The sequence below is a fragment of the Notechis scutatus genome, chromosome 4 (genome assembly GCF_049901735.1).
Source record: "Notechis scutatus isolate UNSWTSFEM ecotype Mainland chromosome 4, rNotScu1.2, whole genome shotgun sequence".
NCBI lineage: Eukaryota > Metazoa > Chordata > Lepidosauria > Squamata > Elapidae > Notechis > Notechis scutatus.
Window position 1 is genome coordinate 60,729,947 of NC_142012.1, and position 144,179 is coordinate 60,874,125.

The 144,179-nt window shown below is 42.3% G+C and overlaps 1 protein-coding gene across 1 annotated transcript; it reads left to right on the top strand.

The window, feature by feature from the left end:
• Positions 1–36,450: 36,450 nt before the first annotated feature.
• On the top strand, positions 36,451–77,412 carry USP46 (ubiquitin specific peptidase 46). Its single transcript, XM_087963560.1, has 9 exons — positions 36,451–37,029; positions 53,794–53,874; positions 56,364–56,577; positions 60,098–60,327; positions 62,044–62,120; positions 63,641–63,724; positions 65,241–65,438; positions 71,717–71,795; positions 75,603–77,412. The coding sequence occupies exons 1-9, from the start codon at positions 36,994–36,996 to the stop codon at positions 75,702–75,704; spliced, it is 1,101 nt and encodes a 366-aa protein (XP_087819686.1). The 5' UTR covers positions 36,451–36,993; the 3' UTR covers positions 75,705–77,412.
• Positions 77,413–144,179: the final 66,767 nt, after the last annotated feature.

The window sequence follows — 144,179 nt, forward strand, 5'->3', positions numbered from 1 at the left end:
GCACGGTCAGAAAAACTGGTGCCTGGGGAGGCAACTTTATTTTGATCCCAAATGCTAAAATGGATGCAAGAATGAGATTAGGGTAGAATTCCATACTTAAAAATGGTATTGCTTGCTGTTTTTAAAAATCAAGCTTTTTGGTGCCTGAAGAAGAAAAGCGTGATGCCGCGGTCAGAAAAACTGATGCCTGAGGAGGTAAATTTTTTTTGATGCCAAATGCTAAAATGGATGCCACGATGTGATTCGGGGTATAATTCCATACTTAAAAATGGTATTGCTTGCTGTTTATAAAAATCAAGCTTTTTCGTGCCTGAAGAAGAAAACGCGTGATCGCATGGTCAGAAAACCTGGTGCCTGAGAAGGTAAATTTTTTTTTATGCCAAATGCTAAAATGGATGCCAGGATGAGATTCGGGGTAGAATTCCATACTTAAAAATTGTATTGCTTGCTATTTTTAAAAATCAAGCTTTTTCGTGCCTGAAGAAGAAAACACGTGATGCCGCGGTCAGAAAAACTGGTGCCTGGGGAGGCAAAAAATTTTTTATGCCAAATGCTAAAATGGATGCCAGGACGAGATTCGGGGTAGAATTCCATCCTTAAAAATGGTATTGCTTGCTGTTTTGAAAAATCAAGCTTTATGGTGCCTGAAGAAGAAAACACGTGATGCCGCGGTCAGAAAAACTGGTGCCTGGGGAGGCAAAATTTTTTTGATGCCAAATGCTAAAACGGATGCCAGGATGAGATTCGGGGTAGAATTCCATCCTTAAAAATGGTATTGCTTGCTGTTTTTAAAAATCAAGCTTTTTGGTGCCTGAAGAAGAAAACGTGAGGACTTCCGGTTTGTCGGCTTCGGCAGCGGCAGGGATTCGCGATCCTGCGTGATCCCTGTTGCGTTAGCCGTCTTGGTGCCTCCGATCCGGACGGGTTTGGAGGCTAAAGTTGCCCCATAGAGGCAGCCGAAGATAGGAGTAATCCGGACAGAGGGTTGGGGTTTTCGCAGACCCCTTCCCCACCTGGCTTAACCCTCTTTTCTCAAGGCGGTGGAGCGGCATTCAGTAATGGCCGCCACAAAGAAGCTGACAGCTGGACAAGATTGTGCTGGAGGAAGAAGGAGAAAGTTTTGAAGTGAAAGTTTTTTGGCTGAACTGGGACTATAAGATACAAGTATTATCCTGAAAATCCAGATTTTTTTTGAAAGATACTTTGTTTCCAGAAGAGATTTACAAGTGGCGAGTGAAAGTGCTTAAAGAGAAAGTTTACTCTCCTTCCACATGGATTTAACAAATGGATATTGAAAATCCTGCTATTTTACAGAAGGTAAAAATTTAAAGCTTTCTGTTATAAGTGGGAAGGGAGAGGACAAAAGGAAAATTTATTAAGATTTTGTTGGAGGAGATGCCTGGAAGATTTTGAGATTGGAAGTTAATTGCAATAAGACTTTAAAATACAGATTGGGGTTTTTTTTTCCCTTGCCAATTGATATTACCCCAGGAAGAAAAAGTGTGAAGAACTTTGTGCTCTGTTTGGATTGTTTGATGACTTTGGGATTTTGGGGAATTGTTTCAAGCTTTGAATTATCTTGGTTGTTTTAAGAAGAAGAAGAAGAGAAAGAAGAAGAAAAGGTTCATAATGGCTTTATCTGTTGATGAACTGAGAGAGGAATATGGTAAAATAAAAAAAGAAGGTAAAGACGGTGTGAGAGAAATTTTTCGCTTTTTAGAAATGGCGCTTGCCACTTATCAACAAACACAGCAATTAATGGAGGAGGAGGAGGAGGAGGAGGAGGAGGAGGAGGAGGAAGAAGAAGAAGAAGAAGAAGAAGAAGAAGAAGAAGAAGAAGAAGAAGAAGAAGAAGAAGAAGAAGAAGAAGAAGAAGAAGAAGAAGCTATCTTTAATGAGTTTACAAAGTTGATTAAAAAGGACATAAGACTTTAAAAAACATCCAAGAAAGAGAAAAATAAGATGCAAAATCAATACAATGTTAGAAAGCAAAAGAAAAGAGAAATACAACAGAGAGGGGAAGCTAAGTGGGGTAAAAAGACCAGATGGGATAAGATAGGAAGGAAGAAGGGGGAAAAAAGCCACAAGGTATGAAACAAGATGTGGAAAAGAAATCTTTTTTTAGGGATAATGGGTAATGCATAACTTTGTTCCAAAATGTTTCTGCAAGGTACATGATAGTATTGTAGTATTTGTATTAGAAATAGAAAATTAGAATTTTATAAGATTTAAGTAAAGATTAAAACATTAAAGGTTTAATAACAATGATAGATTTTAAGATTTAATAAAATATTAAAAGGAATGTTTAAAATACTTAGTTTAAGTATAGAGTTTAATTGACTATTGTGTGGATGTGTGTATGAACTTATTATTATGGTATTTGTTTTTGAGATAGATAATTGGAATGCTATGAGACTTAATGTTTAATTATATATTTAATTACTTTATGGATTTACTATTTTAGTAAGTAGAATGTACTAAGCAGAATTAGATAGGGAACTAGGTGTTACCTTAAATGTTAATTTGGGGGAGCGATGGAAAGGCATCATACTTCGATTAGTGATTTCAGGAGAAATTTTTTTCTTTTTCTAATATGAAAGAGATAAATGGATAATTGGAAAAGAATGGACAAAAGATACAAATATAATGATTTAAATTAAGATGAAATAAATAAAATAGAATTAAGAAGAGTGGAAAGCGGGGAGAAGTTATAATGAAGAAATAGAAGGGTAATAAGATAGGTAATGGCATATATGATGAGCATAAATTTAATTGAAGTCCATACAAAGAGAGGTAATCCGGGGCCAAGCTACTTTTAAAAAAAGAAGTTTTATGTTTTTGTGTTTTGTGTGTGTATGTCCGTTTGAGATTTAATAAAACCTTGGAGGAAAGCTAGAGGAGAATAATTGTAAACAAGGCAGAGGGAAATATGAATATGATGAGTATAAAATGGATAAATATAGAAGAAATGTAACTGAATAAGAGCAAAGAGAAATAATGAGAAATTTGCTAAAAAATATTTAAGTGGAAATGGGATATATTAGAATTATATTGTATAAAATAATGTTTTATCTGCCTTGTAAAAATTTATAATGGAAACAGGTTTAATGTCTTTAATGTCTAATGATGCTTTGTTTGTTTTTAAAATTAATAAAATTTGTTTCAAAAAAAAAGAGAAGAAAACGTGTGATGCCCCGGTCAGAAAAACTGGTGCCTGGGGAGGCAAAAATTTTTTTTTGCCAAATGCTAAAACGGATGCCAGGACAAGATTCGGGTAGAATTCCATACTTAAAAATGGTATTGCTTGCTGTTTTTAAAAATCAAGCTTTTTGGTGCCTGAAGAAGAAAACGCATGATTGTGCGGTCAGAAAAACTGGTGCCTGGGGAGGCAAATTTTTTTTATCCAAATGCAAAACGGATACCAGAACGAGATTCGTGGTAGAATTCCATACTTAAAAATGGTATTGCTTCCTGTTTTTAAAAATCAAGCTTTTTGGTGCCTGAAGAAGAAAACATGTGATCCCACGGTCAGAAAAACTGGTGCCTGGAAAGGCAAAATTTTTTTGATGCCAAATGCTAAAATGGATGCCAGGACAAGATTCGGGGTAGAATTCCATACTTAAAAATGGTATTGCTTGCTGTTTTTAAAAATCAAGCTTTTTGGTGCCTGAAGAAGAAAACATGTGATCCCACGGTCAGAAAAACTGGTGCCTGGGGAGGCAAATTTTTTTATCCGAAATGCAAAAACGGATACCAGAACGAGATTCGTGGTAGAATTCCATACTTAAAAATGTGATCTATATGTTTTTAAAAATCAAGCTTTTTGGTGCCTGAAGAAGAAAATGCGTGATTGAGCGGTCAGAAAAACTGGTGCCTGGGAAGGCAAATTTTTTTTTATGCCGAATGCTAAAATGGATGCCAGGACGAGATTCGGGGAAGAATTCCATACTTAAAAATGGTATTGCTTGCTGTTTTTAAAAATCAAGCTTTTTGGTGCCTGAAGAAAACGCGTGATGCCGTGGTCAGAAAAACTGGTGCCTGGGGAGGCAAATTTTTTTGATGCCAAATGCTAAAACGGATGCCAGGGCGAGATTAGGGTAGAATTCCATACTTAAAAATGGTATTGCTTGCTGTTTTAAAAACCAAGCTTTTTGGTGCCTGAAGAAGAAAACGTGTGATGCCGCGGTCAGAAAAACTGGTGCCTGGGGAGGAAAAAATTTTTTGATGCAAAATGCTAAAATGGATGCCAGGACGAGATTCAGGGAAGAATTCCATACTTAAAAATGGTATTGCTTGCTTTTTAAGAAATCAAGCTTTTTGGTGCCTAAAGAAGAAAACGCGTGATGCCGCGGTCAGAAATACTGGCGCCTGGGGAGGCAAATTTTTTTGATGCCAAATGCTAAACGGATGCCAGGACGAGATTCGGGGTAGAATTCCATACTTAAAAATGGTATTGCTTGCTGTTTTTAAAAACCAAGCTTTTTGGTGCCTGAAGAAGAAAACGTATGATGCCGCGGTCAGAAAAACTGGTGCCTGGGGAGGAAAAAAATTTTTTGATGCAAAATGCTAAAATGGATGCCAGGACGAGATTCAGGGAAGAATTCCATACTTAAAAATGGTATTGCTTGCTGTTTTTAAAAATCAAGCTTTTTGGTGCCTGAAGAAGAAAACGCGTGATGCCGCGGTCAGAAATACTGGCGCCTGGGGAGGCAAAAAAAAATTAATGCCAAATGTGAAAACGGATGCCAGGATGAGATTTGGGGTAGAATTCCATACTTAAAAATGGTATTGCTTACTGTTTTTAAAAATCAAGCTTTTTGGTGCTTGAAGAAGAAAACGCGTGATGCCGCGGTCAGAAAAACTGGTGCCTGGGAAGGCAAAAAATTTTTTATCCCAAATGCAAAAACGGATACCAGGACGAGATTTGGGGTAGAATGGCGCCAGGAGGGCGGAGCTGACGTCGCAACTATATGGCTTTCAATCTTGGAGGTCTTAGATTGCAGCCTATATCTTTGCCCCTGGTCGGTCTAAATGGACCTAAACCGTCCCGTAGAGACAGTGATAGTGAAAGGCGCATCCTGTGGATCCCAGGGACACCGCAAAGTCCCTGGTCGATTTCGGGGAAGCCCTCTTTGCCAGCGGCGGAGAGGCAGCCATTAAGCTGCTCAAGTTGGGACAGCTCTGGAACAGAAGAGACTGAAAGAGAAAGTGTGTCGGCTTGGTGAGAACTTTTTTTTTACCATTATTTTGAGATTTAAAAGGACGCCCTAAGAAAAAGAAAAAATCTGTAAAAGTTTTGACAGAACTGAATAAGTGGCGGTTTTTAAATGGAAACGTCAAAGTGAGGCTTGGCTTTTTATTTTTTTACTTTCTTTATTACTGGACTTCTATCGCGACTTAGCATTTGTTAACTGGACTGGTTTTTCTCTTATATATATCTATTTTTTCTTCTCTTTTTTGATTTTTCAACTTTTTAGATTAGAGGCTCCCTTTAGTTATTTTTCTTTTTTTATATATATATACTCTCTCTCTCTTTTTTTTTTTAACTTCTATTACGTTTTGTCTGGGAAAGGAGGGGGAAGTGAGAACAAAGAAACTTTGTAACACTGCCAACTAGAGGCTTGAAAATATTTTAGTTGAAGTTGAGAGAACTGTGAAAGACTCCCTTTCAAAGACATTGCAACTTGATAAGATAGAGGGAAGAACATGGGAGAGTGTTATTACAGGTGTTCTTCTGGATTTCTATCAACAATTGAAGTTTGGCTTTGAAGCTTGTGGAGAAGAGAGTTATAACAAGAGCCTTAGATAATTAAATAAAGTGCAGTGTGTGTGTGTTTTTTTTTTTTAGTTGTGTTACCCCTCCTTACCAGCTCTACTGTAATCCTTTCTTTTTAAAAGAAAAAAACCTTTATTTTTGTAACATCCTTACTTTTGCTTTTTTATTTTAAAGGGAAAGCATCAAAAATTTCCCTTTTTCTTTTTCCATTGGGATTTTTGCTTTTTCCATCCGTATTTTTGGTTTATTTTTATGGGTTTTTTTATTTTTATTTTTGAGATTTCTTAATTGGATTAAGGTGTGAAGAACCTGAAGAAATTTTTCTCTCATCTTTTTTTATTATTATTATTGGGCTTTTTTCTTCTTATTATTTTTATCTTGGATTACAATTGATTATTTCATAATTGGATTAAGGTTCAGAAGAACCTGAAGAATTTTTCCTCCCTCCTTTTTTTTTTTTTTTTTACCATTGGGCCTTTTACTTTCTACCACTTTTATTTCCCACTTTGGATTATAATTGGCTACTTCACTAATTGGATTAATTTGAAGATTTTGAATCATTCAAAATGAGCAGGAAACTCATACCTTCTGGTGCCTCAACTTCTACTTCCGCCTCCCCACCATCTGGAGGAAAACGTTTAATTCAGACAATGTTAAAGCAAGATAAAGAACAAGAAAAGGTGACTCTACAGATGATTATGCAAGGAATCCAAGACCTTAAAACAAAATCAGACACTATTGAAAAGAGAATAGAGAACATCGAACAAAGAACAGAGAACATTGAACAAAGAACAGAGAACATTGAACAAAGAACAGGGAAGACCGATGAAAAAATTGAAAATATTCAACAAATGATGGCGAAGTATGATGAGAGATTCCAAAAAATTGAAGAAGAAGATAAACAAAGAGACAAGAAGATTGGAAACATTGACAGTAGATTAACAGTGGTTGAACAAGATAAAAGTGGGATGCTGAAGTGGAAGATGGACAGATCAGAATTCTGTCTCAGATTTCAAAATATAGAGGAAGAAAAAGGACAAAATCTAGCTGCAATAATGATAGAAATACTGGCTGAAGCTTTGGAAATAACAGAGGAGAAGATGATGGATGGAGTAGATGAGGTATACTGAGTTTTTACAAGATATGCGATGAGAAACAACCTACCAAGAGAAGTTCACATCAGATTTACAAAAAAAGCCATTAAAACACAAATATTACAAGTGGCAAGAGAGAAAACGTTGAAATACAAAGGCAAGGAGATTGTGGTTTTAAAACAAATACCTAGAAGAGTGAGAGAGATGAGAAGAGAATACCGATTCCTGACTAAAATGTTATTGAAAAAAGAGGTGAATTATAGATGGCTGATTCCAGAAGGACTAATGTTTACATGGCAAGAACAGAGACATAGAATTGATTCAATTGAGAAAGCAGAATTATTCTACGCAGAATTTTTTGGAAGGAGAGAGGAAGAGGCAGAAAAAGAGATCTCACTAATTGAATTCCAAGAGGACCAAATGGGGACTGAAAAAGAAGAAGGCGCAGTAGGTGGACAGGTGGAGATCAAAGAACAACGTGAACCAAGATCTACGAGAGCTGCCAAACCTAACTACAGAGTATAATCATGGAAGAGAAAAAACTGATTACAATGAATATAAATGGACTTAACTCAGCTGTTAAAAGAAGGAAATTTTTTCATAAATTAGAGAAATTAAAATTTGATATAATTTGCTTACAAGAAGTACACATTAAAAAACAATATGAACAATTGTTGGTACAGCCAAAATTAGGGAAAATATTCACTTCTTTGACTCAATGTAAGAAAAGAGGAGTGGTTTTATACATTAAAGAGAATATCCCAGCAAAATTGATTCATACTGAGGAAGATGGAAGAGTATTAATGGTGGAAATAATGGACAATAATATGAAAACACTCCTGATTGCAATTTATGCTCCGAATGATAAACAAGAAGAATTTTACAAAAAATTACACATGAAAATAATTGGACTGGACTATGTTAATATAGTCATGATGGGAGATTTCAATGGAATTGTAGACAATAAATTGGACTATACAGCAACAACAACAACAAAGCAAAATAGAAAGACTCTCCCTAAATCCTTTTTTAAAATGATAGATGAAATAAATTTAAAAGATATATGGAGAGAAAGAAATGCTAAAACTAAACAATATACTTTTTATTCAAATAGACACTTATCCTGGTCCAGAATAGATATGATTTGGATCTCAACAGAACTAATATCTAACATTCAAGAAACAAACATTGAAACAAGTACTTGGGCAGACCACAATCCAATGACAATTAAATGGAAAGGACAAAAAAGATCGAGATGGACGCTAAATAATACTATTTTAAAGGAAAAAGACTTTACACAATGGATGGAGAAAGAATTGGCCTTTTTCTTTAGAGAAAATAAAAAAAGAAGATACTTCAATTCAGAACGTCTGGGATACAATGAAGGCATATACTAGAGGCTTGATAATAGACTATATAAGGAAAAGGAACATTAGGAAAAGGCAAGCCACTAAAGTTTTAGAAGATGAGCATAAAAGACTTGAAAAAGAATTACAGAAAACGCCACAGAAAAAAGACATTAAACTAAAATTGGACATAATCAAACGTAAAATGGGTCAAATAGAGAAAGAAGAATTGGCACAGAAAATTACAAGTGCTAAACAGAACTACTTTGAAGATGCAAATAAACCAGGTAAATGGTTAGCATACAAACTGAGAAAGGAGAAAGAATCAGGGAAAATATTGCAGTTAATAGATGATCAAGGCCAAGTTTGCTATGGCAATAAAGAGAAAAAGGAAATTATTCGAGACTTCTATGGGCAACTATATAAGCAAGAGAATATTGATGAGGAAAGAGTCGAACAGTACCTACAGAATGCTAATCTACCTAAGATAGCTAAAGAGACTGAAAAAATGCTAGAAAGTAATATAACAATGATGGAATTAACTGAAGCACTTAAGAAGCAAAATAATGGAAAAGCACCAGGTCCAGATGGGCTTCCGGCATAATTTTATAAAACACTACAAGTATCGTTGAGCCTTCCATTGCTAGAAGTCATGAACGAAGTTATGTTAAAGAAGATGATACCTAAAACATGGTCAGAAGCCTATATTACACTTATTCCAAAAGAAGAGGCTGATCCATTGCAAATTAAGAATTATAGACCTATTTCTTTACTAAATGCAGACTATAAAATTTTTGCTTCAATTTTGGCAGAAAGACTTAAAAAATACTTAAATAACTTTATTCATCCAGATCAAAATGGATTTCTGCCAAAGAGACAAATCAAAGACAATATGAGAGTAATTCTGGACACTTTGGAATATTATGAGGCATATCCCGAAAAGCAAATGGCTTTGATATTCTTAGATGCGCAAAAGGTATTTGATAATGTGAATTGGAGATTTATGTTATTATTATTTATGTTATTATTGGAGATTTATGTTATTATTATTATCAAGCCTCTAGCCAGAAAATTTATTCAAGCAATAGAAGCCATATACTATAAGCAAACGGCAAAGGTAATGATAGAGGGAGAATTCACAGATTCTATTAATATAAGAAAAAGTACAAGACAAGGATGCCCACTATCACCTTTGCTATTTGTATTAACTTTGGAAGTGTTGAATAGAAATATTAGAGAAGATAAAAGTATAAAAGGAATGAAAATTAAAAAGGAAGAATTTAAATTGCAAGCCTTTGCGGATGATTTGGCCTTTATTTTGGAAGACCCTTTAGAAACAGCTCCAAAATTACTGAAAAAGATAGAGACATATGGTGAGGTGGTTGGTTTGAAAATAAACAAAGATAAAACAAAGATTTTGACAAAGAATATGCTACTAAGAGAAAGAGAAGAACTGGCAGACCTACTGAAAATTCAAGTCACGAATAAGGTTAAGTATTTGGGGATACATTTGAAACCAAGATGTAGTACATTAAAAGAGAACAACTATATTAAACTTAAACAACAGATAGCGTTAGATTTGATGAAATGGGAAAATCTACAATTGTCATTAATAGGGAGAATTTCAACAATCAAGATGAATATCCTACCCAGAATCTTATACTTGTTTCAAACAATACCAATTAGGCTTGGAAAAGACTATTTTGAAGATTTAAATAAAATTGTGTTGAAGTATATATGGCAAGGTAAGAAAGCGAGAATAAAGTTAAAATTTTTACAAGATGCTAGAATTAGAGGAGGATTTGGTTTGCCTAATTGGGAGTTGCACTATCAAGCTGCAAATTTGACGTGGGCTAAGGAATGGATAACATTAAGAAAGACTAGATTGTTGACACTAGAAGGACATGATTTGTTGTTGGGCTGGCATGCTTTTTTATGGTATAAGGGAACTAAAACACAGGGCTATTTTAGAAGACATCATATACGGGAGTCCTTGTGGTTAAATTGGGAGAAGGTTAAAAGACAATGCTATTTGAAAATTCCAGTTTGGTTAACGACTATTGAAGCATTTTCCTATCCTATAATATACAAGAAGGAACAAACAGTTAGATATGGGGAAATATTGGATGAAAAGGGTGAACTCAAATCGATGCAAAATTTAGAGGAACAAGGTATAAAGATGAATTGGTTTTCATATGCGCAAATACATTCAAGGTATGATGAAGATTCTAAAACAGAAGGATTCTATGATAAATTGACTGATCTAGATAAGATTTTGACAGGTACTGATGAAAAGGTGATTAAAAAATTATATGGTTATTTATTGGAAATTAAACTAGAGGAAGAACAAGTTAAAGAAACTATGATTGCTTGGGGGAAGAATTTTGGATATGGAGTTGATTTAGAGAAATGGCAAAAATTGTGGTCTCAAAATTATAAAATGACAATGTCAACAGCATATAAAGAAAATTTGTATAAGATGTTTTACAGGTGGCATTTCCCCCCAACAAGAATAGCAAGAATGTTCAAGAATAAATCTGAAAAATGTTGGAAATGTCATCAGATACCTGGCTCATATTACAATATGTGGTGGACTTGTGAGGAGGCTAGAAAATATTGGACTAAAATTCGCATGTGGTTGGAAAAAATGATAAAGAAACATAGACTTGAAACCAGAGATTTTTTATTGGGAATTTTACCTGATACATATAGTAAAGATTTGAAATACCTGATTGTAAATGTATTAACAGCGGCTAGGATTGTATTTGCCAAGAATTGGAAAAATGAGAAAATACCATTGCAGGAGGAAATCATTAAGAAAATATTGGAATGTGCTGAAATGAGTAGATTGACATTTGAAATTAGAGAACAAGAGGATAAACAACTTTGTAAAATTTGGGACCTTTTCTATCAATGGTTAGATAAGAAAACACAATAATAGAATATCTAGAATTTCAGAAAATAATGAATATATAAAGATGTATTTCTTTTTTTTGATATCTTATTTATAAAATGTTTTTAGGATAGATTTGGTAGGATTATATGAATTGTTATAAAATAAACTAAGTAAATTATAGTTATCTCGCAAAGTATGAATAAAATTATAGTCAAATGATTCTTTAATAGTGATACTAGGGTATTTAATCTTTGATTGATAATATGAGTTATCATGCAATGTAACTGTAATTGAGACTACGAAATGGATGCACAAAAAATTGGTAAACCAACCGACACACTGTTTGTATATTTTTGAAAGAAAGCTGGATGTTTTTATGTTTTGTTTGTTTTTGTTTGTCTTTAAAAACCAATAAAATTGTTTTCAAAAAAGAAAAAAAGAAAAACTGGTGTCTGAGGAGGCAAACATTTTTTGGTGCCAAATGCTCCAACGGATGCCAGGATGAGATTCGGGGTGAAATTCTATACTTAAATATGGTGTTGCTTGCTGTTTTTAAAAATCAAGCATCTTTGGGGCCCGGGGAAGAAAACACATGATGCCGCAGTAACAAAAAACTGGTGCCTCCGGATGCCAGGACGAGATTCAGGGTTCGGGAAGAAAATTCAGGAGGGATTTTTTTTTTATCCCAAATGCAAAAACGGTTGTCACGATGAGCGTCAGCAGCCGGCTCTGGAGGGTGAGGTCCCTTAGTCCGAGAACCACGTGGTCTCGCATGGCCTCGTCCATATCAGTGAACCCACACACACCTCCGATGTTCCTCAGTGCCGCCACGAAGTCTCCAATGGTTTCTCCCTCCTTCTGATCGCGTTTGTAAAACTCGTGCCTCCGGATGAGGCTGGAGATGGCGGGCGCGTAATGGGACCTTAGTAGTTGGTCCAGGTCTGGCCAATCCATCTCCGTGATGTCCAGAGGCTTGGCCAGTGCCTTGGCCATCTTGAACACTGTGGGCCCACAGTGGGTCAGGAACACGGCTCTTTTTCTCTTCGGGTTTGCATCTTGGAGGTTGCAGCTCTCGAGGAACATGCGGAATCAATCGATATGCGATTCCCAGTTCTCTGTGGTCTGGTTGAATGGTGCGGGTGGCGAGTTGCTGCCGGCCATCTCGTCGATCAGTCAGTCTGGATTGCCACGTGCTCGGCTGGTCTCCTTTGTCTCAGTATCCCACCTTCGTCGCCAGTGTTGGATCGCGGGAAATGAGACTCAGGAAACCCAGCATAACTTCAGCTCTTTATTTGTTGTTAAGATCTGTTCTGGACCTCAGAGCTGCGGCAGCCCTTCTTATAGGGATTGCTTGCGGCTCGCGGCCAATGACAGTCCTTTGAATCTTCCGCGATCGGCCGGGCCAATCGTGGTTGATTCTTAGCGAGCCAATCCCAATAGTTCTTTGAGCCAATAGTAGCACAGAGTCTCTGGACCAATAGGAAAAGGGTATTTCAAGAATGCTAATACAGAACAATATATATATATATATATATATATATATATATATATATATATATATGTATGTATGTATGTATGTATGTATGTATGTATGTATGTATGTATGTATGTATGTTTTCTGAGGTTCTCGCGGGTATTTGTATGTGGATCTTTGGTTATTCGGGTTTTCTCCCGCATAAGATTGGAAGTATCTAGGCAACGTTTCGATGAAGTCTCATTCATCATCTTCAGGCTTGTGTCTTCAGCTCTGTGCTTCTCAGAGTGATGTGAGCTTGCAGCTGCTTCTTCCTTTTAACTGCTAGTGGGGGTGTGACTTGATTGGGTGGGGGCTTGGCTGTGTTCTGATTGGGTGGGGGTGTGTTCTCATTGGTTAGGGGTTTGGCTGTGTTCTGATTGGTTGGGGGGGTTGGCCGTGTTCTGATTGGCTGGAGGTGTGTTCTGTTCAGGTGGGGGCTTGGTTGTGCTCAGGTTAGTCTTAGTTGCTGGGGGATTTGAGCTGGTGAGCTGTGATCTTGCTGTTTGGCTTCGAGTTCGTGGTCATGCTGCATCTTCATGGTGGGGGTTGGTTCGCTTCATGTATGGCTCGGAGGGGTTTGAAGTGGGTAGTGATGCAGCTGCAGTGCGGCTTCTGGTCTGTGGTCGTGTCTCATCTTCTGTGTGGGTGTGAGTCTGCTTTTTACGTGGAAGTGTGGTGGTGGCATCTTGTGTGGCCCTCGTGGGGGTGGGTCTGGTGTCATTCTTCATGTTAGGTACTTGTCTGTTCATGAGGGCGGGTTTCCAAATGGCTGGTAAGCGGGAGGTGTCATCTCTTTTATTCATGCTATGTGGGCGTTTTTCTATCTCTATGGCTTCTCTGATTATTCTGTTGTTGAAGTGTTTGGTTTTGGCGATAGTTCTGGTATTTTTAAAATCAATCTCATGTCCTGTGGCTTTGAGGTGTTGGACCAGGGAAGAGGTCGGTTCTTCTTTTTTGATTGAGTTCTTATGTTCTTCAATACGTGCACTTATTCTTCTGTTAGTTTGTCCAATGTATGTGGTGGGGCAGGCGGTGCAAGGGATTTCGTATACTCCTTGGTTTTCTAACTCGGTTTTGTCTTTAGGGTTTCTTAGGATGGTGGATATTTTTCTGTTTGTGCAGAATGCTGTTTTAATGTTGTGTTTTTGGAGGATCTTGCTGATTTTGTCTGTAGTGCCTTTTATATATGGAAGGAGGGCTTTGCCGTTCTCTTGTTCTCTGTCTTGGATTTTGGTTGGGGTTTCTTTTTGGATTAGGTGGGTAATCTTCTTTCTTTGGAATCCATTGGCTGTTAGTACGTTGGTGAGAGTGTGTAGTATCCACCATAGAAGATGAACAGACCCATGGAACAGCTGTCCTGTCCTACATAAGAGGCACTACAGACAAAATTAGTAAGATACTATACAGACACCACATCAAGACTGCCTTCAAAACAGACAGAAAAATAGCAGCCATCCTCAGAAACCCCAAAGACAAAATTGACCTGGAAAACCAAGGCATATACGAAGTCCCCTGTGCATCATGCCCGGCCACATACATTGGACAGACCAATAGAAGAATAAGCACCCGCCTGGATGAACACAAAAATGCAGTCAAAAAGCTGGAACACACTTCCTCACTAGTCCAACACATGGAAGCCACAGGTCATAGCATCAACTTCAATGGCACCAAAACCTTAGCCACCATAGAAAATTCCAGCCACAGAATCATCAGAGAAGCCATAGAGATTGAAAAAAGACCAGAAAGCATGAACAGAAGAGATGATTCCACCAGGCTGTCAATCATTTGGAAGCCTGCACTCACAAACAAAAAAATCTCCACACCACAAGCCAGGCAAACACCTAGGCACAAACAGATCCCCCCTGATACCTCCAGCTCAAACACACGCCAACCAGGCACCCAGATGAAACCCAGCTTCCTAACTAATGATAGCCGTCCATTTACCCAAAGCCAAGCTGCACTAAAGGCCTCCAATAAAGTAACACAATGCTGCCAGCCAATCAAGATACAAAAGAGCCAAAAAAACAGACAGAAGATATTAGAGACACCAATCAAGCAGAACACAGCAAACTCCGAGACCAATAAACACAGACCAAGACTCCCAACCAATCAGGATGAAGAAAAAACCATTCTGGCACAGCAATAGGCTGCCCCAAATTTAAATCTGAAACCACTGTAAAAGTCTGACTCACAGACGGACACAATACAGAAGCCTGATGATGGCAGATGGGATTCTGCTGAAACGTTGCTACAACTTTAAAAGCACAACTATAATGATGTGGGAAAATACCGAACAAAGCTGAAGGCTATATATATATATATATATATATATATATATATATATATATATATATATATATATATATATATATATATGGATCTTTGGTTATTCTAATTTTCTTCTTGGTTAATTTTCCAGATATGTGGTTGGGTCTGTGTTTATGGGTTTGTATGTGGAGTCTTGGAGTAGGTCTGTCAATTTTGTTTCATAGTCTTTTCTGTCCATTACTACAGTGGCATTCCCTTTGTCTGCTGGGAGGTTGATTATGCTGCTATCTCTTTTCAGGGTTTGTAGCGCTTTAATTTCATTTTTCTGCAAGTTGCTTTTGGGTGGTTTGCTTGTGCATAGGATGTTGGTAACTTGGTGTCTTATTTTATCAGCTTCATCTGTATTTAATTTAGTTAGGCTGGATTCTACTGCACATATGATGGATTCTGTGGGGATTTTTGGGGTGCTATAGCATAATTGAATCCTTTGGTTAGGACATCTGTTTCTGTTTTGGTGAGTTCTCTGTTGGAAACGTTGTACACTAATTGTTTCAGGTGTTGTTGTGAGTTGTTGGGGTTTTCTTGTCATGTTCTAATTTCTTTAATTTTTCAAGAGTTTTTCCTGTTTGTAAGTGGTTTCAGATTCAGCTCTCCAAGTTGTAAGTTGTTTTATCTTGTCCCAAAGTAGAGGTGGATTTTGCTGCTCAATTCCAGGGTGTAGTGCTAGCAAAATCTTTGTTTAATTGAATCTGTGGAACCTGCTATCCTGGGTCTTGCGTTGTAATCTCCGATAGGTCGTTTGTGCCTTTGATCTCAATTTGCAGATTAGCCTCCTGTGTAGTAACAGCTTGGGTAACAGGGTTGTGTGATGACCTTGCAATAGCTGCCCAAATTTATTGCTGTGTCTGTATCCTTGGTCTTGTGCTGTGATATCCTGGGTCATTTGCTGTGTTGTGACTTCTTGAGTTCTATATATATATATATATATATATATATATATATATATATATATATATATATATATATATATATATATATATATATATATATCTTTAATCTCTTCTAAAATGTTAGCATCTGTTCCTAGTTTTGATTCATCTGCAATTTTCCCTCAACTTCTTCATCTATGTCACCAATAAAACGTTGACTGGCTCAAGGCCAGAATGGACCTCCCTGGCTTTACATTATCTCCAAAATAATATGAATCTATTTATGAATATGTGTCTGGCTGCAATCCTTCAGCCAATTACGAATCCATCTAATAGTTGCATCTTATAATCCATATTGAGTTTAGAAGGAAGATTTCAGTTTTTACTGTTCTCCTGTGTCATTGTTTCAAAACAATTCCATTTTTCTGCTATTTAGATGGGCAAAGAGTAACTGCCGGATTTTTTTTCTGGATTATTTGTCAATTTGTCCTCCTAAGGAAGTTAGACAGCATTATAAATGCTTTTGTAAATAACCATGAATGGCATTGCAATGTTTTCTTCTCCTTGAAAATAGTGGTGGATTTAAAATTACTATCATTTTGTAGCTCTTTGCATGAAATGGCACACAATGTACTGTTCTACGTCTTGTCATTTAAATTAGGCCATCCTTTAACCATTGGGTTAAAGCCGAATTCAGAGAATTTATATCCAAGGGTTGACTAGCAACTTTGCAACTTCTTAAATTGAGTGAAAATACCGCATAGCTATGAGGATCTTGAAATAAGTGACATGCTTTGTTATTATGCTGCAGTTTAACTACAAGGCTCCAAAGTCTTTCAAAAAATAGAAAACTTGAACTTGTTTTCTGGCTCACAAATCTAACTGATGAAACACAATTAAAAAAGAAAGAAATGGGAGCCTGTTGGCTTAAAATGTTTAAAACTCGTTGGCATATCAACAGACTGAACTGAAACCCACCAAAGAGCAAAATGTTTCTCATTAATTTAGACCAGATGTTTGATCAATACTTTCATATTGTATCATATGAAGATTCATGCTTTCCTCCTCCCCTTTCACATGCGTGCAAAATTGGAAGCAAGTAAAGGTGATTTTCTGTTAAGATACCCATCATATATTCTTGGTTATATGTGACCAGGTTCATTTCTCTGCTTAATCTACAGGTCTCTTGGAATGATTGACTACCCCAACTCTTGTTTCCCAAAGGTGCTTTTTCAGAAGGCAACTGGACTTTGTTTTTCTTTGAAGACATTTCGCTTCTCATCCAAGAAGCTTCTTCTGTTCTGCCTGTTTAAAAATGATGTGGAAAAAAGGAATTTCAGCAGGTGTAGCTACCCAAACAGCCAGCCTTTGTAGAAATTCTCACTCTCAGTATTTATGGAGACTCTCAGTCCTCCATGTTATGGTTGTCCTATGATTCTCATTCAAGAAGCTGTGTCAATTCTTGGCCAAACTGAAGTTCTAAAAAAAACTTATTATTATAAAAAAAAAAACCCACCAAAGTCTAGTGTTCATCAACCAGCTGCATAGTAAGCAGCATTTTCATCATGGTGTGGAAGAAAATCATATCTAATTCTAATTCAGCTGTCCTAATAATATTAGCAAAGGTTGCCATTGCAGAACAAAAGAAGAGAGGCAGCATATTTATACTTTGTGGTGCCATGATTTATCTTCTTTTGGGATTCATTGCAGAAATCATTCGTTATTGAATTGGCTCCAAAGAGCCTTGTCACAGTAGGTACTTGCCACTTAAAAGGACAGCGAGCACAAAGGAGGAGTGTGGTTTTCACAAAACTATGAAGGCATTCTTTAATCAAATATCAGGCTGGCCTGACAGACAGTATAGCAATTCTCTCCTTCCAGACAATGAAGCAAAGCATTCTGGAGATTCCTTTTTCGAAACAAGAATGCAAAGTAAAAACATTCTTAAATGCCTAATTATATTTTTTTAAGAAAACTTCTTTAAAAAACAGTTCAAGTGGTAAATCTGATTTTGAACTAATAAAAGCATAGATAACTAATTTCAAGGTCTGGCACAAAGAAAAATAACTTCCACGCTACAATTGTGTCTGCGACTAGCTTAAAAATGTTAAAATTGCAAACTTATCTCCAGTCCCACTGAGTGGTCAAATTACTTGTAATGTCACATAATCTAAAGTGGGAATCTAATTTACCCATTTCAAGGTAAACTATGTGAAGCATTTCAGTGGGAAAAGCCACAGTGGGCATTGGAAATGATTGCTGTACACGTACACACACAAACATGCACACAGCATATACATACACACATACTCATACACACACATAAACGCACACACATTCACTGTGCTGCTTGGTTTTTATTACCAGACTTTGCAGCTCCTTTGCATTTTTCAGCTATCAGAATATTTATTCTTTCTTTCTTTCTTTCTTTCTTTCTTTCTTTCTTTCTTTCTTTCTTTCTTTCTTTCTTTCTTTCATATACACATATGGTATTCAACTCTGTTCGGGTATTTTCCCACGTCATTATAGTTGTGTTTTTAAAGTTGCAGCGACTTTTTGGCAGAATCTAATCTGCCATCCTCCGGCATTTAAATACACATGAAAACACTCACTCCATCCACACACACCCCTCTCTCTCCCTCCTTCCCTCCATATCTATCTATCTATCTATCTATCTATCTATCTATCTATCTATCTATCATCTATCTATCTATCTATCTATCTATCTATCTATCTATCATCATCTATCTATCTATCTATCTATCTATCTATCTATCTATCTATCTATCTATCATCTATCTATCTATCTATCTATCTATCTATCTATCTATCATCTATCTATCTATCTATCTATCTATCTATCTATCTATCTATCTATCTATCCATCTATCTATCTATCATCTATCTATCTATCTATCATCTATCTATCTATCTATCTATTCAAATATATATATTTATCTTGATCATAACAAACTGAATTGCAAGCATGTTGGCAACAGAAAAAAATATTTTCTTTACAAGAATCAGAATCAGAATAGAGCTGGAAGGGACCTTGGAGGTCTTCAGTCAGTCCATCGGTCCGCCTGCCTATCTGTCTGTCCGTCTGTCTGTCCATCCATCTGTCCATCTGTCTGTCCATCTGTCTGTCCTTCCGTCTGTCCATCTGTCTGTCTGTCCAGTCCATCACATGATCCAATCACCAACAGTATTTGCTGTGTGAGCAAGAAGGAGGCAGCAAGGACCCTGGGCATGGCTTAGTTCAACTGTTCTGTACTAAAATTGCTTGGTGCTGTGAAACTGAAACTGAAACTGAAACTCCTCTCCACTGCTTGTGTTTTGCATTTGGAAGAGATTTCTTTTCAGGTGGGGAGGGGGAGTAGAGCTGCTTAGCATCAGAGCCTGTTAATAATAATATAGGGAATACTAACGCTCTGATGGCCATTTTGAAAAATCCTTTCTGTGTGTGTGTGTGTGTGTGTGTGTGTGTGTGTGTGTGTGTGTCTACATACACATACATACACACACGATAGCCCAAAAATGCAATGGAGCTGCTAAAAGAAGCCAAGGAGCACAGTGAAAATATGGTACTGAAATTTAATATAACTAAAACCTATGGGCAACAGTTACAACAACAACCAAATAGAATTGGCAATGAAGATAGAAATGATAGTTTCTGATAACTATAAAAGAAAAAAGAAAATCATGGGAGCGCTGATACATCTAAACATTGTAAACTTGCAAAAAATTGGGACATATCAAAACATTTTGAATGAGGAAGGGGAACTCAAAACTAAGCAAAAACTGCAGAATCAAGGGGTAGATCTGGTATGGTGGCCGCATCTGCAAATGCAATTAAGATATGAAAAAGACGCAAAGGCGTACGGTTTTTATAAAGAGCCAACAACACTTGACCGGATACTTTTAGCGATGGATGAAAAACTAATAATGAAAATATACAGTTGTCTACTAAGTTTCAATGATGAACAAATGAAAGAAACTGAATATTTCTTATTCTCCAGTCTCCCACACTGCCTCCATCCTAATTTCTTAAAGATCACACAAAGAAGCTTTAAGACTATTTCTGCTGGTTCTTCCAAACTCTTGGAGGAGGTTAATTTAACCCTAGAGCCTTCTGCTTCGCCCAGAGGGCTCACCTGAGGCCCAGGAAGGCAAAAAATGGAGGAGGCAACCCCCCCACCCCCTCCATTTTTTGCCTTCCTGGGCCCCAGGGAAGCTTCCTGGGAACAAAAATGCTCCCCTGAGGCCCAGAAGGCCCCAAAATGGAACAAAGCGGGGTGCTGTGTGCCCCCCCCCTCATGCTCCGGTATTTTCCTTCTGGAGCGCAGGAGTGGGATTCAAATTTTTTAACAACTGGATCTGTGGGTGTGGCTTAGTTGGTGGGTGTGGCTTGGTGGTCATGTGACTGGGTGGACGTGGCCAACTCAACATCACTCACATCGAGGCACGCATCTCCTCGCCTGGCCTCTCATGACTGTGAGGATGCAGCAACAGTCGTAAGTGTGAAAAATGGTCATAAGTCACTTTTTTCAGTGCCATTGTAACTTTGAATGGTCACTCCACACAAGCAAGGTACCAGCAAAGGAGGGGAAAAAAACTCCAGAAAAGTTCCAGAGATAGGAAGTCTAGTCCTGCCAAGAATGGAATAAGGGTTAACAGAGAGGCAGTTTCTGTAAGCAACACCAGAATGTTTCCTTCCTGCCTTCCTTACAGGATTAGACCAGTAATTTCTTCTAACAACTAGTTCTCCGAACTGCTTAAAATGTTATCAACTGGTTCTACCGAATAGTGTGAACTGGTAGAATCCCAACCCTGCAGGGAAGCCTTCTGGGAGCAAAAAAAAAAACCCAGAAGGCCAAAAAAATGGGATGGGGGTTGCTGCAAAAAAAAAAAAGCCACGTTCACCCAGTCACATAGCCAGACCCTCCTAGCCACACCCACAGAACCAGTGTTTCAAAATTTAAATCTCATCCCTGGTTAACAAATTACCAGATCCATGTCATGTGCCACTCAGACTCTTCCTAGCTTCTGTAAAACAAGAATTTCAGACTTGTAAAATTTTGTTAATACTTGCTCTTTCAGAAGAACTCCAGCAAAGGTAGTTGAATGAGGAAAAACATTCCCTTGAGAGCAGAGGTGGTATTCAGCAGGTTCTGACCAGTTCTGGAGAACCGGTAGCAGAAATTTTGAGTAGTTCAGAGAACTGGCAAATCCCACCTCTGACTGGCTCCGCCCCCATCTATTTGCTGCCTCCCGAGTCCCCTCTGATTGGTTAGATCTTCTTTGGTTATCCTGCACAGGAGAATGGAGCTGGAAAGCAGGTTAGTGGGGTGGGGAGGGAATGGGGATTTTGCAGTAACCTTCTCCCAGGAGTGGGGAGGGAAGGGAGATTTTATAGTATCCTTCCCCTGCCACGCCCACCAAGCCACACCATGCCCACTAAGCCACGCCCACAGAACTGGTAGTAAAAAAACTGAATCCTATCACTGCTTGAGAGTCCGTTTTGTGGCAATCTGATTTGAGCAGAAACCAGACATATTTGAGGAAGCTAGAAGTAAACAGTCCTGTAAGCAGGATCAAGCCATTCTCAGTACAGGTAAGTCCTCGACTTAGAGTCACAATTGAGCCTGCCCATTATGGTGGTAAGTCATGATGGTCATTATACAGATCCCCATATGACTGGATTCATTTTTATGACCTTTTTTGTGCCAGTCATTAAGCCAACACTTCGGTCATAAAATGTTCACTATATGATTCACTTTTGCCAAAAACCAAGTAAATGATAATTTTGAGGGAAAACATTATACAGGTAGTCTATAACTTGCAGCAGTTCATTTAGTGACCATTCAAAGTTCAACGGCACTGAAAAATGTGACTTACAACAGTTTTTCACAGTTACAACCTTTCCAGCATCCCCATGGTCATGTGATCAAAATTCAGATTCTTGGTGACTGGTTCACATTTATGACCGTTTGCTGTGCCCCAAGGTCATGTGACCTTCTGACAAGCAAAGTCAATGGGGAAGCCAGATTCACTTAACAACTGGGTTACTAACTTAGCAATGGCAGCGATTCATGTAATAAATAAGGCAAGAAAAATCGTAAAATGGGGGCAAAACTCACTTAACGAACGTCCCACGTAACAAGAGAAACTTGGGGTTTCTCATTGTGGTTGGAAGTTGAGGACTACCTGTAAAACTTGGTCATGTGACTAAGGGACCCTGCAAATCTCTGCAAAGGTAGGCCATGTTCTGACCCAGGCTTCCTAAACCACAATTACATACACACTTATTTTTAAAACAAGACTTATTTTAATGCAATGCTGGGAATTGTTTTCATGCCCAGCTGGAATTAAACAGTCCCCCGAGATAAGCACCCACCTTTCAGTTCTGTGAAGTGCTGCCAAAAACAGAAGCGTCAAATGAACTAGAAAAGAAACCAATCGAAGTACAAGAAAAAACAACCTAAGTACAAAAGAGCTTCAAGGATGACTTGGAACCAATCAAACTACTTTGCTTCCTGCAAAGGTTTCCTCATCTTGGTCTGACTTTTATCCCTTATGGGAGGGGCAATCACCTCCCAGCCTTACTCCCGAGTTGCCCCTTCTGCTTCAGCTACTCTCGCCTTCTAGCAGCTCTGCACATACGCACACTGGTAACAGGCTCGCCTTGTTCCTCTGCCTCGCTGCTGCCAGACTCCGGACGCTCCAGAGTCAGCACATAACTCCCAGATGGTCCTGGCCCCATCTCTGCATCAGATGCAGCACCTCATCCGAGTCCTTTCCAGACTCCTGGACTGGTCCCTGTTCTTCCCACTGTCTGATTCTGCTGCCGTCTGCACTGGCTGCCGATGAACCACAACAGGCCAGTGCTCGACATACAGTTATGTGACAGGGAGTGGAGCAGTCAGAACTTTGGAACTGGGCCATAAGTACTTTGGAGTGCATGGTTGCTAAGCAACTGTTATATCAACTATCTGTATTGTACATGCGATTATTGTTTCTAAATATTTAATGCACTTTAAATGGGTTGATGGCTTTGGCAGCTTTTTTCCTAGGTTGCAGAGCAGGGAGGTAAGGGGTTCAGCATTTCTGATCCTTTTTCGCATATTTTAGTATTTTGATAGGGCAAGTGGCCAAACAAAACTGAATGAAAAATGAAAAGGAGCAATCCTTTATGTATGTTTTCCTTCTTTCAGTGACTCTCGGGCTAGTTGTAATCCTGACTTTTCCACTGAATGGGATCTCAAAAGGATGAGGTCACACAAGTTACTACAACGTTACGCAAGGTTTAACACCACAGAAGGCGAGGAACATTTCCTAACCAGCTAACAGCTGCAATGAAGACAAATATTATGTACACAAGGCAAGCTGAGCTCTGCTTCTTCTGCCAAGGCACTAATTTGCACTGGGTTCACTCCTTTAGGAAAGGCAATTAAGCAGCAAGGTAGGAAAGAGCCATGCTGTATAATATAATCAACATTCCAATGAGTTATTTATGCAGAATTGAACTCACTGTGGAAAAAAAGAAGAAGATCTAGCTGTGAATGAAGGCCAATCGATTCTTATCTGCAAAATAGGTTAACCCATTTTGCGAATTCAGCGATAGCTGGCTCAGTTGGAGAGATATGGGCCAGAGGTGGTATTCAGTAGGTTCTGACCAGTTCTGGAGAACCGGTAGCGGAAATTTTGAGTAATTCAGAGAACCGGCAAATACTGGAAATATTACAGTATCCTTCCCCTGCTACGCCCACCAAGCCACGCCCACAGAACCGGTAGTAAAAAAAAAAATTTGAATCCCACCACTGATATGGGCTGCCACAGATGTTTCAAACCCTTGAATTTCTAAGCTAAGCAAAAGCAGAAACATCCCTGGCAGCTCTCCTTTAATGTGTGTTTTTTTTAAAAAAAAATATTAGCGGGGATAACAAAATGGCGTAGAGCAGTGGTGGTGTTGTATTGGTCGGACGGACACACCAGGCAGACACAGGAGCTGAAGAATAACGTTTCTTTATTTGAAGCAGTAACAGATTAACGTGGCTGCCCAGCTGGGCTGGCAGCCGGCTGGCTGGAGCCGGAGCCCCAAAAGCCCCGGTTGATGCCGTTTGACAGCTCCTTATATAGTCTGCTGTCAAACGGCACCAACCAATGGGAACAGTCAGGTGGTCCCGCTCAAAATGCGGACCAGGTTGAAGACTTAGCTAGTCAGGGACACAACACCCCTTTCCCCTAGCTAAGGGCATGCGCTGCCCAGCCTTTTGGGAATACAATGGTATAACAAGGAAATTGAACTAGTAGCTGCTTTGCACACCTATCCACTAGGCTTACAAAAAAATGGCACCCCACCTGTCACAAGGCAGGACCCTGAGAAGGGGAACCAGATAAGATGGTGAATAAACATGCCTGGTGACTGCCTGCATGGGGTAGGGCAGAGGTGCCTGAACCCTAAGGCTGGAGGCTCGTTGTGCTCCCCTGGCCCCCTTGGGACAAGAACATCCAACCTCCCACCTACCTAGCTTTCGCCCCCCCCTGGGGAGTGTAGTGCTACTGTCAAGGGAGACAAGCCCAGGTGGGGAAAGACCCTGGAGGTGGGTGCATGGAAGGACTCTAATGGTGGGTGCGCACCTCCTTGTTCAGCTCCTGACACCCCCCACCCCCTAACTACAGGATCCCATCCCCCAGAGTCACTGGGAAGGAGGGGGGTGCAGAGAGAATTTTAATTAACAAAAGTGAGAGAATGAAGAAAAGTCTCAAACAGCTCAGTGAATCATAGAAACGAACACCAGCCATGCTCAAAACCACGAAGGGGCTGCAGACCTGCAGAGCCAATGGCTGCACCCAGTCCACAATGGTGAAGAGCTGCACCGGCACTGGCCCGTCGCTCGGCAGCCGGTGGGAGTCGAGGAGGCGCTCGGGCTGTCGGCGGCCGCAGCGGAGGCGGCAGCGGCGGCGACGGACGGGACGGGGAGGCGACTGCAGCAGAGGTCGCAGCAGCAGCGGCGGCGGAGGCCGCGGCGGCTGAAGAGGCAGCTGCAGCGGAGGCCGCGGCGGCGGAGCGAGGCGGCAGCGGCGGAAACGGCGGAAACGGCGGCGGTGGCCGGAACAGGAAACAGCTGCAGCGGAGGCCGCGGCGGAGTGGAAGAGGCCGCGGCGGCGGCGGCGGAGGTTGCAAAGGCCGCGGCAGCGGCAGAAGAACGGAGGCCACGCGGCGGCAGCGAGGCTGCGGCTGCGCGGAGGCTGCGGCGGCAGAAGAACGGAGGCCGCGCGGCGGCGGTAGAAGAAGCGGAGGCCGCGGTGGCGGCAGAAGAGGCGCTCGGCATCCTCGGCGGGAGCGGTTGCAGCGGAGGCGCTCGGCGTCCTCGGCGGGAGCGGCTGTCGGCGGCGGCGGTGAAGCGGCAGAGGCGGCAGCTCGGGAAGCGCGCGGCGGCGGCAGCAACGGTAACGGCGGCCGAGTCGGGGGGCAGCGGAGGCCGTGCCGGTCTTCACGGGCCTTGAGGCGACGTCTGTCCCTCGGCTAGGAATTGTAGGCTTTTGCGCTCTTGTAGCGCCAACGGGGGTGCCCTTGGCACAGGAGGCGGCTCTATGCCAGCTCTAGGGGGGGGTTTCGCCGGCCTTCACAGGCCTTGATGGCGACATCTGTTCCTCGGCTGGGGAGGCTTTCAGGCTTTTGCGCTCTTGATAGCGCCAACGGGGGTTTCGCCGGCCTTCACGGGCCTTGATGGCGACGACTGTTCCTTGGCTGGGGAGGCTTTCAGACTTCTGCGCTCTTGGTAGCGCCAACGGGGGTGCCTTTCGCACGGGAGGCTAGAGTGCCTGTCAGGCAGTGACTTTCTCCTCAGCTCAGGGAGACTTTCAGCTTCGCGCCTTCAAAAGGGCGCACGCAACAGGGCCTGTCAGGCAGTGACTTTCTCCTCAGCTCAGGGAGACTTTTTTCCCCCTCAGCTGAGGAGGCTCTTTAAATTTGGCGCGCGCAGAGACTGTCTGCGGCTCCAGACATTCTGTGGCTTCAGCTCTTTCTTCAGTGACTTAGCTTCTTGCCTGGGTGTCTCTTCTGACATCCCATCCTCGTCGCCAGTGTTGTATTGGTCGGACGGACACACCAGGCAGACACAGGAGCTGAAGAATAACGTTTCTTTATTTGAAGCAGTAACAGATTAACGTGGCTGCCCAGCTGGGCTGGCAGCCGGCTGGCTGGAGCCGGAGCCCCAAAAGCCCCGGTTGATGCCGTTTGACAGCTCCTTATATAGTCTGCTGTCAAACGGCACCAACCAATGGGAACAGTCAGGTGGTCCCGCTCAAAATGCGGACCAGGTTGAAGACTTAGCTAGTCAGGGACACAACAGGTGGGATTCAAAATTTTTTACTACTGGTTCTGTGGGTGTGGCTTGGTGGGCATGACAGGGGAAGGATACGGTAAAATCTCCAGGTATTTGCCGGTTCTCTGAACTCCTCAAAATTTCCACTAGCGGTTCTCCAGAACTGGTTATAACCTGCTGAATATCACCTCTGGTATAGAGGCAATATGGAAGACCATTGGTATTTTAAGGCAGGGGTGTCAACCTTGATTTCATTTAGGGCTGCGTCAGATACATGTTTGACCTCGAGAGGCGTGACCAGGATGGGCATGGCCAGTTCGACGTCACTCATCGAGACTCTGTTTTCGGCCACGACGGCTTCCTGCAACCCACTGCCAGTGAAAACGGAGCTCCAGGAGGCCACACACAGCCTCCCTGAGCTCAATTTTTATTGGTAGAGGGTTGTAGGAGACCATTTCAGCTGAAACGGAACCCAGGCAGGCCTGCGCATAGCCCCGAGCTCCGTTTTCATTGGCAGAAGCACTGCAGGCCAGTTCTTCGCTTTTTCCAGAGCGGGCCCACAGGCCATATCTAAGCACCCTTCGGGCCAGATCTGTCCTTGCATTTGACACCTCTGTTTTAAGGAGTTTGGTGGCATATTTTGATTTCTCCTTTGTACTAAGAAAAATAAATGAATAAAATCTGGCTCACGCAGGCCATACCCACCCCAGCTCCGCAAAGGCAGAAAAAAACATTATGATACATTACAATACGGCCCGCGATGCGATCGGGTTTGACACCACTCTAGATGTTTATCAGTGGTGGGATTCAAAATATTTTACTACTGGTTCTGTGGGCGTGGTTTGGCGGGTGTGGTGTTGCTTGATGGGCGTGTCTTGGTGGGCGTGGAAGGGGAAGGATACTGTAAAATCCCCATTCTCTCCCCACCCCACTAACCTACTTTCCAGCTCCATTCTTCTGTGCAGGGCAACAAAAGAAGACCCAGCCGATCTGCTGGGACTTGGGAGGCAGAGAATTGATGGGGTTGGTGGGGCCAGTCAGAGATGGTATTTGCCGGTTCTCCGAACTACTCATAATTTCCACTACCGGTTCTCAGAACTGGTCAGAACATGCTGAATACCACACGTCTGATGTTTATATCTTGTTCCTTTTTTCCTCTTGCTTGCCGAATAAAGGAAAAGGTGAGAGAACCTTCATATAGCTGCAAACCCATGAAATCATAACACTTTCGGTTCCAGAGTTGTGTCACTCAGTCAAGATCAGATCTTGAAGCCTGGTGACTGCAGCATATCTTTGCTACCCCTGGGGTATCTCTGCTGTCCTGACAAGTTGCTCTTGACAGCTTGTAAGAGATTTGGATATCATCCTGCTTGGTCTGTATAATTTTTGTGTTATGCTTTTAAATCTGTTTGCCTGAATTCATAACAAAGCTTAGAAACTCTTGATTCACTGGAGTGCTCATTTGGATCCAAAAGAGCCAATTAATTCCTTGGACACTTGATCACTGCCCTGACCTTGGCAAAGTAAGTGGATGTGGAACAATAGAAAGTTCACTAAAAAGTGCCAAGAAAGATACTGTCCTAGGATGCATAATACAGGGAAAGTGTTCATTAAACTCAGCTGATGAATCCATGAATAGAACCATATTGCTTTCTTATTTTGGGATGTTTTCCTAACTAGCCAGTCCAATTGCCAACCAGGTTCAACCTGACTAGGTGTTTTGTTTATTTATTTGTTTGTCTTTTGAGATCAGCCAAGGTTGGCTGAGTGCTGCCACCTTTTGTAAAAGAAAAAACTCAAATCAAGGCCAAACCTGGGTTTTTAGAAGTGTGACCAATGCTGATTTGGGTTATTTTTTAAACTAACATATCAGAACAGGGCTTATGTAAATTCACTACCAATCACTGAGGATTGAGTTATTCACCTTATTTCTTTCTGTTTTTTTTTTTTTTACAAGCTCTATATATAACCTAACTGGATCTGCCATTCTCTTCTGACTTGTCAATCTCTGCCCCTGGTCAATCAGGGTGATGGATTGATAAATTAGTGGGACTTATTTATACATCACCTTTTGTGGAAGCGGCAAATAATACACTGTACTATCTCTTACTTTTCTCCACAATAACCAGAGGTGGGATTCTACAGGTTTGCACCTATTCGATAGAAGCGGTTGTTAACATTCTAAGCAGTTCGGAGAACCGGTTGTTAGAAGAAATTACTGGCCTAATCCTGCAAGGAAGGCAGGAAGGAAACATTCTGGTGTTGCTTACGGAAACTGCCTCTCCGTTAACCCTTATGACATTCTTGGCAGGACTAGACTTCCTGTCTCTGGAACTTCTCTGGAGTTTTTTTCCCCTCCTTTGCTGGTACTTTGCTTGTGTGGAGTGACCATTCAAAGTTACAATGGCACTGAAAAAAGTGACTTATGACCATTTTTCACACTTACGACTGTTGCAGCATCCCCACAGTCATGAGAGGCCAGGAGAGGAGATGCGTGCCTCAATGTGAGTGATGTTGAGTTGGCCACACCCAGCCAATAACATGAGCACCAAGCCACACACACCAATTAAGCCACGCCCACTGAACCAGTTTTTAAAAAATTTGAATCCCACCCCTGATATTTGATATTTGACGGGATGCCACAGAGAGGAAGGGGTCAACCTATTTTCCAAAGCACCTGAAGGCCAGACAGGGGATAATGGATGGAAACTGATCAAGGAGAGATTCAACCTGGAAATAAGGAGAAATTTTCTGACAATGAGACAGTTTTGGAACAGTTTTGCCTTCGGAAGTTGTGGGAGTTTCATCACTGGAAGTTTTTAAGAAGAAACTGGACTGCCATCTGTCAGAAATGGTGTAGGTACTCCTGCTTGGGCAGGGGGTTGGACTAGATGACCTACAAGTCCCTTCCAGCTCTGTTATTCCATTCTGTTCTGAGATCAATAAATGGCTGGAGTAAATAAGTGATTGGTGAAGGATGGCACATCAATTGGGGGTCGATTAATTTGAGGGGGTCTCTGTAGAGCTCCATGCCAATCTATAATCCTGAAGGTGAAATGGCTGGCAGCAAAACAGTTGCCTGGGGTTGAATAATCCCCAGTGAAAATGACCTTGAGTTGTCTCTACTCTAACATTATTATGGTTAGTCACACAGCCAAAGGTCTTGGGAGAGGCAGATGTTGTTCAATTATATTATTGTCATATGATGCAAGCTGTTCAAAATAAAGCTGCCTTTTGCAATTGACTGGTAATTATTTTATCAATGCTGGTGGAAGTAGTCCAGGTGTTTTGAGTGCCATTCCAAAACACTTGTTACTATTGCAACTTTGCATTCTTTTGCCAAATTATTCTCCTTCTTTTTACAGTTCCTTATACTTTGTGATTTTTCTCCAGTTCTTTCTCTTTTCTTCTGCTGTCTCTTCTCTTCTACTGAAAGCTGAGGACTTTGAAGAACCCTGCTCCCATTTAGATATATTGAACTTAAAACTTAAGAAATTCCAGGCTAGTAAGATCTTTGGGCATGCTGGCTAAATTTTGGGAATTGAAATCCATTCTATCTGCCTTATAATCTCGTCCTCCATTTCCAAGTTAAACAACTTTTTTAGTATTTTTTAGAATTTATTTGATTTGTCAATCGCTTACAAGATACAGGTATAAGGATAAATATAGTTTTGAATACATGAGATACTTATAAGAAAAATAAAAAACAATAGGACAGGGACGGTAGGCACGATTGGTGCACTTATGCACACCCCCTACAGGCCTCTTAGGAAGGGGATGAGGTCAATAGTAGACAGTCTAAGGTTAAAGTTTTTGGGGTTTGGGGAGGAAACCACAGAGTCAGGTAGAGTATTCCAAACATCGACCACTCTGTTGCTGAAGTCGTATTTTCTGCAGTCAAATTTGGTGCGGTTAACCTTGAGTTTGTATCTATTGTGTGCTCTTGTATTGTTTTGATTGAAGCTGAAGTATTTGTTTGCAACCCCATTGCAATATATGATTTTATATACTATATTTAGATCGGACCGGAGGCAGCGTAGTTCTAGGTTTTCTAGGTCTCGAGTTTCAAGTCTGGTGGCATAAGGTATTCTGCAATGAGTAGAGGAGTGGAGAACTCTTCTTGTGAAATATTTCTGGACTTTTTCAATTGTGTTAATATCAGATACATGATATGGGTTCCAGACTGATGAGCTGTATTCAAGTATAGGTCTAGCAAATGTTTTGTATGCTCTAGTTAGTAGTGTGATATTACCAGAGAAGAAGGATTAGATTAACAACTCTTAATGCCTTTTTGGCTATATAGTTACAGTGGGCTCTAGCACTTAGATCATTTGAGATGAGTACTCCAAGGTCCTTTACAAAGTTTGGATCCTCAACAAGGTCTTGACTATTCAGCTTGTATTTTATTTTCTGTTTTTTTCTGCCAATATGTAAGACAGAGCATTTATTTGTTGAGATTTGAAGTTGCCATTTGATTGACCATTCTGATACATAGTCAAGGTCTTTTTGGAGGGCAGTAGCATTGTCTGTGGTGTTGAATAGCTTTACATCATCAGCGAAGAGAACGCAGTTGCTCTTAATATGATCACAGAGGTCATTTATGTAGAGTATGAGTTTGGACCACAATTCTCAGATCCTGCTAGCTACCTTGGAGTTAAAACCCAAATCATCAATGAGCTGTGGAGTTTGGGGTTGTTGCAGCTTACGTTAACCATGATAAATGATGTCACTTGATTAATTGGGAGAGATGGACTGAAGGCAACCTGAATTGAGCAATACATTAATAGCAATGTTAGTTAAGCTGGACAGCAATCTAAACTGTTGGCATTTCCTTCATCCACATAACAAAGCAGAAATTTTACGGTAATCATGGTTTGGATTTGTCACCAGAGGGATCAGTAAACCCCTAAAAGGAAGAGCAATACCTTTATTTGACCTTTCAGTAGAATTATATAAGCACTGCTGAGATATAAATACTTCTTCTGCCCTTACCGCAGAAACACAGGGCTGTTTGTTTGTTATGAAGGAATACAATAGGAACCATTGTTCCGTGTTCTTAGCCTCCCAACTCTTTCCGAGCATTCATTTCCCAATCATTTTTTTTAAAAAAAAGAGGAGCAGAGAAAATAGAGCAGTGTAAGTTATGTCGTGCCCTGCCTGTTTTTATCATGACTAGTTATCCAGGGTATTCCTTTGCAATAAAATTTGCAAAAAGTCATACGCACTCTAAAAAAAAAATGATAGTAAAGTTAATTGCTGTGTAAGCCATTGTAGTCTCCAAGTCTATTTTAACACTTTTGAGATAGGATAAGAAATAATCTCGGTCCGTTTTCCCAGTATGGCCATTTTTAAAGCAGCATTTTCCAACCTCAGCAGATTCTGAATAAATGGAGTCAAGAATTCTGGGAATTGAGGTGCACATTCCTAAAAGTTGCCAGGCTTGGAGAATATAGTTCTAGTCCAGTATTTCTCAGCCTCAGCTATTTTAAGATGTGTGGACTTCAACTCCTAGAATCCCCCAGTTAGAATGGCCGGCTGGGGAATTCTGGGAGTTGAAGTCCAGGCATCTGTAAGTGCCTCAAGTTGAAAAACGGTGAGGTAGATTTTATTCAACCATGGTTGTACTGGTGCAAAAGTGCAGCTAGTCCTCAACATATGACCACAATGGAGCCCAAAATTTCTGTTGCTAAGCGAGACAGTCGCTAAGTGAGTTTTGCCCCATTTTATGACCTTTCTTGCCACGGTTGTTAAGTAAACCACTGGAATGGTTAACTTAGTAACATGGCTGTGAAGTGAATCTGGATTTCCCATTGACTTGGCTTGTCAGAAGGTTGCAGAAGGTGATCACACAACGGTCATACTAGTCAGTTACCAAGTGTCTGAATGTAGATCATGTGATGCTGCAATGGTCATAAGTGTGAAAAACAGTCATAGGTCACTTTTTTCAGAACTGCCTGAGGGAGGCACCAGAAGAGACTATAAGTGACAAGGCAGTGACAAATAACAAGGCTTGAGATACCATCAAACTGATAACAGATAACCAGAATTGGAAGGGCCCTTGTAGGTCATCTAGTCCAACCCCCAGCCCAAGCGGGAGACCCTACACCATTTCTGACAGATGGGAGTCTAGTTTCTTCTTGGAAGCTTCCAGTGATGAAGCTCCCACAACTTCCAAAGGCAAGCTGTCCCATTGGTTGATTGTTCTCTCTGTCAGAAAGTTTCTCCTTATTTCCGGGTTTAATCTCTCCTTGTTCAGTTTCCATCCATTATTCCTTGTATGGCCTACAGGCGCTTTAGAAAATAGCTTGACCCCTTCCTCCTCTCTGTGGCAGCCCGTCAAATATTGGAAGACTGATATCATGTCTCCCCTGGTCCTTCTCTTTACTAAACTAGCCAAGCCCAGTTCCTGCAACCGTTCATTGTATGTTTTAGTCTCCGGTCCCCTAATCATCCTGGTTGCTCTTCTCTGTACTTTTTCTAGAGTTTCAACATCTTTTTTTATAATGTGGTGACCAAAACTGGATGCAGTACTCTAGGTGTGGTCTTACTAAGGCTTTATAGAGTGGTATTAGTACCTCCCTTGATCTTGAACTGCAGAGAGATTTCTCTGTTGTGTTCTTCCAGGAAGTTATATCCAGTATTCATGATGATAAAAATTCTAAACGTTAGTGGAAAAAAAGTCTGAGAGGCCAAATGAACAAAAGAAGTAAGCTCAAAGATTTCCAGAGCAGGATTGAATCTTTTTTTTTTAAATGTCAGATTCATGCTTATTTATTCTTTTGCATAGAGCAAAATCCTGTTTATGACCAGAAGTGTAAGGCCTGAACTTCGCCTGTTAAGCAAAGCGGTCACAAAATGAGTCACATCCAATATTACTTTGCTAGTGGAGTGAAGAAGCAATGGGGGACTAATGAAGGAGAGAAGCAACTTAGAACTAAGGAGAAATTTGCTGACAGAACAATTAATCAGTGGAACAACTTGCCTTCAGAAGTTGTGAATGCTCCAATATTGGAAGTTTTTAAAAAGATGTTGGATAACCATTTATCTGAAGTGGTGTAGGGTTTCCTGCCTAGGCTGGGGGTTGGACTAGAAGACCTCCAAGGTCCCTTCCAACTCTGTTATCCTATTCTATTCTGTCCTATTCTATTCTATTCTATTCTATTCTATTCTATTCTATTCTATTTCCTTTTCTGTTCTGTTCTATTCTATTTCCTATTTTATTCTGTTCTGATCTATTCTATTTCCTATTCTATTCTATTCTATTCTATTCTATTCTATTCTATTCTATTCTATTCTATTCTATTCTATTCCATTCCATTCTATTCCATTCCATTCCATTCCATTCCTCCCTCCATTCCATTCCCCTACTCTATTCTATTCTATTCTATTCTATTCTATTCTATTCTATTCTATTCTATTCTTTGTTCTGTTCCATTCCATTCCATTCTATAACTATGTGTTTCTTAAGGAAACCTGGTCTTCCCCAAGACTCTGTTTGTTGGTAGCCCCCTGGAAAGATCACATATGTTGATCCTGTGACCCTCAGGATGCTACAACTGACACTATATATTTTGATGACACGATTGATGTCTGCAATGGTCATAAATGTGTGGACCAGTCACAAATCTCTTTCTGCAGCACTGTCATAACTTTGAACAGTTGTTAAACAAACGGGCTGAGGTTTCCCTGTGGAGAAAAGTGCTGTGGGCAGCATATCTTATGTTAATATCTCAGTTATAAAACCTGTGCTCCGGTTCTACCTGTTGGACTGGAAGGAATGACTAGTCAAACATTTTATTCTGGCGCAACACCCGGCAGGCTGAGCCGACAGCATGAATGTATACTCTTGTTTAGCTGAAAGAGGATGGCTGGTGCCCACAAACTGAAAAAGAAAAAACTGAATTAGGAATCCCTGGTTATTGAGTACAATTCCAACTTTGCGTCTGTGCCATGCTATATATGTGGAAAAGTACAGTAGTCCTCGACTTACAGCAGTTCATTATGTCATGCCCCTGTCGGAGTCTGAATCTGAGGAGGAAGACAATCAACTGACAGGGAGTGGAAGTGTGGCTCAGTTGGCTGTGGAGGAAACTGGGGAAGGGCAAAATCCGGCTGGGCAGAGCAGGATAGAGGTAGAACAAGGGAGAGGGAGTTCAGAGGATAAACTAGGCCCATCCCCTCTTCATCCTAGGGCATGCAGGGAGGAACGGAGCAATGTGGGTTGCATGGCTTACGGGGGAGGAAAGGGCCCTGATTCCCTTCATTAGCTGCAGCTGGGAACACAGTTTATAAAAAAGGCAAGCTGCATGCAGCAGGCTATTGGGAGCAATCACGAGTTTATCTTATGTAGTTGTGGCTTATCTGTATTCCTGGCATCTTCCCAACTGTGTGAGTTTTGCTGTGCTTTCAAGTCTCCAGAACCCGGGGGAGGCCATTTTCACCCTCCCAGAGGCCCGAGAGAAGCCTCTGGACCCTTGGGAAAGCGAAAAACAGCCTTCCCAGGAATGTTCCGGTAGGCCACACCCACCCAGCAACTGGGCCGCGAACCGTTTGCTGGGATTTTTGAATCTCACCCCTGAGCATCTCCAGTGAACTGGCCAGGGGCTCCTGTGCCGTTGTGAGAAAAAATCTTATTTATTCATGCAATCCTGGTTAACGGGACAGGCTTTAGGTTGCTTCTAAGCGGGCGCTTCCCACGGTTTTCCAGGGTTCGATTCCCAAAAAGCGAATTGCTCTGGAATGTGGGGGGAGAAGTGGGGAAAAAACTGTCGGGAGGGATCCTGCCCAGCAGTCAAAACTTCAGCTCCAGGCTTCAGGCGGGCCTAAGGAGCCACCCAATGTGTGCATGTACCAGACAGTCCCCAACGTACAACCCTTCGAAGTTACAACGGCACCGAAAAAAGCAACATTTCGTACACTTGCGACCCATTTTGCACACTTAACGACCGTTGCAGGAGCAATCCTCACAGTCGCACGATTTCCATTCGGACGCTTGACAAACTGATTCACATTTACAACGGCTGCAGCGGCCGAGAGGGTCAGGTGATTTCCCCTTCTGCAACCTTCCGACCAGCAAAGGGGGAAGCCAGAATTCACTTAACGGCCCCGCAGTGATCCGGTTTAGGAAACTCCTCACATAACAATGACCTAAATTGGGGAGGGGGGGCGTGCGATGGAGCTCTACAAATTACATTTGTCTGAAATCGTATATAGGGTTTTCCTGCCTGAGCAGGGGGTTGGACTAGAAGACCTCCGAGGTCCCTTCTAACTCTGTTATTCTATTCTATTCCAGGGGTCGCTAACCTTTTTTGACCTCAGGGACCACCCAACTCATAATTTTAAATCCCGAGGACCAGAGACCCCGGGAAAATCCCCAAAAAAGTCTGCAGGGAAATTCCCCACCCCATTTTCCACCCGGTGGCCAGATCAATCATTCTTTATTTGGGATTGCAGGATACCGTCTCCAGCTCCGTTCTTGGGGGGGAGGGGGGAGAGAAACTTTCGGCTTCATGCAAAGAAAGCAGCAGAAGCTGCAGAAATCTTTCTTTCTCTCCCCCAAACTCCGCCAGAAATGAGCCTTTGTGAGACTTGTCACACTGACGCAGCCTCTTGGAGCAGAAGGCCTTGCAAGGTCCCAAAGACTCATTTCTGGAGGAGTTTGGGGGAGAGAAAGAAAGACTTTTGCTGCTTTCCTTGCATGCAGCCAAATGCAGTAGAAGAAAGAAGCAGCCCGGTGGCCAGGTCAGGTGTGTGGGGTGAGTGAGGCAAGTTTCCCCCCCCCTCCGCCCTTTCCCCCCTCCCCTCACTACCTCATGTTGTTTGCAATGCAAGCGACGCAAGCCTTGTGTTCCTGCGGGCCATGTTGGCAGCACAGCCTTGGGTTCCCATGCAGTTAGAAGGGACCTTGGAGGTCTTCTAGTCTAACCCTCCTGCTCAGGAAGCCCTGTACCATTCCTCTCCCCCAGCATCGCTTGACTCAGCCTTCCGTAGAGAGGTAAAACGAGGACTTCAGATTGTTGGGAGCAAGAGGTAAACCCGCATAGAGAGAGACAGAGAGCGGTTTTAAAAAGCACTGCAAAGCGGCATATAAGTCTAAGCGCTATTGCTATGGCATCTCTAGGCTGGCCTGGTGGGCGGGCCTTGCCTTTGGCCTCCCCCCACCACCAACTTCTCCCCTCCCTCCCGCCCGCATTAGCGTTCAGCGCCGCCATTCCCGAGAAGCGTCGCGGCGATTGGTCGGCGTCCACGTCACCCACGGGGATTGACCGCCCGTTTCTCCCCCCACTCCACCTGCAAAAAAAACCCCGCCGCGGCCGCCGCTGTCAAAGTGGATCCCGGGCGCTGCGCTGCCATGGAGGGACGGGAAGCGGAGTGGCCGCCGCGAGGGAAGGAGGAGGAGGAGGAAGCGGCGGCGGCGGCGGGGAAGGAGGAGGAGGAGCGGGAAGAAGGGGAAGAACGGAGGAAAGCGGCCGAGTGAGAAGCGGGGCAGGGCAAGGCAAGGCACCCGAAGCGCCTCCGCAGCGGAGCCCGCGTTGTGCGCGCCTCCAGCCGCCTCCTGCCGCCGCCTCCGCCAGCTATGCTGTGCCCGGCGCGGGGCAGCTGATCCTCGCCGGGCCAGGCCGATGCCCTTCGGGCGCCTGCCGCCCTCGGCCTCCTCTTCGTTGCTGCTGCTGCTGCAGCCGCCGTCGTCCGCCTGCGGGGCTGCTCCTTCTCCCCCCGCGCCGGCTCCTCTCCCGCCTGCGCTTCTCCTCCTCCTCCTCCTCCGGCCGCGGCCATGCCGGCTTTGCCCTTCTAAAGATGGCGGTGGGCGATCGCTGCTGCTGCAACCTTTAGACTCATGACTGTCAGAAACATCGCCTCCATTTGTAATATGGTGAGTGTGGCGGTGGCCCCGGGAGGAGGAGGAGGACGGAGGAGGGGGGGCTGCTGCGGGCCCGGGAGGACGGAGCCTGGGGGCGGGTGGCTGGGCGTAATACGGCTGTTTAGAGAATATAGAACCCCGGGGTGGGAAGGGACCTCGGAGGTCTTCTAGTCCAGCCCCCCCCCGCTCAAGCAGGGGAGCCGAAACCCACACCCCACCCACCCCCTCAGCAAAGTACCGACTGCCCTACTGGTCGTCCTCGACTTACAACCACGGAATTGCGGCCGTGAAGCGGTTAAAGCGATCCCGGGTCCTCCCCCGTTGACGGTCATTATGCGGAACCGGGGTGCCTCAGGGGTGGTGGGGGAGCCCTGGGTTGCTGCTAGAAGGATTGTAAATCAAGAATTACCTGTATATTCAGAAATCCACAGGGACTCCTCATTTTATGACCACAGTTGAGACGAGAATTACGGTCGTGAGGTTGTTTCTGTCGTTAAAGCGATCCCAGCTCTCCCCATTACAGTCATTATGTAGAACGGGGTGCCTCAGAGGTGGGGGGGGGGAGGCCCGGTTTGCTACAAGAATGGTCATAAGTTGAGGACCTGCTTTTGTGCATCCCCAGGGAGTCCTTGACTTATGACCCAAATTGATATTGCTGGTTCATTTGTTACAGTGAGTTTTGTCCCATTTTCTTGTGTCGGTTGTTAAGTGAACCACTGTGGTTGTTAAGTTAGGAACACAGTTGTTAAATGAATCTGGCTGCCCCATTGACTTTGATTGCCAGAAGGTTGCAAAAGAGGATCACGTGACCCCCACCCCCCGGGACGCTGTGCCTGTCATAAATGTGAGTCAGTTGTGCCAAACATTTTTAATTTTGATCCCATGACTTTGGGAATGCCGCAACGGTCATAAGTGTGAAAAAATGGTTAAAAGTCACTTTTTTCAGGGCTGTTGTAACTTCAGTCACTAAGCAAACTGTTGCTGGTTGAGAACTAACCCTCTGAGTCATTTAGTGACCATTCAGAGTTACAACATCACTGAAAAAAGGTGACTTATGACTTATGACAATTTTTCATAGTTACAACCTTTGCAACATCCCCGTGATCACGTGATTAAAATTCGGGTGCTTGACAGCTGCTTCATATTTAGTGACCGTCGCATTGCGACCTTCTGACAAGCAAAGTCAATGGGGAAGCCAGATTTCACAACCATGCTGCTAGTTTAACAACTGCAACTGATAGAATAGAAATAGAAATAGAATTATTTATTGGTCAAGTGTGATTGGACACACAAGGAATTTGTCTTGGTGTAAATACTCTCAGTGTACATAAAAGAAAAGACACATTTGTCAAGAGTCAAGAATCATAAAGTACAACACTTAATAGTCAAAGGGTACAATAAGCAGTCAAATCATACTAGGAAACAGTCAATTGTAAATTGGAAGGATACATGCAACAAAGTTACAGTCATACAGTCACAAGTGGGAGGGGGTGGGTGATAAGGACCGGTGAGAAGATTAATAGTAATAGTAGTGCAGACTTTGTAAATAGTTGGACAGTGTTGTGGGAATTATTTGTTTAGCAGAATGATGGCATTCGGGAGAAAACTGTCCTTGTGTCTAGTTGTTCTGGCGTGCAGTGCTCTATAGCATCATTTTGAGGGAAGGAGTTGATACAGTTTATGTCCGGGATGTGAGGGGTCTGTAAATATTTTCACAGCCCTCTTTTTGACTCGTGCAGTATACAGGTCATCGATGGATGGAAGGCAGGTTGGTAGTAATTGTTTTTTCTGCAGTCCTAATTACTCTCTGAAGTCTGTGTCTGTCTTGTTGGGTTGCAGAACCAAACCAGACAATGATAGAGATGCAGATGATAGACTCACTTAACAACTGTGATTTCCCTTCACAATTGTGGCAAGGCAGGGTCGTCTCATTGAACAGCAGAAATGTGGGGCTCAATTGTGGCTGTAAGTTGAGGACTTACCTGGACTGGGCACTGGGGGTATGGAGCTGCAGTCAAGGAGCTGGGATGCAAAAGACAGCAATTTCCCCATTGGTCGAATGCAAAGGTTTCCAAGATAAAAATAAATAAATAAATAAATCATGAACTCAAATTGGACGGTGCGCTTTGACCTCTGCCTCTGCTGCAGAAGGAGCTGACCCCAGACTAGCAATTGGGGTGAGGCAGGAAGGTGGATTTAATTCCTCTTCGTTTTATGAAATGGCTCCAGGCAGGGTTGAGCCATTTTTTGTTTATTTATTTATTTTAAAAATTACACCTCTCTATTTACATTGTTAACAGTATTGTGTCATCAATAATACATATATTTACATTTATTCCTATATATTAATCCTTATTCCCAAATTCTGCCTACTTATACCATCTATCCCAAGGGTCGCCAACCTTTTGGACCTCAGGGACCACCAAACTCATAATTTTAAATCCCAGGGACCGCTAACCGGTTTTGTGGACGTGGCCTAATTTGTGAGTGTGTTTTGATGTTCATGTGACTGGCTGGTTTGGTGTTCATGGCTTGTATGTAAATATTATAAATATTTATATAAATATTGATTTTTTTTAATAAAAAAAGAGCAACTTTTACCTAAAATCAGGCAAAGCAGGCAGGCAGATTGAGTTGCTCACAGAATCACAGATTCACTTAGAGATCTGGGTTTCTGCCATCAGCTAGCTCAGTCTGCACTGCTTCAGTCCTACGGAAGGTTTGGCTCATCTAAAGATTAGCTAGAAAGCAAGAAATGCAACCATTTCCTGCTTTCTAGCTAATCTAAATCTCCCGGCACAGCAGAACAGCTGATGGTCGGAAAAAGGAAAAATAGCAATTTAGCAGGAAAGTTTGCCGGGTAAGGAGTGAGTGGTTGGGGAGGGTTCCCACAAGCCATGTGGGCGGCACAGCCTTGATTAATTACTTTGGGGGGTGCTCTTGGGGTGGCATTTCTCTGCAGACCACCAACATTTTCTCACGGCCCACCAGTGGTCCCCGGCCCACCAGTTGGCGACCACTGATCTGTCCCAAACCATGTAGTATTCTGATTCCACCTTGCCTTTCAGTTCTGTTGTAAGTTTGTCCATCTCAGCACAAGCTAATATTTTTTGTATCGACATCTCTTCGGATGGTATATTTTCTGATTTCCAACCCTCTGCAAAAACTGTCCTCACCGCTGTTATTATATGCAGTATGATGTATTGGATTTGTTTGCTAAATTTCCCTTTTTCACATGTGGTGGCAATGCCCAAAAGCTAGAAAATATTTGGATGAAGATACAAAGATGGTTACAGGAGATAACGGAACACCAAATAGAATTTAAACCTGAAATATTCTTATTGGGAATAATTAAAGGGAAACTTAGCTTTTTTTTTTTATTGCCCCTGGCTCAGACTTCACGTTTTGAATATCTGCTCCCCATCATCAAGATGCTCTCCACTCTCTTTTTCGTCCCTTTTCAAATTAGAAACTCCTGAATTTTGCAGCAGGAAATGTCCAAAAGCTTTGCTTTCGAATGGATGAATGGAATAATGAGTCAAGGAGGGCAAGATGCGTCCTGAGAAAATTAGTCACTCTTTAATGACGTGCGGAGTTTTGAACGGAGAGTTTTGAGTGGCATTAGAGTAAAGCGTTAAGCAGAATGTTGAGAGGTTGTGTTGTGATTTTGGAAACTTACTGGTGCATTAAAGAACTTGGATATGTAATGCCGTGGCCTTTCTTTTATTTGGGAGCAATTTGACTGACTTTCAGATGGGTGAACTTTGGATTCCAAAAATTCCCCAGCCAGCAATTCAGTTCAATTTTTAATTTTTATAAATATCTCAAGGCGGTGAACATATCCTGCCCACCTTTTTCCTCCTATTTTCTACACGACAACCATTGTGTGAAGTGAGTTGGGCTGAGAAAGAATAAGTGGGCCAAGCTTTCAGGGCTAAGGCAGGACTAGAACTCACAATCTCCTGCTTTCTAACCATTAAAACCAGCATATTGTAGTTGTCCTGGATTAGGCCTACCACGTAGGGAAATCTTAGTCCTTAACCTTGATTAGCATCATCTTGTTTTATTGATGTCCAGTAACAATCGGAGAAGCCTGTGTGGATCTTTAGCAATGATATCTGGCTGTGATAAGACTTCTAATCTGAGGCAGTATCAAGTCCAGAGGTTATTGCTAGGAAATGAACACAAGACTGGCGTCCTCAATCTTACAGAAATGCAAACATTGGAGAAAATGGAAAAATACTCTCCGGCTATCTGTGATGCAGTTGAAAAATGGATGGTGGAATGTATAATTAAAAGGGACCAGTGGAATAAACAGGGGTGGGATTCTACCAGTTCCCACCTATTTGCTAGAACTGGTTGTTAACATTCTAAGCAGTTTGGAGAACTGGTTGTTAGAAGAAATTACTGGCCTAATCCTGTAAGGAAGGCAGGAAGGAAACATTCTGGTGTTGCTTACAGAAACTGCCTCTCCATTAACCCTTATTACATTCTTGGCAGGACTAGACTTCCTGTCTCTGGAACTTTTCTGGAGGTTTTTTCCCCTCCTTTGCTGGTACTTTGCTTGTGTGGAGTGACTATTTAAAGTTACAATGGCACTGAAAAAAGTGACTTATGACCATTTTTCACACTTACGACTGTTGCAGCATCCCCACAGTCATGAGAGGCCAGACAAAGAAATGCGTGCCTTGATGTGAGTGATATTGAGTTGGCCACGCCCAGCTAATAACATGACCACCAAGCCATATCCACCCAGTCACATGACCACCAAGCCACGCCCACCAACTTAGCCACGCCCACAGAACCAGTTGTTTAAAAATTTCAATCCCATCCTTGGGCATAAATGTGATTGTACATCGGGATTAGCCTCAGAACTGTTTATAAACAGAGAGCGTAAAACTGCATTCTCTTCATTTTGATTCACTATTGAGCCATTTGTGAAATGGAATTGTAATAGTGTCTGTAGTTGTGGATATGTTCACAATCACAAGCAGGCTTGTTTCAAAAACAGGTTTTACGGTGAGTATTCAGCTACCTAAACATAGCGTTTGAAATCACAATCTTAATTTTATATCTAGAATTATCCTATTTTAGGGTTATGCTCCTTTCATCCAAAAGTATGTTGATGCTTCTACTAGGAAATTAATAAAAATATAAGGCCAGCTTTGGCCCTCAGTCTGAATTCTCAGACTCCCACACTTGTATCTAGAACCAATTCATTGATAACTTTTTCCTGTTTTTGGAATTATTGTGAATCACAGCATATCTGAATATAATGAAAAATATACTTTGGGAAGCCAAACCGTAAAAGTATTTACATAATATTTTTCCTGTAGCCTGAAACCTCTTCTCTCACAGTAATCTTATGATCACTTTAAACAATGGTGGGTTATGGCTTGCCAGCGCAAATATTTTGCTTTTTCCTTAAATAGGCATCTGTTAACTATAATACAACAGAAGCTTTCATAGACTAAAATCCATTTCATCATGTGTATGGTTATGCTCTTACACCTCTTGCTCATGTCTTTCACATACACATGCGTGCAAGTACACAAGGGTATACAAGCACAAACACATAAACAAGCCATAGGAGAGGAAAAAACCAGTCAAATGGGAGAATAATCTGTCAGATTGAGTATAAAGGCGGAGATACGCAAAATAACCATGACTAAAAGGAGTAAGATAGTGCCTGCAGGCAATCCTAATATTTCTGGTAGAACAAGCATGCAGATTTTTGTTTGAACATAAATGGGTGGAACCTAATGTGACGTGAAGTACAACAATAAGTGAAAGTTCCTGCTCACGAATGCTATAATTATAATTTGGCTTCCATTTTGCTGCTGTGCTCATACTATACTTATGTCTCTGGGAATTATCCCAGTTTTATAGTTGGGGAGGGGATTAGGTGTTTAATGTAATATAATTGATCATATAACGTATAATATATATCAACTGAAGTACAGTAGATTCTCTAGTCTAGGCCACACAGGTTTAGGATATAATATATTTGTTGATTTTTAAGGGGTTGTCACATTACTCAAAGCCATTCAGAAATATCACGAGAGGTTTAAATAGAATATATTCCACTCTATTAGCTCAGCAGAGAGAAATCTGTTATCACGATCGGCTTTATCTTTGGCTTTCCCGATTTCATGGACTTTTTTTGTCCAAGATTCATGTTTTGTGTTTCTGGCTAGATAATTCTAGGAGTTGAATGCACCTATCTTAAATTTGCCATGGTTATGAAACACCTTCTTAGGGTGCTGACCTTGATCAGAGGTCTCCAAACTTTAAGACGTGTGGACTTCAACTCTCAAAATTCTCCAGCCAGAATAGCTGGAGAATTCTGAGAGTTGAAGTCCACACGTCTTAAAGTTGCCAAGTTTGGAGACCCTTGACCTTGATCATAAACATCCTTCTCTACAGGTGTCATGCCCCTGTCAGAGTCTGAATCTGAGGAGGAAGCCAGATAGCTAACAAGGAATGGGAGTGTGGCTCCGTTGACTGTGAAGGAGGCTGGGGAAGGGCAAAGTAGGGCTGGGCAGAGCAGGGAACAGATAGAACAAGGGAGAGGGAGTTCAGAGGACAAACCAGACCCATCCCCTCTTCATCCTAGGGCACACAGGGAGGAACGGAGAAGAGAGCAACGTGAGTTGCATGGCTTATGGGGGAGGAAAGGGCCCTGATTCCCTTCATTAGCCATAGCTGGGAAGACAGCAAGGCAGGCTGCATGCGACAAGCTGCTGGGAGCAAATGTGACTTTATCCTGTGTTGTCGTGGCTTATCTATATTCCTGGCGTCTTCCCAACTGTGTGAGTTTTGCCGTACTTTCAAGTCTGAAATTCTTGCTCCTGCCCTGCTAAACTTCAGTTTGGCTTGTTTGGACTTTAAGTTACAGTTTGTGTTTACCCTGTTTTGGACTTAATTTTCTGCAGTCAAAGGCTGTTCCTGGGAGAGTTTTTCTCCAGCCAGAAGGTAATCATGGACATAGGGGGCAAAGTTAGAGATAATAAAAGGACTCTTATTGCTTATCTGACTGTGTTGCCTTCGTGCCATGCCCCGGGTCATCACAACAGGGTTCCTTGTTCTTGTCTGTATATCATCAGTTGCAAACTGTATAATCCTGGTGCTTTAGTGCTTCAGTGTCTCTTTGGTGTGCCTGGCAGTTTTACCACAGTAAAACAGTCAACTTTCTTCTTTTGAAACAGAAGAACAAAACCTTTGAAGTGGTAGAAGGACCAAAGCAGACTTCAAGGCCTTCCAGAAGGCCAATAGGATACGTGTGCTATAATCACACACATATCAGTGTATAAGGTTGCATGTAGATTTGAGTGGAGATACTGAATGTTCAGAGCAAGACCCAAGTTTGATGTAAACTCTAGGACTAGTTCATACCTTCTTCTCCTCTAGCGTAGAAGACTTTCAGATGTGTAGAGGTAAGCTTCCATATCTCCTCAGCCAGTTTGCTGGAATTCTGGGAATTGAATTCCACCCATCTTAAAGAGAAACATTGGTGTAATAGTGGATTAAAATTAAGACATTGTGGGACAGAAATGCCTTTGGGTAATTGGATTTTTTTTGGCTGACTCTGAACGAGCTGTTATTTCTCAATGTTTCATCCCTTTTTGCTTCTATGAGGTGGCACTGGTTGTTGTTGTTGTTTTTTTTAATCTGCCGTAAAGGGTTGTACTAAAGCAGCTTTTCCCCAGCCTGGTTATCATCCAGGGGTATTGAATCTATAACTCCCAGAATTAATAAGCCAGTATTAATGAGATCATAGATCATTCTAAGGAAAGGGCTATCGAAACTTAACTGGACATTATTAGGCCATGACTAAGTTATTCTGTTGTGTTTAGGGGAGCGTATGCATTGTCTTTTAATTTGCCCAGTGTGTATTAAATTGGTGCAAGAAGAGAAAGACAATGTAATTATGAAGTGTTATTATTGTGCAGTCAACACAGAGCTGTTGAATTCCTTTCTTTAGAAATTTTACTGCACTTGAAGCAGCCTCCAGAAAAATGTTTACTGTCTAGACATTCCTCGGGAAGGTGAGAAAATCACTGTTGTCATCATTGTTATGTTTATAAAATTTAGCTGGCAGAGGGATAAGAGATGGATGCTGAAGCAGGGCAAATACTAAAAGAGTTTAAGCACCCAATCAAGTATTTCTGGCTTGAGTATCTGGTTGGTAGAGTATTTTAGCAGCTGAAAGATGACCAACCACCAGGAAGTACTCCACAAAAACTGGATGTTCTCTTCCCTAGAAATCATGAAGCAGTGAAGGAACAGTAATAGTAACAGAGTTGGAAGAGATCTTGGAGGTCATCTAGTTCAAACCCCAGCTCATGCAGGAGACCTGTACCATTTCTGACAAATGGCTGTCCAGTCTCTTCTTAAAAGCCTCCAAGGGATGGGGCACCCAAATCTTATGAAGGCAATTTGTTTGTTCCACTGGTTGATTTGTTCCCACTGTTAGGAATTTTCTTCTTTCGTTCTAGGTTGCTTCTCTCCTTGATTAGCTTTCATCCATTGTTTATTGTCTTTATTCAATTTGTTACAGCCATGACAGACTCTGAGCAGAGTTCAAAAACAATGAGAACATAAAACCACACAGGCCAGATTAAAATTATCTTGCCCTGGCAAGATAATAAAGTTTAACAGAGAGGGCCTGGATCTCTTGGGGAGGGAAAAGTATATTTTATGAACATCAGATATTTTTTTGTACTAGACTAATTTTAAAATTTCCACAACCTTCTTTTTTGCAAAAAAAATAAATCTAGGAGGAAATCAACGAGAATAATGAAGTAGTGTGATGTTATCAGTGGCTTCTATAAAACTGAATTCAAATTCAGAGATTTCCATATTATACTTAGTGATTTCCCAATAAGACTGTTCGGCCCTTGTAGGAAGAGGATTGGAGAGATTGTATCAGTGGTGGGATTCAAAAAAATTTACTACTGGTTCTGTGGGCATGGCTTGGTGGGTGTGGCGTATGGATACTGCAAAATCTCCATTCCCTCCCCATCCCACTAACCTGCTTTCCAGCTCTGTTCTCCTGTGCAGGGCAACCAAAGAAGACCCAGCCAATCAGCTGGGACTCGGGAGGCGGAGAATAGATGGGGGTGGGGCCAGTCAGAGGTGGTATTTTCTGGTTCTCCGAACTACTCAAAATTTCCGCTATTTCTGGTTCTCCAGAACTGGTCAGAACCTGCTGAATGCCACCTCTGGACTGTATGTATCACAGTGTTCCATTGTTCCTTGATTATCATCTCTTGCAATGTGTGTGTCTTTCCATCACACATAAACTTCCAGTTTGTTACCGTGTTATGTGATTGCTGAAGATCAGGAAAATTATATTTCACTGTTACCAACAATCTCCTCTTGAAGAAATCTGCATGCCTTCCCCATTACTCTCTTCCCTTTGGAATCGGAACTATACCTAAACGTCATTTATTGGAATTCAGTGTAAAAATGTCAACATACTACCATTAGTTTCTAATGGCATCTCACATGTTACAGCTACTTGGGGGCTAAGATGAACCATTTGTCCAGCTTCCCACCAGGCACAGCTGTAAATCTCATGACATCTCCAAACATATGATCCCTTATTCAAGATTTGCTCTACTCGACAAAAAGCTCAAACAGAGTACTACTCGGCAAAAATTAGTCTCTTTGCTGCAAACAAGAATAGAGCTGAATAAGCACCGAAGATACTGCAGTACACAGAAGTCAAGGCCTATAATAGGACTGGACTCTAGGAATTAAAATCTAGACTTTTTCCTTCCACTTTTCCAGGAGAATAGATACTTGGCTGTTCTCTTGATGGCTTTAGAAAGCATCTCATCTATGTTTCTCATCTATGATCTAACAGTTTTCTCTACCCTGGGAAGCACTGATTCCTGCCTCAACAGGCTTGTTCCTACAGTAATGTTTGCCATTTCTCTTGCCCGCGATAAGAATATAAATAAATCCCATAATGTTTTGTATAAGAGACCTAAGGATGGAGTGTTGGGCCTTTGAGATAGACCAGACCAGAGAAGCCAAAATTATGAATGCTAATACTACTTTTATTATAAGGTTATTGTAATAGAATTTTGCAAAGTCTGAATGCATGTCCCAGCCCCTCTCTGTTCTGATCAAGGCTTCCTGAGACCATAATTAAGCACACGCTTAGTCCAAACAACTCTTGTTTTATTTCAACGCTGGGAATGATGTTCATTCCCAGCCCATAATGAGTCCCAAACAGTCTCTCGAGATAAGCACCCACCTTTCTCTCCTTTGAATTGCTGCCAACAACCAATGTGCCAAATTAACTGTAAAAAAAACAACCAAAGTACAAAGTCGACACAGAGCTTCAAGGTTTAATCCGAACAGAGTGAATGACTTTGCTTCCTGCAAAGGTTTCTCTACCTTTGCACCTCCTTTATACCTTAGGGGAGGGGCAATCACCTCCAAGCCTTACTCCCGAGTCGCCCCTTTTGTCTTAATTGTTCTTGCCTTCTAGAAGCTCTACGCACACCACACTGGGAACTGGTTCCTCTGCCTCGCTGCTGCCAGACTCCGGAGGCTCCAGAGTCAGCACCCCATTCCCAGTTAGTCCTGGACCCACCTCTGCATCTGATGCAGGACCCTCTTCCAAGTCCTCCCCAGATTCTCAGACTGGTCCCTGTTCTTCCCCACTGTGCGATTCCGCTGCTGTCTGCACAGGATGCCGGTGAACCACATCACTCTCACTTTATGTTTGTGAGGACTAGAGAGGGTCAGGGCTGAGGCACTATCTCAAATTACATTTCTGCCTTGGATTTAAATTGATATTATCCGACTGCTGCCTTATTTGCGACCCTTCCTCCTATTAAGGTTATATGGAGCCTCTGAATTTTCCTCTCTCTTCCTTGTAAGAATTCTTCCAGCTCAGAAACATCCTTAGGTCCTCCTTCATGTGCTGCATGTCTAGAACTTAGCAAACCATATTTTTAATAATAATAAAAAAACCTGAGGACTGTGAAAGCCATTCTAAAGAGATCTGTTTTTCTTTAAGGACTTGATGGTTGTTTTAGAGCTATGTTTTGGGTTGTTCTTTTGTTGAATAATCTCTTAAACTTCTGTTCATCACTCAGGGAATTCATTCATGCATACAGTTTTGCCATGCAATTCTGTTTCTGCACTAAACAGCAGAAGTGGAATGAATTAAGCCAGCCTGGTTCTTCTACCAGCCAATTCATTCACCTGCATCCAATTCTGGATTCTTTGTTTCTTCCAAGCTAGTATGTAAAAATAAAGTTCACTGTGATTCTTTTGTATGAATGGGAAAGATAGAAAGAAACGTTATTCCTAATTGCATCCCTTCCTCCTTAAAAACCAATCTCTTTCTTGAGACTTTTTTTTTCTTGCATTATAGTGCCACAAAAGTGAAAAACGTGTTTTCAAAATTAGCAGTCAAGTCTCCAGATGTAGATATTTGTGTGTTGTGTGGTGTTGTGTAATATAGCCATTCAAAAGAAGAGAGAGGGGCACCCAGAAAGGGAACACTTAAAAAGAACAATGCTGCAAGTGATCAAAAGGAATGAAATAATAATCTGAAATAGCTGCAGTGCCAGAAAAGCTACGATAATAAGAAAAGGAACAAACGAAGATAGGTTGACTTAGATTTTGGTATAGTTTAAGTTAGCTAATGATATAAATGGGACAGAAATGGAAGAAAAGGATGCTAATTTGCAATCCTGCTCTTAGGATAGATAAAAATTTCCAGAGGAGTTGTCATAAAACTTTTTTTTTTTTTTGGACGGTATAATTGGATCCATTAAATATTGTCCACAGTTGATGATTATATTTCCTCCAGGTCAAAATCACCACAAAGCAATGACAGCAATTATGCCATAGAAATGAACTGTGGTTCTTTTGAAGGTGGATCATTGTAATAAATGCAGCAGAAATGTCTAACAATGGCAGTTAGCCTGACTTCATTAGCTGCTGTTTTTAGATTATTATTGTTATTTATTATGATGATTATGATGGTTATTATTATAAACTTTTATTCATTAAACATGAAACTCAGTCAGCTGAACATTTAAAAATGTATCACAAATATCATTGACCGTGGCTCTGATGGTTGATACTGGTTGCTGCCAGCATCCTAGGTACCAACCATGTATCTTCTTAAAATGTGTGTTGTTCCGAGTAGCGCAGTCCAGTGGTAGGATTGAAATAACAACCGGTTCTCTGGCTGGGTAGGTATGGCCGGTTGGTCATGTGACTGGGTGGGTGATATCACTCATCGCACCTAGCCCTGCCTCTTGACCACTCGCCTCAAAGGCAGAGGTACGATTCAGCCGGTTGGGGCTAATCCCACCACTGGCTGGCTCCACCCCTGTCCGTTTTTTGGCGGTGCTTTTCAGGGCGTTTTTCGGGGCATTTTATGTCAGGTGTGTTATGGGCCAGATGTCTATGTATTTGGATCCAAAAATCCCACAGGATCTTGACTTGCTAATTTTCAAGAACTTTGTCAATTTTTGTTGTTGTTGTTATCGTTGATTTATTATTACTATATACAAAAATAGAAACTTCTATATGCCAGTTTTTAAGTTGGTGTTGGCCTTCATTGGCATTGAGATCTTCCCAAGAATCTAGGGTGCTGTAATGTATTAGCATAATATATGCACGGACCTGGCCTTTTGTAATTGACAGATGGAAATTTTATCAATGCACAGATATTTTTAAGTGCTGTCCAAGAATTTTTGGTATGGCATCTAGAGTGCTGATAACCATTAGAATCACCACAGCCAGTTTATGCCATAATCTTTCAATTTCTCAGATCTTGATAGTTTGGGATCTACCCCAAGTCTTTTATTGTACTATCTCCTGGTATGGCTGCATTAAATTATCCATACTTTCTCCTTTTCAACTATAGTTAAATATGGTGTGTAATAAACGAAGAAGTTATCGGTTTGTATTTGGAAACCCCACAATATTTTAACCTGCTCATTCTTGACTACATTTTCAACTCTGACATTCCGATCAATTAAATTTAACCTTCATTGATGGGAAAGTTATTGTTTTTACAGATAGAATCATTTTGGCGACTGTGTTATGTCATTGTTAAAATCAGTTTGTGTGATCCTTTTGCACAAACTGTTCGAATTAATACAATCAGGGCCGGAACTTAAAAAAAATAATCAACAAATAATTTGTTGCTTCATTTCTCTGATTCATGCCAATTAATGATCATGTTGTGGAACATGGCAACCCAACTATGATAGTCTTATATGAAGCCAAGCCTACGAAGAATATCCACAATGGGCTGTTTTGGTGTGCTGTCAGCTCATTGAAGTAGACCAGGCTCAAAAATCAACCCCACAAGTGGCTAAAATTACTTTTACTGAGAGTGGCGATAATAACAGAATCTTGCAAGTCTTATTGTATTGTACCTCATCCTCCTTCTAATGCTAGTTCAACCAATTGGGGAGGTGCTGTCTGAGCCCATTCCAAATACTATCTAACAGATAACAGATAATCAGAATTGGAAGGGACCTTGTAGATCATCTAGTCCAACCCCCTGCCCAAGCAGGAGACCCTACACCATTTCTGACCGATGGGAGTCTAGTTTCTTCTTGAAAGCTTCCAGTGATGAAGCTCCCACAACTTCTGAAGGCAACTTCCGTTCCATTGGTTGATTGTTCTCACTGTCAAAAAGTTTCTCCTTATTTCCACGTTGGATCTCTCCTTGTTCAGTTTCCATCCATTATTCCTTGTCTGGCCTTCAGGTGCTTTAGAACAGGGGTCTCCAACCTTGGCAACTTTAAGACTTGTGGACTTCAACTCCCAGAGTTCCTCAGCCAGCAAAGTTGCCAAGGTTGGAGACCCCTGCTTTAGAAAATAGCTTGACCCCTTCCTCCTCTCTGTGGCAGCCCCTCATCTTTTTTTGTGCGTACTTAAAATATGTCTTGACTCCCCACTTTGGACTGGGCATCACTCCATCAAGGTCCTCTTCGTTACTTTCTATATGAGGCCAGGTGTGACTTCTAGCAGCTGTGGCTGGGAGGGGAACTCAGCAGAATGAAGATTATATAGTTTGAAGATAAGCTGTGTAAAGGCTTTTTTTCTTGGAACTACTACAAGCATGGGTGCCCCATCAGGTGCAGAAAATCAAGATCCTGGCCAAAACATTGCAACTGAACTTCCATCCAGTGGGTTTTTAATGTGTCAGCGGCTTAATTTTTATTTTTTTACCTTCCCTTATGGATGGGCCGGGTTTAGCACATGTATTTGTTTCTTTTCTTTTCTTTTTTTTCAATTCAGGATAGAGCTGGCAAGAATGACACATGTAAAAGCTTGGGTAGCCTAGATCTGACAGATCCTTTCTGACAGCAAAATGAAATTTAAAGTGACACATGACATTGTATTATGAGCTCCCACCTACAGGCAAGTTGGTTTTATTTTTTTTTAAAGCAGCCTGAACGCTTTCTGCAATTATCTGGTTTCACTCTCATTCTGCCCTTCAACTCTTCTGAAAACATTCTCTTACTGGGGAGGGGGAAAAAAAGTCAGAGTTTCTCTCTTAATCTAAGCAAGAGTGAAAACCCTCCCATTCCCCTTTCTCTTCCCTTGCAACTTAAGACAAACTAAAATAGTAGACAGGAAACAATTTGATAAGATTACAAAACTAAATAAACCTGGATAGCATCAGTAAAACTGGGGGAGTGTTTATTTTGGTGTGTTATTCTGGGAAATGATTGATGGCAGGTTAATGGATTTGGTTGGGGAGGGCAGGCAAATAAACCAACTTCCTTAAGCGATTTATTTCAGTTTCTTTCTTCAGAAAGAACAGATCTCGTGCTCTCCTTCCGATTTACAACTGCTGGCATTCCTGTGCGCTTTATGGTTATGGCACTGGCACTTAGACTTATATGCCACTTTATAGTGCTTTACAGCCCTCTCTAAGCAGTTTGCAGAATCAGCCTATTGCCCCCAGCAATTCGGGTCCTCATTTTACCCACCTCAGAAGGATGGAAGGCTGAGTCAACCTTGAGCTTGGTGGGGTTTGAACTGCCAAACTGTAGGCAGCTGGCTGCAGAAGTAGCTTGCAGTACTGCACTCTAACCACTGCACCACAGAGGCTCCTTGATTATATCATAACATTGTTATGATGTGGATAAAAAGCCCCCTTCGTGAGTTTTTGGAAGATCATCTTTTGGGGCATCAAAAAGGATGAGAGCATCCATAATGTTTGCAGCAACGTGCATTGCAACTCCAATGGGGTCGAGGGAGGGTGTGAATTTGCACAGCTCTCTAAAGCCTTGCCTGTGAGAACCATAATGTTTATTTATTTTATTTATTTATTTTGTCAAGCGATTCATTAGATAACAGGTATAACTATAAACGTGGTTATGAATACATGAAATGGATACGAATAAGAAAAAAAAGAAACAATGGGACAGGAATGGTAGGCACATTGGTGTGCTTATGCACGGCCCCTACAGACCTCTTAGGAAAGGGGTGAGGTCAATAGTAGAAAGTCTAAGGTTAAAAGTTTTGGGGGAACAAACCACAGTCAAGTAGAGTATACCAGGCATTGACCGCTCTGTTGCTGAAGTCGTATTTCCTGCAATCAAGTTTGGTGTGGTTTACCTTGAATTTGTATCTATTGTGTGCTCTTGTATTGTTGTGGTTGAAGATGAAGTATTCATTGACAGGTAGGACATTGCAATAGAAATTTTATGTACTATACTTAGATTGGACTGAAGGCGGCGTAGTTCTATGTTTTCTAGGTTTAGAATTTCAAGTCTGGTGGCATAAGGTATTCTACAACGAGTAGAGAAGTGGAGAATTCTTCTTGTGAAACATTTCTGGACTTTCTCAACTGTATTAATATCAGATATGTAGTGCGGGTTCCAGACTGATGAGCTGTATTCAAGTATTGGTCTAGCAAATGTTTGGTATGCTCTAGTTCAGCGGTCGCCCACTGGTGGGCCATGAGAAAATTTTGGTGGGCCGCAGAGAAATCTCAACCCCAGAGCACCCTCCCCCCCAAAGCAATTAATCCAGGCTGGGCAGAAACACAAGGCTGCACCGCCCACATGGCTCGCGGGAACCCTCCCCGCGCACTCACTCCTTACCCGGCAAACTTGTCTGCTAAGTTGCTATTTTTCCTTTTTCCAACCATCATCTGTTCTGCTGTGTCGGGAGATTTAGAATCACTAGGAAGCAGGAAATGGTTGGATTTCTAGCTAAGCACAGCTGAACCTCCCTTAGGACTGAAGGTTTGCTTGCAAGCAAATTCAGTGCAGACTCACGTCAAGCAAATCTGAGAGACTGAGCTAGCCAATGGCAGATAGATAGATTTCTGACTGAATCCGTGATTCTGTGAGCAACTCAATCTGCCTGCCTGATTTTGGGTAAAAGTTGCTCTTTTTTATTAAAATTTCAATATTTATATAAATATTTATAATATTTACATACAAGCCATGCCCAGCCAGACACATGACCACCAAGCCACACCCACAAATTAGGCCACGCCCACAGAACCAGTTAGTGGTCCCTGGGATCTAAAATTATGAGTTTGGTGGTCCCTGAGGTCCAAAAGGTTGGCGACCCCTGCTCTAGTTAGTACTGTGATATTACCGGAGAAACAGCTACGCAGGATTAGATTAACGACGCTTGGTGCCTGTTTTGGTGAAGCAAGAAAAACTGTCCTTTCTGGAACTCATTTGTCCCTCTCTGATCCTATTTGAATTTGAATTTGTAGAAGAATAACGGCCTTTTTCTTTTTTTTTCTCCCAGGGCACCAATGCCTCCGCTCTGGAAAAAGACATTGGGCCAGAGCAATTTCCACTTAATGAACACTACTTTGGACTGGTCAACGTAAGTATTATCACTCCGTTCTGCCTTCCCCTAACTTGGTGCCCTGCAGATATTTAGATATCAGCCCTTCACTTCCTTAGTAGCCTTTAGCCAAGCCGGCTGAGGATCGTAGGAGTTAATAGCCAGCATAACTGAAAGAAATTGGGCAGGGAAACATTGACATTTGAAAGAGTATTGTATTTGCAGATATGAGGGAGAAGCCTGCAAGTTAAAGAATCTATTACAAAGTTGTAAAGGGGTTTGACTAAATGTGGATCGGTGCAATTAAGACAGTGGATGTAGTTGTGCACAGAATCTGCATTCTCATGTCCTTGCAAAGAATGTGCTGTACTTAACCCCAAGGTGCTTTTTGCAAGAGGCAACTGGACTCTCTTGTTTTTCTTTGAAGACATCTCACTTCTCATCCAAGAAGGTTCTTCAGCTATGACTGGATGGCGGGGAATGGAAGGATATTTTTTACACCACTCAGGTGACTCTGGGGACACAGATAAACCTCCAAGTGGCCTCAACAACTCTCTACAAGGAATTCCATTCCCCACCATCCAGCGAGAGCTGAAGAAGCTTCTTGGATGAGAAGCGAAACATCTTCAAAGAAAAAAAAAAAAAAGCACCTTTGGAAATGTAATCAGACTCCGGATACTTATTATCATATGTGGTGGACATGTGTGAAGGCAAGAAAATATTGGACAAAAATACATACATGGTTGGAGAAGATGATTAAGCAACACATAAATTTTAAACCAGAAATATTTTTGTTAGATAGAATACCAGAAAATAATGACAAAGGGACTATATACTTAATGTTACATGTATTGACAGCAGCGAGAATTGTATTTGCACAATATTGGGAAAATGAGAACACCCCACCAGATGAAAATATAATTTGTAAAATATTGGACTGTGCAGAGATGGATAGATTGACATTGAAAATAAAAGATAAAGGAGACACAGAATACTATTTAATGTGGAATAGGTTTTATCAATGGTTAGAGATAAGAGGTAGAAATTAGATGAAGAAAGAGTATTGTTATGTTTAAGTAAAATATGCATGTAGTTTATAATTTATATGTCTGCCAATATATTTAATAGGAACATAAATAAGTGAATATAATTAGAAATAGGATAGGATAGGATAGAATTCTTTATTGGCCAAGTGTGATTAGACACATAAGGAATTTGTCTTGGTGCAAATGTTCTCAGTGTACATAAAAAAAAGATACATTCGTCAAGAATCATAAGGTACAACACTTAATAATAGCCATAGGGCAATAAGCAATCAAATCATACTAGGAAACAGTCAATATAAATCGTAAGGATGCAAGCGACAAAGTCATACAGTCATACAGTCACAAGTGGGAGGGGATGGGTGATAAGGAGTAATGAGAAGGTTAATAGTAATAGTAGTGCAGACTTTGTAAATAGTTGGACAGCGTTGAGGGAATTATTTGTTTAGCAGAGTGATGGCATTCAGGAAAAAACTGTCCTTGTGTCTAGTTGTTCTGGTGTGCAGTGCCCTATAGCGTCGTTTTGAGGGAAGGAGTTGAAACAGTTTATGTCCCGGATGTGAGGGGTCTGTAGATATTTTCACAGCCCTCTTTTTGACTCCTGCAGTATACAGGTCCTCCATGGAAGGCAGGTGGGTAGTAATTGTTTTTTCTGCAGTCCTAATTACTCTCTGAAGTCTGTGTTGGGTTGCAGAACCAAACCAGACAGTTATAGAGGTGCAGATGACAGACTGAATAATCCCTCTGTAGAACTGGATCAGCAGCTCTTTGGTCAGTTTGAGTTTCTGAGTTGTCGCAGAAAGAACATTCTTTGTTGTGCTTTTTTGATGACGTTTTTGATGTTAGGTGTCCATTTTAGGTCTTGTGATATAGTAGAACCTAGAAATTTGAAGGTCTCCACTATTGATACTGTGTTGTCTAGTATTGTAAGAGGTGATAGTATGGGAGGGTTTCTCCTAAAGTCTACCACCAAATATAGTTAGAATTATTTTGTTATATTATTATTATTGCTATCAGTATACGTGTTATTTTTCCCCTTTTCTTTTTGTAAAATGGACAATACACTGTATTCAAAATACTTATAATAAATAAATATATAAATAAATAAAAACCGACTTAAAAAAGAAAAAGAAAAAAAGCACCTTTGGGATAACCATGACCTGGATAACTGAGAATCTCCATGGAGATACTGTACTTAATGTAAAATTCTTGAAAGGACAAAGCCATTTGCTGCTTTATTAAGAACCCCTTTGATTCAAAATGGAGAGCAACTGAATTGCCATTTGATTGCCAGATCAAATTTAATTGCCATTTAATGCCAAATCAGATGGCAATTAAGACACCTGTAATCTTCATTCATCATTGATTGCTTGAGTAGTGATTAGCAGTGGTAGGATGGTAAAGAGCGAGATGGATTAATAATCAGATGTTGCATTAGCCATTTTTTTTCTCCCATCCCTTCCTTACCTGTATGCTTATTTGCAGTTTGGCAACACATGTTACTGTAACTCCGTCCTGCAAGCTCTGTTCTTTTGTCGGCCATTTCGGGAGAATGTGCTGGCGTATAAGGCCCAGCAGAAAAAAAAAGAAAACCTCTTGACCTGCCTAGCAGATCTTTTCCACAGCATTGCTACACAGAAGAAGAAAGTTGGGGTGATTCCTCCCAAAAAATTCATCTCCAGGCTACGGAAGGAGAATGGTATGTGTAGATCCAAGCTATGCAAGCCAGTGGTGAATGGAGCTGCCCCTCTCACTTTTTCAGGGTGCCGTCTGATTTTAGTCATATAGTTTACGTATTTCATATGTGTTCTGACCAAAGGCTTCCTGAGACACCAACAAACACAAGTTAAATCCAAAACCCTTTTATTTTAGTTCAACGGCTGTGAATTATTGTCATTCACAGCCCATAATGAGTCTCAACCAGTTATAAATAGTCCCTTAAGAAAGTTCAAAACATTTTCAAAGATCCATCTCATCCTGGGCACCCTGTTTTTGAACTATTACCATCTGGAAGACAGTACAGGATAATAAAAACAAGGACAAAGAGGCTGAAAAACAGCTTCTATCCCAGGGCAGTAGCTCTGTTGAATTCTACTGTATAGTGCAGTGTTGATGTGGTGTTGGGGTTTTCAATTCAATGTGTGGAGCATGAAGGATGTGTGTTTGTGTTTATTTTCATGGTCATGATGTGCACTGAAGATCATGTTTGATTTTGTTGTACGAGGTGGAATGACAGTAAAGTAAGCTAAACCATGGAAGTCTGCCAAAGTTCTTCGGGAGAAGTCTGATAAGAATGCACCTTTATCTTTCTTGAAGTGCTGCCAATGACTAAGGTACCAGTTAGTCTTTCAAAACCCAACGGAACACAAATTCACCACGGAGCTTTCGGGTTCCAAACCGACCTTAGCAAACAACGTTGCTTCCTGCAAAGGTTCCTTTCCCTTTGCACTTCTTTTATATCTTACAGGAGGGGCAATCACCTCCAAGCCTTACACCTGAGTCACCCCTTTTGTCTCAGCTGCTCTTGCCTTCTAGCAGCTTTCTGCACACATGCACTGGGAACAGGCTCCCCTGGTTCCTCTGCCTCGCTGCTGACAGATTCTGGAGACTCCGGAGTCAGCGCCCCACTCCCAGATGGTCCTAGCCCCACCTCTGCATCGGACGCAGAACCAACGTCCGAGTCCTCCCCAGACACCCGGACTTGCCCCTGTTCTTCCCCACTGTCCGATTCTGCTACCGTCTCCACAGGCTGCTGGCGGACCACAACAATATGTTGATTGTTTAATGACCCCGTAATCTGTTGCAGGGTGGAGTCGGGGCAACTGAATGGAGCTGAGTGTTTACTGGCCAGATGCCCTTCCTGTCGCCAATGCAGAATTTTTGCAGTCGATATATTCTCAACATGCCCAGAGAGAGAAATATCAGTCTCTACCTAGGATCGAACTCACAGCCTCCTGATTGTGAGGCAAGAGCTCCACCTCTAGGTCACCACACCACTCTTTACATATACCATATCTTGAGATGCAAAAATCTGGATGGTTACTAGTGGAAGCCACAGTGTTTTCTCTTTTCGGCCATATAGTTGTTGTCTGTGCTTTTACAGCCCAGTTGTTGTGTTCTACAAGCCAGTTTTTTAAAGCCTGACAACTGTCTGAGGCTTGAGTGTGACTGACCTAAGGACACCCAGCAGGCTTTGTGCCTAAAGTGGATCTAGAGCTCACGGTCTCCTGGTTCCTAACCTGATCCCTTAACCACCACACCAAACTGGCTCACCCATAGCAGCCTAGAGCCCAGGTGTGCTACTAATACTTCTCCACTGACTTTGTATATAGCTTCGGCCTACTTTGATGGGTTTAAAATGTGTGCACCAGTCTAGGGGGATGAGAAATTCAAGGGCAGGGAATGACTGCTGCTTCAGAGAGCTGCAGTTTGTGCTTTCCTATTTTGGGGGCCCCGGGCCTCTCTTCCCCAATGCCCTTTGAGGAGAGTTAACAGAGGGAGAATTTTGCCCTGTCTCTCATTGGGTGGCATGCTAGATCCCAGCGGTATAACATCTTTGCTATGTAACATATAGGTGATTGTTGTTAGTCGCAAAGTCGTGTCCGACCCATTGCAACCCTATGGACGACGTTCCTCCAGGCCTTCCTGTCTTCTACCATCCCCCGGAGTCCATTTAAGTTCACGCGGACTGCTCTCAGTGACTCCATCCAACCACCTCTTTCTCTGTCGTCCCCTTTTTCTTCATTTGCTCTCAATCGTTCCCAGAATTAGGCTCTCCTCCGGTGAGTCCTTCCTTCTCATGAGGTGGCCAAAGTCTTTTGAGTTTCATCTTCAGGATCTGGCCTTCTAAAGAGCAGTCAGGGTTGATCTCCTCTAAGACTGACTGGTTTGATTGCCTTGCAGTCCAAGGGACTCGCAGGAGTCTCCTCCAGCACCATAGTTCAAAGGCCTCAGTTCAAAAGCCTCATATATAGTTATATAAAGCCTAACATATAGTTAGGATTTAAAAAACGAACTAAACCACAAATTATGCTAGATCTTCTCTGTATGGATCCCTGTTGGGACAAATCTTAGCAGAAACAAATCCGTGTTTGGCCTGCATAAGGTCACACATAACTTCTTGTGGTTCGTCGGTAGCCGATGCAGACGGCAGCAGAATCTGACAGCGGGGAAGAACATAGGCCAGTCCGAGAGTCTGGGGAGGACTCGGAAGAGGGTCCTGTGTCTGATACAGAGATGGGGCCAGGACCATCTGGGAGTGGGGTGCTGACTCCAGAGCCTCAGAGTCCGGCAGCAGCAAGGCAGAGGAACAAGGGGAGCCTGTTCCCAGTGCACGTATGCGCAGAGCTGCCAGAAGGCAAGAGCAGCTAAGACAAAAGGGGTGACTCGGGAGTAAGGCTGGGTGGTGATTGCCCCTCCCGTAAGGTATAAAGGAGGTGCAAAGGTAGAGAAACCTTTGCAGGAAGCAAAGTCGTTCACTCTGTTTGGATTAATCCTTGAAGCTCTGTGTGGACTTTGTACTTCAGTTGGGTTTTTTTACAGTTAATTTGGCCCTTTAGTTATTGGCAGCAATTCAGAGGAGAGAAAGGTGGGTGCTTATCTCAAGGAACTGTTTGGGACTCATTACAGGCTGGGAATGAACATAATTCCCAGCATTGAAATAAAACAAGAGTTGTTTGGAATTAAGCATGTGCTTAATCACAGTCTCAGAAAGCCTTGGTCAGAACATAATTCCTGGGTGCAGGACATATTTTTGTACCAGAAGAAAAAAATGTCTTAAGTCCACCTGCATTTCTTTCTCCTTGTATGAAAAATGTCCTTCACTCAGGAGTTGCCTCACTCAAGTCACTACCTGGAATGATCATGACACCTCAAGGAATCCTGTACAGAATCCATGAAGCGGCAGCTGTTAGAATCCTCAGTTTTGCTAACTGTCCTGACTGCCAGTGCCAGCCACAGGCATAGGAACTGGCCTTAGGATTGTAAATTAAAGTCTGGGGACTGGAGAGATAAATGGGTATAGTTTTGGGCATCTGGTTTTTCTTAAATTTGATTTTTTTAAAAATTCCTTTCATTCTTTTCTTTCTGTATTGGTTTTTACTCGTGTCTTTATCCCTGTTGTTGTTAGCAGCCCAGAAATTGTGCGCACTACAAAATGGGTGGCTCTAGCCATCTTTTACATAAATAAAGATATATCCTTTCCTCTTTTTTTTTAATAGATCTTTTTGACAACTACATGCAGCAGGATGCTCACGAATTTTTGAATTACTTGCTAAACACCGTTGCTGACATTCTACAAGAGGAGAAAAAGCAGGAAAAACAAAATGGCAAATTGAAAAATGGAAACATGAACGAAGCAGAAGAGAACCATAAGCAGGAGCTCACGTGGGTGCACGAGATTTTTCAAGGAACCTTGACCAATGAAACGAGATGTTTGAACTGTGAAACTGTAAGCATTGGCAGGGTTAAAACAAGAATTACCTGTAAACAGCTGGATAATCCTTGCATGGTCAAAGAAATTGTACATTTATTAAAGTCACTGAAATGAGAATGGTCCTAGTAGTTGGCAAAGAGATTTATTTATTATGTCTGTGTTTGGGGCCATTTATCTGTCCCCATTTATTGTGAATGTGTTAGAGTTTGCAGCAGAAATTCAAATCCAGAAAGCACACGCAGATGACTGATTCAGCAGGATTCATCAACTTCTTTATATACATAATAAAATTTTAAGTAAATGTACAATACCAATGTAAGTTCTTCCAACGTGGTAGTAGAAAGTTACAGGCAAAACACAGGCAGAGGAGAGAACAGCAGAGAACAGTTGGTGATGGGATTCAAAAATCCCAGCAACCGGTTCACTGCCCGGTTGCTAGGTGGGCGTGGCCATGGTGGGTGTGGCCTACCGGAACTTCCTATTTCTGGCTTCCGGTAGGCCTCCAGAGCCCAGGGGAAGCTGTTTTTGTGCTCCCAAGGGTCTGGAGGCCTCCCCCCCGGCCTCTGGAAGGGCAAAAACAGCCTCTCCCTGGGCTCTGGAGGCCCACCGGAAACAGGCCTGTTTCCGAACTTCCGGAAGGTCCGTTTTTTCCCCCTTCCAGAGCCTCCACGCAAACCCTGCACTTACCTCCATTGAAAATGGGTGACTTGAAAAATGGCCGAAAAGGAGACTCCGGGGAGGGGAGGGGAGGGGCCAGCCAGTCGGTTGAAGTAGCGGTTCGGCGAACCAGATGTAACTTTAACATCCGGTTCGCCCAAACCAGTCCGAACCGGTAGAATCCGAGCCCTGGAGCAGTTTCAGTTTTCATTCATAGTTGAAAATCAGACTTTCAGCTTCATAGCTCAGAGCTTAATATAGAGCCATGCCTAGGCTCCTTTCAGTTTCCAAACAGCCCTCGTTGGCTGACTTAGTTGCTGTGCCTATTCATTGGCTGACCTTGTTAGCATGCCTCTGCCAGTTGATGAATATTCAGACAGAACATTATTTTTTAAAAGGACTGCTGATCTCTCAGTCCAGTTTCTTTATATATGCAAAGAGCACGGGGGCATAATTTTAATAGCAATCGCCCTTAGACCTCTATACCACTTCACGGTGCTTCACAGCCCACTCTAAGCGGTTTACAGAGTCAGTATATTGCCCACAACAATCTGGATCCTCATTTTACTCACCTTGGAAGGATGGAAGGCTGAGTCAATCTTGAGCCTGGTGAGATTTGGGTTAACAGTGCTGGGAGATAGATTGGGCTGAGAGAGAACGATTGACCCAAAAGTTACCCAGACAGTTTTCACAACTAACGATAAACATATAAAATAAAATCCTGCCTTGGGGTTATGTCGAATACACAATCATAGTTACAAAAACTGAACCATGATTAGATGTTACCCCTGCATTGGACCACAAATGCCTGAGCGGGGGGGGGAGGGGTTGGGGGGTTGGACTTGAAGACCTCCAAGGTCCCTTAACAGCTCTGTTCTTCTATTCTAAATGCAAATCTGTGGTTGTAGAAATTCATTTGGTAATAATTTGGATTGGGGAAGTTGGCTGCCTCAGTGTTTCTCTAAGATCCAGTGAGGCCTTTCTGGTGTATTGACAGGATAAGAATCACTCTTTTCTGCTAAATTAATATGTTGCAAGGCTTTAAAATGCTATTAAATCTTGTTTTTGTGGCAGGTTAGCAGCAAAGATGAAGATTTTCTTGATCTCTCTGTTGATGTAGAACAGAACACATCCATAACTCACTGTTTAAGGTAAATGCGTTTTCACAATGGCCGGCATTGTTTTTGCTTTATGGTTGTTAAAGATTAGTGGGTAGTGGAAAGAAAAAAAAGTTATATAGGTGTTTCAGAACGATGGAGCAAAAACCAAATAAAGAAGTGTCATTGAAACTTTTCTTGGCAGGCAGGAAGTCAGAATACCTGGTTTAGCAGAATATTTGACAAAAGATGGATGTTTTTGAATGCCTCTGTTATTTGCTTCAGAGAAGTCCCATTGGTTGTAATAGGATTAGTCAGAATCAAATTGAGATTGAGAATAAGACACACAAGAAAGAAACCCAACCGTGAAAGTCATCTATTATTTGTCAGGCCACAAGCCTTTTATTTAATAATACAAAGCATTGCTCTTTGTCCTGCCCTGTTGGTGGTTAGCCGGCAGCAGGTGCGGACAGCCGAGGAGAGCGAGGACTCAGATGAGGGGACAAGACCATCAGGGAGAGGACTGCTGCCTTCAGAGATTATGGGGCCTGGCAGCAGCGATGAGGAGGTTCCCGAGGAGCCTGTGCCAAGTGCGCATGTGCTCGCAGGAAAGAGCAGTTGCAGCAGCACGGGCGACTCGGGAGTAAGGCAGCAAGGTAATGGCCCCTCCTTCAAGAAGATAAAAGCCAGCTGTGAATCGGACCTTTTTTGCAGGAAGCAAAGACATTTTGAAACTCAGCCTTGTGAACATTACAGTATCTTAAGTTGGTATTTGAAGACTCTTGTGTTGTGAAATATTTCTTATCTGTTATTCTTGGCAGTCTCGCACAGTTTTGGTGAAGCTTGTGCTTATCAAAGTTAAATAGTTTGCAGCAGCCTTTTAACCGGGGATTCGTAAGAATCATTAAAAGCTTTCTGTTCCATTTGATTCGTGTTTGTTTTATTGGAAAAGGGTTTGGGTCAGAACATGCTCAAACCTTACCGTTTACCAGTTAACATTGCCTTTTTGGAAAATGTGATAAGCCTAGCTCTTATAAAGACTGTTGGGAAACTAGGGGTGATAGTAACAGACGGTGTCTTCATGTCGCACCGATATACCAGGAAGATGCAGTGGAGATTATTTAACTTTCTTTCTAACCTTTTCCCCCGCTTCCCTGGACTCCATTCATGCTTTTGTAATGTTGCCCCATCGTTTTTTCCGTGTCGTTTCTAGTGTTTTTACAGTTTTGACAGTCTTGGGGAAATGCTAATGATTCTTAGCTGGGATATTTTATTGCTTTTTACTGTTTTTATGTCCATATTTTTGTTTGATGCCTTGCTGACCGTGCTGATTTGGGTGGCCATATTTGTTTATCAAATAAGTGAGCATGTATAGTAATTGCAGGGAAGAAGAAGTGCACCGACATTTGTGTAACAGCATCCTAGGTTTGCTGTTTATGCATGCATCGATATGAGTGCCTCAAGATAATTTCCCTACTCAACAGCAGGCATGAAGCCAGGCATAATAAACAATTCACCGCCATGTCTGGGCTATTCAAAGACATCTAAACATCGGTACCCCTATTACTTTTCAGAGACTTCAGCAACACTGAAACGTTGTGTAGCGAACAGAAATACTACTGTGAGACCTGTTGCAGCAAACAGGAGGCTCAGAAACGGTATGTAAAAAGGGTTGTCTCATCACTGGGCAGCTTAAGTTGCCTTCTTGGATAGATTTTTTTCAAGCAGCCATTAAAGCAAACTGATCTTCAACCTGTGTTGGAATAACATTTCAGATAATCGCAATAGCACTTAGATTTATATACAGCTTCACAGTGCTTTACAGCAGGGGTCCTCAAGCACCGGGCCACGGACCGGTACCGGTCCGTGGAGCACTCTGTACCGGGCTGCAAAGAATTTTTTTAAAAAATGGCGGCTTTCTTCGCCTTCGGTGAATGCTGCTGGGATCGGGGATCAAGGACACAAATGAGAGAAGGGGAGGGAGGAAGCAACCGAAGCCTGTCCTGCTCTCTGGCTCAGCAGCTTCGGTTTCCTCCCGCCTCGTTCTCTCTCAGTCGCTCTCTCGCTGCTCCACCAGCCCAGGAAGAAACTGCTTCAAAGAAGCCGGGGGTGTGGCTTTTCTGTCTCCATAGCGCCTCCAAGCGCCCTTACCCCACCCGCCCGCCCGCGCGCAGTTCAATTCAGTGCCCGTTCTGCCTGCCTGCCTGTTTGGTTGTTTGGGAGCAGCTTCGGCTGAGAATAATAACTATTCGCTCTTTTTATCAGCGAAGCTGCTCCAAACGAAGAAGGCAGGCAGGCAGGCAGAACGGAGCACTGTGGATTGAACGCGGCGGCGGGTGGGGGTGGGGGTAACGGGCGCTCGGAGGAGGTGCGGCAAACAGGAAAGCCACACACCGCCCGCTTCTTTGAATCAGTTTCTTCCTGGGCTGGTGGAGCAGCAAGAGAGCGACTGAGAGAGGAACAAGGCAGACACCTGAGGGAGGGAGGGAGACACCTGAGGGATGGGGCTGAGGGAGGCAGGGCCGAGGCGCTCCTGAACTTGGTGGTTTGCTGGCAGACGTTTTATTACCCGACTAGGTAACAACATCAGATGTTACCTAGTCAGGCAATGAAACGTCTGCAAGCAAACCACCAAACTCGATTCTTCCCCGGTCCTTGAAAAAGTGTTTGTGCTTGAAACTGGTCCCTGATACAAAAAGGTTGGGGACCACTGCTTTACAGCACTCTTTAAGCCGTTTATATAGTCAGTGTCAGGGCTCTGGTAGTTATCCCCATTTAAATCATGAGTCTCTAGCCGGATTTTCAAAACTTAAAAGAAGATTTATTAGGAGTAAACATGCCGGCACTGCCTGGGTGTAGCCGACTCTGGGGCCCATCATTCACTGTCACCCTTGACCCTGGTTTTCCCTCCACCCCCTGGGTGTATCGTAATTCCTATTCTCCAATGGGACACATCCATAGCCCAGAGTCATCAATCACGCTCTCCAGTTAGAATTTTGCACGGCAGAAACCTCGGTCACCTAGAAACTATCTTTGAAAACATTTATGGAATGCAAGTTGCCCATTTGTTCGCAATGCAAACGCAATGCAACTCTAAAAAGGCCATAGACGCGTATTTTATGAGTTGACAGTCAGCATATTTCCCCCAACACTCTGGGTCCTTTGGCTTTGCAGGATGAGAGTGAAGAAGCTTCCAATGATCCTTGCCTTGCATCTGAAGCGGTTCAAGTATATGGAGCAGCTGCACCGGTACACCAAGCTCTCTTACCGAGTGGTCTTCCCCCTGGAGCTGCGACTCTTCAACACATCGGGAGAGGCCATCAACTTGGATCGCATGTATGACTTGGTGGCTGTTGTCGTTCACTGTGGCAGGTAAGTTGCACTCGGGGCTCTGCCAGGAAGTTAAACCCGACGTGAGGTAACCTGCTCTCTGTGGCTCACTCAGCTGATCGAGTGCCTATCAGTCCGGAAGCCGAAATAAGGTTCCCTTCTATTGCTCCGAAGAGTTTTTATATACCCAAATAGACCTTGAGGCATTCATAAGTAGGCAAGCTTGTCAGTTTAAAATAATAATCTCTTTCGATGGTCCTCGGGAGGTTCTAAAATTCATACATTCAGATAACAGATAACAGATAATCAGAGTTGGAAGGGACCTTGTAGGTCATCTAGTCCAACCCCCCACCCACCCAAGCGGGAGACCCTACACAATTTCTGACAAATGGCAGTCCAATCGCTTCTTGAAAGTCTCAAGTGATGGCGCTCCCACAACTTCTGAGGGCAACTTCTGTTCCATTGGTTGATTGTTCTCACTGTTCTCAGAAAATTTCCCCTTATTTCCAGGTTAAATCTCTCCTTGGTCACCTTCTATCCATTAGGCTTGTCTGGCCTTTGGGTGCTTTGGAAAACAGCTTGACCCCTTCCTCTCTGTGGCAGCACCTCAAATATTGGAAGACTACTATCATGTCTCCCCTGGTCCTTCTCTTCACTAGACTAGCCATGCACAGTTCCTGTAACTGTTCTTCATATGTTTTAGTCATCCTGGTTGTTCTCTGTACTTTTTCTAGAGTCTTAACATCTTTTTTATAGTGTGGGGACCAAAACTGGTCACCACATTATAAAACTGATCACCACATTATTTTTATATGAATGAATGAATGAATGAATGAATGAATGAATGAATTCATTCATTCATTCATTCATTCATTCATTCATTCATTCTTTCATTGCAAGAGATAAGATTGGTTGTGTAGAAAGAAAGAAAGAAAGAAAGAAAAGGGAATCTGCCTGCTCAGATTTTGGGAAGGAAGAGATAAGGCTGCTATATTGATCTTTTTTTAAAAAAATCTCATCTGCATTCTAGTCAGAATGAAAAGAATAAAAAGGTCTCTTCTCTTTTCCATCTTGTGACTATATACAGACTGTGTCACTGTTCTGTTCCTTGATTTTTGCATATAAGGGGCACCAATTTTGTGCATACTCTAGCACAGGGGTCGCCAAACTTTTGGACCTCAGGGACCACCAAACTCATAATTTTAAATCCCACGGACCAGAGACTCTGAAAATCCCCCAAAAAAGTCTGCAGGAAAATTCCCCACCCCGTTTTCCTACCAATTGATCGTTCTTTATTTGGGATCGCAGGATACCGTCTCCAGCTCCGTTCTCAGGGAGGGAGGGAGAGAGAGACTTTTGGCTTCATGCAAGGAAAGCAGCAGAAGCAACAGAAGTCTTTCTTTCTCTCCCCCAAACTCCGCCAGAAATGAGTCTTTGTGTGACTTGTCACGTCGGCGCAGCCTCTTGGAGCAGGAGGCCTTGCAGGGTCCCAAAGACTCATTTCTGGTGGAGTTTGGGGGAGAGAAAGGAAGACTTTTGCTGCTTTCCTTGCGTGCAGCCAAAAGCAGAAGAAGAAAGAAGCGGAAAGAAGCAGCCCAGTGGCCAGGCGATGTGCGTGGGGCGAGTGGGGCAAGTCCCCCCCCTCCGCCCTTTCCCCCTCCCCTCACTACCTCGCTTTGTTCGCAGTGCAAACGACGCAAGCCTTGTGTTCCCGCGGGCCATGTGAGTGGCATACCCTTGTGTTCCCGTGCAGCCTGGATTAATTGCTTTGGGGGTGACATTTCTCTGCGGACCACCAAAATTTTCTCACGGATCACTAGTGGTCCCCGGCCCACTGGTTGGCGACCACTGCTCTAGCAGCTGCGCACCGTGTTTTGTGTAGGAGGAGAATCTGTCTGGCGGCTTTTGCTTCTTTGCATAAACACAAGGTCACATTAAATGCATCTCGTGTAACCTGAGCACAACTCCCACACAGACATAAAAATATTCAGGTGTGGAAATGACCTGTCTGAGAAAACTAGCTGACTCCTTTTGCACATTTCCCCAAAGTTGGGCAATTTGTCCCATCAGGAAAGCATCGAATGGAGCCTTCTGCCTATTGCAGGAGCAGAGCTTAGCTAATAACAGCTGTCTGGGGGATGTTTTCTCCATCAATGCTATCTTATCTTTTAAAGGACCACAGATTGACTTAGTGAAGGAGGAAGGAAAGGGTTTTTGTTTTTTTTCCTGTGCTGGAGACATGTATTCTAGGAAAGATACACTGATTTTGTGCTTTGTTTTTAAGTTTCTTCAGACAAATGATGATTGATTGCTTACGTGCAAAACATTGGGCTAGATACTCTGGTCTCATCCTGACAAACAAAGGAAGGCAGCTATTTCCAAGCAGTTTGTTAATATAGGCACAGTTCTGATTCAGGTCCCAAAACACCTGATTTTTCTACAGATCACACATTTTTCTTCATTTCCTGCTGTGGGGTTCATGGGCTTATGAAGTTCTGCCAATTTGCCTCTCATCCTTCGGATAGTCACTCATATTGTCGGTGTCTTTAATGGCTGGGATTAAGATGGTGGACATTCAAATTCATGAAGAGCCCTTGTTAGAAAATATGGTCCTGTGTAAAAGCTGGGGGCTAAAAGATTAATGAGCAATGAAGTTGCAGAACTTCCCATTAAAATTAAAAACAAAATGCTTACAATAATAACCGATCTGGATACAGGTAGCTTACTTACCATTCAATCGTGTCAGATGTCCATTGTATTCAGAGTCCAAGCTAGGTTTATGAAGAGATGCCTGAAGACAGCGAAAACTCACTGCTGTCTAAACTATGGGAGGGAAGCCAAACAAGGACATTTCCTGTGTTGTTAAATCCAGAGGTTCCTTTCACCAACAATAAGCCAGGTGAGAAATAGTCACATGAAGCTCCTGCCCTTGAGCTGTCTCTCATCATTAACCCTGTCAGTCCAAATAAATGCAAAGACATGATTCAGTCCCCAACAAAAATAAAGATTAAAATGTCATTTTTTTTAGCGAAGAGGGATTTTTTGTTGTTGTTCATTTTAAATCGTCTTTTTAAAAGGTCAGAAAGTCTTTTTTTTTTAAAAAAAGAATTTTTATTTTTTAAGACAAACATACACATACAAAACACAAAACCATCTTCCATTTTGTATACATACAGTGTGTCAGTTGGTTACAATTTTCTTGTGCTATCCTTTTGTAGTCATTACAGTTTATATCAATTTTCACATTGTCAAACTAACGTATGTTTATATATTTATCAGTTATTAATCATCCATGACTAAACTATTTATTCCATCATTTTATACGAGATATTCCAAATTTTATCTTAAAATTTATGTTATACTTTCAACCAAGGGTTATATATGTCTATATTATGTTTTATATCAATCTATTAAATTTCTGTCACAAAATTATCTAATCTATTACATTACCATGTCTTTTTGTCCAACCATTGATAAAACAAATCCCATATCGTATAAAATTGTTTATCTTCTTGTTCTCTAATTTCAAATGTCAATTTACTCATTTCAGCACAGTCCATACTTTTCTTAATAATTTCCTCCAGCATAGGTATTTTATCGTTTTCCCAATTCTTAGCAAATACAATCCTAAAGGTCAGAAAGTCTTATGACCTGCCATCATCATCATCATCATCTTCTTCTTCTTCTTTTAATGACTCCATCCCTTGTGGGGTGGAGTCTGAGCAACTGAATGGAGCTGGATGTTTACTGACCTGATGCCCTTCCTATCACCAATGTGGAGTTTTGTTCAGCAGATACATTCTCATTGTGCCCAGAGAAAGAAATACTCTCTAAAATGGCTCAGTGGCTAAGACACTGAGCTTGTTAATCAGAAAGGCCGGCAGTTCGGCGGCTGTGTCACGGAAGGAGCACCCGTTATTTGTCCCTAGCAGTTCGACAGCATGTAAAAAATGCAAGTAGAAAAATAGGGACCACTTTGGTGGGAAGGGAACAGCATTCCATGCTGCACCTTCGGCATTTAGTCATGCCGGCCACATGACCACAGAGACGTCTTCAGACAGCACTGGCTCTTTGGCTTTGTAATGGAGATGAGCACCGCCCCCTAGAGCCAGGAACGACTAGCATGTATGTACGAGGGGAACCTTTACCTCTGCCCAGGATCGAACTCACAGCCTCCTGATGGTGAGGTGAGAGCTCCAGGCCACTGCACCACTCTATGGCCAGCCAGCATGACATGGCGAATCAGCAGTGGGAGGGAACCTTGAAATTTTTTTGATCCCTCTCCCTGCAAGCAGTCCTGGTGGTAAGCAAAGAGTGGATAGAAATAATGAGAATGCGGGGAAATACATTTGTTTTATGTATTGTGCAATTTTCTATGCCACTTGCTTAAAAGTGGCATCAACTGATGATGAGGAACAGCTACAGCTACAGGGGCAAGAAAAGGCTTGTTCAGTGCCAACTTCCAGCTCTGGACAGAAAACAAGAATAACAAACAGCTGAATCTGTTTGCAAATGGTTGCTTCACCCAGTAGGGTAGATGAGAGGCAGCTGGCCTCACAGCTTTGGCTATGTGCATTGTTTAAAAAAGGGTGGCTGAATGTGCTATATAAAAACATTCCTTCACACTGGAGACTAGATGTTAGATATAATATTTAAAGAGCCTTTTGTTTTTGTTTTATTTTTCTGTAGCATACTGAGTCTGGACTGCCCAGCATAGCCCTCCCCACCGGTCAATCCCCTCTCTTTACTCAGCTCAGCCTAGCCAAGCAGTCCTGAAGCTGTGTTTTGATGATTTTCCCCCCCCAGACCCTTGAAAAACATTTCTTCTTGCAGATGAGCCCTACTTTAGTCTGTTTGCATCTGTTTAATACATTCAGGGGACCGTTTGATAGGATTTAGTCCTATGAAAACCCAAAGAAAAAAGGAATCCCTGTCTGTTTCCAACACCACCATCCCGTCCCTGTTGTCTAAACATCTCCTTCAAAGTATTTGAAAGAGCTATATGTTTACTCCGTGGAGCTCATTATTGGAGAGGGAGGAAGAGAGAGGTGTGAATACGAGCTCTCTTGAGCTCATACTGGCAAGATGGCAGCAAGAGAAGAAATCAGTAACTCTAAATGGTCTGGAGCAGTGGTGGAATTCAAAACAGAGGTGGGTATTCAGCAGGTTCTGACCAGTTCTAGAGAACCAGTAGCGGACATTTTGAGTAGTTCGGAGGACCGGCAAATCCCACCTCTGACTGGCCCCACGCCATCTATTCTCTGCCTTCCGAGTCCCAGCTGATTGGCTGGGTCTTCTTTTGTTGCCCTGCACAAGAGAGCGGAGCTGGAAAGCAGGTTAGTGGGGTGGGGAGGGAATGGGGATATCCTTCCCCTGGAGTAGGGTGGAATTTGAGATTTTGCAGTATCCTTCCCCTGCCACGCTCGCCAAACCACGCCCACCAAGTTACTCCCACAGAACCAGTAGTAAAAATATTTGAATCCTATCAATGATTCAAAATATTTTACCACCAGTTCTGTGGGTATGGCTTGGTGGGCATGGTGTAGCTTGGTGGGTGTGGCTTGGTGGGCCTGCAGGGAAAGGATAGACGACCTAGCCAATCAGCTGGGACTCGGGAGGCAGAGAATAGATGGGGGCGGGGCCAGTCAGAGGTGGTATTTGCCAGTTCTCCGAACTACTCAAAATTTCCGCTACCGGTTCTCCGGAACCGGTCAGAACTAGCTGTATACCACCACCTCTGCTTCACCTAGGTCAGCTTCAGAGTTGACCGTGAGTTAATTGGGTTACTTTGGACCAGTCACTCTCTCTCAGCCCCAGAAGAAGATCATGGCAAGCCACTTTCAAAAATGTTGCCAAGAAAACTTCAGGGATTTGCCCAGGTAGATGCCAGGGGCCAAGGTTAACTTGAAGGCACATGTGCGCACACATTCATACATACACAAACACCCTCTCGTGTCTTCCCTTTTTGGCCCACTTGCCATTGGAACATTGGTGGTACCAAATGAACACGGAGGCTGGTATGGAGAACGTTCACCTGCAGAAGTCCTCACTTATGCATGAAAGAAACAGCGAGAAAAGGATTCAGTGTCACCCTTGGCTTCTAGGAAGACGAAGAAGTCAACACAGATGTTACTTTCATTACTTTTGTGTTTAGAAAATTCTCTGGGATTCTGGATTTTTTATTTTAATTTGTGAGTTTTTTTCCTTCCTTCCTTCCTTCCTTCCTTCCTTCCTTCCTTCCTTCCTTCCTTCCTTCCTTCCTTCCTTCCTTCCTTCCTTCCTTCCTTCCTTCCTTCCTTCCTTCCCTCCTTCCTTCTCAGTGGGCCTAACCGTGGACACTATATCACCATCGTGAAAAGTCATGGCTTCTGGCTACTGTTCGATGATGATATTGTAGAGGTGAGTAAATCGACAAATTGTAAGCAAACCTACCAAGCCTTAATTGAGCCTGTTTTTGTGTTACCGCATTTCATTTGCTGAAAGTAGAATCCTTATTATTCTAAGGCAAAGTTTCTCCACCTGGTCAACTTTCAAGGTGTGTGGATTTCAACTCCCAAAATTCCTCAGCCAGCTTAATAGACATAATAATATCATTCTCCCCCTTGTGATTTGGAGGAATTCATGTCTTCCATGGTTTTTTTTTCAACAGTGCCTTCAAGGATTGATTTTTTTAAAAAGTCAAAATGGCAGCTAGAATACAGGCAGTCCTCAATTTACGAACCATTGCTTAGCAACCATTCAGAGTTCGAACAGCCACTCCCCTTCCCCATTATGTAATCACATTTTGGGCACTTGGCAACTGGCTCATGTTTCTGGCCCTTTGTACTTGATCACGATTTACATTTTTGCTGGAAATGAACATTTAATTTGTTTTCCAGCAAAAACAGCCCTTGGCGGACATGGATTCGCTTGTATTTACCGTATTCCCTTAAGCACCCATGGCATTTGTTTAATGACAGCAGTGATTCACTTACTGACCACTGTAAAATAAAAACATTGCAAAATAGGGTGTGGTCGTTTGTTGACCCTCTTAATAACCAGCCTAACCTGTGACCATAATTTCAGCCTCATTTACAGTCATAAGTCAAGGACTATTGGTTGTGCAGTCAAACCCAGATGGAACTTTGATCAGTTGTTGCACTCCTACTGTCACAGCAATTTTTTGTTACACCGCTTTTTTTTTTGACCATACCATGTGAAGGACCTTTAGTCCTTCACAGCAGTTTGTAACTCAACCTTATAACTTGCTAGTGTTCTGACCCAGCCTTATCAGGCCCTTGCAATAATTGCAAAGCCGTGAGCTCCCAGCCGAAACACTATGAGCAAAATCTTCAGAAAGATGAACTGTTTTCTCCTACGACAACCTCTCCCCTTTCCTTCTATTTATTCCCCATCCAGGGAGGGGCCATTCAGTGTGCAAGTGTGCTTTGTTTCCCAAGTTGACTCCTTGTCCTCCATTGTTCCCCTCTCCTGACATATGTGTGCATATGTGCGCCTGGAACAGGCTCCAGCTGTTCTTCCTCCTCACTCATATCAGCCTCTAAAGCAGGGGTGTCCAACCTTGGCTACTTTAAGACTTGTGGACTTCAACTCCCAGAATTCCTCAGCCAGCTTTGCTGGCTGAGGAATTCTGGGAGTTGAAGTCCACAAGTCTTAAAGTGGCCAAGGTTGGACACCCCTGCTCTAAAGGCAGCTGCCTCTCCGGTAGCTGGGAAATGTTGGATGGCTCTGGCTCTATCTCTGCATCTGACACAGACCCTTCCCCAGACTCCAGCACTGGCCCAAATTCCTTCCCAACCGCCTCATCAATTCGAATCTGCCACCAGCTCCACTGGCAGCTGGCGGGCCACAACAGCTAATCGTTTGCTAATCGAAGTTCCATCTTGGAAGTTTTGACGATGATTTTGTGTGCTTTATATTTATCTGATCACAGACTGAACATCGCATGCAGAAGAGCTGCAAAATTTCCTACAGCTGCCATTGTTTTAAAGTAATATTTTAATTTGAGGACTATTGTTTTAAAAAAATGATTTTTGTGTTGTTTTTAATGCCTTGTAGCATGTCACGGGCCACAATGATGTTATTGAATCAGGAATCATTATGCAGGTAGTCCTCAACTTATGACTCCAATTGAGTCCAAAATTTATGTTGTTAAGTGACCTTTCTCCGTTTTTATGACCTTTTCTTTCCCCGTTTGTTAAGTGGATCACGCAGTTGTTAAATTACTGTGTTTCTCAGAAAATAAGGCTGGGCCTTATTTTTTATTTTTTGAACCCACCAAAAACGGCTAGGCCATCTTTTTGAAGGGTGACTTAATTTCCCCCCCGCGTGCAGCCTCAGCTAGAGTGCCCCGCAGGCAGCCATACCTCACCATCGGGCCACTTCTATCAGCTGATAAAAGCTGATAAAAGGTGGCGAGGCGTGGCTGCCTGCGGGGCACTCCTAATAGAAGCAGCCCGGTGGCAAAGCGTGGGACGCTCCTAACGGCTGATAGAAGTGGCCCGGTGGCGAGGCGTGGCTTCCTGTGGGGCATTCCTAATGGCCGATAGAAGCAGCCCAGTGGCGAGGCGTGGCTGCGCATGGGATGAGTTCGACAAGTTTTTCCCCCCTCTGCCCTCCCCCCCCCCATGTCTCTTCACCTCGTATTGTTCAAGCGATGTGAGAAATGGCGGGAAATACATGCGCTTAAATAGGCCCAAATTTTGGGAGCAGGGCTTAATTCCATTGCATGCGTACAAAGCAGTGCTGGGCCTTCCTATTCGGGGGGGGGGCATATTGTTGGAGAAACACGGTAGTAACACAGTTGTGAAGTGAATCTAGCTTCCCCATTGACTTTGCTTGTCAGAAGGTCACAAAAGGGAATCACAGGACCTCAGGACAACTGCAACTGTCATAAATATGAGTCAGTTACCAAGCATCCGAAATAGTATAGTAAATCACCTGACCCTCAGGATGCTCCAGCAGTCGTAAGTGTGAAAAATGCTCATACGTCTCTTTTTTCCAGGGACATTATAACTTCAAATGGTCACTAAATGAACTGTTGTAAGTCAAGGACTACTTATACCGAGATGGCACTGTTAGGAAGGGGGGGGAAGGCAAAAGATATTTTTTCCCTGAGAATCAGTTGAATTCACACAAAAGAATCTTGGATTAAACAAAGCTTGTGATGACCCAAAGGGGCATGGCACAAAAGCAACAAAGTCACAGAAGTAGGTAAAGCCCCTTTAATTCCTCCAACTTGGCCCCCAATATCCAGTTATCCTTGGCTGGAGAAAAAACTCTCCCAAGAACAGTTTTTAAAGGGAAGAAATTCAGTCTGAACCCAAAGTACATAAAAATTATAAATAAAAACCCAACGCAAGCCAGGCTGCAGCAATTAACGAGACAGGGCAGGATAAGGAATTGCAGATTTCAAAAGACAACGAAACACACACAGTTGGGAGGACGCAGGAACCTAGATAAGACTTGACAAACAAAGATAAATTCACGCTTTGCTTCCAGCAAGGTGCTGTACGCGAAATCCTGTTTTCCCAACTGCAGCTAATGAAGGGAATCAGGGCCCTTTTCTCCCCTGTAGCCCCCGTAACTCACGTTGCTCCCTTCTCCATTCTTCCCTATGTACCCTAGGATGAAGAGGGAATGGCTCTGGGTCTTCCTCTGAATGTCCAGCCGGACTGTGCCCTTCCCCCGTTTCTTCCACAGCCACCGGAGCCACACTCCCACTCCCTGTCAGCTGCTCAATCTCCCTCTCAGAATCAGATTGCAACAGGGGCATGACAGCTTAATAAAGTTTGAATTGTAAGACTTTCAGGCCAGAAATAGTCCAAAGATCTCAGCTGTTGTCTATCAATGGAACATCTCAGTTATGCAAGTCATGGTTGTCCCAAAAGTGTTTTTTTCAAGAGGCAACTGGACTTTCTGGTTTTTCTTTGAAGGCGTTTCACTTCTCATCCAAGAAGCTTCTTCAGCTCTGATGTTCACAATCTCTCAGCTGCTCGTAATCTTTCCAACAATGAGGGAGAAATAGATGCATGCATATTGCAAGTACAAAGTATAAGGAAAGATATTATAAGAAAGTATAAGGCTCAAAATAGCCTGGTTGTCTAGCTTGCTGAAACCTGAGGCCAAATCCCATTGCTTATAAACATGATGTCCATTTCAGCATTCCTGTTTTGATAGCTTCTCTCTTTTCTTTTCTCCCCTTAGAAAATCGATGCACAAGCTATTGAAGAATTCTATGGCCTGACGTCCGATATATCAAAAAATTCAGAATCTGGGTATATTTTATTTTACCAGTCAAGGGAATGATTGGGAAGACTTGTGACTTTCTCCATACTAGAGTGGATCCTGACCAATGCTGTTAACCTGACTACACTGTAGACCTGACCAATACAGCCCACGCAGGATCATTGCTTAATCGTTGACTAAAACTCCTAACTTATGTCTAGAAGATTCTCCCATCTTAAGTCATCAAGAAGAAGAGCAAATGTAGAGAGGCTCACATTCATCAGGTGAATCCACCAAATGGAGGTATAATGTTGGATAGATGCTTGCATCACCGTTAAGGACCACTTCTTCTTCGCCCATTCCTTTTCAGCAGTGATTTTCAGACTGTGGAGTTGTGGAGTTTCTCGACAGATTCACGAGGATTCCTCAATAATAAGACCACTCAAAATGAGAGCAATCTACAAGATACCTACTAGAGGTCTACGACAGCTTGCCGCAGCCAGCTCGCCATGGGACAAGAGTTACACTAATATCAAAGGAATAGAAATAGAATCATTAAAGGAGGCTAAAGGAAGGACAACATGAAATGTGAATGACAAAAAAATAATTTTTAAATTATTTTAAATAATGAAATTGAATTGTTGAGTTGTTGCATGGTGAGTTGGCCATGTCGGATTCTCCTGCGGTGAGTTGACCATACCAAATTGGTCATCATGAGTTGGCCATCGTGAGTTGGCTGCAGTAAGCAGTTCCATTCCATTACTATCAGACCAGGTGATTCATTGCTGATCCCTACAGGGACAGAGACAAGAAGGAAGAATTTGTTTGAAGAAGCAAGAATATATTCTCACAAGGAATAGCATCAGCTGAAGACAACTTCACTCAAGCCACTTCTCCAAAACCAGGAACCAGAGTTGATAACCAATTCCTTAAAGCAGCTTTTCCGAGCCTGTGTATTTTTAGATGTTTTTTTAGGCTGCAATTTGCATCTTGAGCTTTTCACATGCTGTTCAGGGATAGTGTAAGTTGTTGTCTACAACATCTCGGGGCCTCTTGCTGATTTTTTTTATCTGTTCGTCCCGTAACTACAGTATAGGTAGTCCTCGGCTTATGACCGTAATTGAGCCACGCCCAATTTTATCACCTTTTTGGGCAATGGTCATTAAGTGAAAGTGTTGGTTGTTAAGCAAACCTATTTTAGCCAATGGGCTAAATCCCCAAACTTGGCAATTTTAAGACTTGTGGACTTAAAGCTATGCTGGCTGGAGAATCCTGGGAGTTGAAGTCCACAAGTCTTAAAGTTGCCAAGTTTGAAGGCCCCTGGGCTAAATGATAAGTTTCCTGCAAAAAAAAAATAATAAATTGTAGAAAATCACAGTCACCTGACCACAGGATGCCACAAATGGCCGGAAATGGGGACTGGTTTCCAAGCACCCAATCGCATGACTGGGATGGCTCTCAGGATTTTGAAACCGGATGGTTAATAATTCTGGGGAGATCCATCATAACTTTGAATGGTTGTTGGTCATAACCAAGGACTCTCTGCACTGATGTTAGACTGAAGGTATGCTGTATTTTAAAGTGTGCACAATGCATTTTTTTTAAATTGATGAATTCCAGGAAGCCTTAGCAGCCCATGCTATATAAAGTGAGTTTTTCAGGAGCCTTGTGATAAGTGCTTCTGAAAAGATTGTGAAAAGGGTTTTCGTGTTGTAGGAAATCCGAAACCATTGCTTTCAAGGTAATTGCCATTCACAGGAAGGCAAGATAAATATTTTTTGGAACTGGGCTTGGGCTATGGATTATTTTAGATGGGTGTTCTCCCTTAGAGAGTTGAGCCTTCTAAGCTTTGGCTTATTGAAAAAGAAATCAAGTTGGCGACGCCAAGCCGTACATTCCCTTAAAAGGATTTTAGTCTCACTTAAATCATGCTGCAGATCCACATTCCCTGTTTGTTGTAGGGCAGCCATTCACTGTCGTACATGGCCCAGAGTCACGTTTTTGTGTGATGGGCGATCTGGCTCTTTGGATTCTAACAAACAATTAGGAGATATGGCACTGAAAAAATGAGAGTCTATTTTTCTGGGTTAGTTTCATTGCAAAAGTTACAGTTTTGTTCTTCACCCAATGAGATGCCAGAAATTTGGTTCTTGCTTATTCAGATCTTTGTATCAATGTCACATGCATTGTCCAAGAATTAAACACATCCAGTTAAGCAAATAGTAACCACAATCCAAAGTTCCATAAGATTTAAACACACAAGCAGAATCCCATGTGGGATTTGTAGTTCTTTTCCCTCTTGGAAGATTGAACAAGCGTGCTTATGAGATCCTGCATGCTGCTGGCTTGAACAATGGTGCTGAGGCCTACAGATTGCTACGTTTCAGTAAATTTCATGGACTGCAGAGAGAGCAAAACGGGATGGCATCTTCTGGAGCTTCCCAAGCTGTGCAATATATTTCACATTTGCAGTAAGAACCAGTTCTTTGGGTTCTGTCCCTTTGCAATTGGGGCCGGGGTAGGCGTCGCCAAGGTGGGTGTGGCCAGCTTGATGTCACTCAGGTCAGGGGCGCCTGTGGTGGCCCGAGCGATCTCCCAGCAAAAACAGGCTCCCAAGCTCCATTTTTGGCCACGACGGCCTCTTGCAGCCCTCTGCCAGTGAATAAGCAGCTTGGCCGAAAATGGAGCTCAGGATGGCTGCGTGCATTTTCAGTGGCAGAGGGCTGCAGGAGGCTGTCGTGGCCAAAAATAGAGCCAAGCTCCGTTTTTTCTGGCAGAGGCACCATGGGCCGGATCTGGTCTGCGGGCCTTGAGTTTGACACCCCTGAAGTAGAGCATAATTGGCAAGATCCAGGGGTGGGATTCTACCAGTTTGCACCTATTCGCTAGAACCGGTTGTTAACATTCTAAGCAGTTTGGAGAACCGGTTGTTAGAAGAAATTACTGGCCTAATCTTGTAAGGAAGGCAGGAAGGAAACATTCTGGTGTTGCTTACAGAAACTGCCTCTCCGTTAACCCTTTTTACATTCTTGGCAGGACTAGACTTCCTGTCTCTGGAACTTCTCTGGAGTTTATTTTCCCTCCTTTGCTGGTACTTTGCTTGTGTGGAGTGACCATTCAAAGTTACAATGGCACTGAAAAAAGTGACTTATGACCATTATTCACACTTATGACTGTTGCAGTATCCCCACAGTCATGAGAGGCCAGGCAAGGAGATGCATGCCTCAATGTGAGTGATATTGAGCTGGCCATGCCCAGCCAATAACATGACCACCAAGCCATGTCCACCCAGTCACATGACCACCAAGCCACGCCCACCAACTAAGCCATGCCCACAGAACCAGTTGTTAAAAAATTTGAATCCCATCCCTAAGTGTCAGCTGGTGCTCCATTCAAAATCCAAGAAAGAAATACTTAGACTCCTTTAATCAGAGAAAAGATATCTTTTACCGGAAATCAAGTGGTAGCAACAAAAGAATTCTGAATCTGAGAAAATGGGCGCGTAAATCACATATACAAAGTAATGGCAACGTTCCCACCCCCAAGAGTTCAATTGGCTCATCCAATTAAAAGTTGTGTATATCATCATGTGGGCATCTCCAGGTGGTGATGAGGCTTCTGTCCGTTGACCTTGACATAGTTTGATAAAGGGCTGCAGCTGCGCATAGCATAGGATAGAAACCTAAGCAAGAATGTACCTCCCCCCCCCCAGTTGATACAGTTCTGGTTTGTAACACCTCCAGCTCACTTCCCATAACCATTCCCCCCTCCCCCCCGTTACTTATGACAGCCGAAAGATGCAAAGCAAAGGGAGAAAATCTTGAAGGCTGACATTCAGCCCTCCTAGAAAAGAGACGTTAGTCCTAAAAAAGATAAAAATAGAAGGTAATAGAAAATATACGTGTAACAGCAACATACTAATTTTTTAGGGTTTATTCGGATATTTAGTACGAAATGCCTTTATTAAGTGTAGGAGCTCTTAACATCCTTCTCATTCACCCACTCAGCCTGTGAAGGAGGAAAATGTTTCCAAGCAACCAAATACTGGAGTCGACCCCTTCATTTTCGAGAATCCAAAATTTCTTTAACTTCAAAATGTTGTTCACCTTCAATTAACAATAGTACAGGGGGATCAACCTGAGTTGGTCTCAAGTCGGAGATATGTTCAGGTTTTAATAAACTAACGTGGGAAACAGGGTGGATCCGTCGAAGAGTTTTTGGTAATTTCAGTTGGACTGCCACAGGGTTCACAATTCGTTCAATTGAGAAAGGTCCAACATACTTAGGTCCAAGCTTTTTTGACTTTTGTGTGGTCTGCAAATATCTGGTGGATAAAAAGACCTTGTCACCCACTTGATATGGTTTTTGTGGAGTTCTCTTTTTATCTGCAATTTTTTAATGAGCTTGATGAGCATCATCTAATGCTTTACGGGTGACCAGCCAGGTAAGCTGGAGCTGTGTTATCCATTCATCTAATGAATGAATGTTAGGTTTCTCCCGTGGAAGCTCGGGTATGGGTACAAAGTCTTGTCCTGAAGCCACTTTAAACGGAGTAAACACAGTACTACTGTGTACCGAATTATTATATGCCACCTCAGCGAATGGCAATAGGTCAGCCCAATTATCTTGCTGATAATTTATATAACATCGAAGATATTGTTCCAATACCAAGTTAGTTCTCTCACAAGCCCCATTGGTTTGTGGGTGGTGGGCGGAGCTTAAGCCCTGGGCGGAGCCCAATAACTTCAGGAACTCCTTCCAAAAGTTTGAGGTAAAGTGGACACCCCGTCTGAGATTATGCGTTCAGGAACCCCATGTAACCTGTAGATATGTAAAATAAACAGTTTAGCCAACGTTTTTGCAGATGGGATTTTCGGACAAGGTATGAAATGTACCTGTTTGGAAAACAAATCAGTTACTACCCAAATAACTGTATTCCCCCCCACTTTCAGGTAATTCCACTATAAAATCCATAGAGATTTCCTTCCATGGAGCCATTGGTCTAGCCACATTTTGAAGTAAGCCTGCTGGTTTACCAGGAGGCCGTTTGGCTGAGGCACAGATAGGACAACTAGCTACATAAGTCTCAATGTCCTTTTTCAAGGTAGGCCACCAAAATTGCCTTTTAACCAAGTGTAAGGTTTTCACGAATCCAAAATGACCAGCGGCTTTAGAGTCATGAGCTTGCTGTAATATTTGGTTTCTCAGCTTCACTGGCACATATAATTTGGCCCCACCCATGCCAAACCATCTCTAATTGTACAGTTATTTGAGTGAGCAAGAAACCAATCATCAAGTTTTAGAGCATCTCTTAATTGTGCAGTCAAATTTGATAAATCAACCTCCTTCTTTTTCTGAGCTCTGGTAACCACTGGAGCTGCCAACCGTTTGGTTGGGACAATCGGCCATATCACTTCTTGGCGAGCACTATTATATTGAGGTAATCTAGATAAAGCATCTGCCAAGAAGTTCTTCCCCCCTGGAATGTACTTCAATAAAAAATTAAAGTGCTTAAAGTACTGCGCCCAGCGAACTTGCTTGGGAGACAGCTTCCGAGGCGTTTTCAAAGCCTCCAAATTTTTATGATCTGTCCACATCTCAAATGGGTGTTTTTCCCCTTCCAAGAAATGCCTCCAGGTTAACAGAGCCCAGCGAACTGCAAAAGCTTCTTTTTCCCAGATGGCCCATCTTCTTTCGGTTTCAGTTAGTTTACGGGAAGTATATGCACACGGTTGCAGAGTCCCCATCTCGTTTGCTTGTAGTAACACCGCCCCAACTGCTACGTCACTCACATTGGCTTGGATTACAAAAGGAGCATCCATGTCCGGGTGCTTGAGTACTGGTTCAGCAGCAAACAGTCATTTCAGCTTTTCAAAAGTGGCTTGACATTCCATGGACCACTCCAGTGGTTTACTAGGCTTTGGTTTCACCTCCCCTTTGGTTTTTAGGAGATTTGTGATAGGCATTGCAATCTTCGCAAAAGCAGGGATAAATTGACGGTAAAAATTAGCGAATCCCAAGAAACTTTGAAGTTGTTTCCTGGTGCGGGGAGGGGCCCATTCCAAAACGGCACGAACCTTCCCCGGATCCATTTCTATGCCATCATGTGAGATGCGACAACCTAAATAGTCAATTTTTTCCTGGTGGAATTCACACTTGGACAACTTTGCATACAGCTCAGCAGCTCCAAGTTTTTCCCGAACTGACTGCACTAGTTTCACATGTTCATCACAAGTCTCTGTGTAGATAAGAATATCATCTAGATAAACCAACACCCCTTTGTATAGATGTTCATGCAACACCTGATTGATCATTTGCATGAATACTGCAGGGGCCCCCTGTAGGCCAAATGGAAGAAGGTTGAATTGGAAACAACCCATTGGGCAGTTAAAAGCAGTTTTCCATTCATCTCCTTCCTTAATTCGAACCCGGTAATATGCTTTTCTCAAGTCGAGTTTTGTAAAAAAATTTCCCTTTGGCCAAGTGGGCCAACATGTCCTTCATTAAGGGGAGGGGGTACACGTTCTCCACTGAAATAGCGTTCAGGTTTCTGTAGTCAACACAAACGAAGGGAGCCATTTTTCACGGAACAATACTGGGGCTGCTACCCGGGGTCTAGCAGGTTGGATGAAACCACGTTCCAAATTCTTATCGATAAATGACCGCAGCTCTTCTAGCTCCCATGGTGTCATCGAGTACAGTTTCGGTTTTGGGAGTTTCACCCCGGGTAAAATTTCAATACTGCAATCTGTTGAACGATGGGAGGGAAGCTCATCTGAGGCCTTTTCACTGAATACTTCCTTTAAGTCCCAATATTCCTCTGGAATTTTCTCCTCCCCCTTCAGGTTCTCGGTGCCAGTGGAGGCCAGTTCAGTGGGATTCTTGAGTTTCGGTTGAGATTGCCCCTCCCCTTCTGGGCACTGGTCAGTACGTATCCGCAATGACCCTCTCCTCCAATCAATGTGGGGGCTCCATTTCCGTAGCCAGGGCAACCCCAGTATTGGGCGCTCCATCCCATGAGCCACAATAAAACACAAAGTCTCTCTATGCTTCCCCATCGTCATTTCTACTGGTTCCGTTATGAAATGTGCAGGGCCGCCCCCAGCTACCAATCCATCCAATTGGCAAAAGGCTATGGGTGTTTTTAAAGTCTTTAGCCTTAAGCCCATTTTCTCCACTACCTTTGAGCTGATTATGCACCTTGTGCACCCAGAGTCTAACAAGGCCAGCATTTCCCCTTTGGCTCCCGACGTGGGTACCCTTAATCTCACTGGAATGGTCATAGGGCCCTTGTTTGGACTTACCAGTGAGTCGTCTTCCGATTCGGATTCACTCTCTTCAGAAGAGGTTGGAGTTCCCAGCTCCTCTCCTTTCAGAGGAGCGATCTCTACAACCTCCTCTGCTTTAAGCGCTGCTTCACGAGGCTTTGCTGGGTTTTTTTCAGGTTTTCTTCCTCCTCCTGGCGCCCCCTTTGGTTCTAGCTTGGCACGGCAATCTGCAGCCCGCTGACCTTCCTTCCCACATCGGAAGCAGGCAGTGGTCTTGGGTTTTGTCGCCATTCCTCCCTTTTGAGGTTTTAAGGCTTCTCGAGGGCTGGTAGGGGAGGACTTGCTCCAACCAAAACCCCCCGGCATCTGTTTCGGGTCAGATCAATTTCCACCTCTGCTGCCAGCACGTACCACAGCTGCAGCTCACTGGGGTCTCTTCTGGCAATACAGCTTTGGTATACATCTTCATTCAACCCATCTTTAAAAGCTTCTATCAGGGCTCCCTGGGACCAGCCTGGAATATGACACGCCAGCTCTCTAAATTCCTGGGTGTAGTCGGCCATTGATCTCCACCCCTGATTTATGGTCTTCATCCTAATTCTGGCCTTACGTTCAGCAAGTGGGTCTTCAAACCTGGCCCGCAGCGCAGTCATAATTCATCAGCTGAGGGGCATTATCATTATGCAAAGTCACCATCCACTCTGCAGCTGTTCCCTCCAGAGCCCTGGTAACACATCTAACTTTGGCTGCTTCTGACGAAAATTCCCCTCCATATTCCTCCATATGGCTCCAGACTTGGGCCAGGAAGAATCCTAACTCCTTGGGATCCCAGCCCCCCATATTTTACTTCCAACGGAGGCACCTTTGGAGTTCTACGTCTTCTGGCAATTACCCCTCCCACTGGGGCCCCCTGGGCTGCTGCTGCCTGTTGCGCTAGCCCAGGTTGATTTATGGGGGTGGCTCCTCTGATTCTTCTGGCTGGGGCTGCTTCCCCCTCCTCTCCCTCATACCTTTGATCAGTTTGAGGTTCTCCGATAGCTTCATTTAGAAGATGCATGGCTTGAGTTAGTAAAAAATTCTTTCCTTCTCCTGCCATGGCTCCTCTCTTCCACGCCGACGGGTAGTGGTCACTCCTGGAGGAGGCTTTTCCTCAGGATTCTTCCAACCGACTCCCAGGGACCATTTGGGTTTTACAGCTGGTTTTTCCCCAAGATTTAGTTCTGCTAACCAGTCGGCTTCCCCCGCTTCCTCTAGCAGCAGAGAATCTTGTCCTCTAGTTGCTCCCAGGTCTTCTTGGTCACTGGCTGGATTTGACATGGTGTTCAGACCCCCTCGGAAGAAAATTTACTAATTCTCCGTGTGGGCTGGTAATGTGGAGATTCAGAATAATGTCAGCTGGTGCTCCATTCAAGATCCAAGAAAGAAATACTTAGACTCCTTTAATCAGAGAAAAGATATCTTTTACTGGAAATCAAGTGGTAGCAACAAAAGAATTCTGAATCTGAGAAAATGGGCGCGTAAATCACATATACAAAGTAATGGCAACGTTCCCACCCCCAAGAGTTCAATTGTCTCATCCAATTAAAAGTTGTGTATATCATCATGTGGGCATCTCCAGGTGGTGATGAGGCTTCTGTCCGTTGACCTTGACATAGTTTGATAAAGGGTTGCAGCTGCACATAGCATAGGATAGAAACCTAAGCAAGAATGTACCCGCCCCCCCCCCCAGTTTATACAGTTCTGGTTTGTAACACCTCCAGCTCATTTCCCATAACCATTCCCCCCTCCTCCTCCCCCATTAGTTATGACAGCCGAAAGATGCGAAGCAAAGGGAGAAAATCTTGAAGGCTGACACAGTCACTGAGAGTTGAGGGTTTTTCAATGCTAAGAGGTAAGCCTAACGTCTATTTTTGGTGTCTGTCCTTACAATCCTGCCTCAACTTTCTAGCTTAAGAAATACAGGCAGTCCTCGACTTACAACAGCTCTCTTAGTGACTGTTCAAAGTTACTGAAAAAAAGTGACTTATGTCAATTTTTCACAGTTAATAGTTCCAGCCTCCCCATGGTCACATGTGTCAGCAATCCAACTAACCAACTTCAAACCAATAAAGTCTGAGAGAAGCATTTCCTCAAAGGTCCATTTTATTAGAGTTGCCATATTGGCACATCTGGGAAAACCCGAATCTGAGAGTTCCAGGTTTTCCCTTCCCGATTGAAATTCACAAATCCATCCCCTGCACCCACCAGTCCACCACCTGTTCCAATCACCCTTCGTCCCAGCTGGAGACACTCCTTCAACCACTCCTTTCTAGGTGCAGGGTAACTTGTCCTTGACTCTCTGAGAAGAATGTTGTTGTGTCTAAACTTCTACCTCTCTATGAAATCCCCCCCTCCCAAATTCCCAGGCACTTAAGATGTGGAAGCTTCTAAGTAAAATATGGCTTCCAAAGCTGACAACATGATCAAAATTCAGAGGCTTAGGAACTGACTCACATTTATGACCGTCGCTGTGTCCCAAGGTCACGCGATCCCTTTTTGCAACCTCCTGACTTTTTGCAAAGTCAATGGGGAAGCCAGGTTACTAACGTATCAAACTACAGTGTTTCACGTAACGACCTAGGCGAGAAAGGGGGTGAAATGGGGCAAAATTCTCACTTGGCAAATCCCTCACTTAACAACAGGAATTTGGGTCTTAGTTGTGGACGCAAGTCGATGACTACCTGTAAAAGGTCGGTTTTCAGTGGTCCCCACCAAGTTTTATGTCGTAGAATCAATGGGCTACAATTGACTACACTTCTCTACCAGTCATCTTACAACCAGAGGTGGGTATTCAGCAGGTTCTGACCAGTTCTGGAGAACCGGTAGCAGAAATTTTGAGCAGTTTGGAGAACCGGCAAATCCCGCCTCTGACTGGAGATTTTACAGTATCCTTCCCCTGCCATGCCCACCAAGCCACGCCCACACAACCGGTAGTAAAAAAAAATTGAATCCCACCACTGCTTACAACAGTTTACAGAGTTACCTTGAATAATGGGTGCTTTACAACTCACAAAGCACTTCTGGTTGTCCTAAAGTGTCATTTCCTCCCCCCACACCCAAGGTCCCATGATACCTCCACCTTTATTGACTGGTTGCAGCGTCCCATGGTCGCATAACTGCAATTTTACAATTTTTTTGCTAGTTTCTGGCAACAACAAAAAAACACCATTCAGAAAAATGGATTCCCTTAACAAGACTCACTTAATGACTGTGGTGATTTGCTTAATGACTGCTGTGAAAAACAGTTGCGGTCACATAAATGCCTCAACCCAACAACCAGATTTCTAGTCTCATTTGTTATAGGTCGAGGACAAGCTGAAGTGCAGGGGTCTCCAACCTTGGCCACTTTAAGACTTGGGGACTTCAACTCCCAGAATTCCTCAGCCAGTTTTGGCTTTGGCTTGGCTCTGCTCTGCTCTGCTCTGCTCTGCTCTGCTCTGCTTTGCTTTGCTTTGCTTTGCTTTGCTTTGCTTTGCTGGCTGAGGAATTCTGGGAGTTGAAGTCCACAAATCTGAAAGTTGCCAAGGTTGGAGACCCCTGCAGGGGAGCTATACAATTAAAAAAAACTATCTTTCCTTCAAATATTATGGGTCCCTACGTGTGCAGGACAGTTCTTTACCCCAAATATGTTCCTAGTGAACCTTTTCATTTTCCTCTCACAGAAGTGAGGAACTAGCAATTGGGTCCGAAGAAAAAATTAAAAATAAAATGCTGTACTTTTAATGTGATGGCTAAATTTTGGTGATACCTATATCCATTCCCAGCCGAATCCATCATTTTTCTGACGTGATCATTTAAGGTCCGTCCTCTTTGCAGGAATGAAGGATGAAGAAGAAAGGATAGTGCTTCTAGTTTGTTTTGGCTCTAAGAGTGGCTCGAAATTTAGGTGTCGAACAGTCTTTTACTCCTAAGATTTAAATCTTAGGAGGCGGTGTACGGCATGCTAGGAACCAATGTTGATTCAAGCTGGTAGAAGTGTCCATAAGAGATCAAAAAACTAAAAACCTTGGTTTATTTATCCCTGGATGTCTCTGCCAACAAAATAAAGGATACAAGTGCAAAAGGTTGTTGAATTTATGGATCTTGGTAGGAATCTATGTATCAATTCAAGAGGAAATCCTGAAAGGGATTTCTGCCTGCATTTCTTTCCCCAAGGAAAGAAAAGTGCATGCAGCTATTATCCCTTTTAATGATTTCTGACTAGAGATCTAACACAACACTGCTGTGCTGCTTATTCCCTTTCTTAACTACTGTTGGAGCTTTCATTTTGGCTTCTCTTCTGAGAGTGAAACAATCTTCCTTTGGCATATGCAGTAAGTTACCTTTTTCACATATTGATCCTCCTTTTTTTTTTCCCCCCCCCCCCCCCCCCCCCCCCCCCCCCCCCCCCCCCCCCCCCCCCCCCCCCCCCCCCCCCCCCCCCCCCCCCCCCCCCCCCCCCCCCGTTGGATTTTTATAGTGTTAAGTCTTTTCTATATCTTGCATTTTGGACAGCGGAAGAATTCTGTGAAGCACTTTTACTTGGGTGAAGAACAAAATCAGATCACTTTTTATATTTAAGATACCACCAAATGTTTTTTTAAATCTTGTGATCCAACAGAAAGTCTAGCTTTTCCTGTTCCATCCTGCTCCGTGTAGAGACACACCAATATACTGACTCTCAGCTCAATTCCAGGTCAAGCATAGTAAGATTTTAACAAGTATGGCACATAGAGTATTTCCCAAAATGTCCACATTCAGAAAAAAAAAAAGAACTATGTTTTTTTCCTGTCCCCCCCCCTTCAAAAAAACCCACCAATTTATACACCAATATACTGACTCTCAATTCAATTTCAGATCAAGCATAGTAAGATTTTAACGGCACATAGAGTATTTCCCAAAATGTCCACATTCAGAAAAAACTAGAACTATGTTTTTCTCTCCCCCCAAAACAAATTTATACTTGGATAATTTTGCCAAAGATACCACATGCCAAGCGCAGAAAGTCCTTAGTGTAAAGCAGAAATAAAAGGATGTATTCATATCGAAAAGTTCTCAGTTTTGATCTGTAGCTCATAAGACCCAAATAATCATCCCTATATACAGATGTGTCACTTGATTATTCGGTGTTCAATTCCTGGCAGCTAAGAATGGGAACTGACTCTGGCCTGCTTTAGGTAAAAAGAGAGCGAGAGAGAGAGACAAACTGGGACATAACCAAGTTTGTAGCCTTACAAGGTTTGCAGCCTTATCAGGGTCAAAAAGAAGAGAAAAAAGGATCCCCAATCCAGTTTAAACAAAACATTTTCCCTGGATATAAAACTAAGAGTTCTAGTTTTGTTGTTTTTTAATTACAGTTTGGTACCAGATAAGATGGTTTGATTCTGGGTTGAATTAAAATAGTTTAAAAAAAAAATCATTTTCTGAATTTGAATATATAGGGCTGTGATGGCGAACCTATGGCACGCATGCCCCAGGTGTCACGCAGAGCCATTTGTGCCGGCATGTGAGCAACAGGCAAACTTATCTCACTGCGCATGCACGTGCCTCACAGCTGATTTTTGGCCGGTTTGAGGCCTTTTTTGCCCTCCCAAAGGCGTGAGGGAGGCTTCTGCAGGCTTCTGCAAGCTTTGTAGGCCGAAAACTAGCCCCGTTTCATCACTTCCGATATTTTCAGAAAAACAGGAAGTGACAAAACGGGGCTAGTTTTCGGTAAGCAAAGCTTGCAGAAGCCTGCAGAAGCCTTCCTCAAGCCTTTGGGAGGCCGAAAAAGGCCTCAAACCGGCCAAAAATCAGCTGTGAGGCACAGGGCAGGTAAGGGGGTGGTGGGGGATGAGCGGGTGGGTAGGGGATTGCGCATGCATGTGTAGGAGGGCGTGCATTGCCTTCTGGGTTCTTGAGCACGAGTGTGCAAGCGCAGGCACAATTTTTGACACAGGAGCCAAAAGTTAGCCACCACTGATATAAGCGGAACTATGCTTTGTTCTACTGAAAGCTGAACATGGAGGCCTTCACTCTCCAGTAAGAAGTATGTGTAAGAAAGAAACAGGGTGATCCCTCAGATTGATCCTGGCTTACTTACTTGGCAGGAAACCATGATTTCCTATGTCACCCACAGGCCTCGATAAGTATGTTGTATTTGGTTCAATAATGTGAAAACGGCCTCTGGCATCCATTCACACGTGCAAAGGAATTTTGATGCAGCAGTCATTGGGCGACCAGTAAACATGTAGTTCACAGCTAGCCTATTCCGGACGATGTCTTGCATCAAAGGACAGGGTGATGGGATGCTACTTCTTAGGAAGGTGCTGAAATGATAAATGGCAATGACCTTGTTTTTAACCAGGGACTGGAATCAAGGAGGGTCTGGACACTTAAAAGGCATCGAAGCAAACAGGCAGCCTAGCAGTGACTTGGGTGGGGGGGTGTGTGTGAGAGAGTTGTCCTTTGGTGACTAAGGCCTTTCACTTGTGTTGCTATGTTGCACAACATTTTTCTGAGAGAAAAGGGGCCATAGTTTTTCTCACCGGTCAGATCTCTGATGGTGATGAGTAAATGCACTTTCTAGTATGGTGTTGATCGGTGTAACAGAGACGTTTTGTATGTTGCAAAGGTTGCTGCCAACCATTTTTAGAATATCTGTTCAACGATTTTTTTTAAATAATTTATTATTATTATTTTTTTAAAGCTACCCTCAATGTATGACTTGAAATTTTGGGAAGCGGGTGTTTTAGGAAGAGAAGTTTTGCATTACTGGAGATTTTAAAAAGAAAAAAGAAACGGTGGAGGTAGTGAATATATTATTTTTGTGCTGTAAAAAAAAGAACAACAAAATAACACGTAAATATACCAATTCCATGTTTGTCTTTTTTTTAATTTCACTTTCTCACAATTTGGGGATGATAAATTATGGCATTATTGTTGTTATATACACAAAAATACGAAGTCACAACTGAAAGTTCTTTAGCTGGTCTTGCATTTGTATGCACTGTTTTCTTTCTTTCTAAGAACCTATGATGTCATAATATAGCAGCATAGTACAGGTTGGGGTGTCAAGCTTGTGTCATCACGGCATCTTCATGTGACGTATCACAACTTTTTTCCCCTTTGCTAAACCAGGTGTGGGCATGGCCAGTGCATTATGTATCCAGCCCATGGGCCGCGAGTTTGACAGCCCTGGTGTCATGCCCCGGTCAGAGTCTGAATCCGAGGAGGAAGCGGGACAGCTGGCAGGGAGTGGGAGTGTGGCTCCATTGGCTGTGGAGGAGGCTGGGGAAGGGCAAAGTCCGGCTGGGCAGAGCAGGGGAAGGTAGAACAAGCAAGGGAGAGGGAATTCAGAGGAAGACCCAGGCCCACCCTCTCTTCATCCTAGGGCACGCAGGGAGGAATGGAGAAGAGAGCAACGTGGGTTGTGTGGCTTACGGGGTAGGAAAGGGCCCTGATTCCCTTCATTAGCCACAGCTGGGAAGACAGTTAAGAAAGGCAGGCTGCGTGCGGCAGGCTGCTGGGAGCAAATGTGACTTTATCCTGTGTTGTCGTGTTTTATCTGTGTTCCTCGTGTCTTCCCAACTGTGTGAGTTTTGTCGTGCCTTCAAGTCTGAAATGCCTTCTCCTGCCCTGCCAAACTAATTACTTTAGTTTGGCTTGTTTGGACTTTAAGCTACAGCTTGTGTTGCTCATGTTTTGGACATAATTTTCTGCAGTCAAAGGCTGTTCCTGAGAGAGTTTTTCTCCAGCCAGAAGGTAACTTGGACATTGGGGGGCAAAGTTGGAGATAATAAAGGAACTCTTATTGCTTATCTGACTGTGTTGCCTTTGTGCCACGCCCCGGGTCATCACACCTGGTATAGGTGCAGATCAACACAATCTAGCCTTTTGCAATTGGCAGATGGAAATTCTGTCAATGCATATATTTTTTAAGTGCCATCCAGATATTTTAGGTATGGCATGCAGTGTGCCGATAACTACTGGGGCCACCATGGTCATTTTATATCATCTTTCAATTTTGTTTTCAGAACCCAAATATTTTGTGATTGTCTCCAGTGCTTCATCTTCTATTCCACTATTTCCTGGTTTTGTGACATCAATTATCCACACCTCCTTTTCAACCAGAGTTAAATCTGGTATGTTATGAGCTCAAGCAATATATTAACCTGTTCGTTTTCAACTACTTCAAATCTATGTTCCCACCAATTTTTTGTTACAATTATTATTAACTGGTTTTGTCATGCTCCTGTCGGAGTCTGACTCGGAGGAGGAAGACGAACAGCTGACAGGGAGTGGGAGTGTGGCTTCATTGGCTGTGGAGGAAACTGGGGAAGGGCAAAGTCCGGCTGGGCAGAGCAGGGAAGAGGTAGAACAAGGGAGAGGTAGAACAAGGGAGAGGGAGTTCAGAGGAAGACCCAGGCCTACCTCCTCTTCATCCTAAGGCACGCAGGGAGGAACGGAGAAGAGAGCAACGTGGCTTGCGTGGCTTACAGGGGAGGAAAGGGCCCTGATTCCCTTCATTAGGGATATCTGGGAAGAGAGTTTAAGAGAGATGCAAGCTGAGAGCAGCATTTGCTGGGAACAAACATGAGTTTATCTTGTGTTGACTTTGGTTATCTGCATTCCTGGAATCCTCCCAACCAGGTTGATTTACTGCCATTCCTTCACGTCTGGAATTCCTTCTCTTGCCCGGCCAGATTAATTGCCTCATCTTTCCTTGATTGGACTTATAGTTAAAGTTTTTGTTGACAACGTTTTTGGACTTGAATCTCTGCAGCCAAAGGCTGTTCCTGGGAGAGTTTTTCTCCAGCCAGAAGGTAACCAGGACATTGGGGGCAAAGTTGCAGCTATTAAAGGAACTCCTACTTATTATTTGACTGTATTGCCTTTGTGCCACGCCTTGGGTCATCACAGGTTTTGCAGAGTCAATGTGAACCGCTTGGTTTTTCTTTTTAAAATTTCTCACAAAATCAGGATATAATCTTTCTAAACATTGGACAGCCTGACTGGATCAATGAGCATGTGCATATTTAAGCACATGCTCATAGATCCAGTCAGAATATAAGATTGTTTGGGTACATCAGAGTTATAAATGAATCTGAAAAATGGATCAAATGGGAATATCCAGTCCCTTTCCATCTCAGATACAATGCATGAGACCTGCTTCTCCATGATTAATATGGTCTTTATCAGGAACATGGTGCATCTCCTTACCTTCCCCAGCTTGCCTGCTATATATCACTTCTCTCTGGTGAACTCACCCATCATTTTTGATCACATGGGAAAGTGCAACACACATCTCTTGCTCCTTGCACAATGTTCTGCACGCCTACTTAGTTCAATTCTACAAACCCCAGTTTTAAAAAGATGATGATATACCAGAGCAATTCCAGAGAAAGGTTACTAAGATGATGAAAGGATGGTAACACAGAGTCCTACACAGAATGATTAAAACAGCGTGGAAATGCTTACAGAAGAGAAGGTTGAGAGCACATGATGGTTGTCTTCAGATATCAAGAGGAAAGTCAGATTGTAGAAAGTTAGGACATATTCTTGCTTGTTCCAGAGAATAAAATAAGAAGTAATGGGATGAAACCAACAAGGATGGAAATACAGATTAAGTGGAACATTTTGACAATAACTACCCTCAAATCAGTGGAACAGGTTACTGCAGGGAGGTTTTCACGAAGTCTTCAAACAGACTGGATAATCTTCTATCGGGGATAGTGAATGAATCCTAGAGTGTCCAGAAGTTTATGACTTCTTAAGCTCCTTCCAACTATGATTCTATGCATGACATATTGAAAAACAAATTTACGGAGGAATTGACTAGCAATGAATTCTGAATATAACAGCTGTTCTTGCAGTTTTCCTATGATGATATGTCTCTCTGCGTGTTTCATTCCATGATCAGCCCTTTTATTCGTAATTCTGCAGCTTCATCTAAACTAGGCCTGTTTGGCAAGGCTGTGTGGAGACCGGCTGAGCAGGCTGAGGGACCAGTTTGGGTGTTCCGAGAATAATTCTCTCCTGGGTTTGTCTGAAGGGGATCTGTTTTGATGCATGATCGCTGGGATGATTCAACAAGGGGTGGTGGTGATCGTACTCTGAGGTGAAAACAGGCCTCAATTGCACTATTATCTAATTTTTGAACATCTGTGGTCAAGCATTCTGGTCTTCACTTTGAGATACAACGTTCAGTGAATGCACATTATTAACAACCAGACTCTTAGCCAACATCTACAGTGATGGAGGAGATATAAGGAAACATTTAACAAGAAAACGAAATTGCACAGATAGATATTTCATTCACAGGGGCTAGGAACTTTGAGATGTTGATGGTTTAGTAAATTCTGCCACATCTGCCCATTTTATCAGTTGACATTTGGCTGCCCTCACTCCTTGAAGGTGACCTGTACAACACAAAAAGAAAACAAATTTATTGTAGGTATAGAGTAGGATTCAGGCTTGGTTGGGTTTTCTGCATGGAACCTCGTCACAAGGCGATCGTCTTGGACGTTCCTACTCTTTACCCAAGATGTCTCTGATAAGGGGTAGCCCTTCCACTTGATTAAATATTGGAGTTGTCTCCTGTGCCACCTCGAATCGATTTGCTGTACGTCATAATGGGTTTGGCCTCCTATGACCACAGGGTCTGGGGTCTCACGGAGAAGGGGGCCTCAGGATCGATCCATGGGTTTGAAGAGGCTACTACGCTGGCTAGAAGTGATTAGAACCAGAATCCAAAAGCCTCTAACAGGTGTCTCCCCACCTGCTTGCACAGGTGACCCTTGAGTTATGACTACTTATTCAGTGATCATTCGAAGTTAAGAACTAGGAGACTTAACAAGCAGTTTGCAAAATTGCAGCTTGTTGCAGCATCCCCCCCAAAAAGTCATGTGATTGTAATTCAGGTACGCACCAACCAACCTGTAACTACCACAGTGGCAGGATCCCGTGGTCATGTGATTGCTTTTTGCTACCTTCCTTACCAGCTTCTCACAGGCAAAATCAATGGGGAAACTCACAGGAGGTCACAGGTCATTCCCACTCCTACCATGTTTTTCACATGCCTGTAACACCCACCCACTCACTCACCTGTGCTCAGTAATATCTATCCTTGGCACCCATGCACTCACCCATAGCACCCATGTGTTCCCACCAAATGTTTGCACTTTGCAGTAAAAGACATGTATAAGCAGAGGTAGAAGCTGTTAAATGCTAGAAAAATGGCTAAAATAATAATTTAAACAAGAAATTATTTTTAGGGCATCTTTCTATAGATGTGACAGAGACCAGGTTCAACTCCCTGGTTTGTATAATCCCATCGAAAACCATGCACACGCACACAGGCACACTTACATCCTTTCCTTGTTGAAAAGAAAGAATCATGAGATAAAATGGATTACAGGAGAACAGCCCTGTCAAACTCCAGGCCTACAGGCTGGACACATCACACACTGGCCACGCCCATGCCCACGCCCACGCCTGGCTTAATGAAGGGGGGGAAGTCCCGATACATCACATGATGCCGCCGTGACGACGTGAGTTTGACATCCCTGGCCTAAGGCAGATGTCTCCAAACTTGGCAACTTCAAGACTTGTGGACCAGTGGTGGGATTCAAAAAAAATTATTACCGGTTCTGTGGGCGTGGCTTTATGGTCCTGGCTTTGTGGGCGTGGCTTTGTGACCGTGGCAGGGGAAGGATACTACAAAATCTCCATTCCCTCCCCACTCCTGGGGGAAGGTTACTATAAAATCCCCATTCCCTCCCCACCCCACTAACCTGCTTTCCAGCTCCGTTCTCCTGAGCAGGGCAACAAAAGTAGACCCAGCGATCAACTGGGACTTGGGAGGCAGAAAATAGATGGGGGCAGGGCTGGTCAGAGGTAGGATTTGCCGGTTCTCTGAACTATTCAAAATTTCCGCTACCGGTTCTCCAGAATTGGTCAGAACCTGCTGAACACCACCTCTGTTTTGGACTTCAACTCCCCAAATTCCCTAGCCAGCATGGCCTCGCCATTCTATTGTCCTCTGTTCCTCTTCTGTTGCCCAACAATCCCTGAGTAAGGAATAATTTTGTAAACAATTCAATCCCTACTCTTACTTTGTTACCTCCCATAGATTTCAGATGCTTGAATGGGATTTCCAAAGAGCTGTCATTGTTTGTAAAACACAGCTTAAAAACAATCTGAACCATGTGGTGTCCCCATGATTTTTTTAAAAAAGAGCAAATGGTGGAATTTAAACTCCGTCTGTTGTTTTTTTTTAGGTGCATCGTATAAAAATGTGGCCACCATTTTGACTTATTTTAATACACTCTGTGGACACGCCTGATCTCTACTAAAAACATCTCCATGCCAATCAACCGCCTTTCTCTCACAGTGGCCTTTACAATGTAGATTCAGATATGAGGGTTCAGACCACTTACTCATGTATAACACGATGACCCATTATGGAAGACAGGAGTGGACTGCTGGGGGTGCGCAGGAGTTCGGGAGAGACCCCTAGCTAAGATTCTGTGCAGTTGGAGGACCCCCAAATCCCACTCCTGCCTGGCCCCACCCACCCCACCCCACCCCTCCCAGGAGTCCTGATGTAACCCGTTTTGAATACAGGTAAGTGCAGGGTGCGCACGGAGGCTCAGGGAGGGTGAAAAATGGGCCTCCTGGAAGTTTGGGAAGGCCGGAAACGGGCCTGTTTCCAGCTTCCAGAGAGCCTCCGGAGCCCGGGGAGGCCATTTTCACCCTCCCGGAGGATCGAGGAAAGCCTCTGGAGCTCAAGGAGGGCACCCACCCAGCAACCAGGCAGAGAACCCGCTGCTAAAATTTTTGAAGCTCCCCTCAATGGAAGATCTTTCAGGGTACTTGATGGTAGGTAGGACAGCCCCCCTTCTCATAAGCCAATAGCGAAGATGGCGGTTGGCAGGCAAATGGAGAGGACAGACTACTTCATGCAATCAGCAATTTTCCCTTTCTTACATTTTTTGCATTTCTTGGATGGATTCATCTGAACTTGTACCGTAAATGTAGTAGATGGATGACAATCCAAAGGAACGAGATCTAGGATTTGTTCACTAAAAATCCGATGATTATTTTACTAAGATTTCTTTTACCAGGGCACAGCTGCATAATTTCAGTACAGATTCTCTTAACTGTTTCTTTTTTATTCCTTCAAACTTGCTCAATGTTTCCTGGTGTCTCCGTAGGTAAATTGAAACAGGGCAGGAAATATTTTGCCTTTGAAAAATTATGTTAAGAATTGTCCCAGTGCTTGCTACGTGGCATTTTATAAGGATTTTAAAAAGGGACTAAACTTTCAAGTATAACCACAAGCCACGGAATGCTTTTATCTTTAAGTGCACACAGTTAATTCAATATTTGTACCATTTACAATAAACTTTGGGCATTTGAGACCTGATTCTAGCATATGTTTACTTTTTATCAGCTCTAATCCATTCCTTAATGTTAGTGTTTGCTTGCGGTTTTGAGAGCAAAGAGTTTCAAACAGCATTTAAAGCTGAAGTTAATTTTGTGTTAGATGTATATTATTTATCTATACTTGTTTGGCTTTCAATTTTCTATAAAATATGTTTTAGCAATATTTTGTTGGTTCTAGGATTATTAAATTGAATTATTACATTGAATATGAAAATAATTATATCTTCGTAATTATTTTTATGACCCCTAACTTTAGCTTTCTGAATTCATAGGAAAAAAAACATAATATTCAGATGACATTTTATCAGAGGCTAATATGACTAGCTATTTGCTGAAGTTCTTACTTTAGTTAGATCCTGTTAAAGCTATGAAAGCCTGTTTATTGCTCCTGTTAAAATAGAAATAATTTTCTATTCTATTCCATCAATTCAAACAGAAAAGCATAAGTCTTAATCTAGGATAATGTTCCTCAACCTTAGAAACTTTAAAATGTGAGAACTTCAAATGCCAGAATTCCCCAGCTGGCATGCTACCTATGGGTTGAAATCTACACATCTTAAAGTTGCTAAGATTGAAAAAGATTGATCAAGAAAAAAGAGATATTTGTGTCAAATAATCACCCCATATTTTTTTTAAAAAAAATCACTTTCTATGAGTTTCAAATATAGGAAGGGAAAGGAGGAAAGGAGGAAAGGAAAGGAGGAAAGAAAGCGAAAGGAAAGGAAAGGAAAGGAGGAAAGGAGGAAAAGAAAGGAGGAAGGGAAGGGAAAGGAGGAAAGGAGGAAAGGAAAGGAGGAAAGAAAGCGAAAGGAAAGGAAGGAAAGGAAAGGAAAGGAAAGGAAGGGAAAGGAAAGGAAAGGAAGGGAAAGGAGGAAAGGAGGAAAAGGAAAGGAGGAAAGAAAGCGAAAGGAAAGGAAAGGAAAGGAAAGGAAAGGAAAGGAAAGGAAAGGAAAGGAAAGGAAAGGAAAGGAAAGGAAAGGAAAGGAAAGGAAAGGAAAGGAGGAAAAGAAAGGAGGAAGGGAAGGGAAAGGAGGAAAGGAGAAAAGGAAAGAAGGAAAGGAAAGGAAAAGAAAGGAAAGGAAGGGAAAGGAAAGGAAAGGAAAGGAAGGGAAAGGAGGAAAGGAGAAAAGGAAAGGAGGAAAGAAAGCGAAAGGAAAGGAAAGGAAAGGAAAGGAGGAAAGGAGGAAAAGAAAGGAGGAAGGGAAGGGAAAGGAGGAAAGGAGGAAAGGAAAGGAGGAAAGAAAGCGAAAGGAAAGGAAGGAAAGGAAAGGAAAGGAAAGGAAAGGAGGAAAGGAAAGGAGGAAAGAAAGCAAAAGGAAAGGAGAGGAGAGGAGAGGAAAGGAAAGGGAAGGGAAGGGAAGGAGGAAAAGAAAGGAGGAAGGGGAGGGAAAGGAGGAAAGGAGGAAAGGAAAGGAGGATAGAAAGCGAAAGGAAAGGAAGGAAAGGAAAGGAAAGGAAAGGAAAGGAAAGGAAAGGAAAGGAAGGGAAAGGAGGAAAGGAGGAAAGGAAAGAAGGAAAGAAAGCAAAAGGAAAGGAGAGGAGAGGAGAGGGAAGGGAAGGGAAGGGGAGGGGAGGGGAGGAGGAAAAGAAAGGAGGAAGGGAAGGGAAAGGAGGAAAGGAGGAAAGGAAAGGAGGAAAGAAAGCGAAAGGAAAGGAGGAGAGGAGAGGAGAGGAAAGGAAAGGAGAGGAAAGGAAAGGAAAGGAAAGGAAAGGAAAGGAAGGTAAGGGAAAGGAGGAAAGGAGAAAAGGAAAGGAGGAAAGGAAAGGAAAGGAAAGGAAAAAGGAAAGGAAAGGAAAGGAAGTTAATGGATGAAGAAGGGAAGGGAAGGGAAGGGAAGGAAAGGAAAGGAGGAAAGGAAAAGAAAAGAAAGGAAACCCTTATGTGTTTCAGTCACCGACCACTACTGAGTCAACGGATTGTGAACCGAATTTCTCCTGCATCGCCCGATCACATAGTTTCGTCGTGAAGCATGGGTATCCAGCTAGTACTGTATATCCCAGCTCCATTTCTTCATGCACAGAAAACATACAAAGCGTTTCATTAAAATACCTTTTCTCATCTTTTCCCCAGCACTGTTTTTTACTAAAGGGATCATAATTGTTATGTTGAGACTTATTTCAGATTTAGAATTAGTGTAAATTTAGGATATTAAGTGGTTCCTCCTAAATTTGTTGATGGAGCCCAGCCTGTGAGTCTCCAAAACAAGAATATATCTGATAATCTCCCAGTGACAGTTGCTATAGCATTTCTCAGAACACCATTTCCAGTTATTTTTCAAAAGCCAGTGTTGTAGCTCAGTGTGGGAGGCATGATGTTCCATTAATGTCACATTTGAGTGATTTACTTGCTTTATCTTCTAAGGTTACACATTGTTAGTACTACCCGTCCACCTGGAGTTTCCAGGAAAGCAATAGCAGTCCCTTCTTTCAAGAATACGCCGTTACATTTCTTGCACTACCCTCTTTCTAATTCCCAGCCCATTTTATTTATTTTTTATTCCCAAGCATTTACACCATTCTAATTTCTTCCACCACCTTCTTTTGAATGGAAACCTGGCACACAACTGTGGGATTCGTTGTCTAGTTTTGAAATAAACAATCACCAGCCAAAACTTCCAAGAGAAAACAATGGTAATTTTATTTACTGCTTTGCCAAAAGGGTGTACCACCACGCACACAGGTACAGTGGACACACCCTAAATCATCCATATAGCCTTATATTCTCTATTGCCGTTACAAATTTACCTCCCACTTTTTCCTCATTGGCTTAGTATTCATGCTGTCACAACCTATCCAAAGCATCTAAAGTGAATGTATTATCTCTGCCTCAATTACGTCTCCCACTACCAGGGGTGGGATTCTACCGGTTTGGGCTGGTTCAGGCGAACCGGACGTTAAATTTGCACCTGGTTTACCAAACCGGTATTTGAACCGACTGGCTGGCCCTGTCCACCCCACCCCACCCTTCCCAGGAGTCTCCATGTGGCCTATTTTCAGTGCAGGTAAGTCCACGCGGAGGCTCTGGACCCTTGGGAAGGCGAAAAACAGCCAAATTAGAAGAACCGGAAGTCACAAAATAGGCCTGTTTTCTGGCTTCCAGAGGGCCTCCAGAGCCCAGGGAAGGTCATTTTCACCCTCCTAGAGGGAAGCCTCTGGACCAGGGGTGGTATTCAGCTGGTTCGCACCGGATCGGGCGAACTGGTAGCAAGGATTTGGCATGGGTTGCCGAACCGGTAGTAAGTTCTGGCTGGCCACACCCACGACCCGGACGCCCGGTCGCCGCTGGCTCACTTGCCCCACCTTCCCGATGCTTGCTCACCCCGCCCACTTGCTGCTCGCCCCTTAAGGTATTTCTTTCTTTTTTTTTCCCCTTTCCAACAATCAACTCTTCATACTATCAGCTGTGCTGGGATTCACCTTGCTGAGGCCCAGGAAGGCAAAAAATGGAGGAAGGGGCTCAGTCCCCCTCCATTTTTTGACTTCCTGAGCCTTTTGGGAACAAAACGCCCCCTCTAGAGGTTCCTCTGAGGTTCAGAAGGCCCCCAAAATGGGTGGGGGGGTGGCTGCAAAAAAGCCACGCCCACCCAGTCACATGGCCACACCCACCTAACCATGCCCACCAAGCCATGCCCACAGAACTGGTAGTAAAAAAAAATTGAATCCCACCCCTGCCCACTACTCTAAATCTATCGTCCCCTGCCCTTATTTACGAATTTCTTTTTATGGTTCTAGTTCCTAGGGGTTGTCTCTAAAGTAACTATCATATCAGTATTTTCCGGTTAAGGCCGGTTTCTAGCATAGCAGAGACCTTCCTACATACAATTCTCAAGCTTCAGCCTAGCTCATGGGATTAGAAATATATGCAAAGTATTTTCTTCACTTCTTTGTGTCTTCTTACAAATCTGTAAAAACAATATCCTCTGTTTGCCATACAACCATAAAAAGCACTCCAGAAACAATATATGGTAGTAAACATAGATGAGCCATTGAGGTCAACTGGAAATTCATCCAATTCCAGCTCATTTACAAAAGCTTTTGTATAAATCATATGTTGGAAAAACTTGTTTTGCCACAGTCGTGTTTAAATTTAGAAGATAACTAAAGCATCTTCAGTTTATTGAAGAGAACCAGTGAAAACAAAAATCTCATCCAAGATGCTTGAATATATTGTAACTCATTAAAAGGAAAATGGCCCCATGCTTCTTTCCTTGTGGCTTCATTTATTTAGTTAGTTTGTTTTTCAGGATCTTTATTTATTTCTGGCTCAACATGAAATGGATTCCTTCTTACATAAATATGACAGGATGTCCTTTTAAAACTTTGGATCTGCTTTAGAACAAAGTTTTGTTGGGATTTTGCAAGGTTTTTTTTTTTTTAAATTTGAGCACTAACAACTAGGATAATATTTTTCAAATTTGGCAACTTTAAGATATGTGGACTTCAACTCCCAAAATTCTCCAATCAACAATTCTAGGAGTTAAGAATTACAGAATTAACTATGTAAAGACTTATATGTATATTTATATCTATCTATATTTATTTATATATTAACTTGAAATTTTATAATGAAAGAAATTTCATTCACTGTGCAAAGAATCTAGGGCCCAGCATATAGAAAGATGATAAGGAAATGGAAAAGATGTCTTGACGTTGATATAATGATGTATAAAGTTTTATTTTACATTTTTAAATTTTGAAAACTAAATAAAATTTAATTTAAAAAAAGAAAGAACAAGCGAAATAATCTTATGCTCATTAAGATGACATCTAAATTTGTAATTAATATTGATATGATATATTTCCCCCTTTTTATCCTCATCACAGTCTATACTTGAAATAAATGTGATAGCGTGTGTGACGACCCAGAGTGTAATACAAATATAACAATATCCAAAACGTAAATAAATAATCAGGGACCCACCTTTTTCTTCCCCCCTCCTCCTCCTCCCCCCCCCCCCCCTTAACAATCAAAAAGCTTTCGGGAATCTTTCTCCCAGCGCCTCTTTTTTTAATACGGCCAAAACGTAAATAAATGTCCTTTAATGCCTCCAACTTGGTCCCACTGTTCAATAATTCTCATTGGAGATAAAACATACTCAAAAATAGTCTTCCAAAGAAAGCAATGCAGTCAGAACTTAATGAGCAGATAGAGGTGAAATAAAAAACCAAATTACAATGATGAAATTTCCACAACGGACCAGGAGAAGTAATTACCAAATTCAAGGAGATAACGAGGCACAGTTTGTTGGAAGGATGCCAACCAAGATAACTTCAGACCAAAATAAAACACGCTTTACTTCTGACAACGCTGTGTTTTAACCATCTCTCTTATATACTAGTCTCCCCAGCTGCAACCAATGAAGAGGATCATGGCCGCTTCCTCTCTCGCAAGCCAAGTTGTTGCCTTCTCCGTTCCTCCCTGCATGTCCTAGGATGCAGAGGGGATGGGCCTGGGTCTTCCTCTGATTGCCCAGCCGGCCTCTGCCCTTCCCCAGCCTCCTCCACAATCTCTGGAGCCGCACCTCCACTCCCGGTCAACTGTTCCTCTTCTCCCTCAGAGTCCGACTTTACCAAGGGCATGATAGCATGCTAATGCAGTTCAATATGCCTGTTGGGAAACATCAGGTGAAGTTCTCTCATTTGTGCATTACTGTATTATGATGGCATTATTTTTCAATGGAATGATTGGGAGAGGGTTGAGGAAACACTGCAGCTTCCTGCTACTCCTTATTTTTCATAGTTGTTAAATGTTGTAAATAGTTACTTAAACCTGGAGCTGAAGTCTTCACTCAGGTCCGCTGTTTAAGCAGGAGAGTTGCTTTAAACTGATTGGTTGCCTGGCTGACAACTCCCTATCAAAGGAGCGCTGTCAGCCAGACTGAGTTCACTGAGTTAATAAAGAGCTTTGGCTGAAGATCACTCTGTGTCTCTTACATTCAAGCCTACAACTCAACAATAGTGAAGATATTTCTAATTTTATTGTGCAAATTATGGTGAAATTCTGACAATAAGTGGAGCAACAGAGCATGAGGATATGTAGGTTACCACAACAAAGAAAAAGAATATTTTAACCATTTGTTTAGCTTAGTTTAGCTTTTCCAGGAATGCCTTCTTTTCTTACTTCTGGCATCCCTGTTGGATGACAAATTCCCATCACTCACTAGAAAATGGTAAACTTTGCAAAGAATCTAGGGCCCAGCATTATAAACAAAAAGTATAATAGATTTATTTTAAGTCTAATTATACACGTGCCCTAGAAATGCCCATTAAAATGATGCAAATACTTGAGGCAGGCATTACGTGGCCATGAAATTAATAGGCATACAGAAAGGACTGGAAACAAAATGGTGGATGAAGATGCCATAATGGCTGTTTCATGGATTATTGCACAATGATCTTTGATCCAGTTCTGTGACATCTTTCGAACAGAATAGAATAGAATAGAATAGAATAGAATAGAATAGAATAGAATAGAATAGAATAGAATAGAATAGAATAGAATAGAATAGAATAGGTTTATTGGCCAAGTGTGATTGGACACACAAGGAATTTGTCTTAGTGCATATGCTCTCAGTGTACATAAAAGCAAAGATACATTTGTCTATATTATTATTGTTATTGTTATTATTGTCATTGTCATTGTTGTTGTTGCAATGTATAGTCTTCTAAGAGCCCTACTAAATATTATGAGGAGTTTAAATGAAAAGTAACCCTAGAGACAGCATGCTAGAAGGTTCTTATGGAAGTACATGTTGACAAAAAAAGAAGTCACAAAAACATCTTAAATTATAAGACTCTCACAGAGCTTTTCTTTCAATGGCCAACCCAGATCTATTTTTAAGGGACACATTGCATGAAAAATTACATTGGTTTCATTCAGGGCTGGCTGTAGATGAAGGGTCAAGGCAGCACAAACTTTTTTTTTTTAATTCCCCACTAGTAGATGTCCCTAGCATATAGAAAGGATTGGAATGAAGTACTGTTTAGAAAACTGGGAAGAATAATTATTTCCTTGTTGTTAACATTAATTAATTCTTTCTTTCTTCTAGAAACCCGAGAAAATACACAGTGAATTATTTTGCCCTAATTATTTTTCTCACAAATGTAACTCTGCGGGGTAGATTGGGCTGAGAAGTAGAAACAAGTCAAAGTTCAGTGAGGTCTGATCAAACTCCTTAACTGTTACCCCAACCTTAATCCAATTTGACACCATGCAGTTATCTGGACTACAACTGTCATCATTTTGCAAGTCGGTGTTGGCTTTTTGTCTGGGAGCACAAGACATCGTTGTCCAATATAATATAACTACAAAGTGCTGGAATAGGACAGAATGGTTTGTGAGAACTATGATTGAGTCCTCTGGTTTTGTAAATGAATGTTTAAAATATAGCTATGACGCTTGCTTCTGTTAGTACTGAGGGATGTGGTTGCCTAGCAACAGAGTAGTCACTAAACTGCATGAAGATTGAATTTCCTGAATCAAAAGTAGATCTTTTAGAATATGTCAGGACAGCTTGACCAGAATGGTATAAAGAAAGACACACTTTTTCCTCCATTTTATTTAGTGGTTGAAAATTGTGACTCATTTTTCAAGATTATTAGCTCCACTAACTTTAATATGTTTTCTCCATCACTTTTCTCACAGATGTACATATCTCCAAGTTGAGTAATATCCAGTATTTGGTCTCTCTTTACTTTCCTGATTTCCAGATCTGTATCCATTATAAAACTATGGGGAACATGTTCAGAGTATCACAATGTAAATTCAGCGCCAGAAAAGTAAACACAGCTGACTGAGGGTTCATTTAACTTCTTTATAAACATATAAAGTAAATTTTACAATATCAGTTGTAGATTTCTCCAACATGGAGCAAACTCTTTTTTTTTTAATAGAAAGTTTTTTTTATTTTTAATAACAAACATAAACACAAAACATAATACATAAAACAAAAATAAAACCTTCTTTCAATTGTACAGTGTGTGGGTTGGTACATATGTCTTGTGCAAAATATCTATAGTCTTTTCCTCTTAAATTTATATTCACATTGCATTAATTAACTTTCCATATCATATTATATTATATTATTACGATACAATCATTAGACTTTAATTTCATTTCCATATTATCCTTTAGAGCACATCTCAATTCTTACTAAATTTTTATTCATATTATATTTTATTTAAAGATAATCAGTTATAGTATATCATTACTACTATAATATACTTCAATTTCTTATTTTTCTATTTAACCATTGATAGAATAAATCCCATATTTTATTATACTCTTTTTCTTCTTGCTCTCTAATTGCTAATGTTAATCTGCTCATTTATGCACATTCCATTATTTTCTTTTTTCTTTTTTTTTAAGCAAGTTTTATTAATTTCAAAAAACAAACAAATCATCATCAACCATTACATATCTAAACCTTTTTCCATTATAGATTTAACAAGTCAGATAAAACCTTATCTTATACAATACATTTCTATATTATTTCATCTATTTCTTTCTGACTTGATTATCGTCACTCTCTTTCTATGTTTCTACAAGGTTTCACCAATACTCTCAAAGACATAAACAAACACAAACATACATATAAAAAATCTTTTAGTAAAGTAACTTGGCCCCAGGTACCTCTCTTTATATGGGCTTTAATTATATTCATGCTCATCTTACAGATCATTACTTATTTTATTTACCATTCTGTATCTTCTATATAAACTTCTCCACACATTTCACTCTTCATAATTCTATCTTATTCAATCCATCTTAATTTAAATCATTATATTTGTATCTTTTGCCCATCCTTTATTATCCCTCTATCTCATTCCTTATAATGAAAAAAAAAAAAGAATTTCTCCTGAAATCACTAATCAGAGTATGATGCCTTTCTATCCTCTCCCTAAATTAATTAGATTAACATTCAAAATAACACCTAATACCCAATTTGATTCTGCTTGGTACATTCTATCTACTAATTTTTACTTTTAATAACAATAAAAACAGAATAAAAAATAAAAAATGTTTAAATACATAATATCCTCCTAAATACGTACTTAAATAATAAATCTAAATAATAAATCTTATAGCATTCTCATTGCCTTTCCCTTCAATATTTTATTACATTTTAAAAATCAATCATTATTAAACATTTCAACATTTTAATTTCTTATTAACTCTTAAGCCTTTCTAATTTTCTATTTCTAATACAAATGTTACAGTACCATCTTGTGTACCTTGCAGAATCTTTTTTAAAAAAGATTTATGCTTTACCCATTATCCCTAAAAAGGATTCCTCTTTTCCCATCTAGTTTTAAAACTTTGTGGCTTTTCTCCGCCTTTCCCCTTTCTTTCTTCCCCCACCAAATCTTCCTACCCCCCCTTCTTCTAACCTCTATCTTGCCGGCATCCCTTCTCTGTTGTATTCCCTTTTTCTCTTGTTTGCTATCATTGTATTTATTTTGCATCATATTTTTCTCTTTCTTAAATGTTTTTTTAGATCTTAAATCCTTCATTTTCCTCGCTTTCTTCCTTCCTTCTTTTTTAGATGAATTTTGGGATTCATTGAAGATGGCGTCTTCATCTTCTTCTTGTTGTTCTTCAGCTTCCATCTGTATTGTCTGTTCATAGTTAACCAACGCCATTTTTAAAAAAAGAAAAGCTTTTTCCATACCATCTTTACAGGCTGCTTTTGTTTGTTCATATTCATCCCTCAGTTCCTCAAAAGAAAAAGCCATTATAGATCTTTTCTTTTCTTTTTCCCTCTTTCTTCTCACACCAACCAAAATATTCCAAAAGAAAAATAAGACAATCCCAAAGTCCACAATCCTCAATCAAGCCAAGCCAAGCCAAAATTCCCCCTTTCTCTTCCAGGGGTAGTATCAGACAAAGGAAAAAAAATGTTCAAATCTGTGTTTTGAAGCCTTATTAAGATTTTATTTCTGTTTTCAAATCCTTAAGGCATCTCCTCCAACAAAATCCAACCAGATAAATATATTTTTTGTCCTCTCCCTTCCGACTTATCCCAAAAAGCTAGTTTTACCTGAAAAAAAGACAGGTTTCTCAATATCCATTTATTAATTCCGTCGGGGGGGAGAGTAAACTTTCCTTTCAGCACCTCAGAATTGCCGCTTATTTTCTCTTGTGGAAAAAATCATCCAAAAAGCCATCATTTTCAGGAATTAAATTAAATATATCTTAGAGTCCTGGGTCGACCAAGAAGACTTTCACTTTTAAAAACTTTCTCCTCTTCCTCCAGCGCATACTTGCCCAGCTGCCGGCTTCTTTGTGGCGGCCATTACAGACCGCCGCTGCACCGTCTTGGTAAAAGGAGGTTCTGCCGGCTAGGGAGGGGTCTGCAGCACCCCAAACCCTTTCCCGGATCCCCCTACCTTCAGCTGCCCCTACAGGGCAGCCTTGCTCCGCACCCTTTCGGATCGGAGCCCCAAAAATGGCTAGCGCGGCAGGGATCGCGCAGCTTCGCGAATCCCTACCGCTCGCAAAGCCGACAAACCGGAAATTCCCCATTATTTTCTTAATTACTTCCTCTTCCATCGGAATTTTCTCATTTTTCCAATTTTGGGCAAATACAATTCGAACTGCAGCTAATACATTAATAATCAAATATGCCAATTCTCTGTTGTAACCTTCAGGTAAAATTCCCAATAAAAATACTTCTGGTTTTAAATCTATATGCTGTTTTGTCATTTTTTTTCCAACCACAACATGGAGCAAACTCAAACAGAAGCAGACATGTTACAGGTTCGGAGCAGAACGATGACTCAGGAGCTCAGAAACAGACATCAGTTTCATTTTAGTTCAGCAGGCAAGCAAGACACACAGCAGAGGAGTTTCATTTTCAATAGACAGACTCAGAGCTCAACATAGCTTCAAAGCTGCAGATATAGAGCTACGCTTAGGCTACTTCAAGTTTCAGTTTCCAAACAGTCCTCATTGGCTGACTTAGTTACTATGCCTATTCATAGTAGTTCACCTTCTTACCATGCTCCATTCCAGTTCATGAATATATTCTGACAGAACACAGCTTCCAAATCCAAAGTGCATTGTAGAATCTGCACAAGTTTCAAGTGCTCAAGTTAGAGAACAGGATTTGCCTATAGTCCAGGTTTTATCAGAGGTGGTATTCAGCAGGTTCTGACCAGTTCTGGAGAACCGGTAGCGGAAATTTTGAGTAGTTGGGAGAATCAGCAAATACCACCTCTGACTGGCCCCGCCCCCAATCTATTCTCCGCCTCCCGAGTCCCAGCTGATTGGCTGGGTCTTCTTTGGTTGCCCTGCATAGGAGAACGGGGCTAGAAAACAGGTCAGTTGGGTGGAGAGGGAATGGGGATTTTGCAGTATCCTTCCCCTGCCACGCCCACCAAGCCACGCCTACAAAACTGGTAATAAAAATTTTTGAATCCCACCACTGGGTTTTATCTTTGATTTCTATATAGACAGAGTTGGGGCACAAGCTTCTCCAGAATCTTGGAGATGAAGGACTTGCCAGTGTGAGTGTAGATCGGGGTTTTTCAAACTTGGCAAACTTTTAAGATGGTTGAACTTCAACTCCAAGAATTTCCTAGCCAGAAATCAGAATAATTTGAAATAATTTGAAAATTAAACAAAAAAACATTTGAAAAAAAACAAGTGAAGATAGAATCATTCAGTCATGAAAAATGTGTTTTGTAGAAGCCTGCTTTGAAAAATTCTTCAAAGTGCCCTCAGGTTTTGGGTTTTGTTTTAAACATGAAATAACTTCGTTAAAAATCATTTTATCTGCTTCTTCTTTTCACTATTGCTGAAGGCTGGGCTTCTGCCTTATTGGGCAGATTTTCCAAAATAGAAATAGGCTTCTTTTTAAAGAGATCCACACACAAAGCCCTTCTCTGTTGCACTCATATTTCTGTCTTTAGCTAGGAGAATTGACCAGCATGCTAAGCAATCACTTCTGAATGTTGACAGAATACTTGGGCTAACCACAATTCTTTAGGCCAGTGGTTCTCAACCTGTGGTTTGCGTATCCCTGGTGGGGTGTGTGTACGTGTGATGCATTGGAAGAAATGTCCATCTGGGTTCAGTTCCAAGTGGGAAGAAAGGCACTGGAAACATGGGGGCTGCTTGGAAGGATGGTTTAATGGTGAAGGAGAACCACCAAGTATGTGCAGAGGTGGTATCCAGCAGGTTCTGACCAGTTCTGGAGAACTGGTAGCAGAAATTTTGAGTAGTTCGGAGAACCGGTAGCGAAAATTTTGAGTAGTTCGGAGAACCGGTAGCGAAAATTTTGAGTAGTTCGGAGAACCGGTAGCGAAAATTTTGAGTAGAATGGAGAACTAGTAGCAGAAATTTTGAGTAGTTCGGAGAACCGGTAGCGAAAATTTTGAGTAGTTTGGAGAACCGGTAGCGAAAATTTTGAGTAGTTTGGAGAACTGGTAGCGAAAATTTTGAGTAGTTCGGAGAACCGGCAAATGCCACCTCTGACTGGAGATTTTACAGTATCCTTCCCCTGCCACACCCACCAAGCCACACCCACACAACCGGTAGTAAAAAAAATTTGAATCCCACCACTGATATGGGCTGCCACAGATGTTTCAAACCCTTGAATTTCTAAGCTAAGCAAAAGCAGAAACATCCCTGCAGCTCTCCTTTAATGTGTGTTTTTTTTAAAAAAAATATTAGCGAGGATAACAAAATGGCGTAGAGCAGTGGTGGGATTCAATTTTTTTTACTACCGGTTCTGCTGGCTGAGGAATTCTGGAAGTTGAAGTCCAAAAGTCTTAAAGTTGCCAAGGTTGGAGACCCCTGGGGTAGATGACCACATGGAGGGAGGGAGGGAGAGGGAGAGAGAGAGAGATTAATACCCTCCCTTGGACTTTGTAAGAAATATATCCTATCGGTTGTCAGACTCGCAGGTGTCAACTCATAAAACATTCCTATGCCTGTTTTAGTAGTTGCCATTAAAAAAGGAGGAGAGAGGAAGGAAATCTGGAAGAGCAGTGCAGCTGTTTGAAATCAAAAGTACATTCCAACTCTTATCTTTAAAAGATTGTAACTAAAATACCAGAGTTTTTGCCCGCGAATATATTTAATTGGAGGATGTGAATGATGACAGCCAGCCTGTGAACGTGCTCAATTGGAGAATCTGGTTTATGAGATACCCAGGGGGGAAACAGGCTCACGGGTGACTGTAAATGACGTATCACCCTGGCCATGCCCCCCTCCAGCCCCCGGAGATTAAACACAACCCTGATGGGGCCCTCAATGAAATTGAGTTTGACACCCCGACCTAGGTATTTCTTCTCGTTCCTCTTGATGGAAGACTTACCATATATTACAATTGATGAGTAGGATTCCTGTTTATATTTCTGCAATACTGAACCTTATCACGCTTCTGAAAAGTTTGATTACAAATCCATCTTTGTAACAGGAAGCATTCTGACCACCACAATTATCCATTCTTAACTGTAAGCTGAATTTTATCAATTCTTTGCAGTTTAGATGTTTTAAGATTTCTGACTTTGTTATGACAAAAAAAACCTTTTTTTTAAAAAAAAAAAGCAAAGCCAAGTGCTCAAAATAACCTTAAAATCCTGCCAGCCTCCAAGAGATCTAAGTGAAATTCCAAAAGTCAAAATATCTACAAAAAAATAAGGCCAAGAACTGATAGCATTGAAAATTGTGGAGTTTTTCAAGGCTTTGTCAACATGTTGAATCTTCTTTGTGTTCATTCTCCATTTGAAGGTTTTTAAAAAAAAGTTAAACCATGTTCATCAAAGAATCATTCATCTTCCAAATTGTTAAAGGAGCTGGAGTTTGTTAAAAGAAAGATTTAATATAGTGTGGCACATTAAGGTGATAGGTTATTCTTTACTTCCTCTTGAAAATCTTGGTACTTGTCAAATCACTGTTCACACTACACATCATATTAAAGTCTAGGTACGAGATCAAAAGCTTCCCATGTGCCTTAGGTCTGCAGCTCTTGATGTCAGCAGTTGAACTCACATAATGTTCTCACAACGTTTGAAATGGATTTTTGTAACAGTTCATACAAACACAGAAATTTGTCTAGCACATCTCATCCCCTTCACTTGCTGAGTAAAACATCAAATCTTTTTTTTCTGTCATTCCACTAAAAATGGCAACGATTAAACTCAAAGCAGACCCAGAACAATATTATTGTTGTTGTTTCTACTTTGGCTACCTTTCTAGGCACGTTCTTTTCACTTAAAAAAAAGAATATGCTAGTTCCATATTGGCGAACCTGTGCCACGTGTGCCGGAAGTGGCAGGCAGAGCTATTTCCCCCGGCACGCGAGAGTTTTCCCGGAAGAGCCCCACTGTGCATGTGTGTGTGCACCGCTCGACAACTGATTATCGGGTATCTGGTGCGCATGCTCAGGGGACGGAGGGGGTGCGCGGGAGGTGAGTGCGCATGCGTAGGGATGTACTGCATGTGAGGAGATCTTGCGCGCATGCACAGATGCGGCGTGCAAGGCAGAATCGCCCACATATGTGCAGATGCATAGTGCACAAGGAGCGCAATTATCGGCACGGGAGCTGAAAAAGATTAGCTACCATTGCCCTAGTTTATCAATTTTTTAAAAAAATACAAGGAACTAAAATATAACTATTAAAAATTTCCAGCCACTGAAATTAATCAACGGCAAACACTTCGATGGGTGAGGAAATCCACCATGCTCAACAATTTTGAACTGTTTGCAGAGGTCCACTGTGCTTCACAATCTGAACCACAACAGATGATGGTTACAATCTTTCAGTCTCCAAAAACCAAGTAAGTTACTTTGTGATTCTTCCAAGCAGATTTTCAAAAAAATTTCCTTACCAATCAATAGAATCTTGCCAAACTGAAGTATATATAACATAAGGCATGTACTGTAGAAACCATTAAGAAGGAGCCATCCTCACCCTCTTTCTCTCACCCAAACTATCTAAACTGAGTTATATCTTGCTCCTCTGAATGCATTCCCTTCCTCCTGGGAATCTGGACTACATTCTGTCCCACAACCCCAAGAGAAGAACTCCAAGATGCATATATTGTAGCCATGAAGAACCTTGTAAAGTCAGCTCAAAAGAGAATCAATGTAATTATGTCCCCAATTTTGCAGACTCTTCAGTAGCCATCTTATGGTCTTCTACCCAAGATGAATCTTCTGATCCAGGGGTTGTCAACCTTTTGGACCTCAGGGACCACCAAATTCATAATTTTAAATCCTGTGGAACAGAGACCCTGAGAAAAATCCCCCAAAAAAGTCTGCATGAAAATTCCCCACCCCCTTTTCCTACCAATCGATCATTCTTTATTTGGGATCTTAGGATACTGTCTCCAGCTCTGTTCTCGGGGAGAGGGGAGAGAGAGACTTTTGGCTTCATGCAAGGAAAGCAGCAGAAGCAGCAGAAGTCTTTCTTTCTCTCCCCCAAACTCCACCAAAAATGAGTCTTTGTGTAACTTATCGTGCTGGCGCAGCTTCTTGGCGCAGAATATCTTGCAGGGTCCAAAAGATTCATTTCTGGCAGAGCTTGTGGGGAGAGAAAGAAAGACTTTTGCTGCTTTCCTTGCATGCAGCCAAAAGCAGAAGAAGAAAGAAGCGGAAAGAAGCAGCCAGGTGGCCAGGCGAGGTGCATGGTGCGAGTGGGGCAAGTTTCCCCTTCTGCCCTTTCCCCCCATCCCTTCACTACCTCGTGTTGTTCACAATGCAAGTGATGCAAGCCTTGTGTTCCCATGGGCCATGTGGGCAGCCCAGCCTTGTGTTCCCATGCAGTCTGGATTAATTGCTTTGGGGGATGATTTTGGGGGGTGACATTTCTCTGCGGACCACCAAAATTTTCTCGCAGACCACCAGTGGTCCCCGGCCCACTGGTTCGCAACTACTGTTCTGATCTACCCTTTATAATGTATGGACAGAAACCTCTATAGGATGGTTCAAATAGGCAAGGAGCAACTGAATGGAGATTTGTGGGCAATCTCAAGTCTATTCCTTGTCTGTGCAGGAATTGTAAAGAGATGGCTCACTCGTTATTTCTTTCATAGTTGTTGACTCCACTTTTCATGGATATATTTTTAGACATATACTTTCTGTTTGCTGCCTAGAGTCCATTAGAATTGGGGTTGGTTGCAAATATAGATGAATGAATATGAATGAATGAATGAATGAATGAATGAATGAATGAATGAATGAATGAATGCTTCCTCCAATGGAAAGAGAAAGAGAACAGATGGGGCACTCTCAGCCTAATAAACATTGGTTATTAAACAATTAACATTATTACAAACATAGAACTGAGAGGGGCATTTAGGACGTTGTGTCCAATCCATGCTCTGTGCATAAATCTAAATTAAATCATTCCAACAAATAGCTGATTAGCCTCCATTAATCCAGTGAAAGGGAGCTCACCATATCTCTGGAAAAGGGTTGCGTCATCGAGAGGGTTTTTTTTTCCTGATATTTAATTGGAATCTGCCTACTTGTAACTTAACTCCCTTCTTCCACATCCTGCATTTTAGACTGAGAACTTGACCATTTTTCAGGTATTGAAAGTGGCAGCATATTCATAGCTGTGAACAAGTCCATCTCCTTTCATCTTTCTCCATTAACCAGAGGTCTGCTCTCATTATAGCTGAATAACCCTGATGGATTTTTTTTCACGGCTATATATGCCAAGTATCGCATCACAGATAACCTTGCTATTAATACAGTGTATTTTGTGCAAGCTAAGAGATGGGCATTTTGAAGTATGATTAATGCGACTCTGACGTACATCTACTGTTTTCCAAAATGTTTGTTTTAAAGGCAGAAAATGTTCAAGCTATTTTCACACTGAAAAAAAGAGATCTATTTTAGTTTTAATTGCACAGCTGTTTTCTAATTTGAATTCACTTGGCTGATTTTCTTACATTTTTACAGAGCAGGGCACAAAAGATTTCCAAATTATTGCCCATCTCTTTCCTGTTGCTTCAGTTGAATGTGGTTAGCTTAAAGGGCCACCTTTTCTGAAAACAAAGGATGACATGTGGTCTCACTAAACAAAAAAAAAAAAAAAGTTTTAGGTAATTGTTTTAGGAAGGGTTCACTTTTATGCCCTCTTGGCCACATTCCAAACATGTCTTGATAAACATTTGCCTATGTCATATCTTCTTGATGTTGTCTTGGCCTCATCTCTTAGTTTGATTGCTCAAGGTTTAAGCAATCTTTTTCCTTCTTCCCTGACACCATTTTTGCTGTGAACATACTCTAGGACGGGGTCGCCAACCTTTTGGACCTCAGGGACCACCAAACTCATAATTTTAAATCCCGCAGAGCAGAGACCCTGGGAAAATCCCCCAAAAAAGTCTGCAGGAAAATTCCCCACCCCACTTACCTACCAATCGATCATTCTTTATTTGGGATTGCAGGATACCATCTCCAGCTCCGTTCTCAGGGGGAGAGAGAGACTTTTGGCTTCATGCAAGGAAAGCAGCAGAAGCAGCAGAAGTCTTTCTTTCTCTCCCCCAAAAATTTCTGCCAGAAATGAGTCTTTGTGAGACTTGTCACACCGGCACAGCCTCTTGGAGCAGGAGGCCTTGCAGGGCCCAAAGACTCATTTCTGGTGGAGTTTGGGGGAGAGAAAGGAAGACTTTTGCTGCTTTCCTTGCGTGCAGCCAAAAGCAGAAGAAGAAAGAAGCGGAAAGAAGCAGCCCGGTGGCCAGGCGAGGCATGTGGGGCAAATGGGGCAAGTTCCCCCTCCACCCTTTCCCCCTCCCCTCACTACCTCGTTTTGTTCACAATGCAAGCGACGCAAGCCTTGTATTCCCATGCAGCCTAGATTAATTGCTTTGGGGGGTGCTTTGGGGCTGACATTTCTCTGTGGACCACCGACATTTTCTCATGGACCACCAGTGGTCCCCAGCCTACTGGTGGGAGACCGCTGCTCTAGGAAACTCCATTGACCATGTGATAGATGCATGGTGAGTTCCTTGGATCTTCTCAGATCATACTGGCCATTGCTCTGAGGGCACACCTCCTTTGTCCTGAATTTTTGGTTTTTGCTACAGCAAATCGCACTCCCCAAGCTTCCGCAAAGCCAGCTGACAACATACTAGCTGGCACTTTTTTGTAGAATTTATCTAGTAATACTCTTGCAAATGCTTATACATATGGATTTAGTGTTCTTATTCTTAACTAGCTCAACACCGTGCTTCGCTACGAAACTATGTGGTCAGGCTTAGTTTTTAGGGAGGAAAATAAGGGGGGGAAATTTTGCCTCTGCCTTCCAGCATCCATTGGTATTCATCTGGCTAGCATCCTGTCAGTGTGTGTGAGAGTTGAGAGCTATTTGGAAACTGAAAGAGTATTTGCGGTGTGAGCAAGAAGGAGACAGCAAGGAGCCTGGGAGTGGCTTAGCTCAAGTGTTCTATATTAAAGCTGGTTGCTGCTGTGAAACTGAAACTGAAACTCCTCCCCTCTGCTTGTGTTTTGCATTTGGAAGATATTTCTTTTCAGATGGGGAGGGGGAGTAGAACTTCTTAGCATCAGAGCGTGTTAATAATAATAATGTAGGAAACACTAATGCTCTGATGGTCATTTCAAAAAAAATATTTCTTAGCAAGCACCTAGAAGCCAAGAGGAACTTACATGCCAAATTTCAAGTTTGTAGGCTTTATGGTTCTGAAGATTTTGTGATGAGTGGTATTTTGCATTTATGTAGAGAGATAGGAATTGGGCACAGCTAATCTACAGCAGGAGCTCCCAACCTGTGGGCTGCATCCCACATAGATCGTGGCCTATTTACAACTGGGCTGAATGGAGAGGTGGGCCAGTGCGTGCATGCACATAGCTCAAGTCACACTATTGGCAGGCGCCAGCACTTGCAGCTCTGTGGACAGGCTCCGGTGTTTGCAGTCACACTTCAGCCAAGCTCAAACATGCTCTTGATTAGCGCCACATGAGCTTGAACTGGAAGGTTAGACCAACAGCGGGGGAGGGAAATCCGCCCCAGGGTGGCTTGCTGATGTTGGTGGGAAAGTCGGTCCCATATTCCAGAGCTGCAGTAATCACAGGACTGGCCCTTTGGTCATCCTGGAGCAGCTCCTCCAGTCCATGGTAGGCCAGTGCACCTGGGTAGAAGAGCAGCTGCTCTGGGATGACCAAAGGGCCAGTCCTGTGACTACTGCAGCTCTGGAATATGGGACCGACTTTCCCACCAATGTCAGCAAGCCACCGTCAGTCAAAATTCATATTAGTGGTCCGTGGGATTTAAAATTATGAGTTTGGTGGTCCCTGAGGTCCAAAAGGTTGGCAACCCCTGCTCTAAAGCATCCTTCCCCCTGCCATGCCCACCAAGCCAAGCCATGCCCACCAAGCCAAGCCAAGCCCACCAAGCAAGCCACGCCCACCAAGCCACGCCCACAGAACCAGTAAAAAAAAATAATGGAATTCCACCACTGGTCTTAAGTCTATCTTCTTTATTTGTAAAATTACTTTGAGCTCTTTGGGGGTATCAATTCCCACTATTAAAGCCATTTGAACATGGGCTGGCAGTCTGCGTTGATAATGTGATTTTTATTCTGAAATGATCATTATTCCTGCAACGAACTATATACATTGGAGTAGAGATCTCCAATGTGAATTTTTGAGCTGAGCCCCCAGGGCATCTGCAGCAAGGATTTTTTTTAAAAAAAATCAAAATGGCAACTGTGAATATACTAAACCAGTCCTGTCTCATTTTAGTACGTCTTACAGAAAGGTTAATCTTGTTTTCTCTGGATTTATAAGCTGAGGGAGGTTTGATGTGGTGAGTACTTCGATGGGAGACTCCCAGGCACTGGAAGTACAATAAATACCATGGAAGAATTCAGCAGCAAACTAATTTTGTAGCACTGCCAAGAAAATTCCCATTAGGAATCAATCTCTACTCAAAGAAAACTTTATTTTTTCCCATTTGGAAAAATCACATAGCCTATAGACAGTAGAGAAAGATATCAATAAAATTAAGCCCCCTGTTTTGCAATCTTCCTTAGATACAAATGAACATTTTTATTTAATAGGTTGAAAAGCAGATTTTTTTAGGAGAGGCAATCACTGTGGTTCTTGCTCCAAACTTGTTCTACAGCTCAGCTGAGAAACAGAGTTAGAGTTTGATTTGAGGTCCACGTCTGGTCCAAAAGTTATGATTTGGAAAATGTGTGGAAGTTCCAATTCAAATCAATCAAATTAATCTTTATTACAGTCATAGACTCCCATATAGGTCCAACCTAAATTTGAAATATTTTTACAAATAAATACAAATATTCCCATTAACAAGTATTAAGCTACCATGGGGACCTAATCCCAAACAAGGCGAACATCCTTCAAACTTTATTTTCACTTTTCATTTCTACCTAACAGGGAAAGCTTTCAATTTCTGTAACCAGAAATGAGGCTGTGCAATTGTTCACTAAAATGATTGGCTGTTAAATCAAAAGGTTTTGATTGAATCCTTTCCTCCATACCAATGTATCTGGGGAGATTAAAATAATATTTTTTTAAAAAATAAAACCTAAGTGAGTGGTTTTAAAAAAAAACTTAGCATGTGTAAAACTCCCACTGTTGTAATCCAAATCTTCATTAAAAGTTTTTTTTTTAAAAAAATAAACTTCTTCAGGGACATATTTCATCATATCCCAAGACCTTGCATGAATTGTATGCTTGCTTTATGCTTGCAAATTCCTTAAAAAGGCAAACAGATTTGCTTTTTTCATTTACTCCTTTTATTTCCTTCCCGTTTTTAGAGGATAAAAAAGTTGGCCTGAATGTGATATTTGTTTTAGAAAAAAAGAAGAAGAAAAACTCACATTCAAGATTGTTAAAGAAGACCAGAACACACCATGGATTCCAAAAAGAAACAAAACTTCTTATCCAGATGAGCTTGTTATCCTGTAGATATAAACAGCCTAGGATCATAGTTTGAAAAACTGAGACCGACATAGCAATCTCCTGTGATGGAACCTACAAGGAATTTTTCTAACCCAAACATGAGTATTAAACAATTTTCAATACTGCTTAACAGATGCAAGTGTTTTCTATTTGTTTTGTTGCTTGGATCTTGATTTCATTCTAGCCCCCTCATTGTGAACTAAAATTGAATAACTGTCCTGATTTTACTTCCTTCTAGTCGCATTAAACCAAGGCAACAATCCCTTACACAGTAGACACAAATACTTTGGTGAAAAATGTGAAGAAAAATGGCAAAATGATGAAAAGTTAAATAAGGAAAGATGTTGAATTTTGGTTTTTTAAAAAATTAAAGGTATCCATTTCAGAGTTGGAAGCAATGAAACAATCCATCAACATAAGCAAGCAAGCAATATAATCAAGACAGTTTGGTCTAGTGGTTAAGGTACCAGGCTAGAAAGCAGGAGGACACGAGTTCAAGTCCCACCTTAGCCGTAAAAGATGGACTAGTCACACACTCTCTCAACTTAACTCATCTCAAAGGTGGTTGTCCTGGGAAAATAAGGAGGAAAGTGGGTAGGATATGCTCGCCATTTTGAGTTATAAGAAAGGGGTGATACATAATAAATAAAAACTGTCACACTTTATAGGTATTTTAAGCCCTCATCACTTAGTGAAACAAGTTTCTGTTGTATTTTCCACCAGCCATTGGATGAGTATATGATTGAATGGTAAGATAAAGGTAAAGGTTCCCCTCACACATACATTTCCAGCTCTAGGGGGCGGTGCTCTCCGTTACAAAGCCATCTCCATGATCATGTGGCCGGCATGACTAAATGCCGAAGGCACACGGAACGCTGTTACCTTCCCAACCAAGGTGGTCCCTATTTTTCTACTTGCATTTTTACATGCTGTCGAACTGCTAGGTTGGCAGAAGCTGGGACAAATCACTGGAGCTCACTCCGTTATGCGGCGCTAGGGATTTGAACCACCGAACTGCTGACTTTTCTGATCGACAAGCTCAGCGTCTTAGCCACTGAGTCACCACATCCCTTAGATTGAATGGTGGACCAGTCCAAATCTGATTTAATAAAAGAAATGTAAAGAGGGGATCTTGAAATGTCCCATCCATATTTACTAAGCAGATTTCAGACTGGATGAATCCCTCCTGTTTCTACTCAGCTTTCCTTATTATAACTGAAAGGAGCTATGTTTCTGTTCACATTACAGTCAATTATACCTAACTTTCCACATTTAGACTAGATAAAAATTAGCAAATGTCATGCAAATTTATGTTTTTTTTCCCTATCTTTTCCCCTTTGTGGTATTAGTTCTTTTTTCATCCTTGTGGGTACATTAACAGTCACCATTCTGTTACCTGCATTGTAGAATTCGCAAAGCCTACAAAATATGATGATAATTTGAAAATGATTATTTTGACATTGGGTCAAAAAAAAAGTTAGCTACTCTCTCATAAACCAGTGGTTTACCTGCTTTATTTCTCTAAGATATTGTTTTCAATTTTTGTAAACTCTTAGCTCAAAGAGTAAACGGAGAATATAATATTAAGCAATTAAATTCCAAATTTGGAATCCTGTTGAAATAGCATTCTTACTGTCAAATATGAATATGATATTTTACAAACCCATAATGCAACGTATTTTCCAGCTTAATGTTGAAATTAAGGACTCTGTTATACATTGCTTTCTTCAGAATGAATTTAATGATTTTAGGAAACCTCTGAAATAGATTTAGGTTATCTGTCCCAAACAATAATTCATCTTTATAGGACATAACCTTTTCCTTGGTCTTTCATAATTTATTTAATGTGGCATTCCATTAGCCATCCACTAAATCTTTTTTGAGAGAGATGCCCCAGTCTTATTGATCCTTGCATGTCCTGAGTATGCTTCAAAGCAACCCCATAATCCAAAATGCTTCAGGAGAAGCATTGCCTGGAGCTCCTACTTCCCATATTTCTTGTGAAATTTTCTTCTCTTCTTACATTTGAGAGACCTTCTTAATTGAAACAGTTTTTTCAAGCAACCCATTGTTCTAATTCCTTCTAACGTGTTGATTTTCAAAGATATAAACATTAACTTTCAAATAAGTATACTCAGAATCTCACAATATTATACAACTCTCTGACAGAAGAGATAAACTCAATCATTGAGGGTGTCAGTCTACCTGACCCTTTTGTCACAGGTTTGGTTTTGTGATTTTTCACACCTTATTCAATTTTATTCTTTTTTTTTTTTTTTGTAATTATTGGATATTGTTGCCACTGTTTGGTATTACAATGTTCATTACAGCTGATATCCAATGAAATGACTATTGTAGACACAACCTTTGCTGTTATAGGCAGGGATGTTTCTTCTCATCAAACATGATATGGTTTTCTCTTTAGGCAACTTATTTACATAACGTTTCAATCAATCAGTCAATCAGAATACAGCTGGAAAAGATCTTGGATCAAACAGTGGTAGGATTCAAACTTTTTTACTACCGGTTCTGTGGGCGTGACTTGGTGGGCGTGGCAGGGGAAGGTTACTGCAAAATCCCCATTCCCTCCCCACCCCACTAACCTGCTTTCCAGCTCTGTCCTCCTGTGCAGGGCAACAAAAGAAGACCCAGCCAATCAGCTGGGACTCGGGAGGCAGAGAAGAGATGTGGGCAGGGCCAGTCAGAGGTGGTATTTGCCGGTCCTTCGAACTACTCAAAATGTCCGCTACTGGTTCTCCAGAACTGGTCAGAACCAGAGGTGGGTATTCAGCAGGTTCTGCCCAGTTCTGGAAATCTGGTAGTGGACATTTTGAGTAGTTCAGAGAACTGGCAAATACCCCTTCTGATTGGAGATTTTACCATATCCTTCCCCTGCCGCGCCCACTAAGCCATGCCCACAGAACCGGTAGTAAAAAAAATTGACTCGCACCACTGGTCAGAACCTGCTGAATACCACCTCTGAGTCCAAGCAGGAGACTCTGTTATGAACTAACAAAAACCATTTAATAAAACTTATTAACCTCATGTTAAGCAGGCTTGAAATCCTGCACTTTGGATTGGCCCTTGGATAGCGAACTGGGATTGGTCCTCACGGAGCAACCTGATTGGCTATTAGTTTAACATCTTTCATCGGGCAAAAGTTAAGCATGTGGACACAGGTCATTGGTTAACAGGTCAGTAGCTAGCTCTATAAAAGGGCTACTGCTGCCCAAGGGTTTTGCTCTCTGTTTTCTGATCCTTAATAAAGAGTTGAAGTTCACTAAGTCACTGACTCGTCTCAGTTACTTGCACCCATGCCCAGAATATAACAGACTCTATATTATTTCATACAGGTTTTTAAACCTTTTCCAGTGTTGAAGCACCTACAACTTCTGAGGACAACCTCTGTTCCACTGGTTAATTGTTCTCACTGTTGGGAAGTTTCTCCTGAATTCCTGGTTGCTTCTCCCCTTGGTTAGTTTCCATCCATTGTTCCTTGTCTTTCCTTGTGGTGCTTTGGAAAATAAGTTGACCCCCCCCTTCTGTGTGGCAGCCCCTCAAATACTAGAATACTATTATCATGTCGCCCCCTAATCCTTCTTTTCTCTAGAATAGCCACGACCAATTCCTACAACCATTCTTTGTATGTTTTTCTTTTCCCCTTCAGGCCTGTGACCATTTTCGTTGCTCTTCATTGCAAATCTCCCTCTTCTTTCCCCAAATCTCAACATCTGTTTCGTAATAGGGTGACCAAAAACTGGATCCGGTATTTCAGGTGTGGGTCTTACAAAGGCTTTTATAAAGTGGTACTAACATTTCATATAATTTTGATTCAGGCAAATTTTCATCAGCGTATTGGGACTGCTACTTATGGAGTTGTCAACCTACCTAGCTCCACTGATTGGGAATTCCAGTTGAGGCATCAGGTTGAGAAAGTCTGCTTAAGACAGATACTGAAGTCAGAGAAAAAACGGGGTGTGTGTGGGGAGGTTGCTGCCAAAAAGCCACGCCCATCCCGTCACATGGCTACGCCCACCTAGCCATGCCCACAGAACCGGTTGTTAAAAAAAATTGAATCCCACCCCTGAATAGGATAATTAAAAATCAGTTTGTATCAGGAATCTGCTTGAGCATAACTCAGTACAGCAGTATTGCTTTGGCCATAAGATAACAAAGGAATCAAGGAAAAAGCAAATGGAGTAGGAAGCCTGTGGCATATTAATTTTTTTTTTTTTACAACTGCAAAAGAATAAGGTTTACAAGCTAAAATGACAATGGAATGTTTTCTGTCTTAGTGCAGAAAAATATGCAAATCCTTACTGAAAGGCTTAAAGCAAATAATAAAAATGCACTTTAAAATATTGCAATCCTATATGATTTGAATTTCTCCTAAAAAAAAATAAACACGGAAAAGGCAATTTCTTAAGCACACTGATAAAAGTGAGCATTTTAGGTATCTTTTCTTATTGTGTTTGTAATGTGCCTTCCTGCCATGTATTAAAAGTTCTTTACTTATATTTAAGAGATCATGCTGAAAGTTGATTTCTACAAGGTTAGACATCAGCAGTTCCTTGTTCTGATTGATGACAAGACATCCTTTCCAATGATTTCCATGCTACCCAGGTTAAGGATAAACTATGGGGGAAGTCACTAACTTAATCTATCAATTATTTGTAGGAGCAGATTTTCATCCAATCTCAAGACAAGATTTATTCATTTATTAATTCCCCCATTCAAAATTTACTCACAAGTATCCATGCCGGAGTTCCAACTATATTGGCTAATTGAATCACACCTGGCATTTTTTAGGAATGTGCCAACATCCATAGTCCTAATGCAATCCTAAACTGCATTGACAGAGGGATATAATTGAGATCAAGTGAAGTACTAATACCACTCTATAAAGCCTTTGTAAGACCACACCCAGAGTACTGCATCCAGTTTGGGTCACCACATTATAAAAAAGATGTTGAGACTCTAGAAAAAGGGCAGAGAAGAGGAACCAGGATGATGAGGGGATTGGAGACTAAAACATACAATGAACGGTTGCAGGAACTGGGCATGGCTAGTCTAGTGAAGAGAAGGACTAAGGGAGACATGAGATCAGTCTTCCAATATTTGAGGGGCTGCCACAGAGAGGAAGGGGTCAAGCTATTTTCTAAAACACCCAAAGACCAGACAAGGAATAATGGATGGAAACTGAATAAGAGATTTAACCTGGAGATAAGGAGAAACTTTCTGACAGTGAGAACAATCAACCAATGGAACAGAAGTTGCACTCGGAAGTTGTGGGAGCGCCATCACTTGAGACTTTCAAGAAGAGATTGGACTGCCATCTGTCAGAAATGGTGTAGTAGGGTCTCCCACTTGGGTGGGGGGGTTGGACTAGATCAGTGGTCCCCAACCTTTTTTGTACCAGTTTCACGCAGGAACACTTTTTCAAGGACCGGTTAGGGTATTTATTTATTTATTTATTTATTTATTTATTTATTTATTTATTTTTATTTTTTATTTTATTTACTATTACACTATCAACTCACCAAAATTAACCAATGTTGGACGATTACTAAAAATGTGTATAAATGCAAGACTAGACTCCAATAAAGTCATCATGATTCAGTTGATCATGATCAAACAAAAATATATGTTTGACAAAAATATATGTTTTCTCCAAAAGCGTTTTGTATGGTAATAATCCGCAATTCAGATTTTACATTTAGGATGGGTTTGATCTCCCATATGGTCTTCAGCTTTCCACAATCTCAACAATTGTAAGGTGTGTGGGGAATTCAGAGAGTCCAAGTCCACACATTTTAAAGTTGTTGAGGTTCAGAAATCCAGGCATATAAGGAATTCCAGGGATTCATTCCAAATACCTGGAGAGCCCACTTTTTTCCGGATCTCTCTCGCCCCATTTCTCTGCAACCCCTTGGCGAGCAGAGCATTGTCTAGAATTCTTCCAGCTGAAATAAGACTTTCAATTACCTGGGAATAAATCCATATTAAACCAGTCAAACTTTTAGTAGATATTCACTGTGTAGCTTGGCTAAAGCAACATTCTGCCCTATGTGTTTTAGAATTCTCGTCTATTTCGCTCTCTTCTCTTCTCCTCTCCCGGTTGTTTCGGGCGGCAACTGCCTTCGCCTCTGCCCGGTGCCTTTCGTCACGCACCCTCGTCCTCCCCCGGCTGACAGCTCCGCCGCCACCGCCACCGCCAAGCCATGGCCCCGGAGCCCCTCCGGCACCCCGGACAAGCACAGGGCTGCTTTCGGAGGCTCCCGCGAGGCGTCTGGATCGGGATCTGAGCCCCTTCATTCCACCCCACTCCAGCTTTTGGCTCACATGCCTCTCTCTCGCTTTTGCTCTCGCTCCCTTTCCCCAGGCGGAAAGAGGCGCTTTGTGTTGGAGCCGCTGAGGCGAGCTTTCTCCCCACCCCGCGTTCCTTTCTCCCTCAGGCCGCCGACTGGTGCTGCTGAGGGCAGACTTCAAAACAATATGGCGCCCAAGCAAAGTAGGCGGCCCGGTCCAAAATGATCCACGGACCGGTACCGGTCCGGGGACCCCTGGACTAGATGACATACAAGGTCCCTTCCAACTCTGATTATCTGTTATCTGTTAAAAGTCTCAGCCCACCCAGATCCTTAGCCTACAAAAGTTTAGGTGGGTAGGAGAAAAGAAAGGATAAGACAAAGCCAAATATCACTAACTATAATCAAAACCACTGTTGGAGCTTACAACTTTTGGGGCAAGCAAAAGGGCTACCAGCCAACTGCCAGGAGCACAACCTACAATAAGTGGCCCATTGTGGTATGAGTCCTACCTGGCACTTAGAATAGAGTTTGGCAACAGCCAGAAAATGAGCAACCACACTGAGGCAGCACCTCATTCCAACAAATGCAAAATTTTGGGAGATAGGCGAATGTTGTATGCTTCTTTATATAATTTAAGTTCATTGTTTATCCTAAGGACTGACCATCAGATTACATCAACTTCAGAGGTGGTATTCAGCAGGTTCTGATCAGTTCTGAAGAACCAGTAGCGGAAATTTTGAGTAGTTCGGGGAACCAACAAATACCTTCGCTGACTAGCCCCGCTCCCATCTATTATCTGCCTCCCGATCAGCTGGGTCTTCTTTTGTTGCCCTGCACAGGAGAACAGAGCTGGAAAGCAGGTTAGTGGGGTGGGGACAGAATGGGGATTTTGCAGTAACTTTCCCCAGGAGTGTGGAGGGAATGGAGATTTTGCAGTATCCTTCCCTTGCTATGCCACACTATGCATGCCACGCCCACCAAGCCACATGCACAGAACTGGTAGTAAAAAAAATTGAATCCCACCACTGTAGGTAGCATGGCCAATAGTTTTTGTGTTGCTCCGATTGACCTGGTGTTTGGTGTCAGTGTGAGTAGAGATTAAAGATTTGGGATCGTGGAGTTTGACTGCCAGCTGGTGTTCGTGGATCCTGGTTTTTAATTTATTGGGCAGGCACAACCGGACTCCCACACACAGCTAATTTTCTTGTGCTTTCACTTCTGAAAGAGAATTGTTTGGCTCAGACAGCCCACCTATGTAGAGATGAAATCATAAAATCACGTGGCTTCCCTTTCATTTATTTTTACATTCTTCTTCCTACACAAAACTCAGTTGTGCATGTATGTCTTATGTACCATCAGTGACTGATTATTGAGCTTACAATTAAAAGCTTATTCGCTTTGTCCAAGACTGACCTCTGTATGTCCATGTGAAATAGTCCTGAATCGATGAAGCATCCAAAGACAAGGTTGCCACAACTGTGTGATGGAAGCCCAACCTAATGTTTAATAGTGCTGCTACAGAAGGCTCAGGGGTGGGATTCTACCAGTTCGAACCGGTTCTATAGAACCGGTTGTTATAATTCTGCACAGTTTGGAGAACCAGCAAATCATGCCCCTGGCTGGACCCACCCCTCTCTGCTCACCCCTCCCTTCCCCACCCGGTCAGTCCTTATCACGCATGCATAACATCGCGTGCATGCCTGACATCGCTGACTGCATTCTTCCCTGCCCAGTCGCTCTTTAAAGTATTTCTTTTTTTTTCCTCCCGACAATCAGCTGTTCCTATGATCAGCTATGCCAGCAGTCTTACTGCTTCACCCAGGAGGCTTCCCTGAGGCCCAGGAAGGCAAAAAATGGAGGGAGGCATAGCTCCCCTCCGCACTCCATTTTTTGCCTTCCTGGGAGCAAAATCCACCCCCCCCCCCCAACGTGGCTCCTCTGAGGCCCAGGAGCCTCAAAAACAGAGCATGGCGGGTGCAGAAGAAGAAGAAGAAGGAGGAGGAGGAGGAGGAGGAGGAGGAGGAGGAGGAGGAGGAGGAGGAGAGGAGAAGGAGAAGGAGAAGGAGAAGGAGGAGGAGGAGGAGAAGAAGAAGAAGAAGAAGAAGAAGAAGAAGAAGAAGAAGAAGAAGAAGAAGAAGAAGAAGAAGAAGAAGAAGAAGAAGAAGAAGAAGAAGAAGAAGAAGAAGAAGAAGAAGAAGAAGAAGAAGAAGAAGAAGAAGAAGAAGAAGAAACAACAACCACGCCCACCCAGTCACATGGCCACACCCACAGAACCGGTTGTTAAAATTTTTGAATCCCACCCCTGAGAAGGCTTCATTTTCTAGAAGCAGCCAAATTGAAATTTTGAGGACAGACCAAACCTCCCTCAGTAATACCAAATATACACATTTTCATTTCATTAACATATGTTTAGCTTCCTCTTCAATTGAAACATGCAGCTTTCCTGACATCTATTGGTAGTAGTCCTTAAATGTGCCAGTGAAATTATCGCGTCTATGAATTTCCTTTTACCACAAGAGATGAGATCTTGGGTTCTCTTTCCAAGCTCCAGATACTTTCCCCACAAGTGAGTAAATATTTTCAGTTTAAATAAAGAAGAGTACCTTGCTTATTTAAAAAAAAAAAAAAAAACCCAATGAGCTACAAGTATTTGCTCTGTGCAAACCCAATTGATCTTTTGTAAATATTAGTCGCTGAAATCCACATTGTAATCAACTGCATTTTTCTTCAATCTAATTATCAGCCCAAATATCATTAGAGGAACATGTCTCTCTTCCTTGAAACCTGTTCTGGTGCCTTGGACTACCAATAACATTTATGCTGGCCCAAAATACTCGAATACAGATTACCTGTATTCAAGTATCTGTAAAAACGGGCCTTCTGGAAATACCAGAAGTGCTGAAACGGGCCCGTTTTCAGCCTCCCGAGGCTGCAGAGGCTTCCCTCGAGCCTCTGGAAGGGCAAAAACAGCCTCAAATGGGCCAAAAATCAGCTGGGACGCACGCGCATGCACAGTGCAGGTAAGTGGGCGGGGAAGGGGTGTTGCGCACACATGTGCAGGGGGCCGGGACACATGGCATTGTGGGTGCCGGTGCGCACTTTCGGCACACCACAACAAAAAGGTTCACCATCACTGTGCTAGGGCATACTTCAATAGTCTTTGGCTATTTATTTATCATATGGCATGTTCACATACAGGGGTGGGATTTTGCAGGTTTGCACCTATTCGCTAGAACCGGTTGTTAACATTCTAAGCAGTTGGGAGAACCAGTTGTTAGAAGAAATTACTGGCCTAATCCTGTAAGGAAGGCAGGAAGGAAACATTCTGGTGTTGCTTACAGAAACTGCCTCTCCGTTAACCCTTATTACATTCTTGGCAGGACTAGACTTCCTGTCTCAGGAACTTCTCTGGAGTTATTTTTCCCTCCTTTGCTGGTGTGGAGTAACCATTCAAAATTACAATGGCACTGAAAAATTTGTCTTATGACCATTTTTCACACTTACGACTGTTGCTACATCCCCACAGTCATGAAAGGCCAAGTGAGGAGATGCATGCCTCAATGTGAATGATAATGAGTTGGCCACGACCAGCCAATAACATGACCATCAAGCCACGTCCACCCAGTCACATGACCACCAAGCCATGCCCACCACCTAAGCCACACCCACAGAAACGGTTGTTAAAAAATTTGAATCCCACCCCTGTTCACATCCTATTTCATTAAAAAGTCTTAGGGCTTTGGCTTAAGCAGAGGGTTTTTTACCAGAAGTCCCTCTGGAAGAGGGACCATGTTCTGTTTTCCCTTGAATTATATCCTCCATCTATCAACCTGCAAGCAATTTTCTTTTCCTTTTTCCCTCTGAAAGGGAAATACAAGAAATTGTTCTGGATAATCTATATTACCTCACGCTATTGAAACCTTGTACAGTCAGTTCCTCGGAGGAATCGCTCATGAATTCTGCAAGTTATTTACCCTACCTACACATGTGTTCATTTAGGGCTGTCCAGTTCTCAGAGTCTGAACTGCCTTGACATAGTAGCACTTCCTTCTGACTTGACAACCCCTTGCCGAGCTTCTTCACAAAACCTGGGGCTTCTTCCTTCTGTTCAATTGCCTACAATTGTTAGTAAACTTCAAATTTATTCCACCATTGTAGGCTCCAGCGGACAAATTCTCTTAATCCAAAGAGGAAACGTGATCAGGCAGGGAGACAGCAGACCAACAAAACCACAAATGGGGCTCCTGAAAAGCAGGAAAGCCCATTAACAATTAAAATCCTGATTTTTAAATTCAAAGAAAAAGTTTGCTTTTTTTTTGGAATGTAAAAACTAGAGGAAAGATCAAGAAGCTACACAACGGTATTATGAGAGGGAGGATACATTGAGCTATACTGTGCTGGAATGAAATGATCCTTACAAAAACTTTTGCATTTTATCCAACCTTTTTATGTATATACCTATTCAGAATCAGAAATTAGCTCCATGGAGTTCAGCTATAATCGATCCCCTTACAACTTGTAAAATGTACGGCTTTGGTCCCATTGAATTTGACATATCTTTGTGCTTTTTATTGTTTCCTACAAAAACTCCCCTTCAAGCTTGAACCGCGAACCATGCCATGGGCTGATAAATCTTGTGATCTGGGGAAATACTGCCATCATGCGGCACAGAAGAGACCGTACTGCAGTTTCCTTTGCTTAAATTAAACGTTGTGCCTTCAAGTTTGTCTTGACTTCTGGAGTAATTCCTGCAGTTTTCTCAGCAAGATTTCAGAAGTAGGGTTGGAAGAAATATCCTTCTGGGTTCAGTTCCAAGTGGGGAAAAAGACACTGGAAACCTGGAGGCTGTTTGGAAAGATGGTTTAATGGTGGACAGGACCACATGGCTTGGAGCTCCAAAGTGAAAAGGGCCGATCACATGTTTCAAGATGTTGGGTGAAGGAAAAGAAGGGAAGAGATGCGGAGAGACCCGGGTTTTATACCTTCTGTTAGGCTCCACCTTAGTGTTTCCTGTTCCTGTGCAAGAAATGTATCCCATTGGCTGTCAGACTCCCGGGGGCGGGGTCTTAGCTAACTTTGTAGGTTTTGTCTGGACCACATGGCTTCACCTGAGTACTGGCTAATGCAATCTTCCCAGGCCAGGTGGTGAGGTGGGCAGAGGCCTTTGTTATGTAGAATACTCTGGTCCAGGCCTTAATGGCCCGCTCATTAACAAAGGTGCGGGGTGAGCTTCTGCTTCTGAGGTGAGTTTCTGCTTCTCTTTTTAGGGGAAATATTCTGCCTTTTTAATATTTCCTAATGTTAGAAATAAGAAAATTCAAAAATAAAATGTAGATGAAGAGAATAGTATATTATAGTATTACATTTACTAAATATATTTTCTAATACATTTACTCATTGTTAAACATGTACCTGCAATCAATTACATCCTCCCATATCAAGTAATGCCACCCCTATTTCCTCCAGGAATTGGTACGTATCTCAAACTGTCAAGGACATTCACATACGTAACAAAAGATCAATTAGGAGGATAACAGGAGAAGAAATAAACTATTGCCCTAACTTTCTTTAAAGTTAGATTTTGTTTTTCAACACATCAGCTTACTTTTACTTTGCATAGATGTCAGAAATGCATATAAGAAGTGCTGAATGTAACATTAATTATGTAACTAGTGTGGTGTTAGGAATAGATATTTCTTTGTTCTCAGACCATTAGAACAGAGGCCCTGCTGAAGGGACATTCTTTAATGCCAAGAAAGATAAGATGTGATGGGAGGTCATTGGGAGGTATCAAAGGAGATGATGTGACCTCCTTAAGGCATCTCAGATTAGCTGTACTCGGTCACTGGGTCGATGTAGGAGGGGCATGGAGGGGTAGAAGAACTATAAAATGTAATGTATTGAAATCTTAAGGTGTGGTTCTTGGCTCAAACTTCATGTTGAAGTCAGCTGAGGTCCCCTGCTCTTTGCAAACAGCTTAACAAAATAAAATCTCTGTGTTTTCACCGATCCAAGTTTTTGTCATTTGGATTCATTTCCAACACTAAGATATTTCATTTTTCCAGGAGAGGGGTGGGTGCTAACTTCCTACAATATCTTGCCTTTGCCTACTCCCTAGGGCAAAGAGAGAGCGACTGGCCTAGAGTGACCAAATGGCTTTGTCTGTTGACTGGAAATCACGGCTTCCGAGTTCCTAGCCTGGCGCCTCTAACTTCTAAATTTCAAATCCTTTAGGAAAAGGCCACACTCTGGCATGACTGCCATTGGATCTGAACAAGGGCACGAAAGAATAAACCAAACCACCATCGGTGCAACTGTTCCGCGAAAAGAAGAAATCCGTCACCATCTACCAGATTTATTTTGAAACAAAACAGTTGCCTCTAGAAACTGGACCAACGTAGGCACAAGGCATGCAATAGCAAAAATGAGGTGGTGGGGAAGGTTTTAACCCTGGAAATCTTGTGCCCAGACTTATGGCTTGTGGTTTTTGCTGAAAATTTAACCCCTTGTACACCTTTTAACTGGGCGCAATCAAAGAAGAATGAAGAATGAAGCTTTAAAGAATGAAGAAGGATTGCAGGAATTGGCTATGTCTAGTATAATGGGAGGAGGAAGGAATAGAAATGACATGATAGCAGTGTTCCAATATTTGAGGGGCTGCCACAAAGAAGAAAGAGTTCAAGCTATTCTCCAAAGCACCAGAAGACAGAATAAGAAGCAATGGATGAAAATGAATCAAGGAGAGAAGCAACCTAGAACTAAGGAGAAATTTCCTGATAGTTATAAATCACTGTTTTCGGCACCAGTGTAATCTCAAACGCTCATTAAATGATCGTAATTTGAAAACTCCTTGTAATTAAAATCTCAATAATCCTCTTTAGAATTAAGTCTGGATTAAACATATTTAAGAAGACGTAGATTTCTCCATGTCTTATAAAGCATTCACAGCACCATCTATCCGTCACTGAAGAGATATAAATCTTATTTTCATTACATTGTTTTGGCACAGTGGTGCATGGATTATTCTAGAAGATTCTGTAAACCACTAGTGGGAAGAATATAGGTATATAATATCAATCACAATTAAACTGTGATTAGAGCTGGCAAGTTGGTGGGACATAACTCATGTTGACTAGATTATCTTTTACTTCAAGTTCTGTTTGAAGTCAGGCCAAAGTTAATCCCACTTAAAGGACAATTCATTTCAAAGATATCTGAGGCAATTTTCTGTCCTCATAAAAAAAACAAAAGATGCCTTAAAGGGGAAATCAGTTCTGTAATCTTTTGAGAGCAGAATATTGACATCATAATCTGGAGAGTCCGGATAACCAAATCAAATACAATAACTTTATTACAGCCCTCAGGCCAGAAAAACGGCAATATAAAATTAAAAAAAGGTGAACACAAATATCCATATATGTCAAATGTCCAAGTAGTAAGTGTAAATACAAGATACATATCAAGGAATAACAATGAAATATGGATAATTAAGAGAGCTTCTATTGTCTAGCTATATGAGATAATAAAAAGGTTTTCCAATTTTAGTTTGCGATGGATTAGTTCAAAGGAAATGAGAAGAAGAAAAGCAAGAAAATACAGTTATTTAACTTGTTAATGCATTAACAAGTTAAATAACTGTTTTTCTTGCTTTAAAAGCTAACAACTCTCCTTCATCCTGGCTATCAATTGTTTGTTAACACTCAGATAAAGATGAGTCCTCAAGGGAGGGTAAGAAAACAAAAAGAAGATGGCCCCAGTTCCTTTCGGTTAAAAGTCAGGATCGCTAAATTGAAGAGATCTCACTCCGTCATGTGCTCGTAAGATGGGATTTTGGGGTCCATGACTGGATTCAAGAAGCTTCTAGGATGAGAAGTGAAACATCTTCAAAGAAAAAATGAGAAAGTCCAGGTATCCCTGGAAAAAAGCACCTTTGGGACAACCATGGCCTGGATGGCTAAGAATCTCCACAGACACTGGATTTTAGAGCTAATTTTTGTGCGTGCCCAAGAGAAATGGAATCTCTGTCAAATCAAATCTTTCTTACAGTCAAAGGAAGTTGGGGGTACAAGTCATGAAAAAAGCCCAGGGTAAATGGTCTGACCCAGCTCCCCAAACATAACAAACCCTCTGAAGCTAACTCAAAGTTTCCTTCATTCCGAGTGCCAGCAGCCCCGGCAAAAAATTTCTCTCTCACCACAGGCTAACCAGTCCGTCCAGCACGTAGATGAATAGTTGTCTGCCATATCTATTCATCTCTGCCCCCTGCCTTTTATCCCCAGAGCTAGGGTGGGGGCTTCACTAGCAGCAGTGGCTCTTCTGTCCTGACGACTGGCCCATAGATATCCACTGCTCTCCTCTCCTCTGCCTTGTGCATGTCCATGCATCAGGCACTGGACCCAGCTGTTCCTCCTCTTCTTCATCAGCCACCTCCAGACCTGAAGGCTATTGACTCGCCATCTAAGGGCTGACGGCCAGCCCAGGTTCCGTCTCTCTCTCTCTCTTTCAGTTCTATTCCCCCTTGGAGCTCCCGTCCCGAGGGCCGGCCCCTAGATTTCCACTGCTCTCCTCTCCTCTGCCTTCTGTGTCAGGCACTGGACCCAGCTGTTCCTCCTCTTCTTCATCAGCCATCTCCAGACCTGGGACCTGTTGACTCTCAATCTGAGGGCTGATGGATGGCTCAGGCCTCACCTCTCTCTCTCTCTCTCTCTCCCTCTCTCTCTCTCTGCCAGCTCCATTCCTTCTCCCCCCCTCTCAGGTTGTCTTGATGCTGACTCCCACGCCTCCTCTTCCTCCTCTGATTCGGCTGCTGGAGGGGCCACAACAGTTAAAATTAAAACTTTAAAAAGATATTTCCATCTTTGGCTGAGATCAACTGAGGAATTAGAAAGTGACGCTGACCTGTCACGATGAGTTTTTGTTCATCAAAGCTTATAACTGTGCCTTCTTGTTTCTGTTGGCAAACAGAAAGAAGTAGCATCTCATACTTTGTTTTGGGGTCAACTTGCATTTATCTGATATGGAAAGCTCGCTGATCAGCTCTGCCTCCGACTCCTGGGAGTTGATGTCCACACACCTTAACTGTTATATGTAGAAATAACATATATATATATTGCCAGTTACATCTGCAAAGTATAGAGCAAAAGGGACTCCATTTTTGTTCAAGATATGACCTTTTTACAATGTTTACTGGTTATATAACTGTATCTAACAAGTATGTACTGTTTGTAACGTGTTATGTTCTAAAGTAAATGTCAGGTTTTTGGCTGGAACACGGGAGTTTGTATTTTGGCTTGAGAATTAATATAAGAGATGCTAGAGTCATTTTGACCTGAACAGAACTGGTTAATGATCCATTGAGTTCAGAAGAACATAACAGGAAGATGCCATGGGAACAAGGGTAGTGTCCAAAGAATGGGAAACAGGTGGTCGCTATGGGTGTGGCATAGGGAAGTACGTAGTTGGATAGATTGTGAACCCAGGAAAGGGGCAGAGACTGTATATTTGAACCTGTATATATCCCCCAGCCTTCCTGGGGAGGGTGTCTTCTGCTATTAGCAGAATTCCCTTTTGCAAAAGCTTAATAATAAAGCTCTTTCATATTGTTCACCGTCTCTAGATGTGTTTTGTGATTTTACTCACATTAGATTGAGGTTGAAAAACACCGGTCTGTCCGGTCAGATTAGCAGTAGCTACCACAGTGCCTAATTGGAAACATGCCTCCCTCGCTCAATATGACTGAAGTCCTACACAGCTTTCCATGCTTGAAAAAACAGGAATTTCTCCCTGTTCTCTAGCAGCCAAAATAATGAAATCTGAACTGCGGCTTCCCAGGAGCCGTAACTTCCTTGGGTAAACATCTCCTATTGTAATCAAGCCACGTTGAGGAGGTAAAGATATATATATATATATATACACACACACACACACAGAGAGAGAGAGAGAGAGTATTATATATACACACATACAGTTATATATATATCTCACCAGCTTCTATCCACACATTTTCCTCTTAGCAAGTTCACTCTAAAAATCAGAAGGGTTGGACTGAAGCCAGCTAGTCCTGGCTCTAAGTAAAGTAAAGCCTTCTTCGACAAGCAACTGGTTCCCTCTGACCATAATAGCACCTCTTTGTTCTCTTTCTGCCTGGCAAATATTTGCCGAAACTCCACCAAGAAAAAATTTCTTTGATTCGCATAGCTTTATCTCTGAGATAGATTCCATATCTAAAGGTAAAAGGTAAAAGGTTCCCCTCGCACATATGTGCTAGTCGTTTCCGGCTCTAGGGAGCGCTGCTCATCTCCGTTACAAAGCCGAAGAGCCAGCACTGTCCAAAAACGTCTCCGTGGTCATGTGGCCAGCTTGACTAAACACAGAAGGCGCAGAGAATGCTGTTACCTTCCCACCAAAGTGGTCCCTATTTTTCTACTTGCATTTTTTACATGCTTTCAAACTGCTAGGTTGGCAGAAGCTGGGACAAGTAATGGGAACTCACTCCATTACGCAGTGCTAGGGATTTGAACCATTGAACTGCTGACCTTTCTGATCGATAAGCTCAAGCGTCTGAACCACTGAGCCACTGCGTCCCCTTGAGTGATCCCTAGTGAAGGGAAATTATTTATTTTTGATTCGAGAGACTTGACAAATCATGTGAGGTGCTCGCGGCTCCCTGTGCTTGGTTGTTTTCTTGCAAATATTTCATTATCAAACAAATAACATTATCAATCATCAATGCTAGAACAGGGTAAGGTTTGCTCTCATTATATATACTAGTGGCTTGCCCTGTCAGGTTTGATGGTCTCTTGGTGGTTCCTTGATTGTGTTGTTGTTTATTGTTAGCTTGTTTATCTGGGTTGGTAGTTCCTTCGATTGGGCTGTTGTTTACTTCTAGATTGTTGGCCTAATGCAGGGGTGTCAAACTCGTGGCCCACAGGCCAGATGTATCATGCACTGGCCACACCCATACCCACTTTAGCAAAGGGGAGAAAGTCACGACACGTCATGTGACAATGCCGTGATGATGCAAGTTTGACACCCCTGGCCTAATGTTAATCTTGTGTTAATCTCTGCTGATCTGGATGTTGATTGATGGTAAGGTGCTTTTTGTTTCCTTTTTAGCTTTTTGATCAGGTTGCCTTGATGATATGTAGATTTTATTTATCTCAATGTGCCTGTTGATGGCCAATTGGTCTAAATTCCAACCTTCTAGGAATTCTTTAGCATTTTTGGACTTGGATTGGTCTAAGAAGTTCACAGTTTCCCAGCTGAAACTATGATTAAGTCTGTTCCCTGTATTGTGAAATTTTTATCATGTCTTTTGACTGCTAGTTGGTGTTTATAGATACCCTCTGCTAACCTTCTGCCTGTTTGTCCTGCATTCTCACTGTTGCAATCCTTACACTATGTGTTGTAGATGATGCCCATTTTTTCTTCTTCAGGGTCTTTGGTTTACTTAAGATGTTTTGGACAGCTTTAATTGGTTTGTGTGCTACCATGATGCTATGTGATTGTAATAGTCTGTTGATGGTTTCTGGGATATTTCTGATGTAAGGAAGTGTTATCCTTTCTACAACTTGTGTTGATTGCGCTATATTGGGTTGAGTGTTCAGGTACCTTTCGATGAAGTTGCATCCTTCCTATTTTGTAGGAAGAAGTTGTATAGATGATCTGCTTCTTTTTCTGATGTTCAGGGCTTCTGCAGTATGTTTATGCTCATCTAAATACCCTGTTTTCCCCAAAATATGACCTACCCTGAAAGTAAGTCCTAGCTTGATTTTTACACGTGTGTGCCCAATATAAGCCCTACCCCCAAAATAAGCCCTAATTAAGACCCCGCCCATGCCAGGATGCACAGGTAAAAATTAAGCTAGGGTGGGGTGGAGCTGCCCTACTACTTACCTTTGCAGCCAGATCTCGCACACCTCGGCCCATTTCTTCTGCAGCTGGCAAGGCTTTCCTGAAGGCCTCTGTAGCCGATAACAGAGTTCTGGATCAATCCGGAGCTCTGTTATCAGCTACAGGGGTCTTCAGGAAAAAGCTTTGCCGGCTGCAGAAGAAATGGGCCGAGGTGTGCGAGATCTGGCTGCAACTGTCTGAAGCCAAAGAAGGCCTCTGACAGCAAAAAGGAGGCCAGGGGCGATGCGTGCAAGTGAGGTGAATCAATGGAAGACATTTCCCAGCCCCCCAATATAAGTCCTGGTGCCTTTTTTTTGGTGGCAAAAAATATAAGACAGGGTCTTATTTTCAGAAAAACTCTGGTAATGTACTTACACAGCTTCTCTCATGGGAGGTTGTGCTGTTACTTTGGTAGTGGTTAACTTGGTTGGTGTGGGTGGTTTTGTTTTTTTTTGCACCAATGTGTTTCTAGGTTGCCATATTAATCTGCTGATTAAGGGTAGTGTGTTAGCATTTTCTTTTTCCCTAGTGGATATAGCATGTAGGTGACACCTTTGTCATAATAAAAAAGAGAACCAGCTAGAGAACACATACGAAATCATCAACAGCATTTTCAAAGAAATAAAATTCACCAGGAAAGAAGAAAACAAAAGTTTGTTCTTTAGAACAGTGTTTTTCAACCGGGGCAATTTTAGAATGTGTGGACTTCAAATCTTAAATCCCTGGGGAATTCTGGGAGTTGAAGTCCAACACATCTTAAAGGTGCTGATGTCGAGAAAAACTGCTCTAGAAAAAGTTAATAAAGCATTGTGTTAGAAATTACTTTTTCAGGAGTTGCATTTAGTTGTCTTGTCTTGCCATTTAAGATGCAGCTTGAAAACAAATGATTAAGTTCTTAAAGAACCCTAATATTACATGAATGCTACAAGAACTTGCAGCATTATGTAATATTAGGGTTCTTTAAAAAAAATTGGGGGTTCTGGTGCGGGTTTTTTTTTTTCAATTCACCAAAAAAATAATAATGAAGAGGGCAATGATTCAGGCTTTCCTCAGTCTGAATTCTGAGATCAATTCTGGAAGAATTATTTAAAAATTGTCCATTTTTTAAACTTTCAACAAGAAAAGTATTCAAACTTCTATCGATTTGTTGTATATGTAGAGTAACATATGTTTTAATTTTCATTATAACAACTGAGTTTTCTGGTTCCAAAATTAAAGAATGTCTTCCTTGTGAACTATTTTGACTGGAAAATGATCTTCACTTGCCTAAAGAAAAGGGTCAAAACAGTTTTCTTCTGCTAAGGGACTTTAGAGAAGAAAGACCAACTAACCACATTCTTGAAACATTATAATGTCTACCACCCACTTTGTGATTTAGCGTTTCCAATATTTCTGTCTGGTGTGTGCCTGTGAGACCTCATGTTTCCACTACAGCCGCCCTGCACAGTATTCAGTCTCCCGCTCGTTGTCAAAGTTTGCTGACAAAGTGTGTTTTTACAAGGAGGTAAGCAAAGAAGAGGGCGGAAGCTACTGTGAAGCCTGGCTCCAAGCTGAAGTCAGGACTGAAGAAGCAGCAATAAAGAAAAAGACTTAGAAGACTTGTGTTTTCCTGGTTTTCAAGGTTGTTCTTCTTCTAAAGAAGGTTTTGTGGCATTTACACTCAGTTCCATGAACCTTCTGGACAGGGGTGGGCTTCAAAAATTTCAGCAACCGGTTCTCTGCCTGGTGGCTGAAGGGAGCGTGGCCATGGTGGGGGTGGCCTAGTTGGCCTCCTGCACCATGGCGGGTAGATTTTCATCTTCCCAGGCTCTGGAAGCTTTCCTCGAGCCTCTGGGAAGGTGAAAGCGGTCTCCGAGAGGCTCCAGAGGCTCTCCAGAAGCCAGAAATGGGCCCATTTTTGGACTTCTGGAACTTCCAGGATGCCTGTTTTTTCCCTCCCCAGGCTCTGGAGGCTTCCCTTGAGCCTCTGAGAGGGGGGAAATGGTCTCCACCAGGCTCCGGAGGCTCTCCAGAGGCCAGAAACGGGCCCATTTTCGGACTTCTGGAACTTCCGGGAGGCCTGTTTTTGCCCTCCCTAGGCTCTGGAGGCTTTCCTCGAAGCCTCTGGGAGGGCGAAAATGGCCTCCACCAAGTTCCGGAGGCCCTCAGGAGGCTGGAGACGGGCCCGTTTTTGGACTTCCAGAATTTCCGGGAGGTCTGTTTTTGCCCTCCTCAGGCTCCAGAGATTTTCCTCAAACCTCTGGGAGGGTGCAAACGGTCTCCGCTGGGCTCCAGAGGCCCTCCAGAGGCTGGAGATGCCCATTTTTGGACCTCTGGAACTTCCGGAAGGCCTGTTTTTGCCCTCCCCGGGCTCTGGAGGCTTCCCTTGAGCCTCTGAGAGGGGGGAAATGGTCTCCCCCGGGCTCCGGAGGCTCTCCAGGGGCCAGAAACGGGCCCATTTTCGGACTTCTGGAACTTCTGGGAGGCCTGTTTTTGCCCTCCCTAGGCTCTGGAGGCTTTCCTGAAGGCTCTGGGAGGGCGGAAACAGCCTCCCCCAGGCTCTGGAGGCCCTCAGGAGGCTGGAGACAGGCCCGTTTTTGGACTTCCGGAATTCCCCAAAGGCCTGTTTTTCACCCTGAGCCTCCGCGTGGGCTCTATACTCACCTCACATCCAAAACGGGCCACATGGAGACTCCAGGGAGGGGTGGAGTGAGTGGGGTGGGGAGGGGTGGAAGGAGCCAGACAGGGGTGGGATTTGGCAGTTCACTGAACCGGCCATAACATTAGCTACGGGTTCGCCCGAACCTGGGTGAACCCGTACCAGCCCACCCCTTCTTCTGGAGTGACAAGGAGAGATTGGAGATGCCTGCTTGCAAAATCAATACCAAAAAACAAACAAACACCCAGAGCAATACCCCATTGATAGGAGAGGCCCAGAAAGCATTGCTCTTTTCCTATAAATATGAGCCTTCCAAAACTTGACAAAAGGTATCTTAGAAATATCCAAATCACGCTGAGCATTGTAACCTCACAAGCTCAGAAAGGGAGAATAAATGCAGCTAATGAAAACCAAATGTCTGTTCTTGGCAAAGATCCTAGCTAACGTCACTGCTCAAGAAATAAAGACTTTCTTTGTAATGAGAAAGACAGCCCAGTGAACTAAACAAGTTACTGTGTTGTGCCTTGTTCTTAACATCATTGAAGTTCTCCTCTGATAGGCAGTTCTGCTAAATAGGGCCTTCTGTCAAAGTTCCACAACATCCACAACAGTGGTGGGATTCAAATTTTTGTACTACTGGTTCTGTGGGCGTGGCAGATACTGCAAAATCTCCATTCCCTCCCCACCCCACTAACCTGCTTTCCAGCTCCGTTCTCCTGTGCAGGGCAGCAAAAGAAGATCCAGCCAATCAGCTGGGACTCGGGAGGCAGAGAATAGATGGGGGTGGGGCCAGTCAGAGGTGGTATTTGCTGGTTCTCCGAACTACTCAAAATTTCCACTACCGGTTCTCCAGAACTGGTCAGAACTGGCTGAATACCACCTCTGATCCACAACATAAACTCTCTCTCTCTCTCCCTCCCTCCCTCCCTCCCTCTCTCTCTCATACACAAACACAAACTTTGCAATACATATAATATTGCAGGGAAAAAGGTTCAGCAACAGAGAAATAATGGTGTTGAGTAAATATCTATGGAGATTCTCAGTCATCCAGGTGATGGTTGATCCAAAGAGAATGGAAGAAGCTTCTTGGATGAGAAGCGAAACATCTTCAAGGAAAAAAACAAACCCAGTGGCCTTTTGAAAAAGCATTTTTGGGACAAGGTGCTGAGTCAATTAAAACTGTGACATCTTGAGTGTAATTTTTTAATGTTTCCAGCCCTGACCAAAACAAACATGGAAAGGGGTATTTGAATTGAAACCAAAGAAGAGAAAGAAGGAACAAGCAAGCTGGTAAGAATGGGACATCCAAAAAAACCATTTTATGTCCAACTCAGTATCCTGCCTTGGCATTCTGGAGTGGCAAGTTCTGGAAGTTAAAGTCTGCTTCAGAAATGTTCTTCCACAAAAGCTTAGGACACATCCTTTAGATGGACACTGGAAGTGGTTGTTCAACATGGCACTTTTTAAAGGAAGAACTCACTAGTTACCCAGAGATTGGTCATACACTGAATTGAACTAATTTTAATACAGTTTAAATTTAATAAATAAAATTTCATTGTTGACCTTACACCGCCATTTTTGGAACGGAGAGACCAGAAAGCGGGGTCAATGTCTCCCATAGAGCTCTTGACATCCCCAAAACTGTCCACCTACCTCAGATGTAAATACTTATGAGGAAAACTCAAAGTATTTCTATCAAAATGTCACAAAATGAAGAAATGCAGAAATAAGAGTGTGTGTATGTGTGTGTGAGAGATGCTTTTCTTCAAATAGTCCTTGGCTTATGGTTGGTTCCTTAGCAACCATTGGAAATTACAATGGACCTCCCAAAAGGTACTAACAACCTGGTTTTGGAGTTCTAGCAGCTGACCTCACCCCATGTTCATGTCATCGCATTTCAGGTGTTTATGTAACTGGCCTACATTTGCACATATTGTAACCACAATTTATGAAGTTTTTGCTCAAAACGAGCATTTACTTCCAGTTTTTACAAAAATGTGCCATATCGAATAATGGATTTGCAAGAAAGGTTATAATATAGGTCAGTCGTGCACAGTGGTGGGATGCAAAAAATGTTATTATAGGTTCTGTGGGCGTGGTATGGTGGGCGTGGCTCAGCTTGGTGGCTGTGGCTTGGTGGGCGTGGCAGGAGAAGAATACTGTAAAATATCCATTCCCTCCCCACCCCACTAACCTGCTTTCCAGCTTTGTTGTCCTGTGCAGGGCTGTTCTGACCCAAACCCTTTTCCAATAAAACAAACACGAACCAAATGGAACAGAAACCTTTTAATGATTCTTACGAATCCCTGGTTAAAAGGCTGCTGCAAACTAATTAACTTTGATAAGCACAAGCTTCGCCAAAACTGTGCTAGTCTGCCAAGAATAACAGATAAGAAAGATTTCACAACACAAGAGTCTTCAAATACCAACTTAAGATACTGTAATGTCCATGAGGCTGAGTTTCAAAACGTCTTTGCTTGTTGCAAAGAACGTTCACTTCACAGCTGGCTTTTATCTTCTTGAAGGAGAGGCCATTACGTTGCAGCCTTACTCTCGAGTCGCCCGTGCTGCTGCAGCTGCTGTTTCCTGCAAGCAACCCTTCACGCACGCTCACTTGGCACAGGCTCCTCGGGAACCTCCTCATCGCTGCTGCCAGCCCCCACAATCTCTGAAGGCAGCAATCCACTCCCTAATGGTCCTGGCCCCTCCTCTGAGTCCTCACTCTCCTCAGCCGTCCGCACCTCTGCTAACCACAACAAGGGCAACCAAAGAAGACCCAGCCAATCAGCTGGGACTTGGGAGGCAGAGAATAGATGGGAGCGGGGCCAGTCAGAGGTGGTATTTGCCAGTTCTCCAAACTACTCAAAATTTCCGCTACCAGTTCTCCAGAACTTCATCTGAATCCTTGATCATGCAGGTAATCTAATTAGACTGTCCCTCAATATTGGGCAGGCCCCATACAGTCAACTGAGATATTTGTACTATATTTTGAATCTTGGTAGAAAAGCCCTATTGACAAATAGATTCAATTTGACTGGGTCAAATAATATATACTGTATCTAATGTCTATGGAGATTCTCAGCCATCCAGGTTATGCTTGTCCCAAAGGTGCTTTTTTCGAGAGGCAACTGGACTGTCTGGTTTTTCTTTGAAGATGTTTCGCTTCTCATCCAAGAAGCTTCTTCAGCTCTGACTTCCATTCCGCACCATCCAGTCAGATCCAGTTGCCTCTTGAAAAAGCACCTTTGGTACTGTAACTAATGTTTGGAGGGGATTAAAATATGAAGTCCAATTTAGGATATAAAACATATTTTTAATAGGATTGTGGAGGGTTAAAATATTAGGTGTGGAGAGTAAAGAGAATGGCTTTGATAGAGAGAGAGAGGGGAGACCCATTACCAAGCAAGAACTAGATAAACACCACTTAACTCAAATAAGGAAATCAAAAACATCTCATACTATCATTTTGCTAATTCACACTAATATAAAAGAGAGAAGAGGGAAGGAATATTCAAACTTGCCAAGTTCTATTTCTGGAACAATCTTAGTAAAAATAGCTTTAGACTTATGCGGAGTCTGTTCCATGGTCTCTAGTCTACTATGTGCTTTGTCTACCATGACAAAGCACAAGAAAAACAATAGCAGCTGTATTATTAGCAATGAATGAAGCCCTACATCAGTGATGGCAAACCTTTTTGTTGTGGTGTGCCAAAAGCATGCACGCACAACTCTCCTTACCTGCACTGCACATGCACACACCTCCCAGCTGATTTTCAGCCCGTTTGAGGCCTTTTTCGCCCTCCCGGAGGCTCGAGGGAAACATCTGCAGCCTCGGGAGGCCAAAAAACGGGCCTTCCGGAAATACCAGAAGTGCCTAAACAGGCCCATTTTTCGGCCTCCAAAGGTTGCAGAGGCTTCCCTTAAGCCCCCAGGAGGGCAAAAATGGCTTCCCTCGGGCTCCAGAGGCCCTCCGGAGGCTGAAAACGGGCACTTCTGGTATTTCCGGAAGGCCCATTTTTCGGCCTCCCAAGACTGCAGAGGCTTCCCTTGAGCCTCCGGGAGAGCAAAAACAGCCTCAAACGGGCCAAAAATCAGCTGGGAGGCGCGCACAAGCACAGTGCAGGTAAGTTTGGCTGGGGCTCGCGTGCCCACAGAAATGGCTCTGCGTGCCACCGATTCACCATCATGGCCATACATTGTTGGGCAGTGACTGATCAATCACCCTTAAATTCTTCTTTTTAGTCACTCTTCCTTCTGCCTTCATCATGATTTTTTTTCAGAAGGATTTTTATATAGGGGGAGAATATCAAGAAGGTAAAGGCTATAGGAGATGTCCCCCTCCCTTTTTCTGGGGGGAAATTCTTCCTCACTCCATTATTGCACACTATGTACAGAAACTATTAGCACTGCTCAGGGGACCCTGAAGACACAGATAAACCTCCAAGTGCTTCAACGACTCTCTAAAAAGGATGCAAATGACCGGCTGTCTAAAAGGAATATAAATCCTTCCATTCCCCACCATCCAGTCAGAGCCAAAGAAACTTCTTGGATGAGAAGCGAAACGTCTTCAAAACGAGAACAAGAAAGTTCAGTTGCCTCCTGAAAAAGCGCTTTTAGGATTCCTCTCTCCATATTTTTATCTCAAAACAATTCCACCTACCCCCCAAAACAGCATATACTGGAGGTGTATTCCACTCAGTTTCATCTATTGGGACATTCCTTTCCTATAACAAGAAACACATGAACAACAGCAGCAGCAAGAGAAAAGACAAATTTGAAGAGACAAAGATTCTATGTGTTACCTCATGTCTTGGTAACACACTGTATGGAGAAACTGCTTTAGGAAAGTTAAGCCTGGCTATGTATCAAGGCAACCTCGGTCTACGTTAACTTTGGTTGAACTTGCTTTCCTATGTGGATGAAACGCCGTCATAAGCAATTTCTTAAATATTCTAGTCAGAGAGAGTCATATTCTGAAAAAATCAGAAAGGTGTTGAAATGTCAATTCACTGTACAATTGAAGGTTAAAATTAGTCTCAGCAGTTCCTGCTTGCGAGATGGCCCATCATTATAAACAGATGTTGCCTTCAAAGACCTCATTGAAAGGCAGATGAAGGGCTTTCTCAAATGTATATTATCATTGCACAAGACCGCTGTAGATCCATATCTGCTCTTAAAACACAGCAATCCTTGATTGCCATGACAATTCTAATAAGTTTCAAGCCATTTGGCCTTAACTGGATCTTGCAGCTGAAAAGGCTTGGCAAAAAAATAAAAAATAAATGGAAACAGAGCATTTCAATTTTCCTCTCTGGGTTTGGCTTTAATTCTTTTGGCAAATATGTCGACATCCTTCCCCTTATTCTTTTCTTTTCTTTTAATAAGAGGCATAAATGAAGTCTACATCTACTATTTATGCTCTGGCATCCGAAAGGAATTCTATCGATTCCTTTCAAATTATCATGCATTATTATTTTTTCATAAAAGGGGCAAAAGAGGTGATATTTTGCCTGAAGAGAAACATAAAGGAGACGATTCTCAGGCTTTCCGTTGCTTACCTCTAACTGATGGACCACGTCAATCAAAATTCCATTACAATGAATGTTTCTTTAAATTGAGAAGAAAAAAATGTCTGTATGAAAAATAAGAGAGGAGGAGGGGAAGAGAAAGAAGAGGAAGAAGAAGGGGAAGGGGAAAGGGAAGGAGAAGGAGAAGGAGAAGAAGGGGGAGAAGGAGAAAGAGGAGAAGGAGAAGTTACCAGTTTTGTGTTCTGAACGGATTCTACAATGTGATGTTTCCTGCTAACACTGGTGTTGAATTCCACAGCTGAATAAATAAGGGAATTGTTACTGTTCTTTGCAGATCAGTTGATGATGTATGGTAGATCTACTGGAAAATATGGAGAAGTCTGGGCCATTAAGTCATTCAGTGATATAAAAGATTCTGTGTCTTGATGGCAAGTCCCAGATATGGCACAAATGTGTTTATCCACCAGCTGTTTTCTCAGTGCTTGTCCTGAGAAAATTAGATTTTGTGGGTGATGCGTGGTTCCAGTTTTTCTTTCTTGGTCTTTTAATTTGTTTTCCAGCCCTACT

Bases quoted from the DNA above. Each gene is read 5' to 3' on its own strand.
- USP46 (XM_087963560.1), top strand. From the start codon at position 36,994: ATGACTGTCAGAAACATCGCCTCCATTTGTAATATG. The intron at 37,030-53,793 runs GTGAGTGTGGCG...TTTTTCTCCCAG, and splicing joins TCGCCTCCATTTGTAATATG to GGCACCAATGCCTCCGCTCT. The intron at 62,121-63,640 runs GTAAATGCGTTT...ATTACTTTTCAG, and splicing joins TCCATAACTCACTGTTTAAG to AGACTTCAGCAACACTGAAA.